Source organism: Capra hircus, chromosome 11 (assembly GCF_001704415.2).
Source record: "Capra hircus breed San Clemente chromosome 11, ASM170441v1, whole genome shotgun sequence".
NCBI lineage: Eukaryota > Metazoa > Chordata > Mammalia > Artiodactyla > Bovidae > Capra > Capra hircus.
In genome coordinates, this window is record NC_030818.1 from 29,342,812 (window position 1) to 29,479,778 (window position 136,967).

The 136,967-nt window shown below is 40.3% G+C and overlaps 2 protein-coding genes and 1 pseudogene across 2 annotated transcripts; 2 read left to right on the plus strand and 1 right to left on the minus strand.

Annotated features, from left to right (window-relative positions):
* Positions 4,463-16,714, plus strand: EPCAM (epithelial cell adhesion molecule). The gene is made up of 9 exons (XM_018055200.1): positions 4,463-4,801; positions 7,392-7,499; positions 7,775-8,015; positions 8,863-8,928; positions 9,945-10,008; positions 11,204-11,305; positions 12,157-12,357; positions 14,026-14,070; positions 14,765-16,714. Exons 1-9 carry the CDS (start codon positions 4,726-4,728, stop codon positions 14,804-14,806), a joined length of 945 nt encoding a protein of 314 aa, XP_017910689.1. The 5' UTR covers positions 4,463-4,725; the 3' UTR covers positions 14,807-16,714.
* Positions 27,833-112,968, plus strand: MSH2 (mutS homolog 2). Its single transcript, XM_005686575.3, has 16 exons — positions 27,833-28,159; positions 34,605-34,759; positions 38,035-38,313; positions 39,151-39,297; positions 41,843-41,992; positions 42,599-42,732; positions 52,731-52,930; positions 76,125-76,234; positions 94,878-95,001; positions 96,678-96,828; positions 100,882-100,979; positions 104,300-104,545; positions 105,799-106,003; positions 108,700-108,947; positions 110,533-110,708; positions 112,513-112,968. The coding sequence occupies exons 1-16, from the start codon at positions 27,949-27,951 to the stop codon at positions 112,681-112,683; spliced, it is 2,805 nt and encodes a 934-aa protein (XP_005686632.2). The 5' UTR covers positions 27,833-27,948; the 3' UTR covers positions 112,684-112,968.
* LOC106502612 lies at positions 92,694-93,265 on the minus strand (annotated as a pseudogene).

Sequence of the window (136,967 nt, forward strand, 5' to 3'; positions counted from 1 at the left end):
AGTCGGACACGACTGAGCGACTGAACTGAACTGAACTGAAGGAGATATGATGCCTAAATGCAATACGGGATCTTGGATTGAATCCTGGAACAGTGAAAGATCACTAGTGGGAAAACTGGGAAATTCCCAGTAAAGTCAACAGCTTAGTCAATATGTTGTATTACCATTAAGTTCATATGGTTATGTTAGATGCTAACACTAGGGGATACTGGGTAAAGGACATATGAGAACTTTATATCATATTTTCAACTCTTCTGTAAAATCTAAAATTTCAAAATAAAATTTAAGATAATAACTCTTGGGGGACCTTCCTGGTGGCCCAGTGGCTGAGACTCCACACTCTCAATGCAGAGGGCTCAAGTTGGACCCCTGGTCAGGGAACTAGATCCCACATGCAGATCCTTCATGCCACAAGGAAGATCAAAAATCTGCTGTGCTGCAGCCTGACCCAGCTAAATAAATAAATATTAAAAAAAAAAAACTCATATTTCCTCATCCTCACACTCTTCTTGCAGCTGGTGACCTCATTTCATACCTATTTGATAACATAAAAGTGTCAGAACTGTTTCATTCTCCACCACCTCATTAGCATCTGCTTCTACCCTTCTGTTACAGTAGGAAACCTGTCCCGGCTGGTCTCAAGGGCTCACCCTCCACTCTGGGCGTCGTCCTCCACTCTCCCTTTCTCAACGTTGTCCCTCCTCCAGTTAATTTCTCATCTCCTTTGCTTCATCGATCTTCCCTTCTTCTGGATCATTTCTATCACCACAGAAATATGTTGTATTATCCTTCACATTTGTAAGATCTTTCCTTGAGCCCTCAGGTCTATCATTTTACTACCCTATTTCTCACATGTCTTGGCTGTATAACTTCCAGGGCCCAGTACAAAATGAAAATATGGATGCCTTATTAAAATATTAAGAATTTCAAGACTGTTATGGTAGAGCACTATACCAAGTATAGGGCCCTTCTAAGTAAGCATGGGGTCCCATGCGACTGTGCAGGTTGCATGTCCATGAAACTGGCCTTGAGTGCTAGACTAGGCAAACTAATTTATGCTAGAAAAAGTCAGAGTTGGGATCTCCGTTAGGGAGCAGGGGTTGTATTTTATTTCATTGTATTTTATATTTTAGGGCTGTGCCATGCAGCTTGTGGAATCTTAGTTCTCCGACCAGGGACTGAACCTGTGCCCTCTGCAGTGGAAGCATGGTGTCATAAACACTGGACAGCCAGTGAATTCCTGGTTGAAGTCACACACCACTTAATAAGCATCTACTATAGCCTGGTGCGCTGCTGTCTATGGGGTCGCACAGTCGGACACGACTGAAGCGACTTAGCAGCAGCAGCAGCAGCATATGAATGTACTCAATAGTGGGCATGTATATTCAGTCACGTCCAACTCTTTGCAACTCCCTGGGCTGTAGCCAGCCAGGCTCCTCTGTCCACAGGATTTCCCAGACAAGAATACTGGAGTGGGTTGCTATTTCCTTCTCCAGGGTATCTTCCTAACCCAAGGATCAAACCCTTGTCTCCTGCATTGGCAGACAGATTCTTTACCTCTGCACCACCTGGATAGCCCACTAAATAGTGTACTAAGTACTTATTATGTAGTGTTTTATATTTTATAAAATGGTTTCAAGGGTAGAAAGATATGGAAAGGGCTTTACGACTAAGGGTCAAGCGTTCTGCTTTGGAGACAAAGTCAACTTTTTAAATGACAAATATAATGATGCTTGATCAAAATTATACACAAATAATTATGTATATGTATTAAAGTGGACTCTGAATTATACAGACTATTTTTATAAACCTAAACCAAACTAAGTAATATCCTCCATTCTGCAGAGTACATTCTATGAGACCAGGTTCTTTAGCATATGTGAGAATATGAAGAATACAGTTGTATGAATTGCTGCGTTCAGTTGTATGACTACCAGACTGTTAATGAGTATTATCTAGGAGAGGGATTCACTGATGAGTGGTCAGAAAGAGCTTTCATTCTTCATTCTATGTCATGTATTTTTGCTTTCTACTAATGTACTGCTCATGAAATAACTAAAATTTTAAGAATTAATAGCCCTTTATAGCAAATATCTACACATTACACTTTCCTCTAGCTCAGCAGTCCTCAACCTCTTTGGCACCAGACACTGGTTTTATGAAAGACAACTTTTCCACCGACAGGGGTGGGGGTGTAGTTTTGCGATGATTCAAGTGCGTTACATTTATTTTGCACTTTATTTCTATTATGGCATGAGATCCTGGAGCTTGGAGACCCCTGCACTGGCCATCTACAAGGAAAACATTCATCCCATTTTAGGTTTCATTAAATTTTACACACACACACACACTCTGAAATCTCTGTGAAGAAACTGTACTATAGAATATTGAGTATAAAATGAGTAATTCTCTTAAACAGCACCCTTGTTTTTAAAGAACAGGATACTGACTTTTCTCCAAAACTATATTTATTGTTCTTTTTTATTTCAAGGGAAAGTCACAACCCAAATCCCTATCATGGCAATATTTTGCACTACCCATTATATCTTTCTTAACCAGTTTCTTTTTCTATCCATTGTCTTTGACTTTGGTTTTTTACTTGGATTCTTAACTGATGGGCTGTGAGTTTTGTCAGAAAAGTTTAGATACAAATTTTAAGTCATATTTTTCTTAGTCAAATATTAGATATCAAACTATTGTGAAAATTAAAAAGCAACACCTGTAAAACTTAAGAATAATTTAAAGAGTATACTTGTGTATTAAACTATTAAGAAATGTTCTTAAATACAGCACTGAAGCTACAAAAGATTCACAAAGTATAAAATGAGAGCAATTTTGAGCAGTGACAAACTGAGAATGAGTTAAGAGCCATAAAAAGAAACAATATCTTGGATGTATATTCAAATACTACAAGTCAGATTACTGCAGTATTTTGTCATTTATTTAATAGTCATGTATACTCAATTCACTTTAATGAAATGAACATTTAATAAAGAGCTGTCAAGCTTTTAAAAGATTTGATTTTTCTGGATTAGGTAGATAACAGATTCAGACTTGGCAATGGAATATTTTGCAAACAAAGCCACAATAACCAGTTATTCTTGGGAAAAGTGTGTGTAGTTTGGAGGCTGGAGGTGTGTAACTTCCTGAAACAGCCCAAATGCAGAAGATAACAAAAATCTGGTTGATAGTTGTTCCTGATTTGATAGTAATAGTCTTTTCATTTGAAGAAATTTTTGAAAAGATCACAAAGTTCCAGAACTCAGGTCTAGTTCAGATTTTCAGATTTAAAACACTGATAGGATTTCCTTAGGATGGTAATGATCAAATAATTAAATAACTTAATGTCCCAGTAAAATTCACATTATATTGGTATTTACTTCAACAATGTAATTATTTACATTAGGAAAGTTAGGAGAGTTGTTGTTTAGTCCCTAAGCCTTGTCCAACTCTTTTGTGACCCTAAGGAGTGTAGCCCACCAGGTTCACAACACACTCATATTATTGCTCAATAAAAGCATAATCCATGATTTTATATATATTTGTAAAAATTAATCAAAATTAGTGGACTCTTTAAATTGCCTTTTCACTTTTCCTCTTTTGAACTCTTCCATAATTTAAGATGGAAAAAAAGACTTAAAAATAGGTCATAATGATATTGCAGCTAACAAAAATAACATTAAATACACTTAATACTTTAATAGTTATTAAAAGTTTCACGTCACAACAACTATTTTGAGTGTAACAACAGCTTGTTGTAATTTGAATTCATTAGGGCTGAAATAATTGTCCTTTGTTTCTACTTCTCTATATTTTTGCAATACTTACCAGCATTGTTCTCTAATATTAATCAACTCAGATAATTTCAGTTTCCAGCATTCCCCTCTATGGGAACACCTTCTCTTAAAACTTCAAATGCTAAAAAAGGCTTATAAGAAATGGAAAAGACATTGAGAATAATTATAAGGAACACGAGTTTGTCATCCTGAGAGCTAGGGAGATTTGTTTTTCTTTTTTTCGTTTCCCAGGCCTACAACTGAACCGCCAGGTAAAGTCAGAGGTCTTTTTAGGGAGGTTGGGAGGGCTCTCCCGCTTCTCTTTGTATTCCATTTCGCCGTCCACCTTCCTCCTCCCTGCCCCCTCACTCTTTCCTCCAGACCCCATGTCTTCGAGCTTTCAGAGTGGTGCTCTCACTGGTGAAAAAGAAGGGTCAGGATTTTCCAACTTTCCCCACGGTCCCACCCTTCCCACCTCACCGGCCGCCCCGGGAGGAGGCCCCCGGAGGCGGCGGGGACCGGGCGGACCGGGCGCACACCTGGGAAGCGGGTGGTATCCCAACGGCCGCGTCCCGGGTGGGGGAGGGGAGGGGATCCTGTTCCCTGTCCCCGCCCCCCGGCGGTGGCAACGCGGAGCACCGGCCGGCGGAGGTGAGCCGCCGCGGGCAGAGACCGGGGCGGGGCCGGGGGCGGGGCTGCCAGGTCGAGCAGGTCTGCTCCGCTCTACCGCGCGCCCAAATCGCGCAGTCCCTCGGCCAGCTAGCACGGTCGTCTGACCCCCGAACACCTCGCTGCAGTCCTCTCGACGCGGACCCGCGCGGCCCACGCCTCACGCCGTCCGGCCGGCCAGTGGCTTGCGACGACCTACTCTGTCCGCTCGTCCTCGCGGCAGCCCTCGACCCGCCTGGCGCCCTCGCGCTCTAGCGCCCTGGTCCTCGGCGCGCGCAGCATGGCGCCCCGCCAGGTCCTCGCTTTCGGGCTCCTGGTCGCCGCGGCGACGGCGGCGGTGGCCGCTGCCCAGGAAGGTGAGGAGCGGAGTCGTGGGGATAGGAGGACCGGGGGGCGGTGGTGGTGGCGGTGGCGGTCCTCGGTGCCCTAGATGGAGACTGCGGGGAAGGGGCCGCGCTTTCCCGCCTGGAGATGGACGGCGCGGGGCTGCCCAGGCCCCCTGAGGGTGGGAGGTGGCGGGAAGGCGCCCACTCGCGCGGCGGGAGGGAGCAGCCTCGCTTGGCGCTCTGCTCGCCTCTCTGGGAAAATGGCCCAGGGCCGGGGCGGAGGGACCGGTAGGGAACAGAGCGGCCGCGTTCGCCGCCGCCTCGGCGCGCCCACCTCCTCCGGCCCCTGCGCACTTGAGGTTTTGTCGAGGCGGAAACCTGCCCGGGCCGGGAGGGGACTCTGCCACGGCGGCCTTCGGCCCCGCCCCTGCCCGGGCACCTGCGGCGGGCCCCGGATGTGTCTCAGGCGGGGGCCGGTGACTGCGGCGAGGCCTCTGGGGCCGCTGTGCACCTGTGCGGGCGGGGGAGGAGGGGAGGCGGGGGACGGGGCGTCCTCCTGGGCCCTGACTACCCGGTGTATGGATATTTTCTCTTTAAGGATTCTATAAGTAATGCCAAGTTTATTGTAGCAAATCCAGCTATATCGGTAATCGTAAAGAGTTAAAACAATAATGCCACCATTTTAAAAGAATCCTGTAATTAATAATTAGATATATTTTTCTTTCAGACTTTGCTCTAAACATTACCCTAAACCTAAACACATTGTTTTAGGTCTTGATCCCCTCCGTCCTCACCCCCCACATTGTATTCAATTTTCCCTCTCCTTTAGTCTTGAAAAACACGATTAAAATGATATAAAACAATCTATAGCCGGGAAGGTCGCATCATTATCCTAATCTTGGACGTGTAATTTGATTCCAGGTTTTCTTACTCTGGAATAAACATCTTGGCCGCCATCTCTTGATTTATTTGTAAGGTGGTGGCTAGCAGTGAGGTGTCGTTTAACCAGATTTCTGGAGAGGCTTTTATTTTTATAGTCTCACCAACAGGGTTCGGCCTAATTCATTATACTTTCAAAATAATGCAATTTAATCAACTCATGTTATTTCAAGTTCAGTCTGAGACTAAATACTTGATTTTAAATTGCTTTATAGTGGGAATTCTCTGGCGGTCCAGCGATTAAGACTCAATGCTAAAAAAAAAAAAAAAAAAAGACTCAATGCTTCCACTGCAGAAGGCTCTGGGTAGGACCTCAGGTTGGGGAACTAAGATTCCACATGCCCTGCGGCAGGACCAAAACAAATTGCTTTAAAGTGATAACAGCTGCTGTAGGAGTATGTTCAGAAAGTGTGTGCCTGATTGTCGTTTTATAATTTCACGATGTTTAGGCATAACTTTCTGAATATTGAGCTTTAAGCCAACTTTTTCACTCTCCTTTTTCTGGCGTGCTGCAATTCATGGGGTCGCAAAGAGTCCGACACGACTGAGGGACTGAACGGAACTGAACTGAGGCATAACTTTGTTCCCTGAGCAGGTATATAGCATAGTGCAGTGTAAGATTTTTAACTCCTTGAGGACAGCCACTAGACTTTCTTTTTGTGACCCCAATACTGAGTTTAGTGATGGACAGATTATATAGGTGGTTCATATTGATTATAATTTAAACAGGAAAAATTAGACAACTTGATATGAAGTTTCAATATATCAGTTCTTCAGCCTGTTAAAGTTAGTGTTTGTTTATAATCTCACACTCTTATCTAGACTAATAAAAGAAATTAAATGGACTTGTCAGTTTGAAGTTAAAATGAGCTTTTGAGATAGTCAAAAATATAAATATTAAACTGACATCCAGGATGGGCTGCTTAATAGCACTTTCAAAATCAGATACTAGGATTTAATTTAGTTAGGAAAGTGGTACCTCCCAATTCAATTGAAAATATAATTTTTCCAAGACACAAAATTGTCCAGGGATTGAGTACGTTTCCATTAAGTCTCAGAAGAAGTATCTCTTATTAATTAAAGGGTGGGAAGAGGGAAGTAATGTGAGTTATTCATAAATCCTAGAATTGGCATTTTAAACTTAATTTTTACTTTATATTGGGATCTAGTTGATTTATAACATACTAGTTTCAGGTATATAGCAAAGTGGTTCAGTTATACAGGTACATATATCCATTTTTTCAGATTCTTTTTCCATATAGGTTATTAAAAAATACTGAGTAGAGTTCCTGTGCTATACAGTAGGTCCTTATTGATTATTTTAAATATAGTAGTGTGTTGTTGATTTTGAGGAAGAGTCATGACCAGCAGGCAAGTGTTTAGCAGGACAGGAGGGAAGAAGCTGAGTCTGGGAGTATCATGAAGGCAAAGCCGAATCTGGTGTTTGGAGGGTTTATTCTTGGTTTAAAAAAGAAAAGTAGGAAAGCATGCAAATTAATTGCCTATTTAGCATTGTGTCAGCCACTTCAATTGTAGCTGAAATGTTAAACATTCAGGACCACTCTTCAGGCTGTGTGTCCCGTAACCTGGGGACTATTGTCAGAACATAACTTAGCTGATTCAACATCAGAGTTGATAGTTGCATCCTCATTTTTAAAGTGGATTTTTTTCCCCCCACCAGGATGTGTGTGTGAAAACTACAAACTGACCACAAACTGCTCTGTGAACGCGCTCGGTCAGTGCCAGTGTACTTCAGTTGGTACTCAACATTCCGTCATTTGCACAAAATGTGAGTAGAATATCCTCATTGCCTTTAAGTTTTATTTGATTTATACTTCTTTAATTGATATGTCTTGAGGTGGAAGTGTTTAATTGGCTCAGATCTGAATCATGCTATTTTGTCAACATTATCTCATCTTTGAAGTTTCTTACGATTTAGAAAGTGAACATGAAAACTTATAAAAATCTGTAATAATCTTTGGCCCTAGGAATTTGGAGTGAATTTTTTTCTTTAAACACAAAACTGCAGTTATTTTTCAGTTTGGGATGATACTTTCCTTTCAGTGGCTACTAAATGCTTGGTGATGAAGGCAGAAATGAGTCACTCAAAGTCCGGGAGAAGAAGGAAACCAGAGGGCGCCATCCAGAATAATGACGGGCTCTATGATCCCGAGTGTGACGACAAAGGGCTCTTTAAAGCCAAGCAGTGCAACGGCACCTCCACGTGCTGGTGTGTGAACACTGCTGGGGTCAGAAGAACTGATAAGGACAGTGAAATCTCCTGCTCCGAGCCAGTGAGGACCTAGTGAGTTGGGCTGCCTCTATATTACTTGTTTTCACGCTTTTTTAATTCATTTAATTAAATGTACTTTTGAATATGTAACGTGATTTTGTGATTTAGAATTCCAAAGATAGAAAAGAGTGGACAGTGACAATCCCATCTCAATCCTATCCCATCTCAACCCCCTAGTTGCTCAGTTTACTTCTGTAGAATTCATGTCACATGCCATAACCTTCCAGAGATCTTCTGTGAATTTACTAGCAATGTATTATATCTTATTTTTAAATGTTTTTCCTTTTGCTTATATATTTTTACTTAACACTGTTCAGTATTTTAAAGTTGGATTGGTGTTCAGTGTACATGAACAATTTAAGCTACTCATATATTTGCTTATTTATTGTATTTTAAAGTGAGATATGGTTGTTTTAGGGATTATGGAATGAAGAGGAATGGAAACACACTCCAGCTAGTTTAAGCCAAAAAGATTTTATTGGGAGAGACTGAGATTGGAAAGTTACCCTAGCCAAGGCAGGCACTCTCTCCACTTCTGTCTTCTGGAGGCCTGTGGCCACTGTTCTGTTTTCTCTCAGTGCCTTTTTGTCTTTTCACTTGAATGTGGCCCAACATGATCAGCTAAGCCTTGGCTTTACGTGATCTTGACTGTGGTGGCCAGAAGGTCTGTGTTAGAATGGCTGAGTTCTTTATAGACAATGTCTGAGGGCCAGGGAAGAAATGAAGGGCGTATCTATAGTATAGATCCTTTTTCTGTTAATTTCCTTGTAATTCCATGTGGGAATTTTGGTATTAGCTTATTAAGAAAATAATATAAAAGGCAGAGTTGTTATGTTTAATCATTTCTGTCTCTTTATAGCTGGATCATCATTGAACTAAAACACAAAACAAGGGAAAAACCTTATGATCTTCAAAGTTTGCAGTCGTAAGTGCTATTAAATGCATTATATTTGTACAGTTGATACTCAGATCTTCCATCTTACACTGTTAGATAAAGTCTCATTACTTTTTCATATTTCTGAAACATAGGATAATATAAATAGTATTTTTTAACTTTAAAAGATAGAGGTATAAGAATTGTACAGATTCTTACACAGTAACCTTTGCTCAGATTCACCAGTGAAGATTTTGCCGTATTTTATATGAGTATGCATGTGTGTGTGTACTTTCTGTATCGATCTGTGTATAAATATTATTTCTGCAGAACCATTTGAGAGCAAATTCTAGATAACATGCATCCTGGTCCCTAAATACTATAGTGTATCTTTTCCTAGAAAAAAAAAGGCATTCTCTGACATAATCACTGTACAGTTATCAAATTCAGGAAATTTAACATTAAACCACATTGTTCCAGTTTTCCCAATATTTTTTGTGGCAAATTTTTCCCTTCTAACTCAGAACCCAGTCTATGATCATGCATTTAGTTGTTAGGATCGTTCAGTCTCTTTAAATATGGAACACTGCTTTGGCCTTTGTGTTTCCAGTAAAACTGAAAATTTTAATATTCAAATTATAAACCATGACATTGATATTTTTGAAGAGTATGGCCAAATTATTTTATAGACTGTCCTTTAATTTTGGATTGGTCTCATGTTTCCTCATAATTAAATACAAGTAATGCATTTTTGACAAAAAAACTACTTACAATGATCTTGTGTCCCTCTCAGTACTTCACACTGGGAGGCACACAAGGTCAGCTTGTGCCTTCACTAGTGATGTTAACTGTGGTCAGGGTCCATGAGGTTTCTCCTCTGTGGAGTTACCATTTTTCTCTTTGTAACTAATGTAATCTGTGAGCAGGTACTTGGATACTGTGTAAATGTCCTGTTTCTATTAAAACTAGAACGCAACAGTTTTTGCATCATTGTGAATTATTATTTTTGGAATATGGATTATTTTGATGATAGTTGCAAAATGGCATGATTTTTTTTCTATTTACAGTGCACTCAAGGAGGTAATCACAAATCGTTATCAACTGGATCCAAAATATATCACAAATATTCTGGTGAGATTTTTTTTGTTTTGAAGCAGATGGGCTTTAACAGAGAGTTGGTTGGACAGTCTGGTTAGGGTATGATTTTTTTTTTTTTTTTTTAGGGTATGATTTTTTGATAGTGGTTGAACTGTATTTGAATAACACTATAAGCCCTGGGCTCTTAATCTAAAGAATCCCCTGTTATTGCTTTTCTTCCATACTCTTATAAAACCTCAGTTTACCCTTACAGAAAAGGTAGTGTCTCTTAGTTTCCCCAGCACATGCCAGTCTTTTTACCTTGGAAAATCTCTCTCTCTGGTTGCTTTTGGCAATATTTACTTTTGTTGTTATTGTTGTTCAGTTGCTCAGTTGTGTCTAATTCTCTGCGACCCCATGGATTGCAGCAGGCCAGGCTTCCCTGTCCTTCATTATTGACTGGAGTCTGCTCACACTCATGTCTGCTGAGTCAGTGATGCCACCCAACCATCTCATCCTCTGTCACCCCCTTCTCCTGCCCTCAATCTTTCCTAGCATCAGGGTCTTCTCCAGTGAGTCGCTCTTCACATCAGGTGGCCAAAGTATTGGAGCTTCAGCTTCAGCATCAGTCTTTCCAGTGAATATTCAGGGTTGATTTCCTTTAGGACTGACTAGTTGCTTTAGGATTGACTACTTACTTTAGGATGCTACTTAGTCCTGTCGTCTTTGGTTTCAGGAGCTAGTCTTTAACCAGTTAGCCCTTCCTTAACTGTTTCAACTCTACTTGAAAAATGCTCGAATAGTGTGATGGAATTCTTTGAAGGCAAAAAATTGATATCATTTTTTAAAAGACTTTTTGGTAGGGATATGTTTTTTTCTTTCCTAAAAGCAGAACATGGTAAATGCTTTTGGATTGCATTTCTTTAGCATTTTAGTAAATGAGGTACTTTAATATCTTGTTCAAAATCTTTTCAGGAAAAGAAAATTCTCTTTTGAAAAAAAACTATAATTATCTTTGTTTGCATTGCTGTTTTATTCTATCCCTTGGATTGATTTAAAACCTTCCAAAGATTTTGATGTTATTGTTAATGATAAACCAAATTATCCACTAACGACAAGAAACACCAGCGTATGCAGGTTACAGACAAACACTGAATATTCTGATTGTTGAACAATGATATTTTCATATTTTCATACAGTTTTTGTTATAGTAAGATTAATTTGTATTTTTTACTCCCCGCCCCGCCAGTATGAGAATGATGTTATCACTATTGATCTGGTACAAAATTCTTCTCAGAAAACTCAGAATGATGTGGATATTGCTGATGTGGCTTATTATTTTGAAAAAGATGTGAGTATAATCTTTATTTTATCCCTGTTTTAGAAATGTCTTTCATCTATTTCTCTACTTTTAGATCAACCATTATGAATAAATCTTCTCCAAGTGGTTCTCATGTGGTAATTAACTTTGTCCTCCTTTTCGTTCACATGCACCTTTCTTATACACTTTTTTACTTGTTCATATATTTATGCCTTTTTATCAAACTGTTATGCCTAGAATATCTTCTCTCTTATGATTCTTGTTACCTCTTTGGCAGTTATTTAGCTTGTGAGTCGTCTTCCCTACTATAATTTCTATGAACAAGAGATTCTGTAAAAATTGCTGTTTAACTGGTGGGATTAAAATGTGTGTTTAAACTTTAATATACTAAAATGAGCTATTTTCTGATGAAATTTGGGATTCACTTCAAAATAACCAGGCTAGGGAATTACCTGGCCATCCAGTGGTTAGGACTCTGTGCTTTCACTGCCAAGGGCCCAAGTTCAGTCTCTGGTCATGGAGCTAAGATCTCATAAACTGTCCAGTGTAGCCAAGAAAACCAAAAAAGTACCCAGGCCAAGGGGAGGCTAGGGGGTTGGGATAGAAGGAAGAATAGATAAAATTGGCCCTGTTTATATATTATTGAAACTGAGTAATAGGTATATGGACCTCATTATACTATAATTTTTACTTTTATATATGTTTGGAAATTTCCTGTCATGAAATTTTATTTTATTTTTTAAATTTCAATGGGTGAGACTGTTATCACCAAAACCATAAAGATTCTTGGCAGCAGTTCTTTTGGTACATAATTGGCACATAATTCATGGCTGTGGTAGGTTTTTCTTAACTATTTTAAATTGCTTTTCTCCTCAATATAGGTTAAAGATGAATCCTTGTTCCATTCCAAAAGGATGGACCTGAAAGTAAATGGGGAACTACTGGATCTGGATCCTGGTCGAACTTCAATTTACTATGTTGATGAAAAACCACCTGAATTTTCCATGCAGGGTCTACAAGCTGGTATTATTGCCGTCATTGTGGTTGTGGTAGTAGCAATTATTGCTGGAATCATTGTGCTGGTGAGTTTGGAACAAGTAAAATTTCATTTAAGGATCTTTTCTTTCAAAAAATGGTGATAATATGAAAGAGCCTCAACCATGTTGAAAATAAGTTAATGAAACAAAATCTTCATTTGTGTACTCCTTTATGCTAAATGAATTTCTGGCCCCTTTTGGTAAAATAGTCAGCCTTATGAAGCAAGAAAGGATGCTGATCTGAGAAAAGCTTGTAGCTGAGGCCTTCAAAGGTCGGTTATGTTGCCAGTGAGTAGCTAGTGTCCTTTAGTTGTCCTCACTGCACAGAGGAGTACAATTTAACACTCTTGCCAGGTTAAGTGCAAAATAATCTGAATTTCCAAACCACTCAGTGAGATTAAACTGCATTTCATTGAACACGTTGTGGACACATGTTAACACTGAAACACAATGTTAGCATAAAAAAGAGTTAAAAGAGATAAACATGAAGCCACAGTTTAAATAAAATAGTAAATTGAACTTAGCAGTGCTTCAGAAGAAGACCGTATCACCTCAGGAAGCAGGGTTTGTTGTAGACACGTAAGGAAATCTTACCAACATGACAGAGTAAAGACGTAGATTTGAGGGTATACGACAGCTTACAGTTTTTTGCTATCCATCTGGAAGAAAACAAAAGATGGATTCCTATTTCACCCCACCAGAGCTGGCCACATTGCTCAGCTGTGTGTGAATAGCACCTTCTGAAGCACAGCAGCACAAAAGGAGTGGGCCAGTTCACTCGTGTTCAAACACAAATTCTGGATGGGTTATAGTTCAAAATGTTAAAGAGTAAAATAAGTCTCAAAATTAATTTATGAAATGTTTGTACAACCTTGTAGTAAAAGAAACCAAGTAAGGTGGGAAATCTGGAGTCCATGAAGGAAGTCATATATTTGACTTCATTGAAATTAAGTATTTTGTATGGCAGAGATGCTGTAAAGTGAAAAAAAAAATGTATATCAATGATAGGCTCAGGGAAAATATTCACTATGAATAAAACCATAACAAAGGTTATTATGCATAATATATAAAGAGTTCTTACAAACTGATGAAACTAAAGAAAGAAATGGTAATAGGTGTGAGTAGACAATTTACAGAAAAGGAATTCCAGATGGCAAATAAATACATGAAAGGTTGATCATAGGAATCTAATTATCCTACAGAAATAAAAGCACAAGTAATAAGGAAGCATGGTCAAGGTCATGTATTATGTTGCTAGTAAGGATGAATCTGGAAACAGCCTGAGTATACATCCAGGGGAGAATGGATAAGTAAACTCTGGGGCATCCATGCTGTGGAACAAAATGGCTACTAAAGAGAAAGAGTTCTATCCATAGCTTTTGATCTGGAAGAATTCCTGTGATGTGGATACAGGCTTTGTAAAGAGGGAAATTATATTGCATGGTCCCATTTTTAGACCCCCAAAACTTACATGCATACATGTTATATTTGTATTAGGACAGAACAAGATGTGGAAGAATGAACACTAGGCTGTTAAATTTCACTGAAGATTGTTCATTGGTTTCTTGATGCATTTAAAATCGATATCTATGGATTTTAAAATTAAATTTGTTCAGATCAGAATTGTGTTCATTAAAAGTATGTATGTCAATTTAGACTAACTTTTTGTTTGGGTAGCAGTCCTCAAATAGTAATCATTTTTCTTCCACTTAGGTTGTGTCCAGAAAGAAAAGCATGACAAAGTATGAGAAAGCTGAGGTAAGTGGGTTATTTAATTAATTAAAAGGCCCTTGTTTAATTTCTTACTCCTCATAATCACTATACCTTCTAGACACTAATGGATCTCAACTACACTTGAGTCCCTACAGTGTAGACCTTAGGATCTTAGGGAGAATCTCACAGTACAGACCAGATTATATTGAATTCTGACCACTTAATAGCTGGGTGAGTTGTTTAACTTCCTTTAAGCCTCTGTGTTTCCTTTATCTGTAAGATGGGATGATAGTACAGACCCTTTGTAAGGATTAAATAGAGTGATCTGTATAAAGTGTCAATCCCACGCTTGCCACACAGCGAGATGTTTGCCATCTGGAGTAGTTGTCATTACCTTGTCTTGGTTCTGTCTACAATTAATTTTGCAACCTGAGACAAAAATCATTTAATTTTAAAGTTCAATTCCTTCACCCATAAAAAAGACTGATAATAGAAAATGGTTCTTCCTTAAATATTTAGCTTACCTTTTACTTCTGTCTGACTGGCCATCTTATCACTAAAAAGCAATTTGGATCATGTATTCAATGTATATTTCCTTGTAGTACACTTAAAAAAAAATTTAAATGTCATAAATGTGGAAGAGAATTTTCTTGCTTTTTGTTTTTTAAGCTATTTTCAGAATGAACAAAAAATTGAAAAATTATTAAAATTTTTTTTCTCTTTTCCCCTCTTATTTCAGATAAAGGAGATGGGTGAGATGCATAGGGAACTCAATGCATAAACCAGTTTGAAGAATAACTACAAGAAGGGAAATTAGTAAACAGACTCAGATTATAAACATGCGCATGGGGCAAAGAGAAGATCTTTGAAGACCACTGTTGGGTTGTTAGTTAGCATCATATGTTTGTACTAGTTAAACCTGTACTCAAAATATAAACAGTTTGAAATTGACTTTACCAATCTTAAAATTTGACTACAAGTGTCCTATAGATACAGATCTAAAACCCAGAATTTGGACTGATAGTTTGAATTATTTATGCCTAACATTGAAGGGCATGCATTAAATATGCTTCCACAGTAGTCTGAATGACTACTGTCTTGTCCATTTGTGATTAAATAGCTGCTTTCCTACTTGAGTCTTGTACATATAACTTTTTTTATGAACTATGAAATAAACATTAACAAATGTTTCTTAACTTTTGAATCACACTGAATCAAATTTCATAGTATACACATAAGATAATAGGTTAAGAAATGCTCTCAGTGCTAGCTACAAATTAGAATTTGCAAGAGTCCTTATAATCACGGATGTGTGCTTGTATGTGTGCTAAGTGGGTTGGCATTTCCTCCTCCAGATAATCATGTATACTCAATATAAAATTTATAATGTAATGTATAACTTCTACACAGAAAAAACAAGCAATTTTATTCTGAATCCATCTAAGATTCTATTTCAGACAAAGTGGCATTTTGGCAGACTAATACCTTAAGGCTGCATTGATGGACAGTGTTGTGGAACATGAATTCCATGGTTGGTTGTATTAGAAGCACCAGTTTTTCAATGGAATAATTATGGTACAAACACATTTTATATGAAGTTAAAGTATCCTGAAATATTTTTGCTTTTTGATAAGAAACTTTTGAAAATACTATGAAAATTTTAAAAGCCGTATTTAAGCATTTACCTACGATTTTTATCCCTTCCGTAGTAGGCAGAATTCTAGGATGGCCCCTAAGATTTCTTACCTATGATATATATGCTCTATAGAATTCCTTCCCTTGGAGTGTGGGCAGGATCTGTGATATGATAAGGTGATAACTCCCGAGATTACATGGTGAAGGCAAAGGGATTTTCCAGATGCAGTTATGATCCCTCTTCACTTGACTCAAAAGGGAGATTATAAAAGAGTGCCTAAAAGTAGGAGACAAAAAGTGGAAATAGATGTACTTTCTTGTTAACTGTAAAGCAGACTGCCATGTTTTGGAGAGAGTCGCCTATCAGGAAATGGCTGGGCAACCGTGGCTGCTGAGGGCCTCAGTCGCTCAACCATGGAAGTGAATTCTCAAATGAGCTCAGAAGAGGTCTATGGCTCTTGATGAGATTGCACCCTGGTGACATTTTCACTGCAGTCTTGAGACCCTGATGAAAAGACACTATGCTTGGACTCCTTTCTCAGAAAGTGAAGTGACGTTTATTAAGATGCTAAATTTGTCATAATTGGTTATGCAGCAACAAAAATCAGTCCTCGAAAGTAATGAGAACTTTAAAGACAAATGGACAAATATGAAAATAGTAGATAAAAGGAACAGCCATTACCCTAGCTCTGAGACAGCACCCAGAGAAGAAACCGTATACACCCTGGGCTGGAGTTCAGACCTGGGAGAGGGCTGATGAAGAGACCTGTGGCTCGATCAAGAGCAGAGAAATTTCCTGTGGTGCTGCACTGGCAGAACTTGTCGAAAATCTTTTGGAATTTACTGGAAAAATTTGCCCTCAAGAACAGGAGTCGTCAAACTACAGCCTGCAGCTGGTCTATCACTTGTTTTCAAAACTGGGAGCTAGAAGGTTTTTGCATTTTTAACCGGTTGAAGAAAAATGGAAAGGATATTTCACTATATGTAAAATAGTGTAAAACATTACACGGAATAAAAATTTCAGTGTCCACAAAGTTACTGGAGCACTGCTACATTCACTTGTTCATGTGTTGAGTGTGGCTGTTTTTCACTACAAGGGCAGCTAATTGTGACAGACTGACCTAATGGGAACTAAAGCCTCACTACTCTGGCCCTTTACAGAAGTTTGTTGACCCGTGTTCTAGGGTGCTAAGGGAAAGATCTGACACCTAAGGCACTGTACAAAGCTGTCTTTTATAGTTGGGGTGGTGCTCAGGGCTGCCATCAGCTGCCCAGGGCTGCAGAATCCCTGGGTGCTGCCACAGCTGGGCACTGGGGGGAAGTGGCGGGTGCCACAAGGGAAACAATACCCTTTCCTCTTGCAGTGTTGCTCCAGCGCCCTCTTCTGACAAAGCCTCAGAGCAGGCACAAAAGGCGAATTGAGCTTGTTCAGTTGCTAAGTCATGTCCAACTCTTTTGCAACCCCATGGACTGTAGCCCACCAAGCTCCTCTGTCCATGGGATTTCCCAGGCAAGAATGCTGGAGTGGGTTGCCATTTCCTTCTCCAGGGGATCTTCCCGACTCAGGGATGGATCCCAGGTCTCTTGTATCACCTGCATTGGCAGGCAGATTCTTTTCCACTTGTGCCACTTGGAGTGCCCAATGACCTCATCACCTTCCTCCAAAAACTTAGTGCAACACTTATATCCTCAGAATCAGTTAGTGACATTGTCACCATGTATCAAGTCCTAAATTCTTTTTTCTCTCTTACCTTCTCCATCGTTTTGGGCATCAGTCCCTGAGACTCTCCCTCAGGAATAAGTCTACCTCCAATCTGCCTTCCCTTAACACATTTATACTGAACTCCTTGCCACCAGCCTATTCCCTCTCTAGCCCAGATCAGTGGCTCAGATGGTAAAGAGTCTGCCTGCAATGCGGGAGACCCAGATTTGATCCCTGGGTCAGGAATATCCCCCTGGAGAATGAATGGCAACCCACTCCAGTATTCTTGTCTGGAAGATCACATAGATGGAGGAGCCTGACAGGCCCCAATCCATGGGGTCACAAAGAGTCAGACATGACTGAGCGACTAACACACACACACTTTGCCACCAATCTATTCCCTCTCTAGCCTAAATGCTACATTGCTCCCAGGACAATTTGCCTAAAGTTGATCACAGCATTTTTCTACCCCTTCCTCCTCCAGTCTGTCCCTGCACTGGGTGCTCCTTCCCCTTTTGGCTGCCCAGCATCCCATCCCCTCTTCCATTTGGGGAGAATTCTGTGTATGGTATTGGTGGGAGCCAATTCTTCACCTCCCTCTGCAGAAGTTTAAGAGCAGTGATGTTCCCTCTGCCCTGAGCATCTAGGGCACAGGCATCCCTTCCTAGGACTTGAAATCTTGTGACAAAAAGGGAAAACAGTTGAGAAAACTCTCATGGGCAGTGGTGGGGTGAGACCAATGGCATACACAGGAGTGGTCTCTGAATGGCATCCAGTCCTCTAGCTACGGTCTCTCTGCCTGGCCTCCCTTGGTCCCTCCTTTGTCTCCATTTCACAACTTTACCACTTGCCTAGGTGTAATTTTACTTAATATAAAGCTCTCTTCACTCCGAGTCTTTCCTGTGTATTATTCCCAGAACAACACAAACAGTCAAAATATATTTTATTTCCCATTATACTCCAATATATCCAACTTTGCTATATGCAAAATTTTTCTTTCCATTCCTCAAATGTTCCTGTTCCTAGGTCCTTTTATACTTTGCTTGGGCTTGACCATATCTTTTCTTTTTTTTTTTTTTAATTGAGGTATAGCTGATGTACAGTGTTACCTACGTTTCAGGTGCACCACAGTGATTCACAGTTTTTAAAGGCTATAGTCTTACATTGTTTCTTACATCTGCAGTATCCTCTACTTAGTCAAGGCCCAGCTTAAGATCCCCTTTCATGATGGCTTTCTTAACACTGTAGCCTCAACTCTTTCTACTTCTTTCAACACAAAGGTTAGGATATGCTACCCCCAAATATGCCACTTTGGTGTAAGAGTTCTTTTTGCCAAAGGCAAATTACAACAGATGCAGAAAAAATTCTTCACCCACCTCTTATGTGCCTGAAATCAGGACATAAATTTCCCTTTGTTAAGGTGCTTCCCCTTGAATCATTCTTTGAACCAGAGATGGAGAGTTGACACTGGATGAGTTTGCATAACCAGGCCCTGATAGTAACCCTGTCCTCCACTAGTTCTCCTATATATTTCGTGGTTACTTCCTGAAAACGTATCATCTCTGGAAGGACAAATCCTCTCTCCTTTGTTAAAAGAATATATAAGACCTTGAGGATATATACATATATACACACACAACTGATTATTCGATATTTGCATTTCTGTGAACTGCTGTGCATGTGTCAGTTCAGTTCAGTCGCTCAGTCGTGTCTGACTCTTTGCGACCCCATGAATCGCAGCACGCCAGGCCTCCCTGTCCATCACCAACTCCTGGAGTTCACTCAGATTCACGCCCATCGAGTCAGTGATGCCATCCAGCCATCTCATCCTCTGTAGTCCCCTTCTCCTCCTGCCCCCAATCCCTCCCAGCATCAGGGGCTTTTCCAATGAGTCAACTCCTCGCATGAGGTGGCCAAAGTACTGGAGTTTCAGCTTCAGCATCATTCCTTCCAAAGAAATCCCAGGGCTGATCTCCTTCAGACTGGACTGGTTGGATCTCCTTGCAGTCCGAGGGACCCTCAAGAGTCTTCTCCAACACCACAGTTCAAAAGCATCAATTCTTCGGCGCTCAGCCTTCTTCACAGTCCAGCTCTCACATCCATACATGACTGGAAAAACCATAGCCTTGACTAGATGGACCTTAGTCGGCAAAGTAATGTCTCTGCTTTTGAATATGCTATCTAAGTTGGTCATAACTTTCCTTCCAGGGAGTAAGCGTCTTTTAATTTCATGGCTGCAGTTACCATCTGCAGTGATTTTGGAGCCCCCAAAAATAAAGTCTGACACTGTTTCCCCATCTATTTCCCATGAAGTGATGGGACCAGATGCCATGATCTTCGTTTTCTGAATGTTGAGCTTTAAGCCCAATTTTTCACTCTCCTCTTTCACTTTCATCAAGAGGCTTTTTAGTTCCTCTTCACTTTCTGCCATAAGGGTGGTGTCATCTGCATATCTGAGGTTATCAATATTTCTCCCGGCAATCTTTATTCCAGCTTGTGTTTCTTCCAGTCCAGCGTTTCTCATGATGTACTGTGCATATAAGTTAAATAAGCAGGGTGACAATATACAGCCTTGATGTACTCCTTTTCCTATTTGGAACAATCTGTTGTTCCATGTCCAGTTCTATCTGTTGCTTCCTGACCTGCATACAGATTTCTTAAGAGGCAGGTTAGGTGGTCTGGTATTCCCATCTCTTTCAGAATTGTCCACAGTTTATTGTGATCCACACAGTCAAAGACTTTGGCATAGTCAATAAAGCAGATGTTTTTCTGGAACTCTCTTGCTTTTTCCATGATCCAGCGGATGTTGGCAATTTGATCTCTGGTTCCTCTGCCTTTTCTAAAACCAGCTTGAACATCTGGAAGTTCACGGTTCACGTATTGCTGAAGCCTGGCTTGGAGAATTTTGAGCATTACTTTACTACCATGTGAGATGAGTGCAATCGTGTGGTAGTTTGAGCATTCTTTGGCATTGCCTTTCTTTGGGATTGGAATGAAAACTGACCTTTTCCAGTCCTGTGGCCACTGCAGAGTTTTCCAAATTTGCTGGCGTATTGAGTACAGCACTTTCACAGCATCATCTTTCAGGATTTGAAACAGCTCAACTGGAATTCCATCACCTCCACTAGCTTTGTTCGTAGTGATGCTTTCTAAGGCCCACTTGACTTCACATTCCAGGATGTCTGGCTCTAGATGAGTGATCACATCATTGTGATTATCTGGGTCGTGAAGATCTTTTTTGTACAGTTCTTCCGTGTATTCTTACCACCACTTAATATCTTCTGCTTCTGTTAGGTCCATACCATTTCTGTCCTTTATCGAGCCCATCTCTGCATGAAATGTTCCCTTGGTATCTCTAATTTTCTTGAAGAGATCTCTAGTCTTTCCCATTCTGTTGTTTTCCTCTATTTCTTTGCATTGATCGCGGAAGAAGGCTTTCTTATCTCTTCTTGCTATTCTTTGGAACTCTGCATTCAGATGCTTATATCTTTCCTTTTCTCCTTTGCTTTTCACTTCTCTTCTTTTCACAGCTATGTGTAAAGCCTCCCCAGTCAGTCATTTTGCTTTTTTGCATTTCTTATCCATGGGGATGGTCTTGATCCTTGTCTCCAGTACAATGTCACGAACCTCATTCCATAGTTCATCAGGCACTCTATCTATCAGATCTAGGCCCTTAAATCTATTTCTCACTTCCACTGTATAATCATAAAGGATTTGATTTAGGTCATACCTGAATGGTCTAGCGGTTTTCCCTATTTTCTTCAATTTGAGTCTGAATTTGGCAATAAGGAGTTCATGATCCGAGCCACAGTCAGTTCCTAGTCTTGTTTTTGTTGACTGTGTAGACTTTCTCTATCTTTGGCTGCAAAGAATATAATCAGTCTGATTTCAGTGTTGACCATCTGGTGATGCCCATGTGTAGAGTCTTCTCTTGTGTTGTTGGAAGAGGGTGTTTGCTGTGACCAGTGCATTTTCTTGGCAAAACTCTATTAGTCTTTCCCTGCTTCATTCTACATTCCAAGGCCAAATTTGCCTGTTACTCCAGGTGTTTCTTGACTTCCTACTTTTGCATTCCAGTCCCCTATAATGAAAAGGACATTTTTTTTTGGGTGTTAGTTCTAAAAGGTCTTGTAGGTCTTCATAGAACCGTTCAACTTCAGCTTCTTCAGCGTTACTGGTTGGGGCATAGACTTGGATTACCGTGATATTGAATGGTTTGCCTTGGAGACGAACAGAGATCATTCTGTCGTTTTTGAGGTTGCATCCAAGTACTGCATTTTGGACTCTTGTTGACCATGATGGCTACTCTATTTCTTCTGAGGGATTCCTGCCCGCAGTAGTAGATATAATGGTCATCTGAGTTAAATTCACCCATTCCAGTCCATTTTAGTTTGCTGATTCCTAGAATGTTGACGTTCACTCTTGCCATCTCCTGTTTGACCACTTCCAATTTGCCTTGATTCATGGACCTGACATTCCAGGTTCCTACGCAATATTGCTCCTTACAGCATCAGACCTTGCTTCTATTACCAGTCACATCCACAGCTGGGTATTGTTTTTGCTTTCCTCCATCCCTTCATTCTTTCTGGAGTTATTTCTCCACTGATCTCCAGTAGCATATTGGGCACCTACTGACCTAGGGAGTTCCTCTTTCAGTATCCTATCATTTTGCCTTTTCATACTGTTCATGGGGTTCTCAAGGCAAGAATACTGAAGTGGTTTGCCATTCCCTTCTCCAGTGGACCACATTCTGTCAGACCTCTCCACTATGATCTGCCCGTGTTGGGTTACCCCACCGGCATGGCTTAGTTTCATTGAGTTAGACAAGGCATGAGGACTACAATTAAACATACATTAAAAAGTGTGATCCAGCAATCCCACTTTTAGGTATATATCCACTAGAAATAAAAATGGACATATGTACACATAGGAACTTATAAATGAACATTCATAGCAGCATTATTCATGATGGCCAAAATGTGGAAATAACCCAAATGTCCACTGACTGATGAATAAATAGAAAAAATGTGGTATAGTCATACAATGATATACTGCTGCTAAGTCACTTCAGTCCTTTCTGACTCTGTGTGACCCCATACACATTAGCCCACCAGGTCCCCCGTCCCTGGAATTCTCCAGGCAAGAACACTGGAGTGGGTTGCCATTACCTTCTCCAATGCATGAAAGTAAAAAGTGAAAGGGAAGTCGCTCAGTCGCGTCTGACTCTTCGCGACCCCATGGACTGCAGCCCACCAGGCTCCTCCGTCCATGGGATTTTCTAGGCAAGAGTACTGGAGTGGGGTGCCATCGCCTTCTCCAAATGATATATTATTTGGTAATAAAAAGGAGTGACACATATGATGTGAAAGAACTTCAAACATTATGCTTAGTGAAAGGAGCCCGTCACTAAACATCCTGTCTTGTATGATTCCATTTACATGCAATGCCCAGAAAAGGCAAAATTATAGGGACAGAAAGTTGATCTGTGGTTGCCAGGAGCTAGGACAGAAAGTTGATCTGTGGTTGCCAGGAGCTAGGAAGGGCAATAGGGAGTGACTGCTAATTGGTATGCAGTTCCTTTTTGGAGGGACAAAATACTGTAAAGTTAAATTGTAATTATGGTTATGCCTGCCTGTGTGCTAAGCTGCTTCAGCTGTGTCTGACTCTTTGTGACCCTATGGACTACAGCCCCTCCGGCTCCTCTGTCTATGGAGTTCTCCAGACAAGAATCCTGGAGTTGGTTGCCATGCTCTCCTCCAAGGGATCTTCTCTACCCAGGGACAGAACCCGCATTTCCTGTGTCTCCTGCATTGGCAGGCGGGTTCTTTACCACTAGCACCACCAGGGAAGTCCAGTTAGTAAACTGGACTAACCCTGTTAGTAAACCCCAAATCACTGAGTCACCAGGACAGGCCTTTCCTGGTGGCTCGGATGGTAAAGAATCTGCCTGCAATGCAGGAGACCCTGGTTCAATCCCTGGGTCGGGATGATCCCCTGGAGAAGGGAATGATGACCCACTCTAGTATTCTTGCCTTGAGAATTACATGGACAGAGGAGCCTCAAAGGCTATAGTCCATGGAGTTGCAAAGAGTTGAACACAACTGAATGACTAACACTTTCATTACTTTAAATGGATGAATCGTGCAGTATGTAAATTATGCATTCATAAAGCTGTTTAAAAAAGAAAAAGATGTCTTAATACTCAGCTACAAGGGCCCTTTTAAATCCTCCTTTCTCTGAAACTGCAGTGACATGGTTGACAGCACTTCACTTACTCTTTTTAATAATGGGATAATACAACCAAATTACAAAAATTTTAGAAACTAGAGTGGTGGCAAAATTGGTGTTGAATTTCTCATGGGCATATTATCATAGAAAACTGAACTGACAATAATTTACTTTCAACATTAAGTTAAACGCATCAAAATTTACTAAACACTTCTCTATTTTTGGTTGTTTAAAAATCTTACTACTTCTTTGAAGAGCCTCTTTGTTAGGTGTATGTGCTTTTTTGCCCAACACTTATTCTGATTATAAATAAGTAATAGTTATTATAAATTTGATAAATATGAGAAAAGTAAAAACCATTTGGGGGTAATGGTTTTATTGTGTATGTTAGTTGCTTAGTCGTGTCCAACACTTTGTGACCCCATGGACTGTGGCCTGCCGGCTCGTCTATCCATGGAATTTTCCAGGCAAAAATACTGGAGTGTGTTGCCATTTCCTTCTCCAGGGGATCTTTTCGACCCAGGGATCAAATCCAGGTCTCCTGCATTACAGACAGATTCTTTACCCTCTGAGCCACCAGTACTGCACCCTATCAAGCATATGATGTCTTCCAGCTATACTTTGGCAAAATCCCTCATCTTTTATTTCCAGAAACTCATAGTTTCCTAAGTGGGGCTAGAAAATATATAAAATTTATGTAAGATATACTATTTCATATAACTTTCAAAATTATCAGCTTCCCTCATAGCTCAGTTGGTAAAGAATCGGCCTGCAATGCAGGAGACCCTGTTCAATTCCTGGGTCAGGAAGATTCCCTGGAGAAGGGATAGGCTACCCACTCCAGTATTCTTGGGCTTCCTTGTGGCTCAGCTGGTAAAGAATCTGCCTGCAATTCAGGAGACCTGGGTTCGATCCCTGAGTTGGGAAGATCCCCTGGAGAAGGGAAAGGCTACTCACTCTAGTATTCTGGCCTGGAGAATTCCATGGACTGTATAATCCATGGGGTTGCAAAGAGTCGGACACGACTGAGCGACTTTCACTTTTCAAAATTATCATAAATATTTAATCTGTGCACAAGGCTTTAAAGAAAAGATGCTGTTAAAACAATTTCTTAAGAGAGTTTACTGGCGGCCTAATGGTTAGAATTCTGGGCTTTCACTGCCATGGCCTGGAGTTTAGTCCCTGGTCAGGGAACTGAGATCCTGCAAGCCACATGGCATGCCATAAAAAACAAACCAAAAAACCCCAACAAACCAAAACAAGAAAACCCAACTTATTAGGCAAATTGATTACAAACACATTTCAAAGTATTACTTCAAGCTTGTCTCTAGGCAGGGTAATTTAAAGGTCCCTCTTGCAGACGTTTTAGAGGGAAAAAAGTCCTCTGGATCATTGCTATTAGTCTGGATACAAACAGTCGCTGAAATCATTAGCTATCTTTAAAGTCTGGTGAAAGGTTATCCTCCTCTGCCAAGGCTGATAGCCTTGTAGATGAATTTCTAGACTTTATGCCCATTAAAATCAACCAGTAAGTAAGTGTCAGTCGGTCAGTCGTGCCCAACTCTTTGCAACCCCATGGACTGCAGCCCACCAGGCTCCTCTGTCCATGAGATTTTCCAGGCAAGGATACTGGAATGGGTTGCCATTTCCTTCTCCAGGAGATCTTCCCAACCCAGGGATCAAACCCTGATCTCCTGCACTGCAGACAGATTCTTTACTGACTGAGCTACAAGGGAAGCCCTCAATTAATAAACAAATACATAATTCAATGAATAAGTGAAAGACACCGTCTGGGTGGGGGAAATGTGATGATAAACAGTGTAAAGGCTTTTAAAAAAAACATAAAATATTTTCCAAGCTATTACCTCATTTAATCCTGACATCACCCTTGGAGGTTATTATTATCATGTTGCCTTCCTCTGCACTCATATTTATAATGTGTACGGGGAAAGGGGAGAGATGGATGGCACTTAGGCTAAGGTTATCAAAAAGCAGCGGTTGTTGTGATATACAGTTCATTCATTTACAGACATTTCCTGTGTTCCTCATATGTGCCAGGCTCTCTGGCACATAGATAGTTAAACTTACAGAATCTGGAGACTGAACTCTAGCTCAGTCACTTACTATTAGTTCTGGATTTTGGGGTAAGCTACTTCACATTTCCTAGTTTCAGTTTCCTCATTGTAAAATAAGAATAACCATAGTTCTTAACGCTTAGAGTTGCAAAAATTAAAACGTAAAAATAAAGAAAAGTTAATAAAATGCTGATAACATTGGCCATTATCATTAACTATAAATAAATATAATACTCATCTGTGTTCTTTCCAAGTGTTTGGTAAGAGATAGGTAAACAGATATTTCTAAAACAATGCAGCAAATATAATATGGGTATGAATATGAATAAGGGAAAGATTGAAGGCAGGAGGGGACGACAGATGAGATGGCTGGATGGCAGGATGGACATGAGTTTGAGCAAGCTCCGGGAGTTGGTGATGGATAGGGAAGCCTGGCATGCTGCAGTCCATTGGGTTGCAAAGAGTAGGACAAGACTGAGGGACTGAACTGAACTGATGAATAAGATGATACTTCAGAAGATAACTCAACTAATTACAGCTGGACGGAATGGGCTTCTTTCAGGTTTGGGCACTGAAGAATGACCAGTAGTTTGCTACACAAAGGGCAGGGAAGGACCGTTCCAGAGCAGAGGGACAAGTTTGTGTTAGGTATTGAAAAGTAAGAGGAAGTTTATTTCTGCAGCTGGAAGAGCTGGTGTGAAAGGAGGGAACACTACACCAAGTAGAAGATGTAGTCAGCAGTCTGATAGCTCAAACTTTCTCTTCTTCTGAAACTACTTGAATTTTAACATGTAGGTCAGTGGTTTCTAAACCGGGCAGATTGTCAAGAATTTCCAGGGAGCTTTCTTAAAAGATTCCAGTAACACACCTTCAGAAATTCCAACCCATTAGGTGGGGGTGGGGCCCAGGAACACCTTCGAAAAGCCCCCGGGGGGAACTGTGCAGCTTTGAAACAGGGTTTGGGGCAGCTTTCATGGGGGAAGGGTGATCAAACAGGAGAGTGCAATACCTTTTGTTAGGCAGGTAACTGTGCAGGATGTATCGTGACCTCCTTCCTTCAAGTCTTTGCTCAATATTAAAAAAAAAAAAATCCAACCCTCCCCACCCTGTCCTTTACACCTAAACACTTCTAACAGTTTACTTACTATAAGTTTGGCGCTGTTTTAGTTGCTAAGTCGTGTGCAACTCTTTTCCGACCCCATGGATCCGCTGTCACTGGATTTCCCAAGCAAGAATACCGGAGTGGGTTGCGATTTTCTTCTCCAAGGTATCTTCCCCACCCACGGATCGAACCAACGTCTCCTACATCACCAGGCGGATTCTTTTACCACTGGGCCACCAGGGAAGCCCTACTGTAAGTTTGTGAAGTGAAGTCGCTCAGTCCTGTCCGACTCTTTGCGACCCCATGGACTGTAGCCTACCAGGCTCCTCCATCCCTGAGATTCTCCAGGCAGGAATACTGGAGTGGGTTGCCATTTCCTTCTCCAGGAGATCTTCCCAACCCAGGGATGGAACGTGGGTCCCCCGTATTGCAGGCAGACGCTTTACCATCTGAGCCACCAGGGAAGTCAAACTATAAGTTTACTTTACTAAGTAAAGTAATAATATACTTATTATCTGAATCCATTCACTAGAATGTAGGCTCAACAAAGACTGTGATTTTTCTCTTATCTTTACTAATCCTCAGATCCTATGTCTGGCGCAAAGCAAGTTTTCTGTTTTTGAATGAATGAATCAATCAAGGGGTGAAGTCTTGGCTAGGATGGAGTTTGCTTAAAAAAGAAAACGGAGGCAGCTGGAAGGAGAGGGGCATAGGTTAAAAAAAAATACTGTGATAGGAAGGCTAGTTTTTCCTTGCTTTCAAGTTTCTTTTTGATTTCACTCTCTTGCTTACGGGTACATAATAAACTCAAAACCAGCCGGAACCTCCCACCTGACCTCTTAATCTAGCTATTCCTCCACCTGGTGCCCACGCCTGTGCAGCCGAGAAAATCCGGAGAACTAACTCTTTCAACGATGGGCGTCTGGCAGGGTCGGCGCGCGACCTAGGCTCACGCATGCGCATTATACAGAGTCACCAGCGTGCGCGGGAAGCTGGGCCGCGTCCGATTATGATTGGTTGTCGGGGTGCACTCCCACCCACCGAGTCGCAGTACTGGATGCTGATTGGGTGTCTCCGCAGAGGCCAGAGGCGCTCGGGGGGCGAGGGAGGGGAGGCGGGAAACATCTTGGTGGGTGCGGGGTCGTGCAGTTCTCTCGGGCGGCCGGCGGAGAGGTTTCGAAATGGCGGTGCAGCCGAAGGACACGCTGCAGCTGGAGAGCGCGGCCGAGGTCGGCTTTGTGCGCTTCTTCCAAGGCATGCCGGAGAAGCCGACCACCACAGTGCGCCTTTTTGATCGAGGTGACTTCTACACCGCGCACCAGGAGGACGCTCTGCTGGCCGCCCGCGAAGTGTTCAAGACCCAGGGGGTGGTCAAGTATATGGGGCCGACAGGTGAGGGCGGGGACAGCGCGGGCTCGGGGTGGGGGGGACCCCGCAGAGTGGCTCCTCTCAGGAAGTGGTAGGGTGTCGGGCCGGGAGGCCCGGAGGCGGGGACGCTGGTGTCTCGTGGGGGTACTGCGCGTGCTCCGGTCCCTGCCTGGCCGAGAGGGGCGCCATCCGCCCCCTGCCCTGCCTCCGCCCTAACTCTGTCCCTCGGCAGTTGCCCCGGATCAGAACTAATAGCGATCGCTATGTGCCTGGCTTCATGCGAGGCGTTTGAACACATTGTTGTTTTTTTTTTTGCAGTCCGCGTGGGTGTCTGCTTCTCAGCCCCCGCCTTGGCGCTGTGGATCTCATCACAAACGCTGCCAATCCTCGTTATCACAAATGCCAGTCCAGGATTGAAATTTAGAATAGAAGGGGTTTAGGGAGACCGTTTTAGGTCACCAACGTGTTTTTACTTATTGGCAGAACGTCATTTATATCGCTGTTCAGCGCAGGGACTTACAGTGTCTACAGTTGCTAGGCAGTATTGGTGGTCGGGACCTTGAACTCTGGAGTCAGATTGCCTGGATCCAAGTCTTAGCCCCTCCTCTTATTAGCTGTGTGTCCTTGAGTTAGTCATGGGTGTCTGTGACTCCTCTCGGCATTCAGCGCCCTCGGTAACCTATCTCCATTTCTCTAGCATTATCTCTCCCTGGAAAGCTACTACAAACTTCTCACCCTCTTGTGAGTTAGGTGTTCTAAACATCTTGTTTTATTTTAATCTTTTGTCCCTGACTCTTTTGTGAATGAACGTTCTGGGAGGAGTAAGGAGTTGCAGGCTTTAGACCTGCCTTTGCCATGTGCAGATGGGATGTTACTGACGAAAGATGTTTAATTCAGCAGACAGACATTGAAAGCTACCTTGTCAGGCCGGGTTCTGGACACTGGGAGTACATAGATGAAAAGGCAGTATCCCCACCTTCACAGAGCTCCCTCTAGTGCATGTCTGTGTGCTTAGTCTCTGGATGTGCTAGGCTTTGTCGCTCAGTCCTGCTGGGGACTCTTTGCGACCCCATGGACTGAAGCCTGCCAATCTCCTCTGTCTATGGGGATTGTCCAGGCAAGAGTACTGGAGTGGGTTGCCATGCCCTCCCAGGGGATCTTCCCAATCCAGGGATGGAACCCAGGTCTCCCTCGTTGCAGGCGGTTTCCTCTGAGCTACCAGGGAAGCCCCCCTTTAGTGGAGAACAAGGTAGAAATCTCATTCCAGTTGAAGACCTGTGGAAGATGCTGCAGAACGACTTACAGAAGAGGCGGAGACAGGGTTGCCAAAGACTGTAGTCGGCAGAAGAGGCATTATAAGAGAGGCTAAATTTCACTTGAGTCTTGAGAAACCCTGTACCTGTCAGCAGGAACTTTCCCTTTCCCCTCAGTCCTCCCAAACACAGGCAGCCACAAATCTGCTTTCTCTCTCACTCGAAACATTGGTGTTGAGTGACTCCTTTCACTTAACATTTTCAAGTTTCATCTGTGTTAACAATCCTTCATTCCTTTTTATTGCCAAATATTCCAGTTGTATGGATGTACCATACTTCATTTAATCCCCTTGTTAGTTGAGCCATATTTGGAATATTTTTTGAACCTATATTTTTAATGTCATCTGTATCCATTCTCTCCTTCCCTGTTGTGCCAGTGAAGAGAGGAGCCTTTTGCTGTGGTCTGGAGCCCATCTCCTCTTCTCACAGATGGCTTTCTGTTGATCATTTCTTCTCTTTGTGTGGTTCATTCTGTTGGCATTTAGTCTTCTTCATATCCTTTTGTCTACTTTTCTCCGACTCTAAAACAACTAGTGATACATTATTATTATTATAAAGCCCTGCTGGTTGTGTTAGTACCCAGCTTCAATTTATTGATGAGAAATCTGAGTCCTTAGAAAACAAAGTTCCTTATCCTTTGTCTCTTTGGCTGTCAGAACTCAGCTTAGAAGGCATCTCCTCCTGGAAACCTTTCTTGACTCCCATCTTAAGGCTGCCTGGTTAGCTGCCCCTCTTAGGTGTTCCCTGCCTTAGGACCTTCTCCTTACCAGTCTCTGCCTCTGAATCCCAGCCCCTGGTACAGTGCCCACGTGTGAGTCAGAGTCGCTCAGTCATGTCCGACTCTTTGTGACCCCACGGACTATACAGTCCATGAAATTCTCCAAGCCAGAATACTGGATTGGGTAGCCTTTTCCTTCTCCGGGGATCTTCCTAACCCAGGGATTGAACCCAGGTCTCCCGCATTGCAGGCAGTAGCAGACACACCATCAGCTAAATGAAGATGGGGGTTCCAAGTTATTCCTGAGGCAGAGAATCTTGTACCAGCCTGAGGTTTTTCTTCTGTGCCAGATGGAGGCTGGGTAGCTTTCTCTTCCAGCTCCCCTTCAGTTTTTCTTCCTGGCTTTCAGACCTAAAGCATACAGCCAAACTCTTCACCAGAAACATAGAGTAACTATACATCTGGTGCTTATCTGTAAACAAGACTTCAAATGCATTGCCTCATCAGTGTGTCACTTGTTTGAGAGAAATAGTATCTTTGGAGGATAACAGTATCTTTGGAGATGGTTTGACAGCCTAGCTGGAAATGAGTAATGGAGGAAGTGTGAGAGGCCTTGGGGGGAGGGGAATCACCTCGTTTGCCTCTTCACCCACCACTTTAAAGAAATCTGCACTGGGGACTTTCCTGGTGGTCCAGTGGTTAGAACTCTGTGCTTCCACTGCGGAGGACACAGGTTTGATTCCTGGTCAGGGAACTAAGATTCCTCATGCTGCTTGATACAGCCAAAATAAGGCAGTGCTGTTAATGTGTTTTCCTGTTGAGTGTGTCTATAGAAAGACAGGATTACTCTGGATCCCTCCGCCCTTGGCCAGGCAGATAACTTTGATGTGCAAATAGATGTAATAATAGAGAGTGCTGGGGCTTGTGGATCTGAGAGTGCTTGTTCATGTGTGCTAAGCATTCAAATTCCAAATCAGTGCTGGCCAGACAAGTATGCTGGCACATCCTGCTAGGCTTATTTAAGAATTGTTTCTGAATTATGTGCCAGACCAGTGTTTTTTCCCTCTCTCCCCAGACGTGTTTTTGCTGAGTTGGACTTTATGTTTTGCCTTCTAAATTAAAGGATGATATAACTGTTTTGAAGCTCATTGCTCTATTTATTGGAAGTTGTTGACCGATAATTACAGTGGCATTTATAAACATCTCTGGGAGAAATTCCTAATTTTGTATTGACTGTGGTTCAGTGCTTTCCCCGAGCAAATTTTTTTATGATAATATTTCATCATATGAATAATATTCAGTGTAGTGTTAGTTGCTCAGTCATATACCACTCTTTGCCACCCCATGGACTGTAACCCACCAGGTTCCTCTGTCCATGGAATTCTTCAGGCAGGAGTACTGGAGTGGTTACCCATTCCCTTCTCCAGGGGAATCTTCCTGACCCAGGCATCAAACCCATGTCTCCCGCTTTGCAGCGGATTCTTGATCCTCTGAGCTACCATAAATAATGTTTCTTATGTATCCAACTGGATGAGCTAATAGGTTGTCCAATAGTTCTGGTTTGCATGGGGACTAAGAAGGCTCCTGGGGTGCTGGACTTTCAGTGCTAAAAGTTGGAGAGTCTTGGGCAAAGTGGGATTAGGTAGTCACCCTATGTGCTAGGCAAAAACAGGAAATAGTTTAAATGGGGCCTACCATTCCACTAAGGTTCTGGTCCTGAGTGAGTCTTAATTGGGAGAAGTGAGACTATTGCAACCTGGATAGACCTTAGATCTCTCATACGCTTCTTGAGAATGTGAGTATAGACTTTGCTGAAGGAGTAACATTCAGAGTAGACATAATTTTCATGCAGCTTAGTTTTCTAAATGCAAGGTAAAGAAAGGTAGTCTATTGAAGTCTGTGGCTGTGTTTTACTTGCTGAGTTGAAAACTGGCAACCTAAATAATGTTTTCTTAAAAGTTTGAATTAATTGCCTATTTTAAAGATTGGGTGGTTTCATGAAAACATGCAGATTTTGAGCTTTTTTTGGAAATTCTGCATAGTTGGAAACTGGGCAGATTAGCAGTCGCTTGAGTCCAGTGGCTGCTCCCTCTGACCTAGTGCATCTAGCTTTTTCTTTTACCTTGTGCTTTCCTCATTTTGTCACAGTTCCCGCATTTGAAGTCATTTGTCATCTGTCAGTTGTGTTCTTCCTTTGGCTTTCTCTGCTCATTTGATACCTGCCTGGTCCCTGTACCTGGTCCTGGATTAGATCATAAGAAATGATCTAATAACTTTAGAGAGGCAAGATTTGAGCCTGTTTTCAGGGTGTCTGTGACAGCGGGGGTGCTTGTCCACTGCTTATGTAACTAGTAAAATGATATTGAAAGTATCAGCTGTGTCTTGCTGTACAAAATAATTGTATTGTGTCATTTAATTAATTTGTATTTGTATTTAATATTTGTGCTTGATACAATCTACTGTTAAATTTAAGTCTCTCATAAGATCCAGACTTGTCAGAATAATCTGCACATATATTCTGTAGTTTTATTTCTGAAATTTATTTGACTGTACTGGATCTTAATGGTGATTTTTATTGCAGCATGTGGGATTTATTTAGTTGCAGCATGTGGGATCTAATTACCTGACCAGGGAGTGAACTCGGGCCCCCTGCATTGCGAACATTTAGTTTTAGCCACTGGACCACCAGGGAAGTCCCTACAAGTATATTCTGAATTACCTTTAAGTGAATAATTGGTATTACCTGTATTATTTGAAAATTGAGTTATAATTCCATTTGATGGTGTGAGTGATTTTTTTTATTTTGTAAAGAAATTGTTATTTATGAATCAAAACTAAGGTGAGATTCTGTAGTCCATCTAAGATTATACATCTAAGACTATCAGGTAATATGTGGCTCAGCTGGTAAAGAATCCGCCTGCAATGTGAGAGACCTGGGTTCGATCCCTGGGTTGGCAAGATCCCCTGGAGAAGGGAACAGCTACCCACTCCAGTATTCTGGCCTGGAGAATTCCATGGACATACAGTCCATGGGGTCACAAAGAGTCAGACACAACTGAGCAATTTTCACTTTCACTTCACTTTGGCACTATTGATATTTTTGACCAAAGAGTTAATCTGTTGCTGTGAGGGGCTAGCCTGTGCATGGTTAACAGCATCCCCTCCTCTACCTACTGCTGCTGCTGCTGCTAAGTCGCTTCAGTTGCGTCCGACTCTGTGCAACCCCAGAGACGGCAGCCCACCAGGCTCCCCCGTCCCTGGGATTCTCCAGGCAAGAACACTGGACTGGGTTGCTATTTCCTAGATTCCACTATTACTCCCTTGCCCCAGTTGTGACAACTTAGATGCCCCCAGACTGTGATAGTGGCCACTAGGGGAGCAAGATCTTCCCCAACTGGGAACCAGTGATATGAGATGAAGACCAGTAAGTTTTAAAACTCTGTTGACTGGATAGTGAAAATAAATGGCATTTATACTTTACAGATGGTGGTGTTAATTGGTATAGCCAACCAAGGGGGATAGTCTGGCAATATTTATAAAAATCACACGTATCATCCTTTGAAAAAATCCAGTTTTAGGACTTTATCTCAGAGTTACACTCTAATGTTTAGAGAATGAAGCACATGCAAGATTATTCATGTAACCTGTTGTAATAACAAAAATTGGAAAAACGTATATGTCCATCACTGAGAGATTAATTATAGAACTTTCTGAGGGTCATTGAAATGTTGCAGCTGTAACAGAAAGAATCTGATTATGTATTAGTGAACAATCTTTTAGAATACTATATCAAAGTTAAAAAAGATATAGAACAGTATATATAGTGTGGAGTTACAGAAAAGGAAAAAAAGCAGTGCTTTATATTTGTCTGTGTGTGCGTGCATAGAATGTGTTTGGAAATATATTCTGTGAACTGGTAACACTTGGGTGGTAAACTGAATGTGTAGAGGACAGTGGTGAAAAGGAGTGTCTCCTTTTTGATGTACCTTTTGAATCTTCAATTTTTGAACTATGTTACCTAGAACATTTTATCATAATTAGTAATTTATTTTATGGACCTTCTGAAAAAATTATATAAATACTATTATATTATTATTATATATATAACTATTGTAATAGTTATTATGTAAGACTTTTATCCAAACTTGTTAAAAACAGATGATGAAAAAAGATAAGTAGCATCAGCTGTATATATATTTATTCATTTTTTAAATCTTAATTTCTTATTTTGATATGTAGGTGGCTATATTTATCCACCGTATTATACCCTTCACCTACTAGAATCTCTGGGACATGAAATAGGTGCTTGATATGTTATTGAGTGAATGAATTACTGGGAAAACAACATAGCTTGGGGGGAGGCATTGTCTTAGGTCTTGAACACTTATGACTTTAAATCCTGAAATCTGTAACCTGTATTTTTAATATTTTTCTTTAGGAGCAAAGACTCTGGAGAGTGTTGTGCTTAGTAAAATGAATTTTGAGTCTTTTGTAAAAGATCTTCTTCTAGTTCGTCAGTACAGAGTTGAAGTTTATAAGAACAGAGCTGGAAATAAGGCCTCCAAGGAGAATGATTGGTATTTGGCATTTAAGGTAATTCTCTTCCTTTTAAATTTAGTTGTGTTTTTAAGAATAGAAAAAATAAAAACACAAGAGGATTCTGTGTTGCTTTAATATTTTACCCAGGTGTTGTGATGGTAAAATCCTTTGGGAGACTTCAATGTTCTTTAGCATGTGGTCTTTAAAATCACAATTTAATAGCAATTCAGAAATGCAGTAACTCCTTATGAGTATGAGTACTCTGAGCTTTGTCACTGTCACTGAAACTCAAGTAATTAATAGCTTTTACGTAAACTTGAATGCCAGCATTAAAGAAAATTTGATTTTTACTGGTTTTGAAGTAATATCACACAAATTAACATGTTCTGGGAAACTCATTTATACACATTTGTAATGTATTTGGCTCTTTGTGTATTCCTTTCTCTTTCATTTGACCGTAATTTTTTTAAAGTCTGGAACTTTGTTTAATGCTGATCATATTCCTAGGTGTGTCTAGAAGGGCTTGTGCTTCTAATGCCTTCATGGAGATGATTGTGCTAGCTTGTTTTATTTAAGGACTGTATTTTTAGTCTGTAAAGTCGTATTTTTCTTCACACACAGTACATTTTCTCGTAGCTCAGTCAGTAAAGGATCTACCTGCAATGCAGGAGACCCTGGTTCAATTCCTGGGTCAGGAAGATCCCCTGGAGAAGGAAATGGCAACCCACTCCAGTATTCTTGCCTGGAGAATTCCATGGACAGAGGAGGCGTTCGGGCTTCAGTCCATGAGGTTGCAAGAGTAGGACACAACTTAGTGACTAAACCAATACATGCACATAAATACTGGATAAAGGTTAAAATGTTGGGGAATTGAGATTTATCCTTGCAGGGGAATAAACATGTGGTAAGTGGGGGACAGTGCACTGGGCTTGCAGTTGGTGCATCTCATTTCTTTTCTCCTCTGGGTGATGTTGGCAAATTTCCCAGCCTTCTCCTGTATCTGTTTCTTTATAAATGTAAAATTAGAAGGTTTTCAAGATGTTTTCTGACCTGAAAGGCCTATGAAAGTTTTTGTGTGTACAATATTTAAACATGTGATGTTGGTGCTGCCCCAAGTACAATATTCTTCAATATCCCTTCCATGTTGCCTCCCACCACCACCGCCCCCGCCCTGCCTTTGAAAATGTAGACATTTCCTGAAGATTACATCTGAGAGAATTTAGCATCCTGTGTTATGGAGTTTCCTCAGAATTTTCAGTGATACTTTACTGAGAAAAGTGGGACTGAGAGTATTATCCTCAATGGCTCAGCATTAAGAATCCGCTGCCAATGCAGGAGAATCGGGTTTGATCCCTGGGTCAGGATGGTCCCCTGGAGGAGGAAATTGCAACCTAGTCCTGTATTCTTGCCTGGAAAATCCCATGGATGAGGAGCCTGGTGGGCTAGAGTCCATAGTGTCACCAAGAGTTGAGCATGACTGAGCGTGAGTGCGCACACACACACATGTTATGATGGAGTTTCCTTAGAATTTTCATTGCTACTTTACTGAGAAAAGTGGGACTTAAAGTATTATCCTACATCTTGAAAGATTTTAATAGAAAATTGAGGGTACCAAAACATGATGTTTTTCTATCTCACTCTTCACAGAGCTCAGTTAGTAACAACACCAAAATGTGGAATCATGAATTTAGGTGATTAACTGTTTTATCAGCTCATCATGCCTCACTCCTTTGTGTCATCAGAATTCTTTTAGATGAATTGTTTTTAACTCCTAGCTTTTAGATTGGGGCGGGGCGGGGGGAGGGCTTTAAGTGTGTATCTTGATCAGGTTAAAATGTAGTATCTTCATTCTGACATTTTAAGAAGTTCAGATTTACAAGCTGCTAAAGTTGATATATCTTAATTTTTAGCTTATTGATTTTGTTGTAAAGTATTAGTGATATTTAGGGTAGTTGACTTCTGTGACTTTTTTTTTTTAACTTTTGTCCACACCAAGTGGCGTGTGTGACCTTATTTCCCTGACTAGGGATCAGACTGGTGTCACTGGCAGTGGAAGCTTGGAGTCTTAACCTCTGGATCATCGGGGAAGTCCCTGTGAATGACTTTTTCCCTGTGTTCTCAGTAGTATGTTCAGAGCAGGAAGGGGTCTTAGTGCCATCTAGTACTGTCCAAAACTCAATTTTTATTAGCTACTGGTTCACTTTTGAAGGTTTTTTAAAGATATGCTTCATAACTTGTGTGTAAATCTGAAGCATGTATGTGAAAATATGTTTGTGAGTGAATCAGTGCTCTTAAATTTAGGTATCAGATAACAGTTTTCCATAACATTTTCTTCTTTGGGCCTGGGCTGTGAGGCATTCAGGATCCCTGGCTAGGGATTGAACCCAAGCTTCCTGTGCTGGAAGCTCAGAGTCTTAACCACTGGACTACCGGGGAAGTCCCTCCGTTTCATTTTTGATCCAGATTTTAATCGATTCATACAGAGTTACAGTATATTCAGAACCATATTGTGAAAAGATACTGTTATGATGCTAAAGACATCCAAGACCTATTGATGGTTACGGATTGCCTAAGTTTGGTTGTCACTGCTCATTTGTACTGTTTCTGACTGTGTCAGTTTTCATACTGTGGTCTGTCAGTTGCCCCGGAAATGCCTCATGTTAACAGGCAGCTCTCAGCTTCTGATCATGTTGAACTGCTGTAACCCACCGACTTGACACAAGTAGAGCCAAAAGCAAAGAAAAAAGCCCTTTAGTTACCTAGTATATTCTTAAAGAGATTTGTAATCTTTTTGAAATATTGAAAATAGGTCAAAGACCCTTTATTTGGAAACACTGTTCTAGAACAATCTGTATTTTACAAATATATTGATATAGAGAGATGACTATCCAAGGTTAATATTTAAGCTAATAATGCGATATGTGTATAACTACTCAGTGAAAATTCCGATACGTGTAACCAATAGGTAGTATGGCAGAGTGTAGAAATGTAAGCATACCATTGAGAGGGTTATCTCTTTGGGTTCCTTGATGAATGAGTGAGTGTAAACCTAGCTGCCACATTTCAAACTGAAAATCACTTTTTTTTTTTGAAAATCACTTTTGATACTGATGTTTTGAGATGTGCCCAAGTGTTCTTAGGGAAAATTAGGGAGGATAGTTTATAGAAAATATGGTAATATTAATTGGAATACATGGTTATAAGTAATTTTCTGTTTGGTAAGAAAATGTTTTGTTAATAAAATCCATCTAGGTTGGGTAATTTTTGTTTGCTAGTGAAATATTAAAGTACATTGAACAGTTTCTTAGTTTCTCTTTATTTTTGCTTAGGCCTCTCCAGGTAATCTTTCTCAGTTTGAAGATATTCTCTTTGGTAACAACGATATGTCTGCTTCCATTGGTGTTGTGGGCGTTAAAATGTCTACAGTTGATGGTCAAAGACAGGTTGGAGTTGGGTATGTTGACGCCACACAGAGGAAGCTGGGACTGTGTGAGTTCCCCGATAACGATCAGTTCTCCAATCTGGAGGCTCTCCTGATTCAGATTGGACCAAAGGAGTGTGTTATACCAGGAGGGGAGACTGCTGGAGACATGGGGAAACTGAGGCAGGTAAGGGAGTGGAGTCTATGATAGAGAGTCCAAGGCTGGGAATGCCTCTAAAGTAACATGATGCTGTTTTATTTAAGAAAAATTGTAAAAGTCAAACCATTTCAATATTTTGACAGAAACTTTGTATCTTTATTAGGACTTGTTCTCCCTCAGGTCATTTCCCCCTCCCCCCTTCCTCTCTTTCCTTCTGAACTGAATGTCATCTTAAAGGGATCACAATTTATAAAAGAAGTGCTTTCACAGCTGAGGGATGCAGGGTGGGGAGAGGTGATGTCGGGCCTTTAAAAGTAAAAAACTATGCCCATATTTAGCATGGATGTAACAGATAAGATCCAGTTCTTCAGGATTATTTATTTCTTAATAGTTTGAGTAGATCTTTAGACTCTTATTTTTCTGATTCTTTAATTTTAACAAAGTTCTGATTTTTGTTGTTTGTATATGTATCTGGTTTTTTATTTTAGATTTTTAAGGATTCTTTTCTTCTTATGAGCCTCAAATATGAGAAGAACTACTTGAGAGTTAGCAAATCTGTGATGGGCATTTTTAGCATAAATATATCTAGGTAACTTTCCCCAAGTATTATTCTTTTAATAGTTTTTACTACTGAGACTATTTTTTGAAAGCTTCATGTAAGCCTAATTTTGAATTTCCACAAAAATTTTATTTATAGATTTTTTAAATACATGTTACCAACATTTTCTTGCATGTATTGTTGTGTAACAATATAATGTGGGTTAATAAGCTGTTTATTAAACTGTTGTTACTTTATATTTGTCAGTGGCACAACTTTCTGTATTGCTTTTCTCCTAGTAATTTAAAATATTTCTTGTAAAATAGGTTATTCAGAGAGGAGGAATTTTGATTACAGAAAGAAAAAGAGCTGACTTTTCCACGAAAGATATTTATCAGGACCTCAACCGGTTGTTGAAAGGCAAGAAGGGAGAACAGATGAATAGTGCTGTCTTGCCAGAAATGGAGAACCAGGTATGTGGATTACACATGTGAATTTACCCCTAAATAGTGATGTTTTAGAAGGGTGGTGCTTCTGTCATCTGTATTTCAAAGCCTAAAATGGATCACTGATTTTTAAGCTTATTTTAATCTGTGATGAAGTTTGTGAAAATGACTAGAAAAATTCAAACATAATCTTAAATACAACTTCATTATATTTACACAACATATATCCTTGGGGTGAGGAAGAGATTATTGTTTTACTGGTTTCACCAGAAAGCCTGATTACTGTCAGCTAAGTAGGTGAGATAGCATAGTTGGTACTATTAAAGTTTTATAATATAGGAGCTGTGAGGTTTTAAATAAATTACTTCAGCTTCATTATGTCTTAAAGGATTGTTGTGGAGATTAGAAAGTAAAAAGGATGGAAATATACACAGTGCATAATAATTGCAAAATAAATGTTACATTTAAACAGTTTGGCTCAAAAATTGGCACTGATTGTGTTCAGTGTTAGATATGAACATGCAAACAATGGTTGAAGTTTATTTTCAATTTTTCAAATCTTTGAGGAAAGTATGGTTTGGGAGTTATATTTTTATGTAAAATATTAGAAACCTCTTTGAATGGTTATTTCAAATGGTTATGTCAGTGGATCACTGACAAGTTAAAATAAAAATTTGTATATTTAAATAAGAGCGAGTTATAGCTACTTATAATTTTCAAAATTGACTTCAAACCAGAATAAACTGAGACTATTATTACTATCATGATTTTACAGTCATTAAACTAAGTTTATCTGTTTTACTTTCTTTGTGTGACAGAATGAAAAGGCATTGTGTATGAGTAATAATCCCAGTACAGACATTCCCTGACTTATGGTTCAACTAACGATTTTTTTTTTTGACTTTATAATGGTGCAAAAGTGATATTAATTCAGTAGAAACTATACTTTGAATCTTGACCTTTTCCTGGACTAGCAGTATTGGGTGCAGCTTTCTTGTGTTGCTGGGCAGCGAGCAGCAGCTCAGTCAGCCGTGGGATCACAGGGTTTAATAGCTGATACACTTACCGCCATGTGGTACCCACAGAACCATTCTGTTTTCTGCTTTCAGTACAGTGTTCAGTAAATTTTGAGTTATTAAACTATATTATAAAGTAGGCTTTTTGTTAGATGATTTTGCCCAACTATAGGCTAACGTGTTCTGAGCACATTTAAGGCAGATGAGGCTAAGCTATGATGTTCGGTAGGTTAACAGTATTAAATGCATTTTCCATTTATGATAGGCTTATTGGCATGTACCTCGTAAGTCAAGGAAAAGCTGTATTAGAGAAAATTACTGTAGTGTTGAAAATTGGAAGATGCTACTGAGGGTTTCCCAGGTGGCTCAGTGATAAAGAATCCATTTGCCAGTGCAGGAGACTCAGGTTTGATCCCTGGGTGGGAAGAGCCCCTGGAGGAGGAAAGGGCAACTATATTTTTCTAATTGCAAACTATATAAATATAATTTGTCCTGACTTTATGAGTAAATTGTGTATTAACAGCAGTTTTAAAAACTTATATTTTAAGTTTTATGTCTAAAACTGCAGTAATTATAAAGTGTTGTTGTTTTGGGGGAAAATATACAGCAATATTCTTGCCAGGATAATCCCATGGCCAGAGGAGCCTGGTGGGCTACAGTCTGTGGGGTTGCAAAGAGGCAGACATGACTAAGCAACTGACCATGCACACAAGCGTCTTAGGGCCACTAAAAATTGTTGCCATCTGTCCCTGACGGTGACATAACAGGGGATTCTTATATATTTGGCAGAGGCAGATAGATGACTGTGTTGTCAATTAGGAAACATATGCACCTTCACAATGAATTTGGTACCAAATATAAGTAGACTTTTCATTGGGCTATCAGTTTAATGTCCTTAGCCTCTTTATGTTATTGTTATAGTAGTAATATAGACAGTTATTTAAATATATATACAAGGAAGTATATGTATCATAAGTGTATAACTAAATTTTTATGAATTATAAATACCCACATAACCAGCACCTATGAAACAGAATAGTACCGGGATCATAAGACCCTCTTTATGTTTTCTTCCAGTTGTTAACCTCCATTAGTACCTCTGACAGTATGAATTAGTTTGATCTATTTTTGTAGTTTATATAAATGGACTCATAAAGATTGTGCTCTTGTGATTTCCTTTATTCAGTATCATGTTTGTGAGGTAATCTGTGCTGTCACGTGTTGTGGATTGTTTGTGCTTATATCTTTAGTATTCCGTAGTGTGAATATGCCAGGCTTTACCCTTTTCACTCTTGGTGGACAGTAGCATAATTTCTCCTTTTGGCTATAATAAATAGTGTTGCTATTACAGTAAGTTTTCACTTCCTTAAGATTATTTTCTAGGCTTAAAAAGGTTTATTTAAACTTTGTCTGATTTTCTTGGTTTGAATTGGGAAAAAAATACCAGGAAAAATGATAGTGTTTGAAATTTATTTTCATATTCCCATTTGTTTTTCTTTTTTAAATCTCTAGAATTCTAGTGATAGCCATCTTTTGTTTTAAATTCTTAATCTTAGGTTGCAGTTTCTTCCTTGTCTGCAGTAATCAAATTTTTAGAACTCTTATCAGATGACTCAAACTTTGGACAGTTTGAACTGACTACTTTTGACTTCAGCCAGTACATGAAATTGGATATTGCAGCAGTGAGAGCCCTTAACCTTTTCCAGGTAAAAAAAATACATCCGTTAAAAATATTTGCTTTTATATATAGAATATAAGACTTTTAATAAGGAGCTTAAATATTTTGAAATATTATTATGCTTAAATAGTTTTGAATTACTATATGTTTCTAATTGCAAACTATATAATTTGTCCTGACTTTATGAGTAAATTATGTATTAACAGCAGTTTTAAAAACTTATATTTTAAGTTTTATATCTAAAACTGCAGTAATTATAAAGTGTTATTGTTTTGGGGGAAAATATACAGCAAAAAATGAGATTAATACGGTAAAAGTCTGATTTTCAGATAAGGAGCTTCTGTGTACATTTCAGTTTAATATTTGAAGAATGTTAAGTTTTGTGTTGTCACAAGTTTGGGGAGTAAAGAGGTTTTTTGTTTTTTTTTTTTCCCATGAGTCTTGTGTGATTTTAATTCCCCAAGCAAGGATTGAACCCAGGCCTTTGGCACTGAAAGCTTAGACTTGTAATCATTGGACTATCAGAGAGTACCCAATGTTAGTGTTCTTGTTCCAAAATTAACTAATCCTTTTTCATGGCTTAGCAAGGTCACTAATGAGCCTGCCGCTTTCCTGTTTTATTTTTGTTTACTAGGGTTCTGTTGAAGATACTTCTGGCTCTCAGTCTCTGGCCGCATTGCTGAATAAATGCAAAACCCCTCAAGGACAAAGGCTGGTTAACCAGTGGATTAAGCAGCCTCTTATGGACAAGAACAGAATAGAAGAGAGGTATATTAAAAAAAAAAAGTGTACACTTTTGTAAACTCTTAAGTAACTTCCAGTCACTCCATATGCTTATACCACTTATTACAACATGCAATTTGGCACCTGTATTTTTGCATCTAACTGCACAGAAAGTTAATAAAGTAGTGGAGTAGTGGTGATTTAGATTGATTAACTTATTTTCTTCATTATGTTTTTTTACCCTTCACTGTAAAAAGGTAAACTTTTATTAGAGAGGTGGTGTAGGTATAACGTCTCAGCATTTGAGCTTTGGAGCTAGTTTACCTTGGTTCATATTGAGCTCTTCCACTTAGGTGCTGTGTTATATTGGGTATTATTGAGCCTCTGGGTGGCAGTTTCTTCCCTTTTAAAATGACAATGGTAACACACCTCCTTCTTAGGGTTGCTATGAGGATTAGATGATTTCATGTATTTAAAGTACTTTGAACAATTTCTGGCACAAAGGAAGCACTAACTCTTTATTCTAGAAAAAATTTAAGGCAGCCTAAACATATTTCAGAAAATCTGTAAAATTGAGGAAATAAAAAACGATTTAATGCTGCTGCATATAATGTGAGTAGCATTGGAGTCTGTTTTATTTTTATCTTTTGTTTTAGATATAAGGTTTAAAACTTAAATGACGTGTAATACACATAAAAGCGCAAATCCTAAAGGTGCAGTTTGATGGGTTTTCACAAAATTAATATCTTGGTAACAACATACAAGTCAGGAAACAACATAACTAGCATCCCCAAAACCCTTATCAGTTATCCTTAGAGTTATTGCCTCTCTTCACTTCAAGGGTAATAATTGTCTTTCTAGCCTCATAGATTAATTAGTTGTACCTGTTTTTGAACTGCATATAAGTAAAATAATTTTCTATAGTTCACTCTTAATCTTTGATAGTTTTTAAAAACACAGTTGTAATCCTAATATAGTTTTGTATCCTAGTATTTTCCCACTTGTGCTTTTATTACATAAGCATTTTTTAGTGTTTCTGTTTTATGTTCATATTCAGTACTTTTTGTAAATTCATAATATTTTATTGACTGGATATACTTTACCTTTTTCAATAATTAGGTTATTTCAATGACCTTATTGTATACCTAACATTTTCAGTTTGGTAAATTAAGATATATTGCCAGAATAGGTAAAAGAAAGTCAGTAATTTTATGGATTTGATCTTGTCAAATTGTTCAAGAATTTGTTGACTACCTACTGAATTCTGATGGTATACAAAAAGCATGATGATCCCTTGACTATTTGGGACTATATATATGCCAGGCAAACGTAAAATAGTTGATCAGTATCATAAGACACTGCAGATAATTACCAAGCTAAGCATTGATCCTGTAGATTCTAAAGGGTCTTGCAATAAAAATAACTCATGAAGTCAGCAAATTGTGGGTAAGTTGACATATCATTGAAAATATGGAAGTTGAAATGCTAAGGTAACTTCCTGAAGCCAGGTTTGCTGGAGAAGAGTGGGATTTAGTAACCAAATAAGAAATAGGAAGGATTGGATATTTGCAAGTAATTAAGGCAGTTTACAGGTTTTTATTTTAATTATTTGTGACTGACTACATTTCCATAAGTCAAATGTGAAACGGAACAGAAGGAGATACAGTGCCGAGTTTCTTGCTCTTATTTCCCGGTTTCCCAGGACTCGCTTCCTCAGGGCCTCTGCACAGCAGCAGGGACACATTTCTTACTGTACTCTGTGTGAATTGCCAACGCTTGCCCTGGGAGCAACCAACCGGTCTTAATCGGATTCTCGAGTGTCCTTCCATGGAAAGTCTGTGCCTGCACAAGTAGAAGTGTATATCCATTCTCCCTCATCTCTGTTGTTTCTGAAAGGACAGGTAGTTGAATTCCCATGCTCTAGGTCACTGGTTGCATTTTTAACTTTGGGCTTGTAGGGACAGAGCACATGTCAGTGGTCCTTTTCTGGTTTAACAGCTAGAGTGTGCTTGTATTTGGACCCTTCAAAAACCTGAGACATCACTTACTGTTACCAGAGTAACAAGTTATTTAGAAGGCAAGATACCAAAATTAATTTTTTGGCTGTAATTAAAGGTTATTTTCATAGGACATAGCAATAATTTCCAAAATCTGATACCCTTGCAAGACTGACTAATTAGGAATACGATTTGCGAGAATGGCTTTCTGAGTCAGATCATGATCTGTTTTTCTGCACCTGTAGGATGAGGAAATATTTTCTCCTTTCTATCTTGGGGAGAATTTTTTTTTTTTTAACCAGCAATTAGGAAGGTCTGTGGTTTTCAAGGCCCAGTGCTGAAATTCCAGAGTGGGAAGACAAAGTTATACTCCTTAAGGGAGACTTCTCTTGGGCCAGTCTTCTTTTTTAAAATACCCTTTCTCAGTTCCGCCTGCTGTGATACATCATGCTTCTGGTTTATGCCTTGCTGGGGTTCTCATTGTCTCCCTCTGTGAGCATTTAAGATTTAGATGGATTATTCTTCAGAACTGCGTATCGAATCAAGCTTTTGTTCTTACTGTCACTGTTTTGCAGTGATTTTCTAGCAGAGAGGTGGTGGAAATCTCCACTCCACCCTTCTGAAACTTACGTGAGGAGTTAATGTGTGTGGTTCTGCAGGGAACTCTGTTAAGGGAAGCAAAGATTTCTCTCTTTTCTGTTTTTACTAGAGCAGACAGAGGAACAGTTGTGACTAGATTTTTGAGTTTGATGGATACATCTATTCCAGAGCTATCAGTTCAGTTCAGTTGCTCAGTCGTGTCCGACTCTGCGACCCCATGAATCACAGCACGCCAGGCCTCCCTGTCCATCACCATCTCCCGGAGTTCAGTCAGACTCAGGTCCATTGAGTCCGTGATGCCATCCAGCCATCCCAGTGATAGGTTCAGAAATAACAATGAAAATAGGATTGCTTTCAAGTCATTGTCAGGCTCTTAGGAGGAAGAGAAGACTGGTTGCCTGGCACTTTGCTAAGTATCTCACGTTCATTAGCTGAGAGGTGGTGGAGACTGGTTCCTGTCTGGCCTGACTCCAGAGCCCAAGCCTTGCATCGCTGTACTGTATTTCATGTTTCTACCAATTGTGTTTAATTTGATCAAAGTTGAATTTTAACATCAGAAATGAAATGTACTATTTTGGCTTTTAAGTTATACCTGTGGAATAGCTTTATGTGTGGTAATGCTCATTTTTCCATTCATTAAAACCTGTTTGCACTGGCAATACTTTATAGCTAGCTAATGGCTTAAGTACTTTAATCTCCAGTGAGACTTGCTATGTTACTGCCTTCAAGAAGTGAGTTTCTGGGTATTTCTTCCTAACAGTCAAATTAGGAATTATAACAAGAATTCTGTCTGTATTACTATTAAGAATCCTCAGATTTGCACATGGCACTAGGGCTGTTACCATTAGTTTTAATTTTTTAGGACTTTTTTTGCTTTTTGCCTTTCCATAGATTTATGTGAAGCCTTAATGAATTCTCCTTTTTTGTTGTTGTTGTTAGACTTCCTTAAAGAATATTGAATATATGTTAGCATAGGGCATAGTTCACTCTTGAAGTTGCTGATGATACCATTTGCACATGTTGAATTTGGTATTCTTATTGCCTTCTAGTTTAAAATTATTTTTATATGACATTTAATGCCAGTTTTATTTGAAATATGTCTCCAAATAAAAGTAGTTCCTATAAATGTAGAAATGGTGGTGGTGCTCATGTGATAGTGTATCATGCTTCTTGCTTGAGGCAGGGTACTTCCGGGGCTGTATTCAGACTTAGACCTACATTTCTCTCCAGGTTGTGTTAAGTATCCTTCTGTGCAAGGATGTCTTTAGTTGGTAGTGAGTGTTGTGCGGAAACAGACGTCTGGAGGTCATACAGTGAGTGCAGTTTCTTTGAAACAGCAGAGCTTTGCTCTGGCCTCAGAGGACAAACAGGAGGGCTGTGACTCCACTGCCTTCCCACCACTGTTTTCTCTGTTTCCAGATCAAGTTTAGTGAAACCCCTTATTCTGGTTTCTGGACTGATCTGCTAGTCCCTTTGAACTTTATTTGCCTTCCTATCCAGCCTGTACCATGAAGGCAACAATTTCTTGCCCCATTAGCCCTTTGTCAAACTGGCCCCTCTTTCTTTATTAAAAGCTGCTGGAGAGGTCACACAATGCAAATTGAATCTGCTGTACTTTTCAAGCTATCTAGCTTTCACTGCTTCCTGGTGTTACTTTTGTTACATGACTTATTACAGTGACCAGTGCAGCATTTTGTATTTTTCATTCAGCTTCTCCTGTACTTAAACAGATGGTCTCCTCCCTGATTGTTGCAGTCTCAAAATGTGCCTATATTTTCAGTGTTCAGTTTTCTATTCCCTGGTTCTGTCTCACAAGAGGAAATTGTACTCTGTCTTTTCCAAAGGCAACATTTTCATTTTGCTTCTGGTTACAGTTTTCTTCTTTCCCTATTCTCTCCTTCAGTTTTCTTCTGTTGAGTCCTGTATTCTTCTCCCGTCAAGTCTCTGCTGTTGCTGCTCCGCCATTCCTTCCCAAGTATTTTCCTCAAAATCCTATCTCTTTAAATCCTGAGTGTTCAGAATATTGGAAAAGACCCTGATGCTGGGAAAGATTTAAGGCAAAAGGAGAAGGGGGCAGCAGAGGATGAGATAAGACAGCTTCACTACCTCAATGGACGTTAATTTGAGCAAACTCCGGGAGATAGTGGAGATCAAAATGTGGTTCCCAAGCTCCAAAGGGAGTTCCCTGCTTTCTTGTATCACATTTTGTTGCATTTTATATCTCGTTTGTTATTCAGCACTGACTGTAAGAACAGACATGTCCTCCTTCACTAGATTCAGTGTTCTTTGAAAGCATATTCCTCTCTTATATGTTTGGCCATTTTTTTTTCTTTTTTAATTTTCTCAACCCTACCTTGCAGGTTATCTATTTAATGTGTCAGATGAGTGGTGCTGTCTGTATTAAACCATGTGAAGAACAAAATCTTGTAGTTCTTTAGGTACCAAATTTATTCTCAGCCATGTAAATATACTGTTGTGAAATTCCAGCCAATTATTCATACAGTGAGGTCAGAAATAGTGGTTTTAAAGAATGGAAAGAATGGTGAATTTAAAATATCAAAAATTTCACGACTAATTTTATAATTCTTTTGAAATTTTAGAGAGGAACTGACCCCCAAAATGATCTTATATTCTAGTCAGCTTGAAAATTAATGTATCAAATTGTGACAGCTGAGTAATTTTGAGTAGGATTGATAGGTATACCTTGTTTTGCCAACAGTAACTTTGTTACTTCTGAAATTGTGATTTGAAAATGGCATTGTCATGGAAACAGTAGAGCAGTCTTTTTTAAAAAGAAAAACCTCTGTTAGCCAGAACATAAACTAATACTATAATTATTTCTGAAATGGCTTATTGAATAGACTTGTGAAACTAGCAGTTTATTAGACTTTTAATGATACCCAGACCAAAGACTGAGGGGACTGTGTATCTTGCCTTGTCCTATGTGTTTTTAGAAGCTTTTTCATTCTCTTGCTGTTTTACTTCTTAATACTCCTACTGGAACTTTATGCTCCTTTTTTTGTTTGTTTGTTTTATTGTAGTACAGTTGATTTATAATGTGTTCATTTCTACTGTACAACAGGGTGCTTCAGTTTTATATTTCTTCATATTCTTTTCCATTATGGTTTATTATCAGTGAATACAGTTCCCTTTGCTATACAATAGGACCTTGTTTTATATGTAACAGCTTACATCTGCTAACACCTCTTCCCCTTGGCCACCACAAGTCAGTTCTCTATGTCCCCGAGTCTGTTAGTGTTTGGTAGATAGGTTTGTTTGTGTTATATTTTAGACTCTACATATAAGTGATATCATATGGTATTTGTCTTTCTCTTTCTGACTGACTTAGTATGTTAATTTCTAGTTGTATCCGTGTTGCTGCAAATGGCATTATTTTGTTCTTTTTTAATGCCTGAGTAGTATTCCATTGTGTGTGTGTGTGTGTGTGTGTGTGTGTAAAATGCCTGAGAAGTATTCCATTGTGTGTGTGTGTGTGTGTGTGTGTGTAATGCCTGAGAAGTATTCCATTGTGTGTGTGTGTGTGTGTGTGCGTGTAATGCCTGAGTAGTATTCCAGTGTGTGTATGTGTGTGTGTACACACGTATGTACACGCCACATCTTTATGCATTCGTCTTTAGGTTGCTTCCATGTCTTGGCTATTGAGAATAGTGCGGCTGTGAACATAAGGGTGCCTGGGTCTTTTTGAATTATTTAGTTCTGTCTGGGTATATGCCCAGGAATGGGATTGCTGAATCATATGGTAATTCTATTTTTTGTTTTCTGGGGAACCTCCATACTGTTTTCCAAGTGGCTGCACCAACTTGTATCCCCACCAACGGTATAGAAGGGTTCCCTTTTCTCTCCAGCATTTGTTTGTAGACCTTTTAGTGATGGACATTCTGACCAGTGTGTGAGGTAGTACCTCACTAGTTTTGATTTGCATTTCTATGATAATTGGTGATGTTGAGCATCTTTTCATGTCCCTGTTGGCCATCTACCTATGTGTCTTCTTTGGAGAAATGTCTACTTAGGTCTTCTCATTTTTCAATTGAGTTGTTTGGGTTTTTGTTATTTAGTTGTATATGAGCTGTTTGTAAATTTGGAAAATTAAGCACTTGTTGGTCACATTGTTTGCAAAGTTTTCACCCAGTCTGTGTTTATTTTTTCATTTTGTTTATGGTTTCCTTTGCCATGCAAAAGTTTGTAAGATTGATTAGGTCCTATTTGTTAATTTTTATTTTTGCTGCCTTGGGAGACTGACCTAAGAAAACATTGGTAGGATTTATGCCAGAGAATGTTATTGCTTACAGTCTCCTGTAGGAGTTCAATGGTTCATGTAATATATTTTAGTCTTTAAGCTATTTTGAGTTTATTTTTCTGTATGGTGTGACAGTGTATTCTAATTTCATTGATTTACATGCAGCTGTCCAACTTGCCCAGCACCACTTGCTTAGGAGACTTTCTTTTTCCCATTGTATATTCTTGCTTCCTTTGTTGAAGATTAATTGACTGCACGTGTGTGGGTTTATTTCTGGGCTCTCTATTCTATGGGGTTTTACGCTATTGAGCAGTGTTGGTTACTGAAGATTCTGTGATCAGGTTTAGAGGAAACAGTGATAAGATATTTAATGGAACAGGAAAGAATCGTAGGGAGAGTCTTGATCAGAAATATCTTCTCTGTATAGGACTTTCCTGGTAATCTAGGGGTTAAAAACTCCATGCTTCCACTTCAAGGGGTGTAGATTGGGGATCCCTGGTTGGGGAAGTAAGATCCCACATGCTGTGTGGTGTGGCAAAAAAAATTTAAAAAAAAAAAGGAAATATCTTCTCCAAGAGTGTTCTTACCGTTTACGGAGAGTAGCCTAAGGATACACAAGTTTTAGAAAGAAAAGAGAAAAAGAGACATGAGATAGGCCATCCAGCATCAGGTTACTTTCATCCTTTTCCTGACCCCCTGGAACTTCTCTTCCTGCTTTATCATGAGAACTCAGAAATTTCTTGTGACTTTTAGGACTCAAGACTTTTTTTTCAAACAGTTGCCTGCAGAAGAATCACCTGAGAAACTCATTTATCGCCGAGTCACAGGTGCGTCCCGCTTTGGGCCCACCTCCAAGTGATTTTGATGTGTGTGATCTTGGGCCAAACTCGGAGAAGCCCAGCTAGAGCCAGAGAACTAGCTAGGAAGGCCCAAGTTTGCCTTATTGGACTGTGTGATCTGGTTGCATCCCTTACTCAGTTCTGTTTATTTGTTAAAATCTAGAGTACAAACAAGCCAGAGAAATCTTTTCTGGAGCAGTAAGTGCCTGAATTATTCTGTTTGTACATATAGGCTATGACTGGTTCACAATTCAAGTTTGGTAGCAGTCATGTTCCCACTAATTTGGCATTTGCTACAACGAATATATCTACTACCAACTCCCTCTCCACTATCTTGACATTCTATAGAGTTTGTTGTTTTTCTCTTTATTTTCATCTTTTAAAAGCTTTTTTTTTTTTTTTTTAACTTAAAGATCTTTTAATCCTGTGACTCTTAGCTAGGGGCTATCCCCCTCCCCCACCCTGCCTCCTCTGGGACATTTTTAGCAGTGTCTGGAGACGTTTTTGAATTGCTAGTCTGGGAAGAGGGTAGTGGGTAAAATTCAGGGATGCTCTTAAACTGCACAGAATAACAATAGCTCACAACAGAGGGGTTATCCAGCTTAAATGCCAACATCAGCGAGGTTGTGAAGCGTTGCTTTAACATCTGTTGTCATTATACGGCTACTCCAGGACCAGTGTAGTTTTCCCTTTATGTGACATGCTAGATGAACATGATGATGATGCAGGAATTGTAAGTGTTGATGGACAGATCAGAGAAAAGAAATTTAGAGAACTCATTTGGTTCCTTTCACTGTTTCTGTGTAATTTGAGGATTAAAGGAAAATGGTTGTTCATCTGATAGTGTTCTAACCCTAGGATCATTGGCTGTGCCCACGGCCTATCTTTTGAAGCTTACCTTTCAGCTGTTATTAATACTTCAGTACTATCTACAATATAGTTTTTCAAACTGCATGTTGTGACCCACTGGTAGGTTGTGAAATTAGTGTAGCAGGTGATAACCAGCATTTTTGAAAAGTTAAAATAAAAGCGTGCACCACATCTAGTAAGAGTAGGTTTTGTCTTGTGAAACCTATTTTAATTATATATTGTCAGGGAGGAAAATTCCTTTTTCCTAATTCTTCCTAAATAATTATTCTCTTTGCTAATTTCCTACTCTTCTAATTCTTTGGCTGTGACCCTATGAATTAGACTGACAAAAGACAGATTAATAAGAAAACAAACAGAAGTTTATGCTTACACGTGGGAGCACTCAGTGATGAGTAACTCTAGGGTTAGCTAGAACTTGGGCTTACATAGCATTTTAGCAAAGAAACAAATTTTCAAAGTGACAAGACAAAGGGGAAGGACTTTGAGTTTCTAGGGCTACAAACTGGGAAGGGAAATGTATGGGAAGCTAGTGGTCAATAAAAGATAGTTGGTAGGGTTACATGGTTCCTCTGGTGCCATCTTCAGGGTGATTAGGGTCTAAATTTGAGTTTAATTGTCCTTCCTGGCAAAGAAAAAGTGTGGGGGAGGGGTACCTGTGTAAATTCATGTCCTGCTTTTGGGCATATAAGGACAGGCAAAGAGCTTTCTTTGTTTTTGCTTCTTCTCAGTTGTTCTTAACTTAAAATAGTCCTTAAGGACCAAAGTAGTCCTTACAGACACTAGCATGGCATGTTTTGAGGTAGCGTATTTTGCCCACTACAGCATCTGTGCATGGGTGTTCTGGGTCATGATGTAAAAGTATATTTCTTGTTGTGGCTTACAGGGAAAAAATGGAAAACCACTAACTCCAATTAATTATAAAAGCAATATAAGCTGCATGTTTTATAGTTCTGTGAACTAAGATTTAATTTATTGATTTTGGGAAGCAGAAAACTTAGTTCAGTTTTTAATTAGAAAATTTTGGCTTTGTACTGTCATGTGGTAATTTTAGAGTGCGTTTTGAATTTATAAGATTTTCTGATAAATACTGGGTTTGGCAGCATTCTTGAATTGTAATTTTGTTTCATTAAAGATCATTGTTTACATGTGCAGTAATGTATCAATATCAATGGAGTCCCAATAATGAGATTTGGATATTAACTGATTAGAAACTGCTTACATCACAGTGTTATGGAACTTTTCCATTGTCTACAAAAAGCTAACATTTCAGAATAAATTCAGACTTCTTACATAGAGTTTTTGAGTTGAGACATGCACCTAGTTGACAAATTTTAATTTCATATTAAAGATTAATTCTGAAGATTAAAATATTAAAGATTAATTCAAATGTAATTTATTAGAATTAAATAAATTATTAAAGATTAAGTAATATACAACTAAACCAAAATATTAAAAGATTAATTCTAATATTTATTTTAGATTAAATTTGGTAGAAGCTTTTGTAGAAGATGCAGAATTGAGGCAGAGTTTACAAGAAGATTTACTTCGTCGATTTCCAGATCTTAACCGACTTGCCAAGAAATTTCAAAGACAAGCGGCAAATTTACAAGATTGTTACCGACTCTATCAGGGTATAAATCAACTCCCTAATGTTATTCAGGCTTTGGAAAAATATGAAGGTAAAAAATTATTTTGTTTTTGTTTTCCTTCACTCCAGATATACTTAGCAAATGTGCTGTCCTTTTTAAAGTTGGTTCTGGTAACTCGTCTTTGAGTTTTTCTAATAACAGGTTTGTATTACCCTCTGGCTACATTGCAGAAGCCAGAAGTTGTGAGACAGTTTAGAATTCTTGTTTTTTAGAAATGAATATTAGGATTATGAGGTTTATTAATAGGTCTCTTGCACTAACAGGGGAGGCTAAACAAGATTTGATTGATGAAGAAGATGAACAAGACCCGAAATGACAGTGCTTATGAATGTTTGGCTTCTTACAGGGCAAGGATGCAGTCTGGCAGCCACACTAGAGTAAGGATAATGTGTCAGAGCCAAAAGCTGTCGGAGCAGTGGGGCCAGGGAGCTTAGGTTCTGGTACCTGTGGAAAGGTCCTTGATGAGGTGCACCTTCTCAGATCAAGGACCACTAATGTAAGGAGAACATCCTGGAACCAGGGAGCTTTAAACAGTTTTGTTGGACTTTTTAATATTTTGCTGGTCTTGTGGACGGTTTCCTGTTCTGTAACTAGCTTCCATAGCAGAGCCCTCTTGGGGCCTCACTGAGACCGGATACAAATCATCAATCATAATGCTACTAAGCTGAATGAACTACCTTGAATCTCCTTGGACTAGTGATTACAAAATAACACAATTCGTATGTTTCATGCCTTGACCAGGGGGCTGCCATGTAGGAACTTTAAGAAAACACCGCAGGCTAATTCCAGATCTGTTGGAATTAACCTTTCCAGTACACCTGTGAAAGAAAGTTAAGACAGAAAGTCTTGGTGGTAACAGTTAAAGTCAGAGGGAAGCTACTAGAATAAAGTAAGCAGAGTCATATAATAGTTAATCAATATAATATTAGTGGATAAAATCAGATTGCTCGTATGAGCATAGTTTTTAAAGTGAACATAAGTTTCTACAGTGAATAGGAAGTACAAAGGTATATGTCTAATATATAAAGCATTTTAAATTTCAGAGTTAAAAATCAGTATCTCTTAGAACTATTAAAAACAAAACTTCAATATTATGTGAAAACTTGATGAACTTTTTTGGAGATAGAACAGTGATGACTGGTACGAAATAAGTATAGATTTAACTTAAATTTTGTGATAACCTTTCCTCTTATTTATCTAGCAGAATGTTAAAGAATAGCTAACTGCTTGTCTTTTCAGAGTACCATTGTATATAAAGTAATCCTGTTCTAGTCAGGGCTTCTCATTAGACCAGTGAGACTTAAATGCTCTTGTATTTAGTGCCACCAAAGTGAAATTAGAGGAGATTGGTCTTTTCTGTTTTTTCTTGTGCCTCTATTTCCTCACCCTATAAATGAATATCTTCTACTGTTTTGATTTCCTGATTGCGTCTCCTCTGGCTTCATTTCTGCAGGATCAGCTGGAAGTGCCAGGGGATTGACTAGTGTTAGGGGTGTAATCGAGGTGTGGTCATGGAGATAGGCTGTCTAAACAATTCACTCTTACCACTTAATATCAGCTGTTTTAAACATTCCTCTTCTCATCTCTTCCTTCATAAGGTAAAAAAGGTTTCCTTGTCCCTGCGTCCCCTTCTTATACCTGTACCCAGTGAGGTTTCTGAAAGCCTACATTTTCTTCTTCCATTGATTGCACTGGCTTCAGCCCTACCCACAGTACTGAAATGGCATTTGTTGAAACTTTCTTGTTGCTAAATTCAGTGAACAAGGTCTAGTCTTACCTAACCAGGTTTCACTGGTGTGTGTGATAGTCTTTTTTTCCTCCCAGTTTTATTTAGATGTAATTGACACATACCGTTGTATAAGTTTAGGTCTACAACACAATGATTTGATATGTATATATACTGTGTAAATCACCACAATACGTTTAGTTAACATGTCACCTCATCTCACGTAGTTAATTTTTTTCTTGTGATGAGAACTTTTAAGATGTAATCTCTTAGCCACTTTCAAATATACAATACAGTTTTGCTTTGTTTTTTTTAACTACAATCACCATGCTGTACATTACATTGCCAGGACTTTTAAATCTTACAACTTGAAATTTGTACCTTTTGACTACCTTCACCCGTTTCCTCCCCCAGCTGTCTCTGGCAACCGTGAACTCTGTTCTGTTTTTATGAGTTTGGTCTCATTAGATTTCACATGTAGGTGAGATCATACAGCATTTAACTTTCCTGTCCCTTTTCCCTTGACATATGCTCTCCAGTTCCATCCATGTTGTTGCAGATGGCAGGATGTCTTTCTTTACGGTTGGATGATACTCCATTGTGTGTGTGTGACACATTTTCTTTATCCGTTCCTTCCTCGGTGGACACTCAGGTTGTTTCCATGTCTTGGCTCTTGTAAATAATGCTGCAGTGCACGTGGGAGTGCAGATATTTCTTAAAGATAATGATTCAGTATTCCTTGCCTTCCCCTTAAGTGTAGCCAGCCGCCAACCCAGTTCTATTTTTGACCCTCTTTTCACTCCGCACCTGAAACTTTAAAGCTGGGATTCTTGAATGCATTCTTGACAGTATCTTGATATTTCATGCAAAATTTTGTGTATATGTATTTTGAGCGGGAGGGACGATCTGTAATTTTCATCAGATATTCAAAAGCGTATGTAACCTCCCCCCCCCCCCCAAAATGTAAGAAATACTGATTCGCACATTATTTGGGGACTCTTTCCTCATTCCTTGGTATGTGCACAGAAGTTAGAAATTTGACTTGAAAGTGGCACTCTTTAACAACCTTCCTGCATATGTGTGGCTTAATGTGACTGAGCAGCAACAATAAAGTGTGCTTGAGCGTTTTCAACAAGTCAGTTATGAGATCATAACATTATGAAAATTTAATGCTTCGTATTGTCAGTTTGTTAACTGATGTCCAGTTAAAATATTTGAAATCACCCAGCATAGAAAGTATTAGAGGAGGAAGACGGTTCCAAGTTTTGTGATGCTAAGAGCTACACTTTTCTCTTTCTATAATGTGGAATGTTGGAGAATTGAGGTGTATCCTAGGCACTGAGAGACTAACTGACCTGTCTGGAGTTTATTTTAATTGAAGTATACTTGGTTTACAATATTGTGTTAGTTTCAGATGTACAACATAGTGATTCAATATTTTTATAGGTTATGCTCCATTTAAATTATTATAAAATATTGGCTATATTCCTGTGCTGTGCAAATTATCCGTGTAGCTTGCTTGTTTTACCCATTGTAGTCTGTGCCTCTTAATCCCTGTCCTTCAGTTGCCTTTCCTCACTCTTTCTCCCTGCCGGTTGAGCGACTGAACAAGAGCATATGGGGAACAGTGTTCTCTGTATCTGAGTCTGCTTCTGTTTCGGTATATTTGTTCTGTTTTTTAGATTCTGCATATGAGTGATAACATACAGTAGTTGGCTTTCTCTAGCTTCTTTCTTTCTTTTGTTGTTAAATATGCTTATTTGGCTGCATCAGGTCTTGGTTGCAGCCTACGGGATCTTTGCTGTGTCATGAGGGTCTTTTGATGCTCGGTGGCATGTGGGTTCTCAGTTCTCTGATCATACTGTTTTTCACAGTGGCTACACCCGTTTACATTCCCACAATACAAGGGTTCCCTTTTCTCTGCAGCCTCGCCAACAATTTATTTGTGGTCTTTTTGATGATAGCCATTCTGACAGGTGTGAGGTGATGTCTCATTGTGGTTTTGATTTGCATTTTTCTGATGATTAGCAGTGTTGAGCATCTTTTTATGTGCCTCTCATGAGTTTCTTAAAAAACACAGTAGAATGGCATTTTGCAGAGTTCAGTATAGCTTGTTAGCCTACTGATTTCATGGAGAAAGCCAAAACAGGCTAATTTATGAGGAAAAATCAAATATGCTGTCTTTAAAAGTAAACTCATTAAAAGTTTTAAAAAGATATATTTGTATATTACTAGAAATTGAGTAAGTTCTGCCATCGTGTGATATTTTAGTTTTGACTAACTTTAGGTTTAATGTTATTCCTGGGAAGAACGAAAATAAACTCAGAGACAGCAGAGGGCAGCAACAGTTTAGAAAGTAGATTTGCATTGAGTGATGAAAGCTCTACTCTAAATTATCTTTCTCCTCTTTGAAAAAGAAAAGGCTATTTTAAAAGTATACTTGGCCTCTGTTATTCCTCGTATCTTTTAAAATTAAAAAGTTGAGGCACACATTTACAACATGGATGGATCCAGAGATTATCATACTAAATAAAGTCAAAAGAGGAAGACAAATACCTTATGATATCATTTATATATGGAATGTAAAGTACGACACAAATGATCATAGCTGTGAAACAGAAACAGACTCATAGACGGCAGACCTGTGGTTGCCAGGAGAGGGGAGGGGGAGGGAAGGATCGGGCATTTGGGGATAGCAAATGCAAAGTATATGTGGAATAGATAAAAAACAAGATCCTACTGTACAGTACAGGGAAGTATATTCAGTATCTTGTGGTAAACCATAATGCAGAGGAATGTGAAAAAATATGTATAACTGAGCCATTTGGTTGTACAACAGAAATTAGCGCAATACTGTAAATCAACTAAACTTGAATACAATTTTTTTAAAAAGCTGAGGCACAACCTAAAACAATGGTATTCTGCATTTGGAGCAAATTTTCTGACAGTGCTTAAAATAACTGTAAGCATCAAGATTACTTTATTGATGAACTTTATTGTAACAGTGTCATACTGAGGTTCTTAACCCTTCCCCCTGTCCACGTCCAAATTAAAAACCTTACATGTGCTATTTTCCTTCCCCTGGTCTGTACCTCCTCCTCAGTGAACCCGTAGTAATCTTTTTTTAGCATGTCTGATCATGTCATTTCTTCCCTTTTGGTTCTGAACACGTTGCTTTGCTTCCTGTAGCCTTCCAGAAGCAGCCCCGTTCCTGCGCCTGGCCGGGCTGCTGCTGCTCGGTCAGGCTCCCTCATTCTCCCTCGCAGCACCGCTCTGCTCACTAGATTGTTTCTCCAGACTGCTCTGGTGACACATGCTTTTCTGCACGTTTTTACTTTGTCTTTATTGCACTTTACTACCTGGTCTATGTGATGGACTCCACTAATATTTAAGATTGAGCTCAAACCTCACTCTTTCTATGAAGCCTCCTCTGCCCTCATTATTCTGGTTTCCATAGCACCTTCTGCTTATCTCCATTGCTTTTTAACCCTAAATGACATAGTTCAATTCAGTTGTTCATTTGTGTCTGACTCTTGGCCACCCCATGGACTGCAGCACGCCAGGCCTCCCTGTCCATCACCAACTCCCAGAGTTTACTCAAAATCATGTCCATTGAGTCAGTGACGCCACCCAACCATCTCATCCTCTGTCATCCCCTTCTCCCACCTGCAATCTTTCCCAGCATCAGTTCTTCACATCAGGTGGCCAGAGTATTAGAATTTCAGCTTCAGCATCAGTCCTTCCAGTGAATATTCATGACTGATCTCTTTGCTGTCCATGGGACTCTCAAGAGTCTTCTTCAGCACCACAGTTCAAAAGCATCAATTCTTTGGTGCTCAGCTTTCTTTATAGACCAACTGTCACATCCATACATGACTACTGGACAAACCATAGCTTTGACTAGATGGACCTTTGTTGGCAAAGTAATGTCTCTGCTTTTTACTATGCTGTCTAGGTTGGTCATAGCTTTTCTTCCAAGGAGCAAGTGCTAGGGTCCAGCCCCCGCAGGATCCAGGGGAACCCGAAGGAGAAACGGCGTTGGCAAATGAATGAATGAATGAGAGAGGAATAGAGGAGAGAAAGGCTGATATTCCTTGGTTTACATAGAAAGCCAATAAAGCCCCGAGACAAGGAGCTTGCCCTGTTCACGGAGGCCACAGGTGCCCTCCCAGTCTCCCGAGGGAGTGAAGACGCAGAACATCTTCCTGTTCAGGTCTTAGAAACCCGGGCAGATAAGTGAATGCAGGGAGCCTCTGTGCTCCAAGGGATCAGCCTGAAAAAGAGAGTAAGAGAGAGAAAGAAAGAAAAAAGACACAGGGTGACCAAGCTTCTTCGAGCGAGCCCAATTACTTTATTTTCAGAAGGGACTTTTATACCTTAGCTTGTACATAGAGGGAAATGAAAGATGCAAGGTCATACAGAGTCAGCCCAAACATTCCAGCAGTTTTGCCCTTATCGAAACCAGGATTTTTTCTGCAAACCTTTCCCACAAATGATGCTGTGTACATTATCTTCTGGCCTTGAAGGCCTGTGAACATTTTATGACCCTCTTGATAAAGGCTGCTTTATCAACCAGAAAACTTATTTTCCCTCAAAGTATTTTTTCTTTATATTTCTAATCTATGTCAGCCTCAGAAAATGCTAAACAGTTACATTTCTTGCAGAGCAAAGGTGCAGTGAGTTACAAGAAAGAAAGAACCAATTAGCTCAAAGGTCTGATGTGGTTAAATTCAAGGCTACTGCTTGTTTTTCTTACATTCCAACTATGTTAACTAATGCACTCCTAGGTGCACAGTGGATAAGAGATATGGGAACTTAGCAACAAGCATTGGCCCAATAATGAAATCCTACACCAGCACTACTCTAATAACTTTTAACTCTTTGAAAGGCTCTATGTTATAGGCTTCCCGTGCCTCTCACAGTTGGGAGGCTGTGAACAATCATATGCGTAGCTGCAAGAGTCTGGATAAACCTGCCAAGCAAGCCAGAATGCTAACAGAGGGGGTTTGAATTGAAATTTTCCTCTCATGTCCAGGAGACTTATTAGCTAGAGCCCTAAGATGAGCCCCCTGTATGTCAGGAGAGTTGGTGAAAGGCACAAAATAGTAAGACAGACAGATTCTGGTTTTGGGGTAGATGCTCGAGCTGGTCTAGGGAGCCCCTTGAGTCTGGAAGCCTTGCTTAACAGTTCTCTTCCACATGACCTTGTCCTGGGTGGGATGGCCCATGCTGGCTCCCGGCAAGCAAGCATCTTTAATTTCATGGCTGCAGTCACCATCTGCAGTGATTTTGGAGCCCAACAAAATAAAGTCTCACTGTTTCCATTTTTTCTCCATCTATTTGCGATGAAGTGATGGGACCAAATTCCATGATCTTAGTTTTCTGAATGTTGAGTTTTAAGCCAGCTTTTTCACTCTCCTCTTTAACCTTCATCAAGAGGCTCTTTAGTTCCTCTTCACCTTCTGGCACGAAGGTGGTGTCATCTGTGTATCTGAGGTTATTGATATTTCTCCCAACAATCTTGATTCCAGCTTGTGCTTCATCCAGCCCAGCATTCCTCATGATGTACTCTGCATGTAAGTTAAATAATCAGGGTGACGATATACAGCCTTGACATAATCCTTTCCCAATTTGGAACCAATCTGTTGTTCCATGTCCAGTTCTAACTGTGTTTCTTGACCTGCATACAGATTTTTCAGGAGGCACAGTAAGTTAGTTTAATAACAATCCCTCCTTTTAACCTGATTGCTTAGCTTCCTTCTAAATGGGAGATAAGAATATGAAAGCAATTTAGTTGGCATTTCTGAAAAGGAATCTGGTTTACTAATATAGCACTTTTTAAACCTTAGGTTTATATAAAAGTATAGTTTAAGATCTGGCTGGGTGCTCGCTTCGGCAGCACATATACTAAAATTGGAACGATACAGAGAAGATTAGCATGGCCCCTGCGCAAGGATGACACGCAAATTCGTGAAGCGTTCCATATAAAAGAACAAAAAAAAAGATCTGGCTGGTTTTTGTGTTTCGGAGATATTTTCTTTAAATTTGGTTTTTATCAGTTTTTAAAGCAAGGTAAACTCTGTAGTAATTATTCTACCATCCAGAGGTAATCATTATTAATATTTTGGTATATGTTGTTTCATTCTTTAAACAAAATTATAGAAGGTTAGTTCTGTTTAACACGTGCTTTGACAGTGAAGACTTGTTCTAATGTAGTTCATGTATTAGGGAATAATTGAGCATCATGTGAATTTTACATTGCTTATATACATTTTTGTCTATGGGAAACACTAGGTGAATGCAAAAGATTGGCACCCAGCTGAACTGAGCAGTGTAGGAATATACAAAACGTACACTCACACACACTCCCACCCCTCAGACATCTGTGATCTCAGTTCACCTGTGTGTCGTGAGCCACACTTACTCGTGTCTGGTGTTACAACTTTGTGCTCCAGTTTAGATGACTCACCATTTCACCATAACTCACGAGCTGCAGCCTTTTGGAAGTCCATCTCAAGAAGCAGACTTTGTCTTTTGTGAGGTAAATGCATTATTTATTGTAGTGTTTATATAGTTCCTATCAAAACTGTTCAGTTGTTCCTATCATTAAGAAAAAATTTTTTAATAAACTTTTTTCTTTATTTCTTTATGGACGTATAGTTGACTTACCCAGTTAGTGTCAGAGAAAATTGCTTGGTATGGCGGGAACCTCCACGCAGTTGGTGACCAGAAATGAACCAGTGTGTGTAAAGGAGACAGAGGAGGAAGACTCACAGATGGGAAGGAAAACGGGGGAAACTGAGTTTTCCTTTGCAGTCGTAACCCCTTAAGATTATTTTTTCCTTCCTCTCACACATCAATTCCTATAGCAATTTTCTCATCTTATCTTTTATTAGAGTATAATTTAAATGTCTTCTTTCTTGTCTTCCCATTGCTACTTAGATCACTACCTTGACTATCTTTAGTCTTATCTTCAATGATAAAAGTTTTCACATTCTTGAGTCAATATTCATATTATCTCTACATTTCTGTTCTTTCAATCACCAAAATACACTAACTGATCATCATAATAAAAAGCAAACAGTGTTGGTGAGGATGCAGAGAAATTTTCTTGTACACCTTATCAGTAAAGCCTTCCTGGAAAAATAACTTGTCAAAGTATAATTATTTGCCATTCAAATGCAGACAAGAGGGCAAAAGTCTAGAGGGATTAAAAAAAATTAACAGGTTTTTCTTCTAGAGTTAGATTGGAAGTTGACATTTTTACATTATTACTTTTATTATTAAAAAAAAAGCAGAGCCTAGTGAAAAATAGTTTCAGGAATTTACTAATAGAAAAACAAAACACCAGAGTTGGGGTGGGGGGAATACCAGAAAGGTACTCAAACCTTTAAGTTTATGCATAATAATTTCCTAGAACTTTAAAATACAGTAGGTGTTAGCTAAATATAATTTATACGTTATAAATATTTTAAAATAATAAAAAATAACTTTTAATATTTAAAATATAATATCAAACAGTAGAGGTTAACTTATAGCAACTGACAGTTGGTACTATTTTTACTATTATAAAATTGGTACTATTTTTTTAAATTAAGTGTACAGTTAGTACATTTTTATCCCACCAATATATTGTTACACTTTTCCATATAGCCAGTTTTGTTATAATGTGACATATGCATCCCTATGCAAAACTTTTTAATTAAAACCAGTTTGCAAGATAAAAGAGGTCAAAACGCAACACTCAGAAATTTCATTAGTGACGCTCTGGTCACCAAATGTGTGGAGGTTCCCCTCCCCCCCCCACACCAAGTAACTTCTGTGACACTGACTGACTACAATTAATTGCGATTTAACTCAATCCTGACACGATCCCCTAGAGATAGCATCAGATCCCACAGGTTAAGGGCTCAATCCCGCAAGATGGCCTCCAACCTCTCCACCCAGTCTAAAACCCAGGTATCACCTGTGCTTCTGACCAAGTGGTCCCAATGACTACCCCTCCCTTGGGGGTTAATTTGCTTGAGCAGCTCACAGAACTCAGGGAAATACTTGGTTATACTTACTGATAAAGGATGCAGATGAACAGCCAAATGAAGAGAGATGACAAGTCTGGGAGGTTCCTAAACATAGGCACTTGTCCTTTGAGGTGGGAGCATGTCATTCTGGTATAGATGTACTTGCCCACCTGAACGTTCTCTGACCCCTTCCCTGACCCCTTCCCCGCCACTATTGGGATTTGGAAGGCCTCCTCATGTAGCCATGATCAATTATTAACTCCATTTCCAGCTGCTGTCCCCTCCTTGGATGACAGGAGTTGGGATTAGAGCCAAACATTCCAAACTCCTAATCATGGCTTGGTCTTCCTGGTGAGCAGCCCACCTCAGGTCACCTTATTAGAATATGAGATGCTCCTATTGCTCTTCTCACTAGGAAATTACAAGGGTTTTAGGAACTCTACCAGGAACCAGCGGCAGAGACCAGCATTTATTTTCTGTTACAGAGACTAGCATAGTGTAAAATGATACTCATAACTTAATCAGTGAAATCAGAAGAGAAAGTCAGCGTAGGAAAGAAAATTACTATTTTGTCAAAATGACAGTAGTAATAAAGGGAAACAATGGATGTTGTCAGAGAAAGAATTACTTGCAAATAAAGGAATGGGGACAGGTGGCTGTGATTAGCAAAGGGGATGACATGACCAGAGGACCTGAAAAGTAGGAGAGGGCAAGGGTGATGAGGGAGGAAAAGAGGTCAAAAATGTCTTGTGATAAACCATACTGGGAAAGAATATGAGGAAAAGTATATATATGTATGACTGAGTCACTTTGCTGTTCAGCAGAAATTAACATAGCATTGTAAATCAACTATACTTCATAAAACAAAAAAAACTAATAGGGTGACTGTTGGCAGTGAAGGAATAACAGAGATGCCCTTGTGCTGAAGGCTGTTACTCACAGTGATGGAATTATTTTGTTTACTGTGATTCACTGCACTTCAACTCTTGGTTTCTTTACTAATTTGGTAATATTTTGACTCCAACCTCATATTTGTGTGAATACTGTAAACTTTAATTAGCAGCATCTTGCCAACCTTTTTTCCACTTATATGAATTTTTAAATCCATTTCATAAATATATTTAAGGGTGAGATAAAGTTTAATTGTACTTAATAAAACTTCTAGACTGGAATTAAAAAGATGAGAAAATTATGTTAAATTAGTCATGGGAAGGTGGGCATAGAATAAATTTTAAAATCTTTGTTAGTTGAAACTCATGTCTTTTTATTACCATATACCAAAATATTTACTGGAACAAGAATGCTAATACTAACTTTATTATTATTTTTCTTTATTTAATTTGCTTTTTGGCTGATCTTTGTTTCTGTTACGTGGGCTCTCTCTAGTTGCTGCAAGAGGGGGCTGCTCGTCATTGCCGTGCAGCGGGCTTCTCACGCAGTGGCTTCTCTCGCCGCTGAGCACAGGCTCTAGGTGTGCAGGCTTCAGCAGTGGCAGCACGTGGGCTCCATAGTTACGGCACACGGACCTAGTTGCTCCACGGCATGTGGCATCTTCCAGGAACAGAGATTGAACCCATGTTCCTGTGTTGGCAGGTAGATTCGTATCCACTGGACCACCAGGGAAGTCCCTAATACTAACTTTATAATTAATTTAGACTTTAGGTTGCTTTTTCTGGTCTTAAAGTTAGTGTCAGTGTCAGGAGGACACATGTAAAGAAGCACCTCATATGTTATCCGGAACTTCCCTATAGTTCATTTTGATTTTAGTGTTACTTTCATTTAACTTGATTAGAACATCTTAGTGTCTTTTTCTTAATCATTTTGCCAGCCACTTCCAGTTATTTCTTAGTTACATTTAATAAGATGTAAATGATTTGAGAAAGATGTTTACCAACAATTTTGGTGCAACTGCAGCCAGTTTACCTAGCAGCCTCAACTTTGCCACACTGATCTAGGAAGGTCTTCTTGTGGTGGGAAGCTGGGGGCCTGTGGTGTGGTTGACATCTGCCTGTGGTGGATAAGACCAGGCAATGCTAGCATCGGTGCTTAAAGGGGCCTGGCAGGTTACAGATAAATAATGCAGAATGGTGGGCTGATGAGCTGATGAGCTGGGGAAGTCATGGTCTGACTAAAGTGGGCCACCGCTAGTCAGACCACTGATTATCACTGAATGGGAATTCTGACTGAGGATTTCCTGTAAGGGCCCATGTTTCAGTGTCTACCGTGAATTCTTCTCTTTAAACTTTTCTTTGGTGTTCTCTCTGTAAAATGGCCCCAGCCATCTGCCCAGCAGCCTAAGCCTTGGGAATCAGCCTTGCCTCTTGCCCCTCTCTCGTTGCATTCACTCAGTTACCAAGTCCTGTTGGTATCGCATCATATGTATTCTTCACCTCAGACACCTCTCCATCCCACCGCCAGCTCCCTCAGTTCAGTTCAGTTCAGTCACTCAGTTGTGTCCAACTCTTGTGACCCCATGAATCGCAGCACGCCAGGCCTCCCTGTCCATCACCATCTCCCAGAGTTCATTCAAACTCACATCCATCGAGTCGGTGATGCCATCCAGCCATCTCATTCTCTGTCGTTCCCTTCTCCTCCTGCCCCCAATCCCTCCCAGCATCAGAGTCTTTTCCAATGAGTCAACTCTTCGCATGAAGTGGCCAAAGTACTGGAGTTTCAGCTTTAGCATCATTCCTTCCAAAGAACACCCAGGACTGATCTCCTTTAGAATGGACTGATTGGATCTCCTTTCAGTCCAAGGGACTCTCAAGAGTCTTCTCCAACACCACAGTTCAAAAGCATCAATTCTTTGGCACTCAGCTTTCTTCACAGTCCAGCTCTCACATCCATACATGACTACTGGAAAAACCATAGCCTTGACTAGACGGACCTTTGTTGGCAAAGTAATGTCTCTGCTTTTGAATATGCTATCTAGATTGGTCATAACTTTTCCTCCAAGGAGTAAGCGGCTTTTAATTTCATGGCTGCAGTCACCATCTGCAGTGATTTTGGAGCCCCCAAAAATAAAGTCTGACACTCCCTAGTCCAGGCTATAATCCTTTCTTCCCTGAACTACTGTCAGCCTCCTAATGTTTTTGCTGTCTTTTGCTTTAGCACTCTCTAATCCATTATCTGCTTCAGCCAGCTGTCTTTCTTAATATGTAAATATATTTATATGTAAAAATATAAATGTCATTAGCCCTTCGGGGGTTTTTCACTGGCTATAGGATTGGAGTATGAGCCGACCCCTCATAGATTGTTGGCTCTGCCTGTCTCTGTCTTTCCTTTCTCTGCTAGTACTCATTGCCAGTGTTTCTTACACTTTTTGACTATGACTCAAAGTAAGGTTGGAGAAGGAAATGGCAGCCCACTCCAGTATTCTTGCTTGGGAAATCCCATGGACAGAGGAGCCTGGTGGGCTACAGTCCATGGGTTGCCAAGAGTTGGACACAACTGAGCAACTAACACTTCCACTTTTCACAGTAAGATACACATTTTCATTTGACTTAGTGCACTCCTGTGGGTATGTCTGTGCACTGTTCAGAAACAAAATTCAACTGAGTAAATTTTAAAGAGCTTACTGGCTTTATTCAACAATTCAAAAACTGGGCAGGAGATAGAAAAGACCTCCATCTGTACAAAATGAAAGACTTGCATAGGCAGAAGGGAGCAGAAACAAGTTAATTTTGGCAAAACAGCTAGCAGGTTATGATAAGGTTTATTTTCTTTAAGAGGATTGTAGGGGCCTATCAAGCACATTATGTAACTGGTGCTGATCAGGTGATTGCCGATTGACTGGCTTAAAATTCCATTTCTGGGAGAGACGAAACTATAATTAAGGAAGCCTTGACTTGATGACCTGCAGCTTAGTATAAGCAACTCCACTTGGGGCCTGTTGTCTTGTTTTTAACAACACATAGACACTGTATGCAGTGTCTATAAAAACTGAAATTATTATGTAATAAATAGTATTAACTGAAATAATATATAAAACTTGAAACAAATAGAGTGTACTTTGACTTTTTTTTTCCTTTGAAAAATGCTAAGATTTTTAAATTTTATGTTGGAGAAAGGTCTGCAGTTTGAAAACACAAATTGCATTTGTTTTTTGTCTATTCACGTGAACTTGAACATCCTCTGGACCTGACATACACTGCACAATCATCAGCCTTTGTACTATTCCTTTAGATTCAGACATCTTCCCCCTCTTGTCTCACTTGGCTTTGTTCTCTCCATCTTTTTTTTCAAATGTACTTTAAACCTTTTTTTAAAAATAATTTTTTTGCTTTTGGCTGTGCTAGGTCTTCGTTGCTGTGGTGGCGTCTTTTCTCTAGTTGTGGCAATGGGGGCTTACTCTTCATTTTGGTACATGGCTTCTCTTGTGGAGAACGGACTCTGGAGTGAGAGGGCTTCAGTAGCTTCGGCTCCCTGGGCTCTAGAGCACAGGCTCAGTAGTTGCGGCACACAGGCTTAGTTGCTCCCTGTCATGTGGGATCCTCCCAGATCAGGGATCGAACCTGGCATTGGCAGGTGGATTCTTTTATCACTGAACTGCCAGGGAAGCCCTGTTCTCTTCATCTTGGATTTTCATCTTTACAGTCATTTCTTGGGGTAAGCCAACCTTGTTCCTACCTTTGGGTACTCTCCTGTCCTGGTTTTGTTTCCAAAACCTTCCTGTATTTCCCTGTTGTTATTATCCTTGCTTGTCATCCTTTGTAATGAGTTTATCAGAAAAGTACCAACATTTTATTTTGGGGCAATGCACATGTCAAAGTAGTTTTCATTAGTGTTTTTCTCAATAGAAAATTAACTTTTTTTTCTTTTGGCCATGCCATCTGACTTATGAGATCCTTGTTCCTAGACAGGGATTGAACCAGGCCCTGGGTTCAATGAAAGCCCTGAGTCCTAACCACTGAAATGCCAGGGAAAATTAATTTCAGTTAATTAATTAACTGAATTCAATTAATTTCAGCCCTGAAAATTAGCTTCTCTAAATTCACTAAGGATTGTCTTCTTAGTATTTCTCTCAATCAGTGGCTTGAACATAGGCGAGATGGAGAAAAGTCCCAGAACTGGTGTTAATACACCAGTTAAGGTTTAGATTTAGAAGCTGGCTTGGGTATGAAGAAAGCCTTCTTCAGTGATCAATGCAAAGAAATAGAGGAAAACAACAGAATGGGAAAGACTAGAGATCTCTTCAAGAAAATTAGAGATACCAAGGGAACATTTCATGCAAAGATGGGCTCGATAAAGGACAGAAATGGTCTGGACCTAACAGAAGCAGAAGATATTAAGAAGAGGTGGCAAGAATACACAGAAGAACTGTGCAAAAAAGATCTTCATGACCCAGATAATCACTATGATGTGATCACTAATCTAGAGCCAGACATCTTAGAATGTGAAGTCAAGTGGGCCTTAGAAAGCATCACTACAAACAAAGCTAGTGGACGTGATGGAATTCCAGTTGAGCTGTTTCAAATCCTGAAAGATGATGCTGTGAAAGTGCTGCACTCAGTATGCCAGCAAGTTTGGAAAACTCAGCAGTGGCCACAGGACTGGAAAAGGTCAGTTTTCATTCCACTTCCAAAGAAAGGCAATGCAAAAGAATGCTCAAACTACCACACGATTGCACTCATCTCACACGCTAGTAAAGTAATGCTCAAAATTCTCCAAGCCAGACTTCAGCAATACGTGAACCATGAACTCCCTGATGTTCAAGCTGGTTTTAGAAAAGGCAGAGGAACCAGAGATCAAATTGCCAACATCCGCTGGATCATGGAAAAAGCAAGAGAGTTCCAGAAAAACATCTATTTCTGCTTTATTGACTATGCCAAAGCCTTTGTGTGGATCACAGTAAACTGTGGAAAATTCTGAAAGAGATGGGAATACCAGACCACCTGACCTGCCTCTTGAGAAATCTGTATGCAGGTCAGGAAGCAACAGTTAGAACTGGACATGGAACAACAGACTGGTTCCAAATAGGAAAAGGAATATGTCAAGGCTGTATATTGTCACACTGCTTATTTAACTTATATGCAGAGTACATCATGAGAAATGCTGGACTGGAAGAAACACAAGCTGGAATCAAGATTGCCGGGAGAAATATCAATAACCTCAGATATGCAGATGACACCACCCTTATGGCAGAAAGTGAAGAGGAACTAAAAAGCCTCTTGATGAAAGTGAAAGAGGAGAGTGAAAAATTGGGCTTAAAGCTCAACATTCAGAAAACGAAGATCATGGCATCCGGTCCCATCACTTCATGGGAAATAGATGGGGAAACAGTGTCAGACTTTATTTTTTGGGGCTCCAAAATCACTGTAGATGGTGACTGCAGCCATGAAATTAAAAGCCGCTTACTCCTTGGAAGGAAAGTTATGACCAACCTAGATAGCATATTCAAAAGCAGAGACATTACTTTGCCGACTAAGGTCCATCTAGTCAAGGCTATGGTTTTTCCTGTGGTCATGTATGGATGTGAGAGTTGGACTGTGAAGAAGGCTGAGTGCCGAAGAATTGATGCATTTGGACTGTGGTGTTGGAGAAGACTTGAGAATCCCCTGAACTGCAAGGAGATCCAACCAGTCCATTCTGAAGGAGATCAGCCCTGGGATTTCTTTGGAAGGAATGATGCTAAAGCTGAAACTCCAGTACTTTGGCCACCTCATGTGAAGTGTTGACTCATTGGAAAAGACTCTGATGCTGGGAGGGATTGGGGGCAGGAGGAAGAAGGGGACGACAGAGGATGAGATGGCTGGGTGGCCGACATCACTGTCTCGATGGACGTGAGTCTGAGTGAACTCCAGGAGTTGGTGATGGACAGGGAGGCCTGGCATGCTGCGATTCATGGGGTCGCAAAGAGTCGGACACGACTGAGCAACTGAACTGAACTGAACTGAACTTGGGTATGATTCCAGAAAGTGAAAGTGAAGTCGCTCAGTCATGTCCGACTCTTTGCGACCCCGTGGACTATAGCCCATCAGGTTCCTCCGTCCATGAGATTCTCCAGGCAAGAATACTGGAGTGGGTTGCCATTTCCTTCTCCAGGGGAATCTTCCCGACCCAGGGATTGAACCCAGGTCTTCTGCATTGCAGGCAGACGCTTTAACCTCTGAGCCACCAGGGAAGCCCGATGATTCCAGAGTACATCTTAATGAACCACTTTCTCTTGATGAACTTAGGAGCTTTCAGTGTATCCTGAAATTTGTTGTAATTTTTATCATAGTAAATGGTGATGAAATATTTGATAGAGATTAAATTATGCTTTATTTGGGTTGTTACAGAAATGTAAGTACTTAGGCATATTGACCTAAACATTGCAGCAGTTTCTGAGACACACAACCACACTCTTCTAAAATTTTTCCTTGTGATGAGAACTCTTAGGATTTACCTACTCCTTAATAGTTTTCATATACATCATATAGCAGTGTAAACTATAGTCATCGTGCTGTACGTTATATCCATACTGTTTAATTATCTTGTATCTAGAAGTTTGTGCCTTTGGACCTCCTTCCTCCAGTTTTCCTCTCCTCCCAGCCACAAAACCGATCCCTTTATCTATGCATTAGTTTTGTTGTTGTTCTTGTTGTTTTAAGATTTCACAGATAAGTGAGGTCACTGAGTGTCTGTCTTTTCCTGACTCATCTCACTTAGCATAATGCCGTCAAGGGCCATTCATACTGAATGGCAGTATTTCCTTGTTTTGTTTTTTAATGGTAGAATAATAGTTCTGTGTATGTGTGTGTATATGTAATCACATTTTCTTTAACCCTTTGTCCATTGGCAGATACTTAGGTTGTTTCCGTATATTGGTTATTGTGAATAATGCTGCTTCAAACATGGAGGTGCACATATCGTTTCGGATCAGTGTTTTTGTTTGCTTTGGTTATATTCCCAGGAGTGAAATTACTAGCTCATATGGTAGTTCTGTTTTTTTTTTTTTTTTAATTTAATTTTTATTTATTTGGCTGCACTGTGTCTTATTTGAGACATGTGGGATCTCATTTCCTGACCAAGGATCGAACCCGGGCCCCACTGCATTAGGAGCTCGGAGTCTTAGCCACTGGACCATGAGGGAAGTCCCACGGTAGTTCTGTTTTTAACTTTTGAGGCTCCTCCATACTGTTTTACATAGTGGCTGCACCAGTTTACAGTCTCAACCAAGAGTGCTCAAAATGTTCCTTTTTCTCTCATCCTTACCTTTGTTCTTTGTTATCTCTTGTCTTTTTGATGATGGCCATTCTAATTAATGAGCCTGAAGTGTTATCTCATTGTGGTTTTAATTTTCATTTCCCTAATTTTGAGCTTCTCTTCATGTACCTGTTGGCCATTCATGTATCTACTTTAGTGAAATGTCTATTCATGACTTTTGCCCATTTTTAAATTGGATTAATTGGGTTTTCTTTTTGCTGTTGAGTTGTGTTAGTTCTTTATCTGTTTTGGGTATTAATGCCTTATCAGGTAAATGGTTTGCAGATATTTTCTCTCCTTCTATAGGTTGCCTTTTCATTTGTTGATTGTTTCTTTTATTATGCAGGAGCTTTTTGGTTTGATGTAGTCCCTCTTGCTTATTTTTAATTTTATTACTTGTGCTTTGGGTGTTCTATCCAAAAAATCATTGCCAAGACCCATGTCAAGGAGGTTCCCCCCCATGTTTTCTTTTGGAAGTTTGGTGTTTTCAGGTCTTATCCTGTTTAAGTATTTAATCTATTTTGAGTTAACTTTTGTGAGTGGTGCACTTAAGGGTCTAGTTTCATTCTTGTGAATATCCAGCCTCCCCAGGACTGTTTATTGAAGGCTGTCTTTTCTCCATTGAATATGTAGCTGCATTCTTGAAAATGAAATCTTCAAGGAGTTATGACTTGAATGAATTTTTAGGGACTGAAAAACTGGAGTTCTTAGAAACGTTGAATTTGATTACTTAAGACATTCCACATTTTTTTACATTTAAGAAGCTAAGAATTATTTCCCTGTGTGATCTTTGTTATCCTTGCTAGATGAGTATTGCATGTATCAGAACTGCTGCTGCTGCTGCTAAGTCGGCTTCAGTCGTGTCCGACTTCGTGCATCCCCATAGACGGTAGCCCACCAGGCTCCCCCGTCCCTGGGATTCTCCAGGCAAGAACACTGGAGTGGGTTGCCATTTCCTTCTCCAATGCATGAAAGTGAAAAGTGAAAGTGAAGTTGCTCAGTCATGTCCAACTTAGAGACCCCATGGACTGCAGCCTACCAGGCTCCTCCATCCATGGGATATTCCAGGCAAGAGTACTGGAGTGGGGTGCCATTGCCTTCTCCTATCAGAACTAATGACCAGTGACTGATTGCTTCTTCATCCTTTGCTCCCTTCATAAAGTCATTGATTGAGCAGATGGTTGTCAGTTGCCTGCTTTGTGCTGGGCATTGTTCTGGGAAGTACAGTAGCAGATATGACAGATAAAGTCTCTCTTAATGAAGGTTCTGTAATTGTGGAAGAGTAAAGACAGATAAATAAACGAGCAAGAACTTCAAATAGTAATAAGTGCAACAAAGAAAGCATAATATTTTCATGTGATAGAATAACTTGGCTAGGCCAGGAAGACACTAGATATGGTGGTTGAAGATGGCCTCTCCATGGATTTGCTGTCTCAGGTAAATCTCAAATGATGACAGAGAGCTGACTGTTAAGATATAGGGGAGGCTAGTGGGGGTAGCTAGTATAAGTGCCTACAGCTTGGCTTGTTGAAGGAGTGAAGAGAAGCTAGGGTTGTCAACCATAGAGATGAAGAATCAGGGCACTATTAGAAGATGAGGCCTTTCTGAGGTTCTTAACATTTTTTATGCTTGGACCCTTTTGACTTCCAATAAAGCCTGTGAACCACTTCTCAGAATAATGTTTTTAAATGCATAAAATAAAACAGGTAGGGTTAAATAGGAAGCCACTTATATTGAAACACACTTATCAAAATATAAAATATTCTTGAGAAATATGTGCTTTTTATTAATGCATTAAAAAACATGGTTTGGGTGAAGTTCTACTTTGAACTAATTAGTTTAAATGTTACTTAAAGTTATCTAGTTATCTCCAAAAACTGTGATATGAAAATGTTTGGAATTTTAGTTGATTACAAAGACAATAATACTATGTGATTTATTACTTCTATTAACGTTGGAAGGTACTGATAATACTACTGGGATTTTATTACTTACATTAACATTGGAAGAAAATGCTTGATTCCAGCTAGAGGTTATAGAAAATGAAGATGAGATTAATTTCTCTTTGTGTATGTAGTACCTTGAATTCAAGGATCTGTGGACCTTTGTTTAAGACCCTAGGATAGATCATGTAGAGCTTTTCAGATTGTGGTAGCTAGTTGAAAATGGAGTATATCGAAAAGCTTAATGGTGCCCATCAGTTGATGAATGAATAAATAAAATGTGGCATATCCATACAATTGAATATTGTTCCTCAGTCAAAAGGAATGAAGTACTGATGCATGATACAACATGGATGAACCTGGAAAGCATTATGCTAAGTGAAAAAAGGCAGTCACAGTGTAATATCCTTTTATATGAAAAGACCAGAAGAAACAAATCCATAGCATGGAGTAGTGGTTGCCTAGGCTTGAAGGGGTGGCAGGGGTTTGGAGGAAAATTGTAAGTTAATGCTAATGGGTACAGGGTTCCTTGTTTCTTTTGAGAGCAGTGACAGTTTGAAAATTGATTGTGGTTGTGATTGCATAAATCTGTGAATATACTGAAAACCATTGAATTGTATACATCAAAATGAAGAATTGTTTGGTATATGAATCATATCTCAATAGAGCTGTTATTTTTTAGTTAAAACCTTAACCAGTTGGGAGAGGGGGGAAACCAGCTGAAATTGGCAACTAGGGCTCAGTACAAATTACAAGTAGGGAAAGGAATTCAGGATGCTAGGGAATTCCTTGGCAGTCAAGTGGTTAGGATTCTGAGCTTTTTACTGCCGAGGGCCCAGGTTTGATCCCTGGTCAGGGAACTAATATCTCCCTAGCCATGTGGTGCAGCCAATAGATAGAAAAGCTGAGACACGGTGGAGTATTACAGCCATGAAAAGGAATAAAATCCATTTGCAGTGATATTGATGGACCTAGAGATTGTCATATAGAGTGAAGTAAGTCAGAAAGAGAAAGAAAAGTACGGTATAATATCACTTATATGTGAAATCTAGAGAAGTGGTACTGATGAACTTACTTGCAGAGCAGAAGTAGAGTCACAAATGTAGAAAACAAACTCATGGTTATCAAGGAGGAACAGGGCAGGGTGGGATGAGTTGGTAGATTGGGATTGACGTATATACACAACTGTATTTAAAGTAGATGACTAACGAGAATGTATTATATAGCACAGAGAACTCGGTGCTCTGGGATGAGCTAAATGGGGAGGAAATCCAAAAAAAGAGGGGATATATACGTGTGTGTAACTGATTCGTTTTGCTGTACAACAGAAACTAACTTAACATTGTAAAGCAATTATACTCTGATATCAATTAATTTATTTAAAAAGATGCTAGTTAGGGCTTGCAGTATAGGGAGCAAGCGAGCAGAGAAGGGACATTAACTCTGAGAAGAGCTACAGCAAGTGGGCCTGTGTGTGAGGGACTAGAGGACATATTCTGAAGTTTGTACAGGTGTTGCTACAGTGATACTGCTTGTGTTTTTTCGGGAAACCTGAACCTTCTTCAAAGTCATGTGGTAGAAAAGAACTTAACAGAAAAGATAGTGATAAGGTAGACCTCAAAATATATGGAAAATTTTAAAAGATTGCTAACAAAAGTGTTAACAAACTTTAATAAAAACAGAAGCCTATTGTAAAACAACTATACTCCAATAAAAATTAAGTAAAAATAGTAGCCTACATTAATCTCCATTGCATTTGTACCCAATATCAGCATTAAGTGACTTGAAGCTTTTACGTTTGGGACTCTTTTTTTCCCTCCTGTGAGGTGCCCTTCAGGGGCATTTACTTCAAATAAAGGTCAATTTCAACAAAGTTAAAAATCTGTACCAGAGAATATACAATTCAGTTAGAAAAAAAAATTTTTTTAAACACCGGCAGATGTTTTTGTACTCTTCATCTATATTCAGCCTTTCTACGTATCTTAACGTAGTAGAAAGTATAATGGTTAAGCCAGCTACTCTGAGGTCACGTAGCTGTTGCCAAGCTTCCTCTTTAACTGTGGGAAAGCTTGCCCTTGATCTCTTCAAAACATTGGCGGTCTGGAGGAGAAATCATTTGTGAATCTGTGCTAGCACCATGTTTTGCTGCGACCATTCCCCTCTTAACCCATCGCCTGTGAGCTGATTCAGACTGAAGAACCAGACATTGGAGCACAACAGACACTGTGTGGGCAAAGTGTTGTTTATAGACTGTCTAAATAATGGTTCACACATATGGACTATTTTCTAAATATGTCTGGAGACTGTTGTGGTTAATAATAATAAATGAATTCTCATAATCGCTGGACTGCCATCGTAGCTTTTTCATCATCTTCCCAAGAGCTTCCCCTACTTCGGTGAAGGCTGGTAACTACTGCTTTGGAGTAAAATGCAGTATTAAGTCTCAGGTACTGTATATACTAAGTGTTGTGTGGGGTGGTCTTACTCTTGCATCTCCTGGGTAGCTGTTGTTTCCACTTCCGTTGCAATAGAGAAGGAAAAGGCGGCTTCGGGTCACAGAGCCAGTAAGTGTGAGAGCAGGGCTTGGCTCCCAGCTCTCTACTCAGGCCTTTCAAGCTGTAGATCCTGTTGCTTCACTTACTCCTCCTCACAGGGTTCCCCAGCGTGTGCTCTTAAACAACATCAAGCAAAGTTCCAGTGTAAATACGTGACTTGATTTAGCCTCTGTTAATTGGAACACTGTATTACTAATGAAAATTAGGGATTTATAAGGTAAGTTAGAGATACTTTATTTTAATAACGTTGACTTGGGATAGTTAAATCTGCAAGGAAACACAGTTCATTTGGTTGTAATTAATGTCTCGTTTCTGTATATAGCACTGCTTATGAAGGAGATTACAGACTTGTGGGGGCTTCCCTTGGGGCTCAGCTGGTAAAGAATCCATCTTCCATGCAGGAGACCTTGGCTCACTCCCTGGGTTGGGAAGATTTCCTGGAGAAGGGAAAGGCTATCCACTCCAGTATTCTGGCCTAGAGAATCCCATGGACTCTACAGTCCATGGAGTCGGAGAGTCGGACACGACTGAGAGACTTTGACTCACTCACTCACAGACTTGTGGGGGAGGCAGTTTTATTAGTAGAGAGTTGTGAGTGCCAGACCGTCTCCTTTTCCATAGAAGTCCTAAACACGTTTGAATTAAGGTATCGCACTAAGTAGTAACTTCAGAGATCTGCTGCACAGTTTGTGCTTTTGGGGACCAAACGCTGCTCATTATAATCAGATTTTTATGATTTGTAGTTTTGCATTTTTAAAAATAGGACCTACTTATTTACTTTTCTTTTTCTTTTAGGAAAACATCAGGCATTGTTGCTGGCAGTTTTTGTGACTCCTCTTATTGATCTTCGTTCTGACTTCTCCAAGTTTCAAGAAATGATAGAAACAACTTTAGATATGGATCAGGTATGCAATATACTCTTTAAAACAGGTATCAAAATAATTTTTAAAAGCGAAGGCACATCAGAAAACTTCTCCAGATTTCTCTTATTAGTGTTGAATTGTAGCACTTGCAGGGCACTTTTGAGGCAGTGGATGTAAGAATGAGTGATGAGAAAAGGTTTTTAAAATTTATTTTTTTAATAAAAATCATTTCAGTGGATAAAAATTAAGAAAGGTTAACAGAGGAAGTGAATATTGGGCATAAGTGCCCTGTTTAAAGGAAATTTCATAAATAAAAGATTTCACATTTGCAAGCTGAGTTTTAATTCCAAGAAAGAAGGAAAGTTATAATCATTGAAAAGGGACAGGGTATAGAGGTAAATATGGAAAATAAGAGATGTCAGCTTCTCTTGTTTATTTCCACATAGGGAAGGTCTTTGGGGGAGGAGGTAAAGAGTGAATGTATCTCTAGTAGTCATTATATACTGAGAAGTTAACCATGACTCTGCATACTAATAGTGTGAAATTTTTCTACACTGAATTTCCTGTTAAACGTGATCATGCAAGGAATACATGCTTCAGTTCAGTTCAGTCTCTCAGTCTTGTCTGACTCCCTGCAACCCCATAGACAGCAGCATGCCAGGCTTCCCTGTCCATCACCAACTCCTGGAGCTTACTCAAGCTCATGTCCATCAAGTTGGTGATGCCATCCAACCATCTCATCCTCTGTTGTCCCCTTCTTCTCCTGGCTTCAGTCTTTCCCAGCATCAGGGTTTTTTCAAATGAGTCAGTTCTTCGCATCAGGTGGCCAAAGTATTGGAGCTTCAGCTTGCAGTCGAAGGAACTGCAGGGAGATTGAACAGCTCAGTTGGTAAAGAATATGTGCTTACATTATTCTTATTAAATGATAGATTCTTTGCATTCTTCTTAATAACTAAATTAACTGGAGTTAACACGTGACAGATGTGATGCTGATTTAAGTTTTTGTTAGATAATTAACTGAGATTTAAAATACTAAACCACATTTACTCTATGCTTTTTAGATTTTAGAAGCGAAAGAGAAGGACTGTGTGTGTGTATAGGTATAAATGCTTCTTTTCTGGTAATATTTGGTCAGTAATAGGGTAGTCTTTTCCATTTACTTGTAGGTTAAACAGAAAACTTGCATCATTTTCATCCATTGTTCAGGAAGACTTGTGTTTTAGTTCTTGTTTCCTCTGTAATATCACTTTTAGTAGAATGATTTTAGGTACACAATTTTAAGATCATTGGGAGCCTAGCAGTCTGTTTTATGTTTTAACAAGCCCACCAGGTGATTCTGATACATGCTTAAGTTTGAGACCCACATATTTTTAATGCATGGAGGTAGTGGCTTAGAAATTTCTAATAAAGGTGGCCACAAAGGGCAGAATCAATTGTAGTATTTCAGCAGAGCTTTGCCTGACCTCAGGGTTTTTTCAAGTGTGGAAATATCTATAATGACACGGAAAAGTTCAATTCTTGCTTTCCCATCTCTCTGTTTTAGTCAGAGTGTTGTTGATCATCAAGATCTACACATTTATTTTCTTTCATTTAAAGGAATGTTTACAAATATCCAACTCTCCCCAGTCATAGGTGAGGCCACATCCTTAGCTGTGGGGGAGAAGGGGGCATCAGTATCCAGATGTCTAAAATCTTTGGATTTTAGGAGCACGTGAGTGTGTGACTGTGTGTGTTTGTATATGTGTCTGTGTAGGCATAAATGCTTCTTTTCTGGAATGATTTCTTAGTGACAGGGCAATCTTTTCCATTTATTTGGGGGTTAGTGTTCTTGAGGATAGTTTTCCAGAAAGATATTTAAAGTACCAGGATACAAATGTGTAAAATGCTTTTCTTTATTTGATGTTTTCCTCCTTATAAATGGAACACATAATATTAGAACAAGAGATACAAAATGATACAGGGAAATACAAAGGCAAAAATTACCATCTTTGATCTTTCTCCTTCCCTCTTTTCAGATGAACAGTGTTAATAGCTGGTGTTCTTTCTTCGGCTCCATTATATTTGCCTTATTGTGGATTAAGAATTTTTTACTTTGATCTGAAATACTTGACACGTACCTGTTAAACTTGAATTTGCTGTGACTGTAAAATAGTAGTCAGTGTCAGTTCTTGAATGATGCTGCCGGAAGAGCATTTAAAGATTTTAGAAACGTCTGGAAGGAGTGAGTCAGAAAGGAAAACAGTGCAATAACTGGATATAGACTGGAAAAAGAGAGGTCATTTGTCCTAATTTCATTGCTATCGAACAAGTCCCAGTTTTTAGATCTGAAGATGGAATATTAAGTAGTTAACTTTGTCGGGGAAGAAAAACTTGTCTTCTTTTAGGTTCACTGTGTGTTGCCGTTCAGTCTCTCCGTCGTGTCTGACTCTTGCAACGACATGGACTGCAGTACTCCGGGCTTCTCTGTCCTTCACCATTTCCCAGAGCTGGCTCAAACTCATGTCTGTCGAGTCGGTGATGCCATCCCACCGTCTTCTCCTCTGTCATCCCCTTCTCCTCCTGCCTTCAGTCTTTCCCAGCATCAAGGGCTTTTCCAGTGAGTTGGCTGTTCACATCAAGTGGCCAAAGTATTGGAACTTCAGCCTCAGCATTGATTTCCTTTAGGATTGACTGGTTGGATCTCCTTGCAGTCCAAGGGACTAAGAGTCTTCTCCAGCACCACAGTTCAGAAATTCAAAAGCATCAATTCTTTAGCGCTCAGCCTTCTTTATGGTTCAACTTTCACATCCATACATGACTACTGGTAAAACCATAGCTTTGACTATAATAGGACCTTGGCAAAGTATTGTCTTTGCTTTTTAATACATTATCTAGGTTTGTCATAGCTTTTCTTCCAAGGAGCGAGTGTCTTTTAATTTCATGGCTGCGGTCACCATCTGCAGTGATTTTGGAGCCCAAGAAAATAAAGTCTGTCATTGTTTCCATTGTCTCCCCATCTGTTTGCCATGAAGTGATGGGACCAGATGCCATCATCTTAGTTTTTTGAATGTTGAGTATTAAGCCAGCTTTTTCACTCACCTCTTTCACTTTCATCAGGAGGCTCTTTAGTTCTTTGCTTTCTGTTATAAAGGTGGTGTCACCTGCCTGTCTGAAGTTATTGATTTTTCTCCCAGCAGTCTTGATTCCAGCTCCTGCTTCATCCAGCCTGGCATTTCGCATGATGTACTCTAACATGTAAGTTAAATAAGCAAGATGACAATATACAGCCTTGACATATTCCTTTCCCAATTTTGAACCAGTCCATTGTTCCATGTCTGGTTCTGTCTGTTGCTTCTTGACCTGCACACAGGTTTCGCAGGAGGCAGATAAGGTGGTCTGGTACTCCCATCTCTTTAAGAATTTTCCACAGTTTGTTGTGGTCCACACTGTCAGAAGCTTTAGCATAGTCAGTGAAGCAGAAGTAGATGTTTTTCTGAAATTTTTTTTTCTATGATCCAGTGGATATTGGCAATTTCATCTCTGGTTCCTCTGCCTTTTCTAAATCCAGCTTAAACATCTGGAAGTTCTTGGTTCAGTTCAGTTCAGTCGCTCAGTTGCATCCTACTCTTTGCGACCCCATGGGCTGCAGCATGCCAGGCCTTCCTGTCCATCACCAACTCCTGGAATTTACTCAAACTCATGTGCATTGAGTCAGTGATGCCATTTAACCATCTCATCCTCTGTCGTCCCCCTCTCCTCCTGCTTTCAATCTTTCCCAGCATCAGGGTCTTTGCTAATGAGTCAGTTCTTTGCATTAGGTGGCCAAAGTGCTGCTTCCAATGAATATTTGGGACTGATTTCCTTTAGGATGAACTGGTTTGATCTCCTTGCAGTCCAAGGGACTCTCAAGAGTCTTCTCCAACACCACGGTTCAAAAGCATCAATTCTTCGGCACTCAGCTTTCTTCACGGCCCAACTCTCACATCCATACGTGACCACTAGAAAAACCATAGCCTAGACTAGATGGACCTTTGTTGGCAAAGTAATGTCTCTGCTCTTCAATATGCTATCTAGGTTGGTCATAACTTTCCTTCCAAGGAGTAAGCGTCTTTTAATTTCATGGCTGCAGTCACCATCTGAGGGACTTTGGAGCCCAGAAAAAATAAAGTCTGTCCTTTTCCAGTCCTGTGGCCACTGCTGAGTTTTTCAAATTTTTGGCATATTGAATGAAGCACTTTAACAGCATCATGTTTTATAATTTGAAATAGCTGGGATTTCGTCACCTCCACTAGCTTTGTTTGTAGTGATGCTTCTTTCTAAGGCCCACCTGACTTCGTATTCCAGGATGTCTGGCTCAAGTGAGTGAGCGCACCATCGTGGTTTTCTGGGTCGTTCAGATCTTTTTTTGTATGGTTCTGTGTATCTTGCCACCTCTTCTTAATATCTTCTGCTTCGTCTGGCTCAAGTGAGTGAGCGCACCATCGTGGTTTTCTGGGTCGTTCAGATCTTTTTTGTATGGTTCTGTGTATCTTGCCACCTCTTCTTAATATCTTCTGCTTCTAAGTCCATACCATTTCTGTCCTTTATCGAGCGCATCTTTGCATGAAATGTTCCCTTGGTATCTCTAATTTTCTTGAAACAATCTCTAGTCTTTCCCATTCTGTTGTTTTCCTCTTTATTTGCATTGTTCACTTAGAAAGGCTTGCTTATCTCTATTTGCTGTTCTTTGGAACTCTGCATTCAGATGGATATCTTTCCTTTTCTCCTCTGCCTTTCACTTCTCTTCTTTTCTCAGCTATTTGTAAGGCCTTCTCAGACAACCATTTTGCCTTTTTGCATTTCTTTTTCTTTGGGATGGTTTTGATCACCATCTCCTGTACAGTGTTACGAACCTCTGTCCATAATTCCTTAGGCACTCTATCAGATCTAGTCCCTTGAATCTATTTGTCACTTCCACTGTATAATCAATTGTAAAGGATTAGATTTAGGTCATACCTGAATGGTCTGGTGGTTTTCCCTATTTTCTTCAATTTAAGTCTGAATTTTGCAATAAGGAGTTCATGATCAGAGCCACAGTCAGCTCCTGGTCTTGTTTTTCCTGACTGTATGCTGCTGCTGCTGCTAAGTCACTTCAGTTGTGTCTGACTCTGTGCGACCCCATAGACGGCAGCCCACCAGGCTCCGCCATCCCTGGGATTCTCCAGGCAAGAACACTGGAGTGGATTGCCATTGCCTTCTCCCCTGACTATATAGAGCTTCTCCATCTTTGGCTGCAAAGAATCAATCTGATTTCGGTATTGACCATTTGGTCATGTCCATGTGTAGAGTCTTCTCTTGTGTTGTTGGAAGAGGGTGTTTGCTATGACCAGTGTGTTCTCTGTAAAATTCTGTTAGCCTATGCCCTACTTCATTTTGTACTCCAAGGCCAAACTTGTCTGTTACTCCAGGTATCTCTTGACTTCTTACTTTTGCATTCCAGTCCCCTGTGATGAAAAGGACATCATTTTTTGGTGTTACTTCTAGAAGGTCTTGTAGGTCTTCATAGAACTGTTCAGCTTCAGCTTCTTCAGCATTAGTGGTTGGGGCATAGACTTGGCTTACTGTGGTATTGAATGGTGTGCCTTAGAAGCGAACCAAGATCATTCTGTCGATTTTGAGATTGCACCTAAGGACTGCAAAACCAGATGAGCAAGAGCACAGATTTTGAGTTCACAGAAAAATATTAATTAAGGAAGCTGTTAGAATTTGGGACTTGTATCCTATCTTAGTAGGGAAGGGGGAGAGGGAGAAAGGGCACTGACTGGAAAGCAAATGGCTTTTAGGGCAGATGAGTGAGCTCTTTGGAGAACAGATGGAAGATATGATAGTTTTGACTTCCCTGGTTGTGAAACTCTGTGAGAGAGGACTTGACAGGTGAGTTTTTTGGGGTGCTCTGCTGTAATGGAAATAACGGGGCTCAGAAGCAAAGTCTACTCTCATACTTTTGTCTCAGTATTATTTTTATGCCACAGTGACACATTGTGGACCCCTTCGACATTAAGTTCTTTGCCAGTAAGGTGTGAGTTGTGGATTTCCTTTTATTTTTTTTTTCTGAGTAGATTATTTGAGGTTAAACTTAGTATCAGTTAGGACTCGTATTTTTTTGCAGGTAATCTAAACTCAGTACATCTCGGCTCATAGGGTTGCTTTTATTCAGAAGCTCTGAGCTCATCAAAGAACTTCATTTCTTGATCTTTTCTATTATTTTATGATTTAAATTTTAACCTAAGGCTGGTTTCTCTTTTGGCTCTAAGATGGCTACCTACCAGTAGAAGTTCATGCCATATTCCAAGAAAGATTCCTGCAGTTTGCCTTGATGGGACTGTTTAAGCAGTGCGTGGCCAGAGAATGTGATGATGGGCCTAAGATAGCTAAGGGCACGTTATTTCTTTAGCTGGAGGCACACAAAGTAAGAGCTCTGCTGGGACGGGGGAAAGAGGGGAGTAACTGTCATGAGACCACCAGGAGTGTCTCCTAAGATTCTGCCCTGCAGCTGTAGACTTTCATGTTTTATAGTATGATACTGTCTTTTAAATAAAGCAGATTCCTAGTTAAAACCTGTCTAGAGTCTCTAGGGAGGTGACTTACTATAATATCTTCTTTATTCTCAGTTACAAACTTTTAAACTTAGCTTGGGTTATAAGGTGATTCCAACCCTTCGCTGTCATTGTGGATATTTGTGATGAGTTTAGGCATTTCAATTACATGACTCAGAACCACTTTGAGAAGAACCTCAAGAGAATATCAGTCATTTTATGTATGATTTCATATTTTCTAGCTGTGCACTTAGGAATTCATGTGATGAGGGGAGCAGTCGTTTATGTGAATGGTTGGGTTACTTTTTATCTTTTCCTAGGCTTAGCTTTTTACATAAATACATCAGTTGTTTTTGTGGCTGCTCTCTGTAAATTTTATGGAATGATTTTCCGTTTTTGAAGTAAATGTAGAGCAAAACTACCATAAAGCAAGGTTCAAAAATAACAGTGATTTTTCACAAAAAGTAAACAATATTAGTTTATTGGGTGATTCAGTGGGATGTATGAAATTTTTAAACCTTTCTGTATGTATTTGGATCATTTTATCTTTGAATCTTAGTTTTCACATATACTCCTTACTGATATTTCATCTTGGAAAAGTAATGACTTTAGATAAATTTTTATTGAAAAATACTGGGACAAAAGTTGAAATCGTTTTTAGTAAGCCACAGTTGAATAGCTCTGATATAACTATATCATTGTAGAGTATATAGAAGTTTTAAAGATACTGTATTTTATATGCAGTATACTTTAAAGGTTTTATACTTGAAAATGAAAAAGAAATACAAAAAAGGGAAGTATTCCTATTCTCCCACCTAGAATTAACTGTCAGAACCTATTGGCATTTTTTCTAATAGTTCTACTTTAAAAAACACAGGACTAGGGGATGTCCTGGAGAAGGCAGTGGCAACCCACTCCAGTACTCTTGCCTGGAAAATCCCATGGACAGAGGAGCCTGGTGGGCTGCAGTCCATGGGGTCGCTAAGAGTCAGACATGACTGAGCGACTTCACTTTCATGCATTGGAGAAGGAAATGGCAACCCACTCCAGTGTTCTTGCTTGGAGAATCCCAGGGATGGCGGAGCCTGGTGGGCTGCCATCTATGGGGTCGCACAGAGTCGGACACAACTGAAGCGACTTAGCAGCAGCAGCAGCAGCAGGGGATGTCCGTCTTGGTCCAGTGGTTAAGACTCCCTGTTTCCAATGCTGGGGGCGCAGGTTTGATTCCTGGTCAGGAAACTAACATCCCTCATGCCTCATGGCCAAAAAATAAAAATAAAACACTGTTTTTATAAAACTGATACCTATATAAAGCATTCACACCATGCAGAAAGGAAGAGAGATGGAAGTTAAAATATCTCCCACATCTATCACCCAGAAATGACTGTTATTAAAATTAGTCTGTTCTCAAGTATGAGCAGGATTGAAGGTTTAGAGAACAGACGTTGAAAGTTTGCATTTTAATCCCTTACAATAAAGTACTGTCCTATTCAATATCCTAGTAGTGCCCCCATTGAGACATAGCTAATGGTCTTTATGGTTATGTGCAGACAGATGCATAGATAAATTAGAGCAGGAAACTCATACTGTAAATGTAACTTTTAATTTTAAAAGGGTCTCACCTAATGGCTTTCAGTGTAATAACAACAAAAAAATTACTGGAGGGAATTGTTTAGCTTCAGTTGAATGATTTTTCACCATAAGAGAGGGAAAATAATCTAAAACATAGGTTAAAGAAACTTAAATTAGAAAAATATGAAAAGATTGAAGCTTCTTTGACAAACATGCTTCAGTTTTGGAGTATTAATTACCTGCCCTGAAAGTTGAGCAATTAACCACTCACTCATATGTGCTTCTACAGAACTCCCTTTATACCTCTTGGTTTTTAATAGTTTTACTTTTGCACTGGCCAGGTCTAAAATATGCATATGTCTGCAGCCTTAATTCCAATTTCCAGGCTGTTTAATGTTCATTTTTATTTGTAAATGATTTCAGTGCTCATCATGTTGTTTTACCACGGCTTCTTCATTCCTGTGTTTTAAAATGCTTAATTCGACTTTTATTTGGCCAGATTTGTTTTTCAGGTATTTTTTTTTTAAGTTGATGAATATTATTATTGGCCTTGAGTTTCTTCATGCTTGATAAACATATCTGTGTTTTAGCTTTATTCTCAAACAAATCTTTATTATAATTCAGTTCAGTTCAGTCGCTCAGTCGTGTCTGACTCTTTGCGACCCCATGAATTCCAGCACGCCAGGCCTCTCTGTCCCTCACCAACTCCCGGAGTTCACCCAAACTCAACATTCATCGAGTCAGTGATGCCATCCAGCCATCTCATCCTCTGTCGTCCCCTTCTCCTCCTGCCCTCAATTCCTCCCAGCATCAGAATCTTTTCCAGTGAGTCAACTCTTCACATGAGGTGACCAAAGTATTGGAGTTTGAGCTTTAGCATTATTCCTTCCAATGAATACCCAGGACTGATCTCCTTTAGAATGGACTGGTTGGATCTCCTTGCAGTCCAAGGGACTCTTAAGAGTCTTCTCCAACACCACAGTTCAAAAGCATCAATTCTTTGGCGCTCAGCTTTCTTCGCAGTCCAACTCTCACATCCATACATGACCACTGGAAAAACCATAGCCTTGACTAGATGGACCTTTGTTGGCAAAGTAATGTCTCTGCTTTTGAATATGCTATCTAGGTTGGTCATAACTTTTCTTCCAAGGAGTAAGCGTCTTTTATTTCATGGCTGCAGTCACCATCTGCAGTGATTTTGGAGCCCCCCCAAAATAAAGTCTGACACTGTTTCCACTGCTTCCCCATCTATTTCCCATGAAGTCGTGGGACCGGATGCCATGATCTTCGTTTTCTGAATGTTGAGCTTTAAGCCAACTTTTTCACTCTCCTCTTTCACTTTCATCAAGAGGCTTTTTAGTTCTTCACTTTTTGCCATAAGGGTGGTGTCATCTGCATATCTGAGATTATTGATATTTCTCCCAGCAATCTTGATTCCAGCTTGTGCTTCTTCCAGCCTAGCGTTTCTCATGATGTTCTCTGCATAGAAGTTAAATAAGCAGGGTGACAAGATACAGCCTTGATGCACTCCTTTTTGTATTTGGAACCAGTCTGTTGTTCCATGTTATAATTAGTGCTTTCTTAAAACTTCCAGGGTGCATCACCATTTTCTGACATTCAGAAGATAGTGAATGTCTCTTACCACTTTGATTTACAACTGCCGCCTCCTCCCCACCCACCTCTCCATCCCCACATTTCAGGTGATCTGCTCTTCCTGCCTGGATGTCTGAAAAATTCCTCAGTTCTATTCTCTTTTCTTCACCCCTTAACTTTCCCTGCTTTCACCTCCCCCCTTTCCTTTGTCTGGCCTCCCGTGCCTCGACCCCTGTTTCCTTCCTTTTCTCTTCCAACCCCTGTCTTTCCTTCCCCCTCTTTCTGTCCATATCCTTTCTCCTGTCAATTTTTCCATTCACTTTCCTCCTTTTTGAGGTGTTTAAAAATCTTAACATTTAATTAGGAAATACTTGTCTAGTATACTGATAGTATGCTCACTACAAAGTCCTGTTTCATACATCCCTCCACAGAATTACGTGCTATCCTGGAACTGGTGTTTATTGTTATAATTTTCATGCATTTCATTACTATAATTTCTAAACCTTATAAATAATATTGTCTTATCAATATTTTGATTGAAATTGCGTTTAATTTAGTGATTAACTTAGGGGAGAATCAACATCATTACAACATTGAGTCTTTCTATCCATGAATATTATATTTTTCCCTTTTTTTCTTTCCAGTGATTACATTTTTGGAGAGTAATTTACATAAAAATTTTAAAAGTGTATTATTCATTGGTATTTAGCACGTTTTCATTGTTGTGCAGCCACTAACACTTAGTTCTAAACTATTTTCCATTACTACCAAAAGGAAACCCATACCTATTAGCGGCTGCTCTCTTTCCCAGTTTCCTCAGTTGCTGGCAACCACTAACCTACTTTTCATCTCTGCTGACTTGCCAATTCTAGACATTTATAAATGGAATCATACAATATGTAGCCTTTTGTGACTGGCTTCTTTTATGACCAGTAATGTACCATTGTATGGGTATACCATGTTTTGTTTCTCTAGTCACTTGTAGATGGACATGTAGGTTGTTTCTACTTTTTGGCTAGCAGGAATAGTATGCCTTGGAACAGTCATGTACAACTATTTGTTCTATTCTTTTAGATATATAGCTACGAGTGAAATTGCTGAGTCATATGGTAATTTTATATTTAACTTTTTGAGGAATCACTGCACTGTTCTCCCTGGTCCCTTTACCACTAAAAATTCCTACCGGCAATATATGAGGATTCCAATTTCTGCACATTCTTGCTAATACTTGTGGGTGGTTTTTTTTTTTTTTTTCCTTCTTCTTCATTGTTTAGTAGCCATCCTAGTTAGTAATGAAATTATATTTCACTGTGGTTTTGATTTGCATTTCCCTAGTATCTGAAGGTAAGCATCTTTTCTCATATTTGTTGACCATTTTGTATGTTTGGAGAAATGTCTATTCAGATTTTTTGCTCACTTTTAAATTGGGTTGTTTGTCTTTGAATTATGGATGGGACATGTTCGTTCAGTTGTGTCCAACTCTTTGTGACCCCATGGACTATAGCCTGCCAGGCTCCTCTGTCCATGGGATTTTCCAGGCAAGAGTACTGGAGTGGGGTGCCATTTCCTTCTCCAGAGGAACTTCCCAACCCAGGGATTGAACTGCATTGCAGGCAGACTCTTTACCATCTGAGCCACCAGGGAAGCTCATTGAGTTATGAATTCTATTTATATTCTGAATACTAAACCCTTTTTCTAGGAGATAAAGTTGGAACCCACTTTTGGACACAGAGTTTGTTTCTGAGTTTTCCAGTTGCCAAAAGTTGTTCATAGTGATTGCTTATTATTTTTAAAAGCACTGCTGTATTTGCAGGCAGAGTTCCTGTTGATTTTTAATATAATTTGTGCCTCTGATATTCTATCTTTGCATAGCCTGTTTATTTTAGAGGATCAACTTTTGACTTTTAAATCCTCCCTGTACCTTTGGGTTGTTTTGTTTTTCATTAATTTCCAGTCTTACATATATATTTCATCTATTTTTGATGTCTTTCAGCCCCTATTTTTCTAGCCTTTTTTAGTAAGCAATTAAGGTTATACTTTTCTATGTGTTGTTTTAGCTGAATGCATCCCATATGTTTTAAGAGGTATTTTTCTTACTCAGTTTTGAGTCATTTATTCCCATCATCACTTGTTCTTTGATTTGTCATTTGTTTAGAAAGTTTTTAAATTTATAAGCTTGGTATGTGTCAATTTCATAAAATTCTCCATGTATTCGTGGATTATAAGTGCTCCCTAATTTTGGTTGCAGAGTTTTCTATATGTCCATTAAGTAAAACTTTAGTTGTTTTGTTCACATTATCTGGATACTTGCTAACATTTAATCTGCTGAGTTACTAAGAGAAATGTGAAGAAATTTTCCTTCTTATGTTTTCAAGGCACAGAGCTGTTATTTTTTCCTACGGTGAATTGAATCTTCAGGGACACTTTCATAATAGTCATCCTATTATTATGTAATGTGTTTTGCCTTAGATATATTTTGTCTGATAATAAGAAAGCAATGCCAGTCCTTATTTTTTGTTTTTTACATAGTATATCTTTTTCAATCCTTTGTGAGTTTTTTTGGTTTAGGTAAACCTTATAGATGCGTTTTATTTATTTCAAAGTGTAATTTGATCATCTTTTTTTTAAGGGGCAGTTTGGATTTATTTCTACCAAATTATTTTGTGATTCCTATTCTTCCTGGTTCCCCTTACCCACTCTTTCTTTCTTTTATATTGATTGGATTTTAAAAATTCCCATTTGTTTCCCCTCATGCTCCTCCATCCTATCAAACACACACTGGTTTGAAGTTATTTACAGACTTTTTTTTTTAATGTGTATACGTAACTCATGAAAGTGAAAAACCTGTCAGCATGTTTTTACATCCCCCCTCAAATATCAGGACCTTAGAATACCTTAGATCAGATAACATTTCTTCATTATTGGCTGATCCTTTATTTCTGTCTTTATGCCCCTTGGATTTCCACTGTTTATAGTCAGTGTTTGGTTTAGATTTACCTGTATGCGTATCATTTTTGTTGCTGTTCATTCCTTCTTCCTGGATGTTCTTTAGGCGTTCCTTTATTGGGGCGGGGGGGGGGCGGCTGTTAGTCAGATTTTGTTTGTTGGGTCAACAAGGTGGGTCAACAGTACCGTGGTGCAAGCCAAAGGACCGTGCAAGAACAAGGGTGAAGCCCATGGCTAGGTTGCTCGTGAAGGGTGTTTTTACTGGGTGTGCAGCAGTTTCACACTGACGGCTGCTTTTCTTCAGTGCTTGTGAAATTGTGTTGCACGGTCCTTTGGCTTGTACTATTTTGTTGTTTACAAATCTTGTTTCCAGATGTTGGCTCCTTTTACTACTCTGTCCAAAAGTGGGTTTTCTTTTTCTTTTTTCCTATTTGGATTTGCTGCATTTTCTTAATCAGAAAATTATTGTCTTTTATCAGTTCTGAAAAGTTATTAGTCATTATCTCCTCAAATACTGTATTTCTTCATTCTCTTTTTCTAATGCCATGATGAGACATGTGTTGGCCTCTTAAGTTCTTTTTCAGCATGTGTCTTTGCTGCTTTCTTTGTGGTTACTTCAGATAGTCTAATTTGTCAACTCTGATGTGTAGTTTAACAACCCATTTTTTAAAAAAAATTTATCATATTTTTCATTTATAAAAGTTGTTTGGTTCACTTCTAAGTCTGTCTACTCTTTTTTTTTTAAGTAATATCTTGTTCTTTGCTCACATGTTCTATTCTCATTCTTTAAATGTTTTAAATATATTTAATATTCCATCTTTAAAATTTCTTGGATTTAAATCTGCTCCTTGTCTTCTTTCTGCTGTCTTTTGTTATTGTTTTGAGTCTCTTACTCATGGTGTCTTGTTTCCTTGTCTGTTATGTATGTTTAGATAATACTCACTTATCTGCATTCTTCCTGTGCAAGTTATACAGGCAAATCATATATCCCCTCAGATAAAATCTGCTTTTGCTTTATACCCTACAAATGTAATTAACCCAGGAACACTTTTAAGTTAATTTCTCAGTCTGGAGCTTTCTACATTTGTTTGGGCAAAGATTAGGCTACTGGCAAAGACTTAGCTGCTGAGAAAGAAACCAGAGTCAGACACCATTGAGCAAATAAATGACAATGGCTTAAAAAGGATAGGGGTTTAATTTTCTATCATGACTGTGTGGGCATAGCAACACAGGGCTGGCAGGGCAGGCTCACTATCTCTGTAGCCCGTCTTCTCCTTTACTTCTCCTTCAAGATCCAGGAGAGCTCACTTCCTTAACTTTATTCCAGCCAATGGCAGAGGACAAAGAAGGAAGAGGAGGTCACATTCTGGAAATGGTACACATCATTTCTGCTCACAGTCTTTTGGTTATATGCTCACACCAGCTGCAAGGGAAGCTGGAAAATCTAGTGTTTGTTCTTAGTAGTTAACATTTCTTCTGAAAAATTGTCAGTTCTGTCACTGTAGAAGGAGGGGATAATAGAAATGGCCGCAACCAGCAGCCTTTTGCATTGCTAATATAAGTAGCAGACATTTGAAATCCCAATCCAGGTGAAGGCATTTATTTATTTGTTTATTTTAAATTAGTTTGTATTGGAGTATAGTTGATTTACAGTGTTGTGTTAGTTTCTGCTGTGCAGCAAAGTGAATTAGTTCTACATATTCCCTGGCAGCTCAGAGATTAAAGCGTCTGCCTGGAATGCAGGAGACCCTGGTTCAATTCCTGGGTCAGAAAAATCCCCCAGAGAAAGGGATAGGCTACCCACTCCAGTATTCTTAGGCTTCCCTTGTGGCTTAGCTGGTCAAGGATCCGCGTGCAGTGCGGGAGACCCAGTTTGATCCCTGGTTTGGGAAGATCCCCTGGAGAAGGGAAAGGCTGCCCACTCCAGTATTTTGGCCTGGAGAATTCCATGAACTGTATAGTCTGTGGGTTCACAAAGAGTCAGACACCACTGAGCAACTTTCACTTCACTTCATGCATGTATCCACTCCTCGTTAGATTCTTTTCCCATGCAGGCCACTACAGAGCGTTGAGTAGAGTTCCCTGTGCTGTATACACTGGATCCTTACTGTTAATAGTTACCTGTTGCCTGGAAAATCCCATGGACGGAAGACCTGCCAGGCTACAGTCCACGGGGTCGCAAAGAGTAGGACATGACTAAGCGACTTCCCTTCACCTATTCTGTATATAGTAAAGGCAGGCTTTTGGTCACACATTGTCAGAGAGAAGATTCTGCCCCTACTTTCCCTTTCTCGGTGCCCAAGCTGCTGGAGGCAGGTTTCTCTAATTGTTACCATTTCTCATGAGGTAAGATTTTTAAATGGCCCTGTGGCCTGCTTTATGCTGGGGACTGATTCCACTTTGTAGGAGCTCAGGTATCTAGTTTTCTCTTAACTATAAACATATTTGAAAAAAATGCTTGTAATGTTTTATCTAGTATTTCTAGGATAGTGGAGTTTTTGCTTTTGTTTTTGAAGATTTCTAATATCTTCCTTATATTCTTTTTCTCCTCTCTAATTACTTCAATCTCTGTCTTGTGACATTTCTGATTATATCAAGTCTTTTCTTCTATGTCAGTACAGGTAATTCTATTCAACAGTATCTCTTTGCTGTTGTATTTATTTGTTGTTAAGTCCCTAAGTCATGTCCAACTCTTTACAACTGCATGGACTGGAGCACGCCAGACTACCCTTTCCATCACTATCTCCCAGAGTTTGTTCAGACTCAGGTCCTTTGAGTCAGTGGTGCCATCCAACTATCTAATTCTCTGTTGCCCCCTTCTCCTGTTGCTCTCAATCTTTCCCAGTATCCGGGTCTTTCCACTGAGTCAGCTTCTTGCATCAGGTGGCTAAAGTACTGGAACTTCAGCTTCAGCATCAGTCCTTCCAGTGAATATTCAGGGTTCATTTCCTTTAGGATTGACTGGTTTGACCTCCTTGCTATCCAAGGGATTCTCAAGAATCTTCTCCAGCACCACAATTCAAAAGCATCAATTCTTTGGCGCTCAGCCTTCTTTATGGTCCAGCTCTCACATCCATACATGACTGTTGGAGAAACCATAGCTTTGACTCTATGGACCTTTGTTGGCAAAGTGTTGCTCTGCTTTTTAATATGCTGTCTGGGTTTGTCATAGCTTTTCTTCCAAAGAGCAAGCGTCTTTTAATTTCAAGGCTACAGTCACCATCTATGGTGATTTTGGAGCCCAAGAAAATAAAATCTGCCACTGTTTCCACTTTTTCCCCCCTTCTACTTGCCATGGAGTGATGGGACCAGATGCCGTGATCTTCATTTTTTGAATGCTGAGTTTTAAGCCAGTTTTTAAATTTTATTTGTATTTTATTTATATGTTTACATGTGTATTATTTGTATTTATTTTTACTTCAGGGATACTGCTAGGATCTGATTTTCCTTTCTTTTTTTTTAAATCTTTTTTCTTGATTTTATTATACCATTTTGGAGTTCTAAGCCTGGGTTTGTTTTGTTCTATTAATATTTCCTGTTGTGTAGTCTAGGGTAATAGCTGGTGTGTTTCTGGTGCTAAGTGGCTGATGATATGAAAACAACTCGTAGAAGTCATTGTGTCATGTTTGTTGGAATACTTAAGTTCTAAGTTAGAACACTTGGTTGGGTGGTATATTTTCTTATCCATTGTTTGGGAGGAGTACAGCATTACCAAAGGGCACTCCATTTGAGGTGCAGCCTAAGACTGTTTAGTAAGTTAGAGCTCAGTCATTACTTTCCCTTGCTTCATTTGGGTCTTCTCTCCAGATTGGGATTTTTTTTTTACTTTTATTTGCGTTTATTTTTTGCGGCATTTATTCCCAGGCCATAAGTTTTTGTTTCTTCAGTTTCTTCTGGGATATCTTTTTCTTCTGTGCAGGCTCCTCTTCTGGTTTAGGAACAATCTGTTCTTTTTCAGTAAGGATCATCTCAGTGTGGCAGGGAGAGCTCATGGAGGGGTTGATCCGACCGTGAGCTCTCTAAGTCCTACGCCACATCCGGGGGGCTTTGTTCACTTGGATGTGCTCAATGACCAGAGAATCTACATCTAAGCCCTTAAGTTCAGCATTACTCTCTGCATTTTTGAGCATGTGTAGTAAAAATTCAGCACTCTTTTTGAGCCACCGACCCTGCGTCCAGCCCCACTGTTTGGCCTATGCACACCTGCCAACTCCACCGATGTAACGATGGAATGGCACACATTGCTTCTTTAAAGTGACATCCTTCAGATACTGGTGGCTTTCCAGATATGCATACCCTTTATGGCCTGGGCGGTTTCACAAGTGTTCTTAAAGTGAACACGAAGATTTGGACCTCTTGATTTGCATGATTTTGTGGGGTTTTCTGGGTCAAGTGAATAGCATACCATTTTTAGGGGTCACCTCAGGCCGCTTACAAGCCAGATTGGGATTATTAAGTGAGCTTTCTCAGGGTTTTTTTTGACTCACTCATGGATTACTGGAAGGTGGGAATGAGGATAGGAATTTAGCCTGGCTCAGCATCACTTCTCTTAAGTTTGTTGGAAGAAGGCAGTTCTGTAACACTGTCAGTCCACCATTGTAGCATTAATTTTTCCCTTGGAGTTATCGTGAGTCTTAGTCCTTGTTTCTAAGTCGTCTTCATTGTCTGTTTGAATAACTGTACAATATTCTGTTGATGTACCATTGTGCAAATATTGTGACGTTCTGTTATTTCCAGGCCTTATAACATAAATCTGTAGAGATCTTATTCATCCATGTGGTGTTTGCTTCTGTTGCATTATTTCCTTAGACTGAATTTCTAGGAGTAGAATTGCTATGTCAGAGTATAACAAATATCTCTGAGTCTTATCGCATATTGCTTTTTTTTTTTTTAGGTTATAGCAATTTAGATTCTCACTAGAAATGAATGAGTATACTAATTTCACTGTAGCCTCATTAGTATTTGGGAGTAGGTTTCTTTTTCTTAAAAAAAAAAAAAAAAACAAAGCTGTAGAATAATATCTTAAGGGTGCTTAAACATTCATGCCTTTTGTTATTATGGAGCTTTAGCATTTTTCTGTGACTTTAGTTTACTACTTATTTTCTCATCTGTGAGTTGTGTATTTTTATACTTGCCCAGTTAATGACTTGATGTTTTTCTCATACATGCAAACGAGTGCCTTTTTAAAAAAGAAAATGTCAACCTTTACATTTTTATACTTTACAAAGCTATTTTTACAAATCTTCTGCCTTTAAAAAAAAGTTAGTTTTGTTTGAAATTTAAAATTTTAGTATATAATAAAATCTTTTGTTGGTTTAAATTGAGAAAGTTATTTGATAAATGTTTTATTCTCTTTTATGATAGTTTTCTGTAATATTTTATTTTCTCATTCTTGTGTTTGGTATGTGGAGAAGGTATGCTCTGATTAAGTGGATAGTAATTAGGAATTTATATCAATCTCACATACTGATTTTTTTAAAATTTCCTCATTTTAGAAAACTGACTCATACTTTTATATGAAATTAGGTCTTTTTAATAGTTCTTATTATGTGTGTGGATAGACGTCATTCTTTTTTTTAAAAATAGTCTCTCATAATTTTGTCTGTTCAAGTTTTAGTCATTTTGTTTTGTTTCAAAAAAGGATTTCAAGAGCTAACTTTCTGAAATTCCTAAGATAGATCCTTGGTTTGAGCAAAAACCATTCTGGTACAGTCTTTAAACATTGTTTAGGGAAAAATATAAATAAAAATAACGTATACTGTTAGTGATAAAAGCATCATTAGCACTAAACTGTTTCATATGAATAATTTTTGTGTATCTAGAGGTCTCAGCTCCTAATTAATAGAACTCTTTACATCTGTTAATCAGTAAAAACTCCTTTACAGTTGTGACTGAATAACTTAAAGATAGTGAATCATTTAACTCAAAACATTAGTGAATTTTAAATAAGCAAAGAATTGCATGACTTCCATCTTTATCCATCACTGATAAAATTTGGCTACTCTTTGTTCTGTTTATAGGTGGAAAACCATGAATTCCTTGTAAAACCTTCATTTGATCCTAACTTGAGTGAATTAAGAGAAATAATGGATGACTTAGAAAAGAAGATGCAGTCAACATTAGTAAGTGCAGCTAGAGATCTAGGTAAGAATGGGCCCTTGAAGGTTTGAATAATTCTTTTGTCTACACAGTATCCACACTGGAGCTAGAAGACACAGTTGATCATGCCACCTCCTTGTTTAAAATGCTAGCCCTGTTTTCTACTGAATAAAATTACAGTCACATAAAGTTTACATACAGGATTCTTTGCATCTGGGGCCTGGCCTCCCCTTCAGATTCAATCTCTTAACCAATTTCTATAATCCTAGGATGACCCCACATTCCTGCCAAACAAATCACCCCATATTGCCCTTGCAACATCTTTTAAGTAAGACCTGTTTTAAATGACACTCTTTCTGTAAGCCTAATTCTATTAGGAGTAGTTCACTGATTTGGCTTTGGGGTTCCTGAGCACTTCATTAATATCAATTTTAAAAATTACTTGTTTTAAACTCCCTAGCTTATTCCCTCATTTGTCTCACACTGTGTTGTTCTGTCTTGCTCTGAATTTATAAACCTCTTGTAATGAGCATCTTTGACTTTTACGTCAAATGAGTAAATCTTAGCATATCAGAAGGTCCCGCAGAGCAGTATCACTCTAGTATATGCCCGTGTGTGTGCTCAGTCATGTCTGACTCTTTGCGACCCCATGGACTATAGTCCACCAGGCTCCTCCGTCCATGGAATTTTCCAGGCAGAAATAATGGAGGGGGTTGCCATTTCCTTCTCCAGATCAAACCTGCATCTCTTGAGTCTCCTGCGTTGGCAGGCAGATTCTTTTCCACTGCGCCACCTGGGAAGCCCCCTGTTGTATATGCCCATACCAACATATATAAAAATTTTAAAAAATAGTTTCCATGGAGAGTTCATATATCAACTTGATCCTAGAGTTAATCTTTGACTTGAACGATATTGAAATTTACCCTCCTCTTCTTATAGATCTCTCCATGTTCTCTTTATGTGTCTCCTCCCTGGTCAAGTGAGATCTGTCTTTAGTTGTTTGCTGTTTCTAGTACTCCAAAGTCATGCTTTAGCAAATAAATTTATTTATCTTAAGTTTTAAGATACTATCTCTCTCTTCTGGTTTGGGGTCTAAAGATGACATTGATGAATGAATGAGGAGAGGACAAGCGTAAAAATTTAAAAATCTTAGGTGCATAGTCTAGCTGATTGATCATCGCCTTTTTTGTGACGCTCCCTACACTTAACAGAGTACAGGGCCTAGTGTTTTCTAGAGCTTCATTGTCAATCTCAGAGTCTCACATTTTTCTATGGAAAGTGTATTTTTTTTTCTTTAATTATGCTCTATATTAGTTCCAGGGAAAGGCTTTGGTTAACTAAAGAACCTTCAGCAGAGCTCCTCAAGGGTAACAACCATACCTTACCTACCCTCGTGCCCAAAGCATCTGAAACACAGAGCTACCCCACTGCTGGTGCCCTGCAACCTTGGATGGCTTTACCCAGAACGGGCTCCACATCACAGGCTAACATTAAAAGAGGGATTTAAATATTTTATAGATATGCTTAATTCATGTAGTTTTTTGAGTGAAATAGGATGTGCATCTTTCCCAGTCAGATAGTATAAATAATTTCCAGTATGCAGTCATGTAAATAATAAAAGAATATTTTTCACTATTTAGATTTAAGTATTCTAAACACTTATATTTAAAATGGCTGTGCATATCTATGACATACTCTTTCTTTTTTTTCTGATCTTGAAGGCTTAGATCCTGGCAAACAGATTAAACTGGATTCCAGCACACAGTTTGGCTATTATTTCCGAGTAACGTGCAAGGAAGAAAAAGTCCTTCGTAATAATAAAAATTTCAGTACAGTAGATATCCAGAAGAATGGTGTTAAATTTACAAACAGGTTTGTAAGCCTATGTTAAATTAAGTCTTTACTAGTTCCATAAACTATTCTCTGATGAAATGTGAATGTTGCATGATAAGGAAGTTTTATTTTATTTCTTGATACAAGGCATAAAATAAGATTGAAGCCTTTTTGTTTTTTTCCTTATGAGAGTTTGGTCAGGTATCCTAAGACTACTTATTGAATAATTCAGCTTTTCCTCATTCACTGAAGTGGCACTTTGAGTTTAAGATTATTCTTTCACATATCTCTCTTATCTTTTTATCAATATGAAATAGATTATATTACATTTTTTTGGTGTTTGCATATCTGTTAGAGTTAGTTCCCTTCATATCTCCATTAGTTACTTTCACGTTTATTTTTTTCTAAGGAAATTTTGTTATTCTGATATATCAATTGATGTGTCATTTAGGGAGATGCTACCAACTTTAATGAGGCCATTCATTTGGACTATAAGTTTTTAAAAAAAAAATACTGTTAATGTTGGGAAAAATCGTAGTAGTTTTTTATGCATTTTCTCTTGCTTATGTTAGGAATAGGAAGCCCCTAAGGCAAATTACTTACTAGTGAAAAAGAATTATTTAAAAATAAAGTAACTGGGAGAGTAAGGCCATTATCCTTTCTCTTCTATATTATTTTAGAACTTATGGCCAGCCTTACTCCTACCCTTCTTGGGTATTCTTAGTATTTCCAGTTAGCTTTTGTATATACGCCCCTCTTTTATCCATTTATTTAGTGTTTTTGAGTGTCTGTTATATGCAGACATTATTCTAGGTGTTCAGACAACCTAGTAATGAAAAACAGTGTATCTGTTTAGTTTGTTTCTCGTAACAACCCTCTGAAATAAATAGGACAGGTTATGGTTCTCACCTTTAGATGGAGAAACTGAATCTCCAGTTCCCCAGGACTGGATGACTAGTAACAGTAGATACTCAGACCTAGATCTTCTGCTGCTAGATTTATTAGTTGCTATTTCTTGATCACACAACGTCCCTGATTCAAGAAATTTATACGTTATAACTGACCAGTGAGAGATTTGAAGACGATATAACACCCCAAAAGTTCTGTCTTATCTAAGCCAAAATAGAACTATAAGAAGCTGAACTGAATGGCAGCAGTGGTTCCAAAAGTTGTGAAAAGCTCATTTGTTTATTCATTCATTGATTTGTGTCAGCAAATTGAATGCTTGCCGTGGGTCTGACTTTCTGATCATGTAATTGTCCTTCTTAAGAACCTCTAATCCTGTCATCAGGAAAAATCTAAAATCTGTACCATAACCTATACAGTCTGGTCCCTGCCCACACCTTTTCTCTCTGGCAGCTCTTCCCTTCACATAGCAGCCTCACTTTTATAGTATCTTTGCTTCTCTCTCTTTTCCTTTAACCCTTCCACTTGCCTGTTTCGCAGCAGTCTGTTAGTGCCCCTCTGCTGTTCTTGAGCTGTATATGTGTGCTATGCCATTGGCTGATTGCATCATGTTCACAGTAACTGCCTGGTTGACTGATATTTCTTCCTCCTTGTAAGTACTTCACCTCTTTCTTGAATCTACTGTGAGCCCCTCACCTTGTTTTTTTGTTTCTAACTTCCTTTGATATCAGTGAATATTTTTTCTCTATTCTCATTTTTCGTCTTCATTTTTTTGTTTTAACCTGTAATTTTTATTTTCTCTTTAAGCCACTCAGTAGAATTGTTTTCAAAACATTTTCCTTACTTTGACAACTTTGAGTATGAAAAGACAGTTTCCTATGGTAATGAGAAAAACTGGAGTGTGTGTGTTGTTTTTTAATTGGGGTATAGTTGATTATTTGTCTTTCTCTGACTTATTTCTCTAAGCATGATATTCTTGAGATCCATTCACATTTCTGCAAGTGGTTCATTATTTTTAATGGCTGAGTAGTATACACACACACCACACCTTTATCCATTCATATGTTGATGAGCGGTTGATTTGCTTCCATATCTTGGGTGTTGTAAATAGGGCTGCTGTGTGTGTATTTTATTTTATTTTTTTTTAATTTTTATTTTATTTTTTTTTTAATTTTAAAATCTTTAATTCTTACATGCATTCCCAAACATGAACCCCCCTCCCACCTCCCTCCCCATAACATCTCTCTGGGTCATCCCCATGCACCAGCCCCAAGCATGCTGTATCCTGCGTCAGACATAGACTGGCGATTCAATTCTTACATGATATTATACATGTTAGAATGCCATTCTCCCAAATCATCCCATCCTCTCCCTCTCCCTCTGAGTCCAAAAGTCCGTTATACACATCTGTGTCTTTTTTCCTGTCTTGCATACAGGGTCGTCATTGCCATCTTTCTAAATTCCATATATATGTGTTAGTATACTGTATTGGTGTTTTTCTTTCTGGCTTACTTCACTCTGTATAATCGGCTCCAGTTTCATCCATCTCATCAGAACTGATTCAAATGAATTCTTTTTCACGGCTGAGTAATACTCCATTGTGTATATGTACCACAGCTTTCTTATCCATTCATCTGCTGATGGACATCTAGGTTGTTTCCATGTCCTGGCTATTATAAACAGTGCTGCGATGAACATTGGGGTACATGTGTCTCTTTCAATTCTGGTTTCCTCGGTGTGTATGCCCAGCAGTGGGATTGCTGGGTCATACGGTAGTTCTATTTGCAATTTTTTAAGGAATCTCCACACTGTTCTCCATAGTGGCTGTACTAGTTTGCATTCCCACCAACAGTGTAAGAGGGTTCCCTTTTCTCCACACCCTCTCCAGCATTTATTGCTTGCAGATTTTTGGATCGCAGCCATTCTGACTGGTGTGAAGTGGTACCTCATTGTGGTTTTGATTTGCATTTCTCTAATTATGAATGATGTTGAGCATCTTTTCATGTGTTTGTTAGCCATCCGTATGTCTTCTTTGGAGAAATGTCTATTTAGTTCTTTGGCCCATTTTTTGATTGGGTCGTTTATTTTTCTGGAATTGAGCTGCAGAAGTTGCTTGTATATTTTTGAGATTAGTTGTTTGTCAGTTGCTTCATTTGCTATTATTTTCTCCCATTCAGAAGGCTGTCTTTTCACCTTGCTTATAGTTTCCTTTGTTGTGCAGAAGCTTTTAATTTTAATTAGATCCCATTTGTTTATTGTTGCTTTAATTTCCAGAATTCTGGGAGGTGGATCATAGAGGATCCTGCTGTGATTTATGTCTGAGAGTGTTTTGCCTATGTTCTCCTCTACGAGTTTTATAGTTTCTGGTCTGACATTTAGATCTTTAATCCATTTTGAGTTTATTTTTGTGTGGAGTGTTAGAAAGTGATCTAGTTTCATTCTTTTACAAGTGGTTGACCAGTTTTCCCAGCACCACTTGTTAAAGAGATTGTCTTTACTCCATTGTATATTCTTGCCTCCTTTGTCAAAGATAAGGTGTCCATAGGTGTGTGGATTTATCTCTGGGCTTTCTATTTTGTTCCATTGATCTATATGTCTGTCTTTGTGCCAGTACCATACTATTTTGATGACTGTGGCTTTGTAGTAGAGCCTGAAGTCAGGCAAGTTGATTCCTCCAGTTCCATTCTTATTTCTCAAGATTGCTTTGGCAATTCGAGGTTTTTTGTATTTCCATACAAATCTTGAAATTGTGTGTGTATTTTAAAAGAGAAGATGACCTCTGTCCTAACAGGGATGAAGACTGCTGCTGCTGCTAAGTCACTTCAGTTGTGTCCGACTCTCTGTGACCCCATAGATGGCAGCCCACCAGGCTCCACTGTCCCTGGGATGGAGACTTACTCCATTTAAATATTTTAGAAAAGATTAGCGATCAGAATTTTACACGAGGGAATAAGTTTTATAGCAAGAATTGTGCCAGTGGGCCATTCCAAACAGCATTAATGTTAATACACTGAATTCCAGTCACATCTACCCCTAATGAGTTGCCCATTTTCTCCTGATGTTTCCATTTTAATTATTGTTTTGATGCTTTATAGGATAATACTCCGGATATATTTCAGAGGTAGTGCACATTACCTCCAGTGGATGTTTTAATATTTCTAATAATACCATTATCTTGATTTGCAGTAAACTGACTTCTCTCAATGAAGAGTATACCAAAAACAAAACTGAATATGAGGAAGCCCAGAATGCCATTGTTAAAGAAATTGTCAATATTTCTTCAGGTAAATTTAACAGAACCAATACATTAGATGTTCGGAAAATGACCTGGATTTTGGTAACAGAAATAATATTGGGCTGTTTGAAGAGTGGGTTTTTTGTTTTTGTTTTTTTAAAGCTGCTGCACACTGTGACTATTGTGTTAAGCTTCTTCTGAAGGAATGCATGCTGTGTTGCATTAGGAAAATTAACTGGAGGTTGTTCTCCTACCTAGAAAGATGAGCTAGTGCAGGCTAAGGAATGGGGATATTCTGTAACATTCTGTAAAACAAAGACAGACAGAAAAGCACAAAACTTGTAACAAGGAAAAGAAACAGTAGGGACTATAAGGCACTAATACCTCAGATCTAGGAGCTCATGCTCTAGGTTATGGAAATAAATAAAGCAAATAGAAATTATATAGGCAGCAAGCTTTTTTGAGTTCTGCGTGCCATTCATAGATTTTCAGAGTCTGTTCTTGAGGACACCTGTTAGAAATTATTCTTTTTTTTTCCCCCCCGCCATGTTGTGTGGCTTGCAGCATCTTAATTCCCTGAACAGGGGTTGAACCAAGGCCACAGCAGTTAGAAGTACTGAATCCCATCCACTGGACTGCCAGGGAGCTCCCAGGATGATTGTCGTATAATTGAAACTACAGACTGACTTGGCTCTGTGACACCCTTAGCATGGAATGAATGTATATAGCACAGGGTAGGTGGCGATGTGTTAAGCTGGAAGTCTTTGCCTATCATCATGTGTGTGAATTGAGCACAACCTTTATTGTGCCTTAAAAAAAAAATCACCAAAGAATTGCCTTAGCCAAGTGATCAAGGTTGACATTGCCAGTGACAGATGACATTATATGTGTGTGCTTCCTGATGTGATGTCGAGGAAAAGATACATCACCTGTGTATAGGCATACCTCGTTGTATTCACAGGTATTGTCTTATTTTGTCTTGTCTTACAAATTGAAGGTTTGTGGCAACTCTGCCTTGTCAGATGATGGTTAGCATTCTTTAGCAATGTATAGTGTAAATATAACTTCTATATGCACTGTGAAGCCAAAACATTTGTTTGACTCACTTTATCGTGATATTCCTTTTATTGCGGTAGTCTGGAACTGGACCTGCAATATCTCCAGGATAGGCCTGTAGTGTTCCTGACCGCCCCACCCCAAAAAATCTGAATAGTAACAAGAAGGAAAATGTTGGACAAATTCAAATAGAGGGACAAACTTTTTAAGGCCTGCACTCTTTAAAAATGTCAGTGTCAGCACCCCGGTGGTTAGGGCTCCATGCTTCCAGTGCGCGAGGAAGGTTTCTGCCCCTGGTCAGGGAACCAAGATCTCATGTGCCATGCAGCGTGGCCAAAACATAGCAAGCAAAAAGCATGTCCGTTTCCTGGAAGCAAAGAAGAAAGTGGCAGATTGTGTTCGAGATTAAAGGAGACTTGAAGTGACAGGACAGTCAAAGACATGGAGATGATCCTTGATTGAATCTGGGACTAGGGGTTGGACCTGGGGACTGGCTATGAAGGACACCATTAGGACAAGTTGGCAGAGTTTAATATAAGATAATAAGGTATTGGTGTCCTACTTCTTGGGTGTGTATTGTGATTAAGTAGGAGGATGTCCTCCTACTTGTTCTCAGGATATGGGTACTGAATTATTTAGGAGTAATAAGTCATTTAAAAAGTATAAGCATGTATAATTTTGTAAATTGTTTTATTATGAATTTTTATAGTAAATCAGAAAGAAGCATAACACTTTTAAAGGGTTTTATTATACCGTATATTTGTGTTGAGATGAATGAGATCTGTAAAGATGACATTTTTGTTTGGTGTTAATCAGATCACTTGTAGCATGGAGATCTTCTGGTTGAATTATGTTCCTTCCTAGATGGCACTGCAAGGACCCTAAAAATACACTATGTAAATTCAAATTGGAAGTCTTCCCCCAAAATAATATTAACTAATATTCGTTAAGCACTTAGTATGTTAAAGCTATTAGACGTTAACATTTGAAAAGAAGGTTTTGTATTTGGAGTCACCTTGAGTTGAAATGAAATCTCTTCTTGGTCTAATATGCACATTGTAAACTATCTTTATTAAAAATATAATAGATCATTTTTCTAATTTTCTGTCTTACTCTTAAACCAGAAAAGGTGATGCTGTTAAGAACCAGTTGATGTGAGATACCAAATACAGACTCTTGATTGAGAGGCTTGTTTTCTTTTATTATAAATCTATTCATGTTAGTATGTTAGAAGTTTTGTGAGAATTATGTAAGTGCTCCACTAATACTTAAGTAATTCTCAAATGTCCCTGTTGCTGTGTGGTAGGGTAATGAGAACTCTCCCCTTCCCCCCTGTTTTATATGTTAGGTAAAACAGGAATAAATTTTAAAGTGAAACATTAAGAATTATTTGTATTTGGCCATTTAACATGAATTTTTTTTTCTCACTTTTATGGGGGTTAAGGGAATCAAAGATGAATCAGATTTTCTGCCATTTGATTAAGCTCGTAACGTTGTATTTTTCTAAAATGAGATGGGGTTCTCTTGAATGTCTCTTAAGGCTTTGGTCACATTGATATCCATGTGATAGTTCCACATAACCCAGGTGCCTGTTATACCAACCCCTCCAACCTGTTAAAGGTTTGGAATCTGTTCTGGAAATCTGGACCATTGTTACTGGCTATCCGTGCTTTGCCTGGCATGTGTGAGGGACTGTTTAATGTGTGCAGTAACTTTTAGTTTTACTGCTGTAGCAGAGTGGAAGCTTGTTGAAAGTGTTCTGAGTGACAATTATGGATCTGAATTTATGCTGAAATTTAATTGCAAGGCAGGAAACAACCTCAAGTAACAATCTTGACAGTCACATTATATCTTATTACCTGGTGTTTGCAGGTTTCTTAGGATAATTGTGGAATGCCATCCTGGTTTCAGACTCTTAAAATTTAGAACTCTGCCTCGCGCTGCTTTTCTTACTTGCAATATATCATGAAAGTGCTCCCATGAAACTTCTTATTTTTTTTTAAACCTCTGCCTCATTTCTTTATATAACCAGCCATGTGCTTTTATATTTTAATGGATTTTGGTAAGAGGTTTTTGAAATCCCTTGATAGTAAGGAGAAAAATGTGACAAGACATTTTAACCTTTTGTTGAATTTGAGGTGTTCCTTTCACATTTAGTTATAGCAAAAACCTCTGTTAATTTTTTTTAAGCATATAAATTAGGAAATGGATTTTGAATTCACAGATGGAATCAGGTTGAATTTATTCTTAAAGCTGCTAATCTGTGTTTTTTCTTATTCCATCCTCCTGTGCACTCTCTCTGTTTTTACACAGGCTATGTAGAACCGATGCAGACATTCAACGATGTGTTAGCTCAGCTGGATGCTGTTGTCAGCTTTGCTCATGTGTCCAATGCAGCACCTGTTCCATATGTACGGCCAGTCATTTTGGAAAAAGGACGAGGGAAAATTACACTGAAAGCGTCCAGACATGCTTGTGTGGAAGTTCAAGATGAAGTCGCATTTATTCCTAATGATGTTCACTTTGAAAAAGATAAACAGATGTTCCACATCATTACTGGTAGAAACCTTGTTTATGGGCTTTTGGGGAATAGTGTTTCCCCTTGTTTATGTTGGAGCAGATGGTTATTTTAGGTTGATATAGAAAATCCTAGTCTTTGATGGTAGAAAAAGAATGTTTTTTCATAGTAGTTAGTAATATATTAATAACATGTGAGTGAATGAATATATGAATGAATAAGAATGAAACTGCTATTCCAGGGGTTCAAAATAAACATCTCTTCATCCTCAAAGTGCACCTTTGGGCCAGACCTTTTCAGTAGTGAGGTCATTGAAGGTCAAGCAGAATTAGCTGCTGGAGTGACTTCAGCTTAGGATAGCAGTTCTCTTAAAGACACAATACTATATTCATGTGAAACTAAATAGAAGTAGACTTGTGTGTAGACCAGTGTAGCATGTCTCAGACTAAAGCATTTTGAGAGATCTTAATCAGATTCTAGAAAACAAAAGTGTTAAGAGTGCATGGGTGGTAGGAACCTTTGGATAAATGTGTTTGGGAAACAGTCAGTGATTATATTTTATTCCCCAATTGGATTTTTGAGTTGTTCATATAACTTAACCCATCATCTCTAGCCTTTTTGGCACCAGGGACCAGTTTCATGGAAGATGGTTTTTCCACGGACCAGGGTGGGGAAAGGGATGGTTTGGGGGTGATTCAAGCCCAATACATTTATGCTATACTTTATTTCTGTTGTTACATCAGCTCCACCTCAGATCATTAGGCATTAGTTTCCAGAGGTTGGGGACCCATGGTCTAACCCATTAATTGGTAAATTTCACATTTTCCAAAAGTGGGTCATGTCCTTGGGTTTTATAGGGTGGAGTTCGTGTGATTTGAGGGATTTGATCACTGATTCATTCTCTACTAGATCCATAATAGTGTTGAGTTAATTAATCAATTAGGCCAGTACTGCTTTCCTGAATGTCATAAAGTTATCCTGTAGGCAGCTTTGTGAGCTGTGGGGTAGTACCTATATGGTCTTCCTAGATCATAGTCAGATTATAGATAAGATATGTTTTTCATGGATTCTTTTGAAGAAGGGCACAGCATAGGTTTGTCTGAACAGAAAATGGCATTGTTTCAGAGACTAGTGTAAGGCAGGAACTTTGTTCATGCCTTTGGGCAGCCTGTGGTCTGCTTTTCGTATGTTATATCACAAGAGAGTCATCAATGTGCAACTTAGGACTAATAGTCAATTATTATTAGCAAAAATAAGTTAATAATCTTGCTTGTTGATATAATTTGTTTTATAGGTCCCAACATGGGAGGGAAATCAACATATATTCGCCAGACTGGGGTAGTAGTTCTCATGGCCCAGATTGGGTGTTTTGTGCCATGTGAGTGGGCAGAAGTGTCCATTGTGGACTGCATCTTGGCCCGGGTAGGGGCTGGTGACAGTCAGTTGAAAGGAGTCTCCACGTTTATGGCTGAAATGTTAGAAACTGCTTCTATTCTCAGGTGAGTACAGTTCCCCGTCTCCTGAAAGTAGAAATGGATGTCTCTGTCCTTTGAAACATTTGCAGTCTTTTATTTAGTGTAATAGTTTTCTTGTGAGCTTTATGTACTTTATATTGTCTTTTTTTTTTTAACTCTTTATTTATTTATTTTTCTATGTTGGGTCTCAGTTGCCCTGAGGCATGAGGAATCTTCCTATATGAGGGATCAAACCTGCGTCCCCTGCGTTGCAAGGTGGATTCCTTACTGCTGGGCAACCAGGGAAATCCTACTTTATATTATAAAAGGGTGCTAGTGCCGGGGTCCAGCTCCCGCAGGATCCAAGGGAACCTGAAGGAGAAACGGCGTCGGTGGACGAATGAATGAATGAATGAGAGAGGAATAGAGGAGAGAAAGAGGCTGATATTCCTTGGTTTACATAGAAAGCCAATAAAACCCTGAGACAAGGAGTTTGCCCTGTTCACGGAGGCCACAGGTGCCCTCCCGGTCTCCCGAGGAAATGAACACGCAGAACGTCTTCCCCATTCAGGTCTTAGAAACCCGGACAGGTAAGTGAATGCAGGGAGCCTCTATGCTCCAAGGGATCAGCCTGAAAAAGAGACTAAGAGAAAGAAAAGAAAGAAAGAAAAAGAGAAAAAAAAGAGAGACACGGAGTGACCAAGCTTCTTCGAGCGAGGCCCCCTATTTTTATTTTCAAAAGGGTCTTTATACCTTTACTTGTACATAGAGGGAAATGAAAGATGCAAAGTCATACAGAGTCAGCCCAAACATTACATCTGTTTTGTCTTTATTGAAACCAGGATTTTTTCTGCAAACCTTTCCCATAGACAGTGTTGTGTACATTATCTTCTGGCCTTGGAGGCCTGTGGACATTTTATGACCCTCTTTTGATAAAGGCTGCTCAACCAGAAAACTTATTTTTCCTTGAAATGTTTTTTCTTTACATTTCTAATCTATGTCAGCCTCAGAAAGTATTAAACAAGTTACATTTCTCGGGGAGCAAAGGTGCAGTGAGTTACAAGAAAGAACCAATTAGCTCAAAAGTCTGATGTGGTTAATTTCAAGGCTACACTTGTTTTTCTTACATTCCAACTATGTTAACTAATGCACTCCCAGGTGCACAGTGGATAAGAGATATGGGAACTTAGCAACAAGCATTGGCCCAATAATGAAATCCTACACCAGTGCTACTCTAATAACTTTTAACTCTTTGAAAGGCTCTATGTTATAGGCTTCCCATGCCTCTCACAGTTGGGAGGCTTGAACAATCACATGCGTAGCTGCAAGAGTCTGGATAAACCTGCCAAGCAAGCTAGAGTGCTAACAGGGGGTTTGAATTGAAATATTCCTCTCATGTCCAGGAGACTTATTAGCTAGAGCCCTAAGTTGATTTTCTCCAGAGAAAGGTGGTCGAGGATAGCCCCTGTTAATGTCAGAGGAATTGGTGAAAGTCATGAAATAATAAAACAGACAGATTCTGGTTTGGGGGTAGATGCTCGAGAAGGGGGGCCCCTCGAGGCCTGATCTCGCCTTTGCCCGTCAGGCCTCTTCCTCATGACCTTGCCATGGGCGGGATGCCCCACGCTGGCTCCCGGCATGCTAGTTGTCTAAAGCTTCTTTTATTATTTTTTATTTTTTGGCTATACCATGTGGCATGCGGGATCTTTGTTCCCCAGCCCAGGATTGAACCCGTGCCCCCTGCAGGAGAAGCACAGTCTTAACCTCTAGACCGCCTGTAAGGCCCATCTTTGATTTTTAAAGTTGTCTTAAGGTTTCTAGTAGTTGTTCACCTTATAAGTCTCTCCACTGTCATGCTTTTGCTTACACTGGTCACACTGCCTGAACAGGTCCTTCTGTGCTGTTTATCAAGTCCTTTTCTAATCTTTAAGGACTTCCCTGGTGGCTCAGACGGTAAAGCGTCTGTCTACAATGCGGGGGACCCGGGTTCAATCCCTGGGTTGGGAAGATCCCCTGGAGAAGGAATCCACTGGAGTGGCAATCCACTCCAGGACTATTGCCTGGAAAATCCCATGGACAGAGGAGCCTGGTAGGCTACAGTCCATGGGATCGCAAAGAGTCGGACATGACTGAGCCACTTCACTCACTCACTTTCTAATCTTTATATGCCCTTAACAGAAATTCTATTTCTTTGATGACTTTCTTTGTCTCATGTGCCTAAGGTCACAAGTGTTTTTTCAGACTCTTTGACATGCCTGTAATTTATTAGCTGTTTATTTTAGAGGTTATGAAATCTCTTGTCTTTATTTTATTTTTAGGAGCTTCCTTGCAGACAGGGAGGCTATGCCTTCTGTTTCTTGGAGTCTTCTGAAGTACTCTGCATATAGTAGATCCTTAATAAATTATGTATTGATTATTCAATACATAATTATATGTAAAATTATAAAAAGCAGTACAGACGTTCAGTATAGTAATTGGTAGAGTTCTCCTTCTTACATTTGGTTAAAGAGAAAAGAAAATGCTAATATGTGGTGTTGGCAGGGCTGTAGCAGGCACATAGATTTTATTTATGTGACCATCAGCCATGTATGTGAGAGTATCACCACACCCTCGTCCTTTTATAATTCCTTTTATAATCTGTTAATGTTTGTGGCACACTTTCTCATGTATTGCCTTAATTTTTTTTCTTGTATTACCACATGCTGCGTCATGGGAAATTCTCATGTAATTATGTGTTTCAGGTCTGCAACCAAAGATTCCTTAATAATCATAGATGAATTGGGAAGAGGAACTTCTACCTATGATGGATTTGGATTAGCGTGGGCTATATCAGAGTACATTGCAACGAAGATCGGTGCTTTTTGCATGTTTGCAACCCATTTTCATGAACTTACAGCCTTGGCCAATCAGATATCCACTGTTAATAATCTGCATGTCACAGCACTAACTACTGAAGAGACTTTAACTATGCTTTATCAGGTGAAGAAAGGTGAGCACATTACACTGGTGTGCTGTAAATTCAGTGTTCCTACCCTTGGAATCATTAGTAATTGCCTTATTCTACAGTAGGATGAATTATTGATGTTTTATCTGTAAAATGTTTACCTCTTTACAGTGTAGGGACAGGGACATGGGTACGTTAGTTACATTTCTATGTCTCATAATAGAACCATTCATTTTAAAACAGTCACCAAAAGCATGATCTACACTCTGAACATCATCATGGATTTTATACTGCCTCTCAGGTCACCATGTTTTCTTGTCAAATTAGCTGTGGTGGTGGCTTAATCACTAAGCTGTGTCCAACTTTTACAGCCCCATGGCCTGTAGCCCGCCAGGCTCCTCTCTCCATGGGATTTCCCAGGCAAGAATGCTGGAGTGGGTTGCCATTTCCTACTCCTTTTTATATAAACAGCTTAAAGTTGGGGTTTCCAGAGATCTTGAAATTGTTGGTAGTTACGACTTATTTGTTGGTATTTCAACCTTTCAGAAAAGTTTGTTGTTAGTGGGTCTGGCAGCTAATCAGATGACCGCATTGATGAGATTGACATACTGTAAAGTTTTTATTGCTTTAACATTTCATTAGACATCAGAATAGCTTTTTTAGATGGCTTTTTTATTTTCCATGAACATGTTTTTTCTGTTATCTGTTGGTTGCACATAAATGAGGTACTATTTTTAATTCTGTTTTGCTTATGTTTGTATCCTTTTGAGTTACTATTTGCATCATTATTGTTGATAGAGAATATAGATACTCTTGGTTAGACCTGGCATATAGCATGAAGTTGAGGTTTGGGTTTTAAAAAGTGTTTTGTGTGATAAAGAAATGGGTTCAAAATATTGAAAAAAATCAGGTGAAGATAGGAACAGGTTTGTCCTTCACTGTGGATGTTTATCAAACACTTGCTTCTATTTTATTTTTGTTTCTCTAAGTTGTATAAAATATTCAGCTCCAGAATGCTTCGGATGTCTACTAGGCCAAAAGAAAATTTACAGTTGAGGCAAAAATGGGAGCTCTATGATAACGCTGTGAGCATTGTTGATACTAAACGTTTGGAAGGAATATCTTAAGTCAGTTTATTTTCTACCCACAGGGGTGAAGATAACATGCCTAGTCAGTAAACTTACTAGTCCACATTTGGGTCAAAAATTTCATTGTCATTTGAAGTATATTTTGAATTAAATGTTGCTCCTAATTAGGAGCTTTTTTATTTTCCATTTCATAGTACTTTAGTTCCTCCCCTTTGAAATAAGAAAACTTCAGAGATATTATGTTGACTAATCTTTCTACAGATTCAGTTATTTGTCTAGACTTTTGAAGATTATCTATCAAGCCTTTTCTCTGTTTTTATAATTTTTCCTACTACATTTGTCAAGGATAAAATATAGGGCTATATTGCCAAGTCATAATCACTTTTCATTGGAGGCTTAATTAAAATTCCTTTAAGTTACTGTAAAACATTTGGCTAATGCATTTGAAAAATGCAAGATTAAGTTTCCTGATGACAGAGTGAGAAAAATAAATTCTATTTACATACATTGCCCTCTCTTCCTACTCCCCAAATTTCTTATAGGTGTCTGTGATCAAAGTTTTGGGATTCATGTTGCTGAGCTTGCTAATTTCCCCAGGCATGTAATAGAGTGTGCCAAACAGAAAGCCCTGGAGTTGGAGGAGTTTCAGAATATTGGGAAACCACAGGAATGTGATGAAATGGAACCAGCAGCAAAGAGGTGCTATCTGGAAAGAGAGGTTTGTCTGATTGTTCTTGTAGTTATTTTTTCCTCTGTATGATTCTATTTAATTATTGATCATTCATTATTGGTTTCTTTCTTTTTTTTTATTTTATTATTGGTTTCTACTAACATTTCTTTGCATGGCAAAGAATCCATCTGTATCGTTTTGGTTTCACCACTACACACATCTGCACAATCAAAAGATATCATTTTAAGTACCAGATTTCAAAAGTAGGAGGATAGGAATATTACTGTAGGTTTAAAATATGTAATTCAGAGGAGTTAATAAAAGTCCACACACATCTTTGATTACCTATAAACAAATAGATCAAGTCCAGTTAAATTACATATTTACTCAAATGCTGATTAGTTAAGATGATAAATATAAACACAGTTCCTGCCCTCCAGTTGTTTAGTTGGGGATGTAGTAATAGTGAACATGTCATAGAGAATGTGACAGGTGTTTACGTAGGAAAGCTCTCTGTGGGCAGGCTTTTCAGTTCTTGTGGGAGAAGTGGATCTTAAGTTGGACCTTCTGAGTGGTGGGTGAAATTGAGGTGTTCACACAGAAAGGTATAAGCATTTATTTGCCTGGTGTATTTTTAAAAAATTAAAGGATTATTATTAATAGTTTTCCATAATAACAAAAATAAAAGAATTTTAATTTACTTCTGGCAGCATTTACTGTGATAATGCATTGTGACAACTTCTCGGCACATTGTTAGCTTTTACCCAGTGAAATTTTTGTTCTTATTTGGATAGATGTTACAGTAATAGATGATGTGTATGGTTTTTGAAGCTGTTATCTGTTGTGTCTGTACAAGCAGGAGAAATGTATTAGAACTTGTTAATAGTTTTACCTAGGGAAGATTGCTATTCTGGATGTGAAATGGTCTTAGTATTAGCACCACAGCTATCCATGATCCAGGATTAGGTAGACTCCTTTATGTAATTGGTTCCAATTAGAACAGAAATCATATACTTTTGATAACGTTACTTGTAATGAATTTTTAAAAAATTCTTAAGGGAGACATATAACACAGAATTATCAATGTTACTCAGTCTAGATTTATTGAGGGGAAAGGCACTTGTTATTTAACAGAGATGTAGTTCGTCTTTATTTTCTCATTTGGGTTATCTACCTTTAACCTTTAATAAGGTATATATGGCCAGCTGGCTCCCTGGTAGCGGACTTTAGTTCCGTTTCATACGTAGTGATAAACATTATACCTTTTGCCAGGCATTGTTCTTAGCACTGTGCACATACTAACTCTAATTCTCACAGCAGCCCTGTGTTGTTCATAATATTATTGTCCCTATTTTATGGATGAGGAATATGTGTTAAGGAATTTGCCCATGGTGCACACAGCAAGTAACAACCATGTTCTTTAGAATGGCAATAAGCAGGCAGTAAAATAAAGAAGAAACATCCCATGTGTATGTATATGATTACTAAATTTTCAGTGACTGTTTATGCCTCACAGTATTTGCAAACCTTGAGTTCTTTTTTTCCCAGAAGGCTAAGTTATGTATCAATTACAAAACCTGAGGGATTTGGAAACTACTAAAATATTCAGTCCCTTTGTCATTAGCAGCTGAAAATATAGTTATAAATATCCTTTTAATGACTTGCTATGAAGAAATACAGTCAACTGAGGGCTTTGCTATAAATTCTAAATGGTGTGCACTTTAGAGAGTGTTTAAATATTGGGTGGTATGTTTAGATTGAAATTGTAATGAAACAAGTCATTACTATTTAATGTGACTTTTAGAAAAGTCATTTTTAAAAGACTAATGAAATGTTCACATGTATTTTTCAGCAAGGTGAAAAAATTATTCAAGAATTTCTGTCCAAGGTAAAGCAAGTGCCCTTTACTGAAATGTCAGAAGAAAGCATCACAAGAAAGTTAAAACAGCTAAAAGCTGAGGTGATCGCAAAGAATAATAGTTTTGTAAATGAAATCATTTCCCGAATAAAGGTAACTGCGTGAGTAAATTCCGCTAATGGAATGAAGATAATATTGATAAGCTATTGTTTGTAACGCTTTTGTATTGTTTTATATTAACCCCTTTTCCATACTGTTGGCAATTGATGCCCGTGGGGTATCAAATTAGTAAAATATTTAGTATACTTTGTGCTCCCTGAGTATATTTTCAAAAATCTTTATTTTGAGAAATGAAAGTTGTAACTGAGGAATACGTAAATAGACATGGGCAATAGTAGGCAATATGTTGAATATCATAAATAAAATCATGTGTTAGTTTTTAGAATTTGATATGTGTTGTATTTCTTTGTAATAAGACTTCTACACATTTTTCCATATTCCTGAATGGTAAGAAACAAGTAGCCTGGAGACTTGTAAGAAAGTGAGGGATCTTAAAGCTGGAAGGAACTCACGGAACTCATTTCCAGTGGTTCTGCAGTGTCCATCTGTTGGTAGGAACCAGGTTAGCTGCTTGCACATTAGCTGAGAAACTTAGAAATCCAGGTCCTGGTGTGATCCTCCATCCCATCTGGCATTCTCCCACCCCCGGTCTGTGATGAGACTTAGAAACCTGGATTTAAAAAATCTTTCAGATTGAACCCTGATTTAATGGAGAGGTTAATAAGAGTCTAATGGCTGGTCCTGCTGAATGCAGGAAGGACAGACAGCCTTTTTAATAAAAGGTGATAAGATGATAGGGTATTCATATAGGAACAAAATGAAATTGGATCTGTATTCCATATCATATATAAAAATCAACTCCAGTGAATTTTCTACCTAAGTGTATATAGCAACACTACCAAGTTTTTTATGTTGTAGTTCTATTGAAAATGATATAGGAAAATATTTTTATGACTATCTGGGAAATATGAAAATGGCTTTGGAAAGGATTTAAGTCAAATACCATCTTAAGTTTGACACACTTAGCTATATTGAAATTGGGAAATTATTTTCATTAAAAGATATCACAAACTGAAAAGACTACGGGTGACTATTGAACAATGGGGGGGTTAGGGACAGTGACTGCCTCTCCCCACCTCCCGTGCAGTTAAAAATCCACATAAGACTTTACAGTCCCTCCATAGGTTCAGCCAACTGTGTATCATACGTATTGAAAAAAACCCAAGTATAAACAGACCCACACAGTTCAAATCAGTGTTGTTCAAGGGTCAGCTGTAGATCCATAATGGAGAACATATTGGTACCACATAAACTATCAATATGTATCCAGAATATATAAAGAACTATAAAAATCACTAAACAGACACAACTCAGTACCGCCCATTAACAAAAAGACAGCCCAGTTAAAAGGCAAAGGTCTGAATAGATAATTTTCCAAGGAAGATATGCAAATAGCCAATAAGCACATGAAAAGATGCAAAATGTTATCAGGGAAGTGCACACTAAAACCATAGTGAGCTACCACTAGGATAGCTAAAATCAAGCCAGATAAACAGTGCTGAGGATGTGGGGAGATTGGAACTCTCCTGCACTGCTGTGAAAGGGTAAAATGGTGTAGTCACTTTGGGAAAACAGTTTTTCCTCTAACAGTTAAACAAGCGTTACCAGATAATCCAGGATTTCCATTTCTAGGTATATATCTAAGAAAAACATGTCTACACAAAAACTTGTACACAAATGCTTATAGCAGAGTTATTTATAATAGCTAAAAAGTAGAAAGTACGCAAGTGTCCATTAATGGGTTAATGGATGGATATACAAAATGTAGGGTATCCATACAATAGACTATTAATTGACAATAAAAGGAGTGAAGGACTGATAACATGCTAAAGCTAGGATGCGCCTTGGAAACAGTAGTGAAGAAGCCAGTCTCAAGAGCCTACATAATAAGTGATTCAGTCCATGTGAAAGTCTGGAATAGGGAAAGCTATAGAAACAAGTATTAATATAGATTAGTATAGAACTGGTGGAGAAGGCAATGGCAACCCACTCCAGTATTCTTGCCTGGAGAATCCCAGGGACAGAGGGGCCGGGCGGGCTTCCGTCTACAGGGTTGCACAGAGTCAGACACAACTGATGCGACTTAGCAGCAGCAGCAGCATAGAACTGAGGGGCTGGGAATGGATGGCTAGGGAGGTGACAGCTTAAAGATATGGGGTTTCTTTTTGAGATGAAAATGTTCTAAATGATGATGGTTGCATATATCTGTAAATATGTCTTAAAACCATTGAATCATATACTTTAAATGGGTGCATTGTATGATGTCAATTATATCTCAATAAAACCTTTTCTAAGTTTAAAATTTTGTATTGAAGTATAGTTGATTTAGTGTTGTGTTTGTTCCTAGTGTACAGCATAGTGATTCATTATACATATATATAGGTTCTGTTTCATATTCTTTTCCGTTATGACTTATTACAGAGTATTTAATTTACTTCCCTGTTACATACAGTAGGATCTTATCTGTCAATTTTACATATAGTAGCTTGTAATTTTCACTCCCTCGTCCCCTTTCTCCTTTGATAACCATGTTTATTTTCTGTCTGTGAGTCTGTTTCTGTTTTATAAATAGGTTTATTTGTATTATATTTTAGATTTTACATGTAAATGATATCATGGTATTTATCTTTGACTTCACTTAATATGATAACCTCTAGGTCCATCCATGTTGCTGCAAATGGCATTATTTCGTTCTTTTTATGGCTGAATAATATTCCACTGTATATATATGTACCACATTTTCTTTATTTATTTGTCTGTTGGTGGATGCAGGTTGCTTCCATGTCTTGGTTCTTATAAATAGTGCTTCAGTGAACATTTGGGTGCATGTAAGTTTTCGAGTTACAGTTTTCTCTGGATATATGCCCAGGAGTGGGATTGCTGGATCATATGGCAAATCTATTTTTAGTTTTTCAAGGAACATCCATACTGTTTTCCATAATGGCTGCACCAGTTTACATTCCCACCAACCCTTTTCTCCAGTAACACTCATTTTAAGAGTTCTTGCACTTTACCCAAGAGGAAATCTAAATGATCCATATACACGAAAAAATCTTCAATCACTAGTCAGAAAATTGAAGATGAAAACTATTCCAGGTTACACCCTCCCAACTCCATTCTCCTCACCAGACTGATAATCCTTTAAAATGTGACAGTACCAACTATCGATAAGGGTGTGGCACAACACCACTAGTGAGAATAATTACCTAGTGAAGTGGAAAATTTGCATGTGACCCAGCAGTTCTGTTCCTCGGTGCATACTGTGTGCAAGAGATGCTTGTACATATTGTGCAGTGATAGGCAGACAAGAATGTTTGTGATAGACCCAAACTGGAAATAACCCAGCTGTGAAAACAAACTACAGCTACACAAAATAAAATAAATGGAATCTTTAAAACAGTACGCAAGAGAGATGACAGATAACAAGTAATACAGTTTTTCTCCCAATCATACGAAGTTGAAAACTGTTGATAGATAGAATACCGTTTAATGGTGCACTTAAGGGGGTGAGACTGAAGAAGAGCAAGGATGTGACTGTAAGTCAGGAGAGTGGTTGGGGATGCTGATGGGAAGGGACTTCTAGAGGACTTCTGAGGCACTATAGTGTTCTGTTTTTTGACCTGAGTGGTGGTTATGCAGGTGCTTACTTTATGATTATTGCCAAGCTATGCAATTATGTTTTAAGCACTTTATGTTTGATATGAGAACACATGAAAATTTAATACCAATAAGTTCTTTAAAATGTTAATCTTAATTTACCATGCTGTTACTCATCATCATTGATAATTTGGAGTGAATGACATCAGTTTTTCCTTTATGGCTATCAAATGCTTGGAGAGAAGGCAGACTTAACAAAGAAGAACTTTAGATGTGTACATTTTTATTGGTCTACAAAATATTGTGGTTACTTATAAGTGGAGGACTTTTTGATACAATTCAAAAGGCAGTTTTTAAATTCCAGTAAAACATTTCATCCCTTGGTTAGCTGTGATCAGGTGTTTTTAAATTGCTGCACAAAAAAGCGTGTATAAAATGGAAATCAGCCTATGGTTTTAGTTGTTAGGGCTACAGGAAATGGGGCGAGGGGTGAGGTGTTGATTCTAAGAAAACATGTAGTCTCTCAAGCTCTGATAAATCAGGGTGCTTTCATTTTTCTAAAAGAGACTTAATGTTTTAGTTCTAAGATGTTTTTGAAAAATGAAGAAGCTCATAATAGACCTGTAGTTTAAGATGTTTCAGACTTAAGCTGTGCTTATTACATGAATATGCTAATGAAGCAGCCAGTCTCCTTCCTTTTGGAATGGTAGATGTAAAACAAAAGATAAACTAATTTCTGACCTGAGAAAAGACAGTTGCATTTTAAAATGCTAATTGCAGTGTGGTTTGGTTTTCTTTCTTCACTCAAATGTGAACTTGGATAATGCCAGAATAAAGCTGAACCTATAAATATTACCCAAGATTTAGGACTCAGCCATACTGTTACCATGAAATCTGTTGGCCACATCACCACATTTCTGAGAAAATACATGGCTTTTTTACATTTTAAAAAAGTTAGCACTAAGAATCCATCCAAGATGCAATTGTTTTTGTAATTAGATTTTTTCCCTTAAAATACTCTTTTGAGGGCAAAAACTGTAACAGAACAGAAGAAAGATGTTTTAGGATATATTTAAAGACTAACTTTTTCCCTGTAAAATCTCAGTGTTCCACATACTAAGCACATCCTGTTAGACTTCATGAGTATTAAATATATATTCTATCCTTGGTCTTTCTGCATTTAGCTTTTTTGGGAAGTATGTTTTTACCCACAACATATGGTATGAGCTGCTGATTCAGGACTGAGTGGCTCTTTAAGCTTGGTATATTCTGTTGATTAAGATGGTGTGCAGAATAGTCAGAAGGAAAACCAGTGCCTGGTCTGAAATAAATTAATGTTAATCAGCTTATGGGGAAGAACAAATGAGTAAAGAGAGTTTTCATATACAAAGAAAATTTCTATTATTACCTTCCTAGGGTCAGTGTGTTTGGGATAAGGGAGTAGGGTGTAGCCAGGGAAGGTGGGTGAAAGCACCCAGAATACTGCACATATTTCTTTGGCTGCACCTGGTCTTGGTTGCAGCATGTGGGATCTTTAATTGCAACATGCAAGATCTAGTTCCCTAACCAGGGATGGAATCCCAGTCTTGTGCGCTGTGTGCAGAGTCTTAGCCACTGGACCACCAGGGATGTCCCTAAAACAGTTTTCTGCCTGATGTGTTCATTCCCCACTCCCCTTCCCTTGACAGAGCTGCTGGTTGCCCTTATATTCTGCCCTAGAATTTACCTATTTGGCCAGTGTTCAGGTATCTGTGAGCATTGTGGTAGAGAGCCAGGTATCCACAGGAAATAGTCCTTAGCAGAGCACCTCATTATAGGTAACAATGCCTCCTGTTGTTTGAGGAGGAAAACGGGGAGCCCTTGTGTTGCCTTTGACACAGCAGTTTCCCCACTGTCCTGGAAGCAACAGTGTGTCATGTGACAGACAATATTCAGAACATGATCCAAATTCAATGTATGTTAGCATATTTTTGCTTCAGCGTGTGGTTTGCCCAAATAGAAGTGCCCACGCACATCTTTGATCCAGCTTTGTGGGCAACTCAGCAGTGGCATGAACACTACAAGGTGTTAGGCGGCTTTCACTGGACCATCACAATCCTATTTCTAGACTTGGTAAATAGAAGGCCAGACTGCTGCTGCCTTGCTTTACTTCAAAGAGGTAAAGAGAAATGATAAACTCCCTAAAAGTGTTAAATTTAGAAGGAAGGATAATTCTGTCTGGACAATTTTTTATTCTAACAAAAGAACAATGGCAGTGAATTTTTCAGTGTTTAAAATCAACCAGTAAATGAAACCGACTCTAAGGATTAACATCTGTGTTATCACACTATTACTATTGCATTTATTTCCTAGAATTTTGTTGACACTTAACTGTTATAATTATTAGTTTAATTTTATGAATAATCTTGAATGGAGATAGTTCAAAACCAAACAAAATTTAGTTAAATCTAAGACAATGAACTGCTTTCAGTTCAGCCACTGATGTGAAATTTTATGGTGCACTGCCCATCTAGCAAGACATGGTTTATTAATTTTTTCTTCACATAATGATCAGGACTTTATTATCAATTCTAATGTGATGTTTTATTGCTGAACATGGTCTGACTTGGCTAAATCCACCATGAAAATGAGTTTCACATTGAATCCTTAATATTACAAAACAGGTGAATGATTGATGTTGTTTAGTCACTAAGTTGTGTCAGACTTTTTGCGACGCCATGAACTGTGACCTGCCAGGCTCCTCTGTCCTTGGGATTTCCTGGTAAGAATACTGGAGTGGGTTGCCATTTCCTGCTACAGCGATCTTCCCAACCCAGGGATCGAACCTTAGTTTTCTGCATTGTAGGCAGATTCTTTACCACTGAGCCACTAGGGCTTTCCATTGATGAATGATTGGGCAATATTTAATACTTTGTGGATATCTGAAGAAGGCAAAGTATGGTGCTGGGTACCTCAAAAGACATCCTTTTCAGCAGTACTGAAAGGTGGGTACTTCTATTACCTGCTTTTCACAGGTGAGAACACTGAGGCTCACAGGTTCAGTTACTTGCCTCAGCCACACAGTGAGTGGCAGTACTGGGATCTGAACCCTAAGAGTGTGTCTCTAAAATCTGTACTGTTTTTCTTTCTCTTTAAAGGCTTAAAATAGTGTTAGGAATCTGAGATGTGCACATGTGATAAATTTAACAACGGACTGCTTCCAAATAGGAAAAGGAATATGTCAAGGCTATATATTGTCACCTTGATTATTTAACTTATATGCAGAATACAGCTTGCAAAATGCCAGGCTGGATGAAGCACAAGCTGGAATCAAGATTTCTGGGAGGAATATCGATAACCTCAGATATGCAGATGACACCACCCTTATGGCAGAAAGTGAAGAGGAACTAAAGAGCCTCTTGATGAAAGTGAAAGAAGAGACTGAAAAAGCTGGCTTAAAACTCAACATTCAAAATTCAAAAAATGAAGATCATGGCATCCAATCCCATCACTTCATGGAGAAAAAAATGGAAATAGTGACAGACTTTATTTTCTTGGGCTCTAAAATCACTGCAGATGGTGACTAGCCATGAAATCAAAAGACGCTTACCCCTTGGAAGGAAAGCTATGACCAACCTAGACAGCGTATTAAAAAGCAGAGACATCACAGACAAAGGTCTGTCTAGTCAAAGCTATGGTTTTTCTACTAGTCATGTGAGAGTTGGATCATAAAGAAAATTGAGCACCAAAGAAGTGATGCTTTTGAACTGCAGTGTTGGAGAAGACTCTTGAGAGTCCCTTGGGCTGCAAGATCAAACCAGTCAATCGTAAAGGAAATCAACCCTGAATATTCATTGGAAGGACTGATGCTGAAGATAAAGCTCCAATACTTGGGCCACCTAATGTGAAGAACTGACTCATTGGAAAAGATTCTGATGCTGGGAAAGATTGAAGGCAGGAGGAGAAGGGGACAACAGAGGATGAGATGGTTGGATGGCATCACCGACTCAGTGGGCATGAGTTCGAGCAAGTTGGTCCTCCTCAAGTTGGTGATGGACAGGGAAGCCTGGTGTGCTGCAGTCCATGGGGTTGCAAAGAGTTGGACACGACTGAGCAATTGAACTGAACTGAAAATATTTGGTGTCAGAATGAGTGATGTAGGCAGTGTAGCAGGAGTTAAGGAAAGTAGGAGATGTGGTATAGATGTTAGGAAGTACTATTTCTAGTTCTCTTGTGGAAGCTGGTTCTCCTACAGAAGGCTTTGCTCTCGGTGATGTGGACACAGCAAGAGGCATCCACCAGTGCACTGCTGCCTGTCTGGCTCATGGCAAATTACTGGGCTGCTCTCTGGGGCTTGATCACCCAAAGGAAACAGCAGTTCAGCAATTGCATTCTTTCACAAGTTCACCAGTCACCAAATGCTAACATCCAGCCAAGGGGTTGCATTGAACCCTGTTTGGACACAGGATTAGGTTTAAATGAGAAGAGAGACAGCCAGAAGCTTGCAAAATGAGGAGATGGAGTTAAATGTCAGCAGGTTTGGAGCAGGACACCAATCTGGTGCACTCAGATATTTTGATCACTTGACTTGGAGGTTGTATATGTTGTGTTGAACCAGGAGTGTTTTATCCAGCTTGTGGGGAATGACCCTGAAAGTTTGCTCCATTGCTGTGCTCTGAATTCGTGCTTAGTTGGTGACGGGTTGGTAAGTGGGTGAAGGGCTGACCTTCACAGGTCAGGATCTGGGTGAGTTAAACTGAGGAGCAAGGGACGCATCAGAAAGCTTGCTTGTGCTGGATTAGCCCCTATTTGCCACTGAGCTGTGTGACTAGAAACTGCCCCTCTGTGGGTTTCCCCTCTTCAGTAATTTAATGGGGTTGGGTTGTTACAGGTCTCAAAGGCCATACCTTCAGGGCCAGGCAGGTGCAGAATACAGAGACTAGGAGGGTTAAGGTGAATGCCCCAACCTAAAAACATTGAGAAGTTTAAAACCCTACAGGCCGTGAAAATGTGTGTAGGCCTGATGTGGTCCTAGGGCTGCCAGTTGGTGCACTCTGGGTGGCCACGAATGTTTCCTGATTACATGAGTAGTTTGTGTCATAGGTGCTGTAAAAGGGTATAAGCCTTGGTTGCACTTGGTTTAAGCCAGCATCCAGAGAGCCACCCTGAGGTGGTACCTGCCCTCCTTTCTCCTCAGAGGGCCATGTCAGTAATCTAGCTCATTCTCTAATCAGCAACAGAGCGCTTTTCTGCTTTATTTTGTAATATTAGCTGTGATCTTAGCACACAAGTTTGTTGAGGCTTGGAAATATTCATTGATAATGCTTTTCCCTGAACCTTCTTGCTGGTCCTTTAACTCGAATCAGACATGGAGAGAAAAGGCCCAGTGAATTGCAAGCAGAGAGAGTGGGGTGAGGATGTCAGGTCATCTGAGAAGGGAAAGGCAAGGTAGTCAGGCCAAAGTGGCGCTTCCAAGCCTCTGAGCTCCGTGAGTTAAAGTCTAGGTTTCATGGACAGTAGGGCTAAGGAGATAAAGCAGGCTGTTTCCTTCAGAATTCACTATGATTGAACTAACTTTCAGGATTGAAGCAAACCCAGACAGCAACCAGATCACGGACAGGAATCCCCAGAAGGATGGATGCAAGGAAGAAATGGACCTGTTGTGTTTGAGTGCAATGATGGGAGTGTGGGGGTGAATTAATAATAGCTAATGTTAATGATAGGAAAACAATTGAGAAGAAAAGGGGTGGAATTATTAACTCCAGAAATATCAAAACTATCATGATAGTACACTGCCTACCTTAACTGTGAATTTACCTCACTTAGTTATAATAAGTTAAACACCAAAAGTGATTTAAGGAAAAATAGTTTAAAAACCTATGTTTGGAATGAAGGGTGTTAAAAGAATAAATCTACCACTCTTTCTGTAAGATAATGTCTAAAATTGGAAAATAAAGAAATAGCAGAATAAGCATGTTAAAAAACATGGAGATAAATGCTGGAGGATTCTAAGAGAGCTGAAAGTGACCAGGGCAGCAATGAGGGGAGGGACTATCATTTTTTATTACAAACCTCATGATGTTACAAACCTCATGATTTGATTTTTTAAAAACTATATTTATTGCTTCAATAAGAAAATCAATATTAAATTGAAAATGAACACAGAAGAAGAAAACTGCCTAAGAGGATATTTAAATTACGATATTATTCAATTCGTATGTTGACTTAAGAAAAACCCAGGAAACACAATCTCATACTTTTGCCCTAAGTAAATTGCTTTATAATATAAGGTTGACAGGGAAATCTGTCTTATCTTACATCAAGGACTATCTAATATTATAAAATATCTTCAAGCACTCTTAAAATTGTGACTAAAGAGAGTTTACTATTGAAAAAAAAAAACATACCTAGGGCCGGGGAGGCAGAGGGGAAAATGGGCAGTGACTGATTATGGATACAGGGTTTCTTTGGGGGATGATAAGAGTGTTCTAAGATGAGATCATGGTGATAATAAAAACTATAAATATGCTGAATTGTATACTTTAGGCAAACTATGTAGTATATATGTTTTTTTCTCAAAGCTGTTAAAAAATAATAGCTATGTGTCTGGCTTAGTTTACTCTGTTTACTCTCAACAAAGTATTAGGTAAATACTATTCCATTCTAGAGACAAGGAAGCTGGGGTGTAGGGAAGACAAGAGGCTTGTCAAAGATCATCGAACATGAGTAGATTAGGATACAAATTTTTCTTTCATGTAAAGGAAATCTGGAGGGAGGAAGACTAGGTAAGTTGGCTCCACATGCATCAGGGACCGTGATTCGGTGAGTTTGTCTCTCCACTGTGCTCGAATTCTCTTGCCAAGACCCCCTCGTGGCCCAGGGTGACTGCTGGGGCTCCAGCCAGTGCACCCACATTTCAGTCAGCAGGAAGGAGGACTGTGTAAGGATGCTCTTCCTTGCTTTAAGGAATCCTGGATTATTCTACAGATTGCTTCCACTTACATCTTGGCTAGACTGAGTCATGTGTCCACACTGAGAAGGCCAGGAAATGGAGTCTTTTGGCTGTCCTCCCTACCTCATAAGGGCACTTGGACCAAACTCATCTTGAAAAGTGTGTTTTGGGAATGGCAAGGGATTTTTAATTTGGTGCTTTGGGATGATGATATTTCCTCTGTCCACCATCTTCAAAGCCCCACCTTGTCTAAATGTTAATTTAATACTACTACTGGGCTTCCCAGGTGGTGTTAGTGGTAAAGAACCTACCTCCCAATGAAAGAGATGCAAGAGACACAAGTTCGATCCCTGGGTCGGGAAGATCCTCTGGAGGAGGGCATGGCAACCCACTCCTATTATTATTTGATTTATTTCTTCTCAAAGCATATCTTGGCTTCTGTTCTTTCTCTTTCCTGAGTAATAGCTTCTTTGGACTCCACTCTGTTCTGTAATCCTGTTTCCACTTGAATCCAACTAAGCTAAAAACTCAGGACCTCGTCTGTCTTGCCCACAGTTCTCAGCACAGCAGGCGTAGCCTCTTAGGAAAGACTTGTGCGCAGACTGTGATCTCCCTGGAGACAGGGGTCACTGACCCGTGGAGCAGGGACTGTAATGGGGCCCAGTGTGGTTGCTTCTCTCTGCGTCATTGTGAAGGCCAGGGGAGCACTTGAACATTGGCACGGATGGAACAAGATGATCCTCCACAGGAGGCGGGGGGCACTGACCTCGTGGCTGGTTGGTGGCAGAGTTGGCCTGGAGGGTGAGCCTCCTGACTGTCGGCCACCTCTGACATAGAGCTTCTCAATCAGACATTTTCAGACAGCCACTTTGCACTGGGTCAGTAAGTACAATGGAAATGGATGATAAATTTTTATGTATTCAGAAATTTTTTCTCTCCTCCCCTCCTCTTGGGATTGACTAACTCATTGGAAATAATGAACCTGAACTGATTTTTGAGCACCAGATCTAAGGGTAATTACTGTACTTGTACCTTGTTGGCAGACTTTTCAGAGACTGTAATACTTACTAAGATAATCCTTTTCTCTCTCTCCCAGTTTTTCCCTTGGTGTAAGAACTGACAAGCCAGAAAAGTGAGCTGGAGAAAAAGATAGTTTCAATTTTCTAGGAGTTGTGCCCTCTTTCTGAAGGACAGTGCTGGAAATGCCATCTTCTTCCCTCTGGGGAAGCAATCATGCTTGAAGGACAGTCACTGGCGGACAGGTTCCAGGGGCAACAAGGCCAGGTCAGGACCTGCAGTCATGGGCCAGACCCCTTTCTTCCAGCCGCCTTGCTGACAGCGGCCCCAGGGTCACCTCTGAGGGTGTTTTGAGGCCATTTCTGCTTTCTTCGGACTTCCCAACGGTAGATTTTGTGGCTTTCTGAATGACATTGTCTTTCAGATCACTTGAAATCAATCCACAGATATCGCTTGTTTCCTCCAAATGAATCCTCAACTCATTTATTCTTAGCTGGCTTCACAGGGTTTAATGGAGACCCTTTTTCCACGTCTCGGGTTGGCGAGCAATTCTGTCTACCTAAGTGAGGGACATGGAGGCCTCATAATCTCCCCTGGAGCTAGTCCCAGGGTGACTCCGGCCTAGATTCTGTGGTCACCAGAGGTCACAGGTAACAGTTCAGAGAGGGTGCCATCCCCTAGGAGACCTGGGGACTCCTACTAGGTTGAAGATGCTCTCGTACTGATAGATCCCACCTGGGCCCGGGCAGCACAACAGCCAAGTAAGAAAAGGCCCAGCCTCGGCCTGCAGCTGAGTTGCTGCTTCTACACCTGGACCTCTGTCACCCTCTGTGGTTCCTTCCTAGAGCTTCCAGATCCCTGCCACCCTGGCCTCATGTTCTCCCCATAGTCCAGGAAGACTAAGGGCCAAGTTCCTGGAGCACCTTCACCACTCTCAGCAGTCTGATGTCAATTCTTCCTTACCCACAAGCATCTTGATCTTTGAAGATTGTGAAGCTCCGCTGTTTCCTGATCTTGACTTCCCAAGGGCTGGCTTCCTCCTGTCCTTGACCCTTTCCCTGCCTTTGGCCAGCCCCCGCTTCAGCTACTTCACCAACTCCTGCACAGGTGGAGGCTTAGGCTGTGGGAAGGGTCGCTTTGCCAAGAGAAATTCATTTCACGTAGCTGGGACTGTCCTTAGATAATCAGGACTGCGAGGATCTTTAGACAGCTCTGTTAAGTTCAAGCACCTGAGAAAATTAAGGCCACACGGGCAATAAGGAGTGGAATTGCCAGGAATGGGCATGTTAATAAGCCACCTGTGTGTCTCCATCCCCGGGTGCTGGAGGAGGCCGGACTGGATGCCCTCCAGTGAGACTTTTGCAAACTCCAGTCCACTTCAGTGGTGAGATGATGCCTGATACATGTTGACCATCCCCTCTGCATCTTTCTTGGCAAAGTCCCTCCATGCAGTTCTGAAGGGGCTGCAGGTCATAGGACCCACTGTCCTGGCCAGAGCGGTGAGCAAATGAGCCACTCTTCCCACAGATGAGCAGCTCTCCCTCCAAGATTTTACACTGGGGTGTTGCTCACCTGGAACTGTTTACGGGCATGCCGCTCCCCTCCTTTCATCTTCCCTTGCCACCCAGCCATCATCACATGGAGCCCAGCAGTAGCTGGAAAATGTGAGTCAACAGGAGAGCTCAGAGGGTGGTGGGGGAAAGGTGCAAAACCAGGCTGACCACGTTGTTAGAGTCCCTGGCCTCCCTTCTCCCTGGAGGCCAGCTTCACCCCTGGGCTCTGCGTCACCAATCCAACCAATTCCCTTTGGCTAAGTTACTTTGCAGTTTCTGTTGCTTGTGACCAAAGGGTCCCTGGATGATTCACGCACAGATTTCGTTCTGAGCCAAAGTGAAAACCAATGACAACCAACTCCTAATGGGCCTCAAAAGAGACATAGGAGACTCGTGCTTCTGTGAATTATTCAGGCATCCACTATTAAAGGCAACTCTGATGTGAGATGTTTTGCAGCATCCTGAAGAACATAAATACGGCATTGCGTGTGTGGATTTGAATAAAGGGGTTAGATCAGTAACATGACTGCACCTCTTTCCCAGGCTGTAATTTCTGAGAGAGCAGTCGTTTCCCCACTGTTGTATTTGTACAGTATCCAGCGCATGGATGCATTGGGCACTCATTTAGAATGAAATATATTTATGCAAACATCTTTGCTCTGCCTCTGGACCTCAGAATCTTAACCTCACCTTCCATGTCTGTAAATTGAGGATAATAATAAGAGAGTTTAGCTAATGTACCTGTATCTACTACTAATCAGAACTTTTTTGCTTTCAGATAAGAGAAAGTCGACCTATACCAGCTTATACAAAAAGAGTCATCTGAGGTTGGAGCTGCTGGAAGCTGGAGCAGTGCCGGCTGGCCACCCTCCCTCCCTCCCTCCTCCCTGCCTGTTTGGGTGTTGATCTCATCCTCAGGTTCCTTCATGTGACAGGAGGACCCTGCCACCAACAAATAGTAACAGGGTCATCTCCTTGCATCTCTAAGTCCAGAGAAACATCTCTCTCTTTCAGGTCCCCGGGTAAAGTCCCAGGAAGGATTCCACTCACTTTGATTGAGGCAGAGTCTACCAGGGCAGCCCCCCAGAACCATGCAGCATGGAGGAGGGGTTTTCTAGAGGAAATGAGGGGCAGTACCCTGATGCAAGGAAGTGAGGAAGGGATGCTGGGCTGAGGAAAGTGGCATGTGTCCACATCTTTACAGAGACTTGTGTGACCAAAAGAGGCATGGCTCAGGAGACCGTCATACAGGGTGAAGTAAGTCAGAAAGAGAAAAATATATTAACTCATGTACATGGAATCTGATAAAATTGGTATGGACAATCTTATTTACAAAGCAGAAATAGGCAGAACCAGTGTCTGGATACCAAGGGGGAAAGGGCGGCGGGAGTGAACTGGGAGATTGGGATTGACTTATATGCACTATTGATACTAAGTATATAATAGATAACTAGAGAGAACACTGTATAGCTCAGGGAACTGGACTCAATGCTCTCGTGACCTAAATAGGAAAGAAATCCCCAAAAGGGGGAGGAATATATGTACACACAACTGATTCACTTTGCTATACAGTAGAAACTAACACAACATTGTAACACAACTATATTCCAATTTTTAAAAAGACATGGCACAGCCTCTGGCTCCTAGCAAGCCCTCAGTAAGAGTCAGCTGCTGCTATAACGTCCGCAGAGTGGGGAGGGAGGGAGAGGAGGAGAAAGCGGAAGAAACGAGCAGCAAGGTGGCAACTGCACGTCGCACGGGGGCGGCCAGCCTGTGGCTGAAGGGGCAACATTGCCGTCTTCACCAGTCACCCTGGTCTGGCCTTTTATCTGCTCAGAGAGGTGCCTGGTACCCTCAGAGCCCCGTGAGTGAGCCTTGGCCTCTGAGGAGGAGGGGATCTGTGTGCTGAGACAGAACTGAAATCCCTGAACTCAGGATGGCCAGAGTTGGGAAAAATAATTCTCAAGTCTGGTAAATGATGCTGCATGGAGCATGAAAGGAGGAAAGGTTTCAGAAAATCATTTTCAAGGACCAAAAAGCCACTGAGCCTGGCTTGGTTTCCAAGTGGAGGTCAGCCTAAGAGAAGACACTAAACAGCACTCTGTTGACCTCAGCTTAGGTGTCTGGGGCGCCCTGTGCCTCCTGTCCTAGGTCGCAGGGACTCTGCTGAGTGTGGCCCGCAAAGATGAGGGTGGGGGGAGGGAACAAAGACCAGTGAGCACTGGCGTGAGCCCCGCACTCTGCACGTGTCATCTCGTTTAACTTGCAGCAAACGTGTAACCTACACAGACACAAAAGTGGAGGCTTGGGGAAGGGACGTTAGTTGTCCCAGCCACTGACCTCACAAGTGATGGTTGTCACCACGCCTCCTCCCCCGTGAGCTAGCTCATGGAGAGGACTGCACCGTCACCAGCAAGCTGGCCGACAGAGGTTGGTGAGGCCCGTGCTCTCCCGACTTACCTGCTAGTAAATACAGATTCGGAGAGTTGGAGGGCCTTGCTCAAACTCGCAGGACTGGTGAGTGACAGAGCTGGGCCTTCTGTCTTCAAATCTGCAACACCAAACAGCCCCACTGGCCGCTTCGGGAGCATTCGCTCAGCAGTGTCTTTGCAGGAATTTAAAAAAGAGCTTTGTGTATTTATTTATTTGGCTGCGCTGGGTCTTCTTTGTGGCCCTCGGGATCCTCCATCTTCCTTTCAGCATTCAGACTCTTAGTTGCTGCGTGTGGGCATCTAGTTCCCTGACCAGGGAACAAACCCAGGCCCCCTGCCTTGGGAGCAAGGAGTCTTAACCCTTGGACCACCAGGGAAGTCCCCTTTGCAGGAATTTTCCAATCAAACTTCTGGTGGGTAGTGGCCTGCAGAGATTGTGGGGTGTTTCATTCATCACGTTGACGGGTCCTTGTTTCTCACTGCAGCAACAAAATGTGTAAGATTTTCCTCTTTTCATCAGCTGAGAAACACGGCCCCATACTGTTTATCTGGCACTTTCGTAGGGAGATACCTTCCCCCTAATTCTTCAGGGGTTGACTTAAGTCTGGACAGAACTCAGGTGGTGGGGAGAGGGTTTTAGGGAGGTGGAGGCTGGCTGCTGATGCTGCAAAGCCCTCGCTTAATGGACTCTTGGGCAGACTGCTGTGTAGGGAATGCCTGGCCCGAGGCAGCTGTCTTTAATGTATCCATCATCTCCTCATTTAGCCTATTTTGTTGGTTTCAAAATCCCTCATGGACAGTCCAATTAAAAACTTGGAAGGGATTTGGACTCTGTACATTGTCCTCAGTGGAGCAACTGAGAGCTGAACACAGTAAAATGAAAGCGGAGACAAAGCCAGAGCCAGGTTAGGATAATGAGAATCTGAGGCGTCTTCCTTGTGCAAGAGGAAAAAGTTCTGGTGGTCTCCAGTCGTTAGAGAAAGAGAAACGTTTTATCAAATCAGGCGTAATCCTGGCAATTGCCTTCTATGGGAGCTTGAAAAGAGGTCTGGGAGTGTTTAATCTCCCAACACTTTCTCTGTCCTTCCCTGAAGACACTTTTCACTTTCTGCCAAGTTATTTATATCTTGGTCGTAATGTTTAATTTGTGCTTCTAGATTGCATATTACTGTATTGACATCAGTGGACAACTCACAGTGGCTTGTACTTAGAAGGTGTTCAAAAAATGATGTTATATAGATTCGTGGATGGGTAGATGATGGGTGGGTGGATGAGTACATGAATAGTTGGATGGGCAGATGGATAGGTAGATGGGTGGAGCAGTGGATGGCTGCATCAGTGGATAAGTGGTTGGATGGATGGCCTGTTAGAGTTACAGGTTGAAATAGGAAAAGTAAGTTTTGTGGATTGATAAAGGGTGGTAAGGGAACAGAGTAGCTGTGCTAAATACTGTGTTTGGCACTTTATAGTATCATTTCACACCAATGCAGTAAGGTAGGTTTGTTTTTCTATTTCAAGATGTTGAAACTGATGCTAAGAGAGGTTAAGGAATTCACTTAATGGGAACCTCATCTAGGTCAGTCTGAATAGAAAATGTCACCACACTCGAAAGTCAACCCATTACCAAGTAAACACCAAAAGCTGACTTTTGTGATGTTGTTTACTCAGAGCATTGACTCAGAAAGCATGAGGATGTGGCTTAAAGTGGAATAGGCCCGGGCTTGACTGAGGGTCTGCAGTAGGGGCTGAGGGAAGAGCTGCCCCCTCCCACCCAAAGGCCTGGGTGTCATATTGCATCAGCCTCAGAAGACTGTGTTCCTCCTTGGTTTGAGAGGAGCCTGAGGATAGGTGTGGCCTTGACAGGCATGTCCTGGAATGCTGTTTGCTGAAAAGGGGGTGCCTCCGCCCCCTGACCCTGCCTAGCTTGTTCCTTCCCTCCCATGTCCTCCAGCCCTGCCTTCCCCCAGGCAGCAGACCACCCCCTTCCCAGTATTTATCCCACGGTGTAAAAGTAGAGAGCAGGTGTTGAGTGAATGTTGCAGGAGCTGAGGGCTGCCTGGGAACAGCCCCCGGCCAGGGCTCGCTGGTGTCAGAGGAGCAGAGCTCAGAGGAGATGAGCCAGCAGGGAGCAAGTGGGCAGAGGGGTTTGGGAGCCCAGACTGGATTTGGTTCTGGAGACTGATCGGTGGTGACAGCCCAGCATGATTGTGGTTTGGCTCAGAAGCCTACTTCACCTTGGTTGTGGGCCTGTCCTCCCAGAAGCCTAGTCGGCCACCAAAGAGAACACATCAGTCCCCTTAGGTCCTTGTTAGAGGAAGAGAGGGTCTGTGGGGCTGGGATCTGGAGCTGGTTCTCCTGGGAGGGGGCATGAAGCCAAGCCCAGCTATGCTTCCGTGCACTTCTGTTCTGTTTATTTGGTATTTTATTTCTGGCTGTGCTGGGTCTTCATTGCTGCACAGGTCTTTCTCTAGTTGGGGTAAGCAGGGGCTGCTTGTCGAGCACGGGTTCTAGGGCGCATGGGCCTCAGTAGTTGCAGCTCCCGGGCTCTGAGGACAGGCTCAGTAGTTGTGGCACACAGGCTTCATTGCTCTGTGGCATGTGGGATCTTCCATCAGGATTGGAATCTGTGTCCCCTGCATTGGCAGGTGGATTCTTTACCACTGAGCCACCAGAGGAGCCTTCCCAAGCTCCCCTTTCCCTTTTGGCCACTGGCCTCTGCTGGAATGACCCAGGCAGGAGAGGCTGCTTTCCAGGGAAGAATGGGGCCTGGGTGCAGGTGTGCGCAGTGAAGGGTGGACTCAGCAGGCTGGGGTGCTCACACCTGCACTTTCCAAAGGCTTGGCCCTTGAGCTGCTCCTGGGAGATAACCTCTGAGCCCTGGGGAAGATCTGCTGGATAGCAGTGTCTTTGTTCACCTGGGAGCTTGAGCCATGCTGCATAGTTTAACCTAATAATGTGGTTCAAGTGATCACCTGGGCCCTGAGCAGTGCTGTGTTGGTTTGCTCTCTGGAGAGACTGAAGACTGAGTAGCTGAAGTCCATCTGTGGGTGCTCCCTGCCTGCGTGACTGACCCCCATGAAAACCCTGGACACCAAAGCTTAAGGGAGTTGCCCTTTTTGGCAATACATTGCATGTTGTCACATGTTGTTACTGGGAGAGTTAAGTGCTGTTTCTGTGGTTCTGCTGGGAAAGGATGCCTGGGTGCTTGTACGTGGTTTTTCCTGGACTCTGTTCTAGGTGCTTTTGTCCTTTACTGATTTATTTATGTATTTGGCTGCACTGGGTCTTAGTTGCAGCACGTGGGATCTTTAGTTATGATGTGTGGGATCTAGTTCCCTTACCAGTGATCCAACTGGAGTCCCTTGCATTGGGAGCACAGAGTCTTCGTCCTTTGCTGATTGTAATCTGTATTCTTTCACTGTACTAACCCACAGCTGTGAGTACAGTAGCTTGTTTGAGTTCTCTGAGTTCTTCTAGTAAGTCATTGATCCTAAGGGTGGTTCTGCGGGACCCCTGACAAAAGGTGCCTGGGCCTGAGCCTCATGTTTGTTTCAAAGATCCTACAGCAGGTGATCTTGCCAACTTTCAGCATCAGGAAACTGGGAGTGGGGGGAAGTATTGTTTTTCCTTCAAGTGGCACCATTGGTGAAACTGGAGAAGAGATGCCTGAAATCTCAGCCCAGAGGCAGCTGCTAATTTGCCTGGGGGTTGCAGGTTTTCTTGAATGTCCCAGGTGGGGTGCTCGTCACTTCATTCTCTGGGAGCAGCAGGTAAGCACTGGTGGGGCTGGGCCCTGACGTGGCCACTGGGGCAGATGGGGGTGGGGATTGATGACGGAGACGTGGGGAGTAAAGAGATTTTATACTTAACAGTTGTGCTGTTTCCAAGCTGTGTCTCTTTTTTATTCTTGCAAAAACCGTATGGGATATGGGCTAACATTTTGTTGATTGGTTGGTTTTTGACGGTGCTGGGTAGGTCTTTGTTGCTGCACAGGCTTCTCTGTCACGGTGAGCAGGGGCTATTCTTTAGTTGCGGTGCACAGGCTTCTCCTCGTAGCGACTTCTCCTGTTGCAGAGCATGGGCTCCAGCGCATGTGGGCTACAGTAATTGCAGCACATGGGCTCAGCAGTTGTGGCTCCTGGTTTCTAGAGCACAGGCTCAGTAGTGGCGGTGCACAGGCTTAGTTGCTCTGTGGCATGCGGGATCTTCCCAGACCAGGGATCAAACTCGTGTCTCCTGCATTGGCAGGTGGATTCTTTACCACTGAGCCACCAGGGAAGCCCTATTTTGATTCTTTGACCAGTGAAAAGGTAAATTCCTTGTTAGGGAGAATGGGGTGAGGCTAGAGGGGCTGGGGAGGGGCAGACCTTCCAAATTTCTGGAACAGAGATGCTCCCTGGCTCTCTAGCCAGGAGAAATCTCCCTCTCACCACCGTCTTGCCCCAAGTTCTGGATGCTCAGGAGAGAATCTGGGGAAGTTGGAACATGGAAGAGGGAGACAGATTGAGAGACTCCTGTGAATGTTGGGGTGTTTGGTTAATAGAAGCTGGGCTGGCAGAGACCCTGTCACATAAACATTCAGTCAACACAGGAGACTGAGCATTTGTTAGAAATAAAACAAGGGATGGCTGGAAATTTGCAGACCCTCCGCATGGCTGAGGAAGGGCTTGATCACTGGCTGATAGGCCCTTGCATCTAACCCACCCACCTTGTCCTGTACTGCAGAGGCTAGAAGTCTGAAAACGGCACATCCCCGACTCTCCTGCAGCTACCAGTCTGGATAATGTATGTTAGATGCACTTGCACAGATTTGAGAGGCAGATTGGAGGTAGAGCCCATGCTTCTGCTGTTTTCTGCCTGCAAGTGAGTGTGCAGCTGCAGAGCTGAAGTTTTCATTCCATTCAACTTAAATTCATTTACAATTAAAGAGTTGTGTGTGGCTGGTGGCTACTGCATTGGCTATCACAGCTGTAAAGAAGAGGACAGACCAACAGGATGACCCAGAGCTCATGGAGGTTCTCACAGGGTTAGGGGTGTGTTGAGCCTGCAGCTTTCAGCAGGAAGCCGGCGCATCCTCAGTGGGGCACAGTTCCTTCTTTCCTGCATCCAGATGGCTGGTCCCACTCAGCCCAGTCCATGGAAAAAGAAGAACTGGGACAAACTGTCCAAGCTGGGTCGGGGAAACAGCTGAGGTTTGCTAAGGATGGTTCTTGATGGGAATCCCTGTGGCACTTTGACATTTCTCCTCCTGAACCTCGGAGTTGCAGGCTGAAAGCCAGCCCCTCATTTTGCTGACAAAAGGAACCATAGGAAGGAGGGGAGGTCTGTTCACCACAGGCCAGAGAGACAGAAACCAGAGAGGCAGAAGTGAGCTCTCACACCAGGCATTCCTTGTCTTATGGTTACACCTTTCTTTAGTGATTCCACCAACATCTCTTCTGTGAACATTTCTCTCAAAGTGGAATTGGAAAGAGAAACAAATGTACTTTTCTTTGCCAAAACTCCACTTGTTACAATCAAGAAAGCTCTGTGCCGGCTCTAGGCCCAGGGGACTGCACACAGGTCCCTTCCCTGTCTTCCTACACATGGTTCCTTCTGCCTGGGACACCTCTACCCCTCAGCAGCCAGCTCATTGGGCCCCTCTTGCACTCAGCTTGGACAGCCTGCCTCTGGGAGGCTCCCCTAACTGCCTGGTGGGCTGGCTGCCTCTCCGGCAGCCCAGACGGCCCGTGGACATGGAATGCCCATCCTGCAGAGCTGCCAGGCGCTCTCTGCTGTTGGCCTCCCACAAGCCTGGAGTAAGGGCTGTGCTGTCTTTCTCAGCCCGTCTCTCCAGGCCCTAGCATGGCAAGAGGCTGCTGGCCCCAAACTAAACCAATGACCCATCCCCTCCAATCTGGGACCCAAACAGGGAAAGTACCAAACTCCCCGGGTTGGTAGGAGATTGAGATAAACACATAAATCCCTTGTCCAAGAGCCTGGCTTGGCAAATATGGTATTTTTTATCTTCTCATCAGTCTTTCCTGGTAGCTCAGCTGATAAAGAATCCACTTGCATTGTGGGAGATCTGGGTTTGATCCCTGGGTTGGGAAGATCCCCTAGAGGGGGGAACAGCTACCCACTCCAGTATTCTGGCCTGGAGAATTCCATGGACTGTATAGTCCATGGGGTCGCAAGGAGTCTGACATGACTGATTGCCTCTCACTTTTCATCAGGAAAACAGAAAGGTAACTGACGATAGAAGGGAATTGTTGGCAATCCATCTGGGATGGCTGGGTGGAGATCTATTGATCAAATGTCTTACGAATCTTAGGCCTTAGAGCTTGAAAGGAAGGTAAGGACCACTTCATGCAGCTGAAACACCCACCTGAGCTGATTATTACAGCTGGGGAAAGAGACCCAAAGACAGAGGAAGGCTGATGGGTGACCATAGGGCAGGCTCCTCCATTGCAACAGCTAGCTGTCAGGTCTCCGCTGGAAGCAGGGGAATGGGAAGGCCTCTTTCCAGAAACACCACAGGCTACAGTTTTGCAAAGTTGGGTATGATTCCTAGGCAGATCAGGAAATCAATTTAATAGCATTAAAACAAAACAAACCCAAAACAAACCAGAATGGAAAATAGTACACTGTGTATCATTGCAGCTATACGGAAACTTTGGGGTTTGGGGGAGCCAGGGAGTGATTTTGTAGATTGAGGCGGGCAGGGCCTGTAGTTGAGTGACCTATCAACTACTTCTCATCTCTAGAGCAAACTGAAGGATAAAGATAACCTGGGGAGGAGGCTGAGGAGGAGAGAGGAAGCCTCCGTGGAATTGGAGATGGTGATTAAAGAAGGGTCAAAAAGGAGAGGTTTGCAAAGGCATCATGGGCAGAAGAAATCATTTGGTTGAAGCCTTCATTCCAGTATTCTTGCCTGGAGAATCCCAAGGATGGAGGAGCCTGGCGGGCTACACTCCACGGGGTTGCAAAAGGTCGGACATGACTGAGCAACTAACGCACTTTCTCTCCCAGCTGGCACCGCAGAGGGCCTGCTGCAGAAGCCATAGGAGCTCCCTGGTCTCTTATCATGAAGTGCTTCTGTAACAGTGATATTGCATATGTGGAGCATTTACACTGTTCAGCGTTCCAAGCCTCCTAGGAGGTGTGGGGAGGGGTGAGATCATTATCCCATTTTGCAGATGGGGAGACTGATGATCTGGGAAAGCTGACTGCCAGATGTAGAATGAGAATCCAGTCTTCCTAGCTTCTGAATGGGTGGCCTTTCCACCACACCACAATGGGAGCACTTTGTTTAGACAAGGTTTAAGACGTTGGTTGCCCTTCAGAATCACCTGGGCAGCTGCCAAAAAATCCCAAGGCCTGCCTGCTTCCCTCCTGCAACCATTGAACTCAGAATTGGGGCATGGGGCTGGGGTATTAGTATCTTTCAAAGCTCCCTTTGGAAAGCCTAGTGCACAGCCAGAACTGGAAACCTTGGGCACAGTTGGGACTGTTTCCCCAGTGCTGGTTCCTCCACACCCCTACTTTCTTTCCGGGCCTGGCTATCAGGTTCTGCCTTGGCCCATCTGGGCAAGCTGCCTGGGATATCTGTTGGTGCCCTTAGCTCACATGAATGTCTCTGTTGTTTTCCAGAGTGACTCCCCCAGGACACTGCCACCCAGGCCCAGTCCTCAGAGCCGGGTCTCTTGGGGCCCCCTGAGAGGAGGTGTGATCAGGGAGGTGGAGAGGCAGTCGGCTCTGACAGACAGAAAGGAAACAGTGCAAAGGGGTGGCAGGCTGCATTTTATTCATCGTTAATTTCAACACCCTTCAAACCCTCTCTTGGAGTGCTGCTCGAAAAAATAAATGTATTGTTTAAGAAATCCTGCAGACTGGCCCCACATGCTCTAAGTCCCTCCTAAGAGAACAGGGAGCATAAAAAAATGATCTGTAAAGCAACAGGGGAGCTTCCCTAGGGAAGAGAGGGTGGAAGTGGGGACGGGGTTGGGGGTGGAAGGGGAGGAGGCTGACAGCAAGGGGAAGGGGAGGGTCTTGGGTCAGGTTGGTGCAGAAATCTCACCACTTCAGTGTGGAGACTGGCTGGGTGGGCACGGTGCCTGGAGGTGTCAGAGCTGCTCCAGGGGCCAGAGTCCATGCTGATGGCCCTGTCCTTGGGGTCAGGAGTGCTGTCAGCAGCCCTCTCCTCCTCTTCCCCCTCCCCACAGAGTAGGGAGGCTTTGGCAGCACCAAGCAGCACATTTTCTAACAACTGTTCCAACAAAGAAATGAGCCCCAGCCAGTGCCTCTTCTGGACTCAGAAGTGCCTCAAGCAGTCTGTCTGAATGTGCTTTCCAGACAGTGAGCACGTGCAATTGTGCTTTTTGTTTGTGAAAAATGTAAAAAGTTACAGTAAGATGGAGCCGTCTGGCCCATGGCTCTGGCTGTGCCAGGCTGCTCCTCACCCACCTGGGAGGGGGCGCGCAGGAAGCAGGGCTTTGCTGGGAGGCCTGTCTGAGGGATGGAGGAGCCTGAGTACATTCAGCAGCTGTTTTCCAGGGTTTGGCTTGGGTTTGGTCGCTGGCTTCTGTGTAAAACACAGATTTGTGCAAAGTGTTCATGAAACTCCCCCAAGACAGGGAGGAATTTTCCAGGCCCTTGCAGATTTCCAGGGAGCTAAAAATGCAAAAATCCTCCTTCTTAAAGTAACCCAGACTGGGATTTTTTCCCCTCCTTGGGGAAAGGGGCTTGTAGCTCTTTATAAAGCTGACATGTGTATGTGTGCGCGCATGTGTATGCATGAGGCTGCAATATGTGACACTC

Coding starts and splice junctions, on each gene's coding strand:
- EPCAM (XM_018055200.1), top strand. CDS start 4,726: ATGGCGCCCCGCCAGGTCCTCGCTTTCGGGCTCCTGGTCGCCGCGGCG. Junction 8,929..9,944: donor GATCTTCAAAGTTTGCAGTC/GTAAGTGCTATT, acceptor TTCTATTTACAG/TGCACTCAAGGAGGTAATCA. Junction 14,071..14,764: donor CAAAGTATGAGAAAGCTGAG/GTAAGTGGGTTA, acceptor CTCTTATTTCAG/ATAAAGGAGATGGGTGAGAT.
- MSH2 (XM_005686575.3), top strand. CDS start 27,949: ATGGCGGTGCAGCCGAAGGACACGCTGCAGCTGGAGAGCGCGGCCGAG. Junction 96,829..100,881: donor GGTGTTAAATTTACAAACAG/GTTTGTAAGCCT, acceptor CTTGATTTGCAG/TAAACTGACTTCTCTCAATG. Junction 106,004..108,699: donor GAAACTGCTTCTATTCTCAG/GTGAGTACAGTT, acceptor TATGTGTTTCAG/GTCTGCAACCAAAGATTCCT.